This window comes from Mauremys reevesii, linkage group 17, assembly GCF_016161935.1.
Source record: "Mauremys reevesii isolate NIE-2019 linkage group 17, ASM1616193v1, whole genome shotgun sequence".
NCBI classification, from domain to species: Eukaryota; Metazoa; Chordata; order Testudines; family Geoemydidae; genus Mauremys; species Mauremys reevesii.
Window position 1 is genome coordinate 12617895 of NC_052639.1, and position 140624 is coordinate 12758518.

Consider the following 140624-nt stretch of genomic DNA (forward strand, 5'->3'; position numbering starts at 1 on the left):
GTGGCAGGGATTTGGGGGCCCAGGAGGAGGCGCTTGATGTTCAGTGCCTTGGAGCAGCTGGACTTGGCCATGGTGGGTGTTCAGGAAATGCACATTAACAACTCTAGGGTAGCTCAATAGGCAGAGGGTGATTGGAGGAAGGGCCTCCTGGCCAGGGAAGAACGATGGGGCTGGAGTCTTGTTTTTCACATTCGCGGTGCGAGTACAGAAGGTGGTGGAGCTCCAACCAGGGAGGGCATTACTGGTGGCTTTGTGCTCTGTGGCACTGGTTACTGCTATATTAGTGTGTATGGTCCCCAGTTAAGGCATGAGAGGGAAGATCAAAGGCTCCCTTCCTCTGGGCTGCATGATGTTTGGTGTTGGGGGGGGCGGATTTTAATTGTGTCAGCCGGCCTGAGCACCGCTGGTCCCGTTTTCCCAACCTTCAGAGGAAACGTTTTTACAATGAGCACTACCTGGCGCAGGTCTGTAGTGAGGTCAGCTTAGAGGAGCTCACTCCAGCCACAGAGGGGGTTCACCTTTCTGCGGGGACAGGCCAGGACTCGCATTGACCGGATTTATGCTTAGCTTTTGTGTCTTTAGCATGTTGCTTCTCAGATTCTTTCTTGGCCCGACTTGTTACACTTTGACACTTAACAGGCCAGAGTTTGTGCACCTTCCTACTATCCTCACTAGGATCTGATTTCCAAATTTTGAGGAATGACTTTTTGCCTCTAACGGCCTCCATTACTCGGCCATGTACCTAGAGTGGCGTTCTGCTGGTCGTCCTATTGTCGCTTCTGATTTAGGGCAAACGTTTCATCTGAGCCTCTAATTGCGGTGTTTTTAAACGCTCTGCATGCTGCTTGCAGGCACCTAACACTTGTGACAGCAGCTCCTTTTAATTCCCATCCAACCATCTGTACTTATGCCGATAGGTCGACTCTAGGTCTTTAACTCTGAGCGGTAGCTGAGAAGATGGTAAATGGGGCAGAAACCCGTTCGACAAACCTCTTCATTTCCTTGTATCAGAGGGGAGCCGTGTTAGTCTGGATCTGTAAAAGCAACAAAGACTCCTGTGGCACCTTATAGACTAACAGACGTTTTGCAGCATGAGCTTTCGTGGGTGAATACTCACTTCTTCGGATACCGCTCAGAGTTATTCTTGCATCCGAAGAAGTGGGTATTCACCCACGAAAGCTCATGCTGCAAAACGTCTGTTAGTCTATAAGGTGCCACAGGATTCTTTGTTGCTTCATTTCCTTGTTATTTCCTGACTTATTTATTCATCCCCTTTTCCTTATTTCCTGGGTGAGGCGGCGGCCTGCCAGGGAGCTCCCCGGCACCTCTGGCTGCCTGGGCTGAAGGCAAGCGGCAGGCCTGGGCGTGGCGAGGGCCTCCTGTCCTGGCCTGAGGCTGCAGTGCTTCCTGGCCCCCTTTTCCCACCACCCCGGCAGGCGGCTGCTGCGGGAGAACACGAGGGAGGCTCTGGGGGCGCTAGGCAGCGCTGTGTGTGTGGCTGTCAGGGGAAAGAGCCGAGGCTCCGGACTCGACCTGCCATTGACTCGCGTGGCTCTGCGCGGCTGTCAGCCGGGGTGGGCCAGGCCGCGGACGTGACTCAGGCTTGGGCCGCATGGCCGCGCTTTCCTGACGAGGTATAACCCTGGGTGTCAGGTCGCTGTGCAGCTTTGATCTAAACTGACCAGCAGCCCACAGCCTCCCCCTGGGTCAGCCCCACCTGGTTACTCCTTACAGGCCGACCTCACCCCCCTTCCAGTCCCGGATTCACCCCCTAATCATCCTACTACCACTCAGAGCCACAGCTGTGGAGGTGCTGAAGGAGGGAGGGGTGACTCCAGGGTGGGGTTCTTCTCTAACGATGGCTGGCAGAAAGGTGGTGCTCAGCTCTGTCAGCGACCTGCCCAGCTGCCTCGCTGCCAGGGGATACAGACATTTCTGTAAGGCGATTAAATGGGGTATTTGGCTTCTGAGTGAATGTGAGAAATGTGCAATTATGAGAGGGAATTTCCATCTACTTTTCTACTGCTCTTCAGTGGCCTAATGGTGAAAACATTAGCTTCCTAAACCAGATATTGTGGGTTCAAGGCCCATCCGGGGTGAAAAACTCCTCTCTTCTTGTATAAAGTACTGGATCTTCAGAACAGTCCTCCAGGAACAGAATCTTCCATTTGACAAATGCTTTCTAAACCCATCAGTAGCAAACAGTTAATACTAGTGTTTGTCTGAGAATAGAGTGAAGGGGAGTGTTTACTCCGACACAGACAGAAAGAGCAAGGCTGTTCTGAAAGAGAATGGATCTGTCTGGAGACAAAGCAGAACCTGAGACTGAGCAACCGTGTGAAAAGAAGAGGTTCAAATATGTTAGGTGTTATGTAGGTTGGCCTGGCAAATTTAGCGCTTGGCTACACTTGCAGATGTAGAGCGCTGGGAGTTAAACCAGCCCTCGGAGACCACAGCAGGGAAAATGCTGCTGTGTGTTTACTCTGACAGCTGCAAGTGCACTGGAATGGCCACACTAGCAGCTCTGGCAATGCCACAGAGAGCAGTGCACTGTGGTAGCTATCCCAGTGTGCAAGTGGCTGCAATGTGCTTTTCAAATGGGGGGCGGGGGTGGAGTGTGTATGTGGGGGGAGAGACAGTGTGTTTGGGGGTCTGAGAGTGTGTCAGCATGCTGTCTTGTGTGTTCGGACAGCAGCAGACCACCCCTCCCCCACCTCTCTCTCTCACACACACACCCTGCATCATCGGCAGCAGCATTCCCCAGTAATGGTTGCTTTGTCCCGGAGCAGATAAGCAGCCGGCTGTCGGAAACAGAGCTTTGAAAGGGAATATCCGCATGCCGATTTCAAAACAATGACCACAGTGGGCACTTGACTTCAGGGGATTATGGGACGTTTTCAGAGGCCAGTCACAGTGCAGTAATACAACACGTCGTCACACTCACACCTGGGCATTTCAGCCGAGGCAAAGTGAACTTTATGCTTCTCATGGAGGTGGATTACCAGGAGCGCTCCAGCTGCAGAGCCCAGGTGCTCCATGTGCCTTGCGAGTGTGGACACCTCAGGAGTTAGGGCACCCGGGGCTGCTTTAATGGGCTCTAACTTGCAAGTGTAGCCAAGCCCCTAGACTTGCGACCTGACACCCAGGGTTATAAGACAGACATAGTGACCCCCTTACTGGCCTTGGGGAACCCCAAACCCTTGTTACTAAGGGCACTGAGGAGTCTCTGTCCCTTAATAACTTCTGGGAGCTCCCCAGCAGGCTGCGGGCGTCAGCCGCCTCCTGCCTCACAGGTTAGACTCTTGGTGCTGTGCCAGCCACCCCCTCGCTTGCAGGCCCAGTGTGAGAAGCAGGAGGCCTGGTGCTGGCAGAAGAGGGTTTTGATTGATCCACCTCTGTGTGCTGGGCACAGGACGCTTCCACTGTGTCACTCTGCTGGCTTTTCTTCAGCAGCGCCTAGCGGCCCTGGCTCCAGGCTAGTGCCTGGTGAGCTCTGGCACTGGCAGGAAGCGCTGCAGGGTGCTGGGCAGCGGCCCTGGCAAACCAGCTGCTGGTAGGTGTCTCTGTGGTATCATGGGTCAGTGAGTGCAGCTGTTAATGGAAAGGAGGGGGGGTTATGCTCCCCCAGGGATGCCACTGAAGGCTCCTCATGGGCTCCTCAAGGTCTGCTGGGAGCTGTGATGTCCCCTTTGCCGCCTCGAAGGCTCCTCCTGGACACAGTGGATTCACCTGCTGCCTACAAGAGTGTCGGGCCGCTGCAAAAGCGCATCTCCCAGCAGCCGTGTCGGAGGCTCAGGTTTAATCCTCAAGGCCGAGTGCAAAACTTTCAGCCAGGAACATTTCGCTCCCTTCCCGCCTCCGCCCAAGCGGCAAGGGAGAAGCGGAGGAGACAGGCCGGCTCAAAGACGCCTCCTCCCACTTCCTGTACGCTGTGCAAAGCTCTTGGCCTGCCTCACGCCTCGTCAGGAAAGCACGGCCATGCGGCCCAAGCCTGAGTCACGTCCGCAGCCTGGCCCGCCCCAGCTGACGGCCGCGCAGAGCCACGCGAGTCAATGGCAGGTCGAGTCCGGAGCCTCGGCTCTTTCCCCTGACAGCCACACACACAGCGCTGCCTAGCGCCCCCAGAGCCTCCCTCGTGTTCTCCCGCAGCAGCCGCCTGCCGGGGTGGTGGGAAAAGGGGACCAGGAAGCACTGCAGCCTCATTCCAGGACAGGAGGCCCTCGCCACGCCCAGGCCTGCCTCTTGCCTTCAGCCCAGGCAGCCAGAGGTGCCGGGGAGCTCCCTGGCAGGCCGCCGCCTCACCCAGGAAATAAGGAAAAGGGGATGAATAAAGAAGTCAGGAAATAACAAGGAAATGAAGCAACAAAGAATCCTGTGGCACCTTATAGACTAACAGACGTTTTGCAGCATGAGCTTTCGTGGGTGAATACCCACTTCTTCGGATGCAAGAATTTTCGTATTCACCCACGAAAGCTCATGCTGCAAAACGTCTGTTAGTCTATAAGGTGCCACAGGAGTCTTTGTTGCTTTTACAGATCCAGACTAACACGGCTCCCCTCTGATACAAGGAAATGAAGAGGTTTGTCGAACGGGTTTCTGCCCCATTTACCATCTTCTCAGCTACCGCTCAGAGTTAAAGACCTAGAGTCGACCTATCGGCATAAGTACAGATGGTTGGATGGGAATTAAAAGGAGCTGCTGTCACAAGTGTTAGGTGCCTGCAAGCAGCATGCAGAGCGTTTAAAAACACCGCAATTAGAGGCTCAGATGAAACGTTTGCCCTAAATCAGAAGCGACAATAGGACGACCAGCAGAACGCCACTCTAGGTACATGGCAGAGTAATGGAGGCCGTTAGAGGCAAAAGTCATTCCTCAAAATTTGGAAATCAGATCCTAGTGAGGATAGTAGGAAGGTGCACAAACTCTGGCCTGTTAAGTGTCAAAGTGTAACAAGTCGGGCCAAGAAAGAATCTGAGAAGCAACATGCTAAAGACACAAAAGCTAAGCATAAATCCGGTCAATGCGAGTCCTGGCCTGTCCCCGCAGAAAGGTGAACCCCCTCTGTGGCTGGAGTGAGCTCCTCTAAGCCGACCTCACTACAGACCTGCGCCAGGTAGTGCTCATTGTAAAACGTTTCCTCTGAAGGTTGGGAAAACGGGACCAGCGGTGCTCAGGCCGGCTGACACAATTAAAATCCCCCCCAACACCAAACATCATGCAGCCCAGAGGAAGGGAGCCTTTGATCTTCCCTCTCATGCCTTAACTGGGGACCATACACACTAATATAGCAGTAACCAGTGCCACAGAGCACAAAGCCACCAGTAATGCCCTCCCTGGTTGGAGCTCCACCACCTTCTGTACTGCACCGCGAATGTGAAGAACAAGACTCCAGCCCCATCGTTCTTCCCTGGCCAGGAGGCCCTTCCTCCAATCACCCTCTGCCTATTGAGCTACCCTAGAGTTGTTAATGTGCATTTCCTGAACACCCACCATGGCCAAGTCCAGCTGCTCCAAGGCACTGAACATCAAGCGCCTCCTCCTGGGCCCCCAAATCCCTTCCACCTTCCACACGGCCACTTTTACAGATGCCCCTTCCCTGGTACTGCCCTTGCTCAGCTGCACAGAGGAGCTTCCATCCCCAATCCCTGCCTGTCACTGCCCAGCAGCCCTCTGGCACCATTCCTGAGGGTCACCCTGCCTTGCTGTCTTCCTGCCATGTTGGGAAAGACAGATCCCATCTCGCCTTGTTAAAAGTCAGGTGGGCCAAGTAGGGGCAGAAGCCCATTCTATGTTTTCCTACTGCAGAGCCCAAGATCAGAGACTCACCATCAGTGCCACCCACAGGGGAGGCAAGTGGGAAGTTTGTTCCAGACCCACAGGGGCCCCATGAGAATACAATGTTGCAACTTTTTTTAATGGAAGGGGCCCCCAAAATTGCTTTGCCCCACAGCAGCTCTGCTCACCTTGGGTGCAATTACCACTGGGCTGCCAGAGAACAAGCTGCCCCCCTGTACAAAGAGAATAAAAGAACCTGTCAAAGCCTGGGATTGAACCAGGAACCTTTAGATTTTCAGTCTAACGCTCTCCCAACTACGCTACTTTGGCAGCCATGGAGCAGTATTTTGGCCTGTTGCTGCTCTGCCCGGGATGTTTTTGCAGCAGTTGCACACAAACAGGACGTCATTGCGAGCGGCCCATGAAGACAAGACCTGCTTTTGCCTGCCTTGCTCAGCTTGACTTGCTGCCTCACCCCGTTCCTGCCCTAGTGGCCGGGTTGACCTGGTGGTGGAAGGGGACTGGGGGCCAGTGGCGCGGGGAGGAAGTTGAGCTGGACCCTGAGCTAGACTAGACCCTGGCAGTGAGAGTCTGGCCACCACTTGCCGCCCCACCCTGTTGTCCTGGCTTCCCCCACTGGCGTCATTTCTGGAGGGAAGTGGGGCTTCTGCCTCCCCTCCCCGATTTTCACACCACAGAGGAGTGCGGACAGGAAAACGAACGGCTGCTCCACACCCCCACCGGAGGAACCCGGCGCCCTTAGCTGTGGGGAGTAAGAAGTGGCTGTTGGCTGACAGGGCCTGTCCCGAGGAGCTGGAACAGCAGCTGCCGCCCTCGGCTCCAGGCTGTGGGAATTGCTCATTGCCTGGCTGCATGGGCGGCTGCTGCTCCGTGCTCTGGAGAGCGTCTGTATTGCTCTGTCAACCCCCCGTCTTCACTGAGCCGGTCTGGTAAGGTCCCAAGTGCCCCCTCCGGCCTGGCAGCTGAGAGTCTGTGCAGACATCAGCCCCCCTGCCAGCCCCACAGGCAGCAGCAGTGCCAGCCCCCCAGCACCACAGGGGCACTCGATGCACTTCCTGAGGGGAAATGGCCTGGCGTCCAGCTGCTAGAGTGAGAGCCAGGAGAGAGCAGTGTCTGGCTCACCTTGGGGAGACAAGAGACCTGGTGAGTGCGGATCTCCTCAGCCCCCACAAGACTGGTCAGTTTTATTGTCACTGTGATAGTCGGTGCTTCCCTTCAGGGCCGGCCCTAGAGGGATCCGGGGTATGGGACAAATCCCCCCTTTCCTCCCCAGGCCCAGGCCCCCACTCCACCCCTTCCCCAAGCCCCCACCCCTGTCCCATCTCTTCCCGCCCTGCACCTTCCTGCCCCATTCCTCTCCCTCTCCCACTCTCCCTGCTCCTCCCCCCCCAGCGCCTCCTGCACCCCACTGAACAGCTGATCACTGGCAAGTGTGAGGAGCTTGTCAGCAAGGCCTGTAGTGGGTGGGGGGGAGCTGGCTGCCAGTGGGTGCTGAGCACCTTTTTTTCTCTCTGTTGGTTCTGCAGCCCCGTAGCTCCCATGGAGTCGCTGACTCACATGCTAGAGAGAGGAGCAGAACCAGGGCTATGGCTGATCTATGGGGCACTAGGTGAGTGGCAGAGGCTTCAGGTGCTGAGAGTTTGCCCGACCCCTCAGGTACACAGTGTGCGGGAGTGTCCCAGGCATCTCGATGAAAGGAGCAGAACAGAATTTACTTGGGGTGGGGAGAGAATTGAGAGTGTCTCAGGGGGTTGTACAGAGGTATTGCCCGGGTGAGAGACTGGCTAAAACACAGGCCTCGCTGTGAGCAGGATTTGAACCTGCGCAGGGGAACTCTATTGGATTTCAAGTCCAACGCCTTAAGCACTCGGCCATCACAGCTGTGAGCACAAAACTGCCCCAATGCCAGAGAAACTGGTAAAGAATCACAATGCCCAGGCGTGAAGTCATCTGAACTACAGGATTCCCACAGCAAACCTGGCTCCCAAAGCACAGGGGGGATTTGGGGTTTGTTCTGTTTGCTTAGCCAGGTGCCACAGGAGTCTTTGCTGCTTTTACAAATCCAGACTAACACGGCCCCTCTGATACTCCTAGTGACACTCTCCAATGGATCCCCATCCTCCACCCACCTTGAGCTAGGTAGGAGCGGATCATCATTATCCCTACTTGAGAGAGGGAGAAGCTAAGGCTGAGAAAGGAGAATTGACTTGTCTTAGGTCACACAGCCAGCCAGTGGCAGAGTTGGGAATAGGACCCAAGAGCCCTGATTTTCAAACTAACCATCAGATCTTGAATTTCAAACACTGAATGACCTGAATAAAGTGCTCTCAGATGAGCTCCAGACCAACAACAGTGCACAGTAATTATTCAGCAAGTATTTGAGGAGAACTGCAATGTTAGAGAGAATCATGAACTGCTCAGAGACCATTAATGCAGCAAAGCAGCAAAATTTGTCAACATATAACAGGTTCTGACTTATTTCCTTGGTCTTAAAAGAGAAAAACAAGGACCTGAGTCTCTCTCCTGTCAATAACCCCCTGCTCAGCCAATCAGGGTAGAGACTGAGGACGGGAGGCTGAGGGTTCTCACCAGAGAGCCCAAAGGATGGCCCAGGTCACCGGTGGGGATCACTGCCCGAGCACTATTTCAGCCCCACATTTTTGGGTGGACCTCCCACAGTGGGAGCTGCAGAGCACTCCCCCGCAACACACACACACACACACACACACACCGCTCCTGGTGTTGGGAGGGGAACAGGTGAAAGGACAAAAGAAGCAAGAGACAAAGAGAAAGGAGGAAGGGATGGATGGAGGAAAAGGTGAAACAGAAAGGACAAACCCTAATGTCCCCACTGATTCTATGGGACAAAATCCCAGGTGTGGAATAAAATTCTGCCTCCTTAAGTTTGTGTTTTCCATGCCTAGAATTCAACTGTCACCAGATGGATCAGACCGAACAGGTTTCAAACCTCAAGGAGGCTCTTACCTTCTAAACAGGGATGGCTGATTTCTAGTAAAATCATGAAAAGGGAAGGAGAAAACTCAAAAGAGGTTCCTCCTGGCGCTCACGTGCCTGAACCCGAATACTCTCTCAGTCCTCAAAGAGAGACCTGGAGAAGGAGACTTGCTGAAGCAAAGCCACAGGGGTCTCTGAGGTTTCCCTGGCCCCTCACCCCCGTCCTGCCTGGCTGATGTCAGCATCTCTCTGTGAGGTCACCACCTCCCCACCACCTTTGGCCAATAGTCTGAGGTCCTGCAAAAGGCCTTTGTGATGTCACTGCCACACCCCTCCCTTGCTGGGTTAACGTCCTGCCCCTGGCCAGGCACTTTGGAGGTTTGAGCTACTCCCTGTGGATCACCCCACTCAAGGAGCGTTCGTTCTAGGCAGCAAGCCGGCTAGACAGGAAAACATCAGACGCTGCTCCCAGTGCTACACTCAGCTTTTCAGAAATTAGTCGCCTTTATGGCCAGAAGAGACGATTAGAGCATCTAATCTGACCACTTGAGGATCACTTGAGCTGCAGTCAAGCACTCTACCGCTGAGCTATACCCCGACAATGACCTGAGTAGGGAATCGTGATTTTCAGGACTTTGAAGGACAAACCCTGATTCATCGAGCTCCTTTGCCATTCCCAGACCACAGGTGGTTTTAAAAATGGGGTTTGATTAAACTTCTTAAATGTGGCAAACACCACAGCTTGCACACCCACCGATATAGCTTCTCCCACTGACATAGCTGCCACCTCTTGGGAAGTGGATTAACTACACCCCCAGGAAAACTCTCTCCCCTCAGCATAGAGCAGTGGTTCTCAAGCTGTGGGGCAAGACCCCAAAGTGGGTCATAACCGTGTTTTAATGGGGTTGCCAGGGCTGGCGTTAGACTTGTTGGGGCCTGGGGCTGAAGCCAAATTTCTGAGCCCCACCACCCAGGGCTGAATCCTTCAAGCTCTGGTTTTGACCTCCCCTAACTGGGGCAGGGCTCAGGCTTTGTCTTCCTGCCTCTGCTCAGTGGGAGGGGCCTGGTCCCTCTTTCCAGGGCCATGGAGTAAGTTTTTGGGGCAGAAGGGGTTGCAGTGAAAGGAAATTTGAGAAACGCTGGCATAGAGCCTCTGAATATGTCTAGACTTGGCTCCTGTGGCAGATCAGACACGGAAAGTACAGCCATGGAGACACCACACACCAGCCTTGCCTAACAGGCAAGAATCAAACCTCCACAGAAAGACGCCTGTTGCTTTCTAACCCATCTCCCTAAGCCCTCAGCCACCAACACTTAACAAAGGGGTTTTTCTACACGATGGTTCTGGTCTCACTGAAGGGTCATTTCCAATTGTTTGCTCAGACCAGCATTAGGGAAAATGGTGCCCTGGGCAAAGCTTGTACTTGGCACTTCCCATTGCCCTGGACGGTCCCCACTCCCTTTACCGCTAGCTCCTGCACTCCCACGCCTTGCACCTCCTTCAAGCCTTACTCCTGCCCCCTCCTGTGCCCCGTTTGCCCTTTACTCCGTGGGCCACCAGGCATTGGCCCTGTCCTGCTGCCCGTTCTCATGTTTGCAGTGCTGGGGGCCCCGCAGTTGTTCTCGCTTTACCTGGGCTTTGGCATCACTAGCCCCTGCTTAGCGAGTAGGGTTCAGTGGTTCCCAAAATGTGGGGCATGACTCCTAGGGGACACAGAGGAACATGCATGGGGCACCTCAGGGCCTGAGCCAGCCCCATGGAGGAGCAGCACTCAGCCCCACTCTGCCCCAGCTCTTCCCCAACCCCAACGTCAGCCTGGGGCTCTGGCTCCCAGCTCAGCCTCGACCCCTTACCCTGTCTGCACCCTCTCCCAGCAAGCAACAGCCCCACTCCCAGCCTCAGTTCTTGACTGCGGCTTCCAAGGGGCCACAGCCATGGCTAAGAGGGCACAGAGTGAAATGTTTGGGGACCACTGGTTTAGGGTGATGTTCTCAATCACTTCTATGAAGTCCAATAAAAGCTATTCCTCACCCACCCACCCACCCCTCCATCAGGACGGTCTAGGTATGTTCTGCTGCCCTTCACTCATGCAGGAAGGATAATAACATTTCATTCCATTGAATCCTAAAGTGATTTGTAACCCACCACCAGCCGAAACTGGTCATTTTGGGAAAGCGGCCCCATCATGCTGCATACCTAGGCAGAGTAGGTGTGTCTGTGCAGACACGCTCTGTTCCTGAAGTCTTTCCCCCAGCTCCTCACTAGATGTGAGGGGGGAGCTCATTCAGCCCCTGCTTCTGCGTAGTATTTAAAAACTCCTTATTGTCCCTAGCTCTGCTGGCCTTAGATTTCTCCTTCTGTCCCTTTTGAACAGCTCAGATGAGGTGGCCGAGTGGTTAAGGTGATGGACTGCTAATCCATTGTGCTCTGCATGCATGGGTTCAAATCCCATCCTCATCGGATGCATTTAGTTTTCACCCCTCCTTTGTAGACAACCATCTCCCCCTTTGGTACAATGACAGCTCAAACGATCTTGCTTCTTGCAAACAAAAACCTTCTCAGAAACTCAGAACTCCCTTGCTTTAAATAAAATGTCTAAATCCCAGATTTCTTTAAAAAAGAAATTCTCTAGTGCTGTATTTCTTAGTTTTTATCTCAAGAGGTAACATCCTCATCTTCTCCCCAAAACACCCTGGGACCTGCCCAAATTATTAAAATACCCTCAACTCGAGCAAGGCCACAACAGTGAACCAGAGCTAGTGTCTAGGCCAAGCTGTTCTGAAGGAGGCAACTCAAACATTTTCTCCCTGCTTCCCTTGGCCAAGTCTGACTGAGAAAACAAAATTCCCAAACTGAAAATTTTCTGCTGAAAAACTAATACTAGTCTGTTTGGGGACTTTGGTTTGAAAGTATTATTGTTATTATTCTCTTCTGATTTCTGAGTCAGTTCAGTTCAGTCTTTTCCTCCAGGTGCGTTTCCAGCTGCTGAGTTGTGGGGAGAGAGGCCAGGTCATGATGTCTCTTCCTCTTTCATAGTTTCCTCTGACTTGCTAGGAAGCTCCTTTGCTACGATGTGAGTCAATCAGTGTCCATTGTCGCTGTGCTATCTCGGAGAAGCCTGCATTGTACACGGTTCCTGGGATGGTCCTTGGGAGTGTGGATCCCTTCAATGGGCCAGCAGCGAGTCTGGCTCCTCCCTTGTCGCACCTGAAAGTCTGGTGGGGGGCATTTCCCAACCTCATAACATATCTCAGTAACGCACACAGAGCAAAACTTCATAACTTCCCAACCAATGCGAGCACACACAATCCAACACGATATTAATGTTCAACAGATCAAGACTTTTGAAATGACACCTCACCAGGCAGACTTTGTACGAACCATCTCATCATTATATGAGAGTGGTGAATATGGGGCTTGCAGGGTGCTGCTCTGAGCACAGCGTGCCACACCTGGGCTTACATTGCAATGGAGACGTACCCTTAGAGTCCATCTCTCCTGGGATAAAGATGGCCCACACCTGACTCTCTGCCAATCCCCACTGGGCCCTGAGAAGTGTTGTTCGTGTTTGGATTCTATAAAGCAGAGGAGCAGATGAAGTTTTGCTCCCAAGGTGTGTGTGTGATTCTTTGGACAGGTCTACACTACAAAATTAGGTTGGTGTAATTACATGACTTAGGCTGGCAATGCAGTTCTATCAAGCTAATCCCGGTGTAGATAGCGGCTCAGCTGTCAGAACTTTCTGGAGCTATGAAAGGGGAGGTACCCAGCCTCTGTAGCAGGAATGCAGGGCAGGTGAGTTCACGGCAGGCATGGAGGGATACTGGTGGAGGCCAGTTATGGTGATATAATGACCAGCAGCATTTACACTGACATTTGTCACTTTAAGTTTGCTGCAAAAAGCACTAGGCCTCTCGTCGAGGTGGTTTTATTTTGTCACCAAAACAGGGCAATTTTGTCGCCAGACGTGGTATTGCAGTGTGTGCACCAGCCACAAGCTGCTGACCGAGGGAGCGTTGTGTGTTTTTCACGCATCTGAGCAATATAATGATGCTGAAGTAACCTTGTAGTGCAGACCTGGCCAAAGATTCTCTCCCTCTCTCTCTCTCTCTCTCACACACACACACACACACACACACCTTGCAAGGAAAACGTCACCTGCTCCTCTGCTTTGCAGAATCCAAACACAAGCAAAGCTTGTCAGGCCCCAGTGGGGATGGCAGGGAGTCAGGTGTGGGCAGACACTGTGCTGTTGCCACAGGCAGGCACCATGGCTTAGCTGGCTAAAGCACCTGTCTTGTAAACAGGAAATCCTGGGTTCAATTCCCAGTGGTGCCTTGTTGACTAACTCTTGGGCAACCTCGTATTGACTACTGTGGGAAGACAAAACACAGAGCTCTTTGGTCCAGCCCAGTATAGTTGTTTAAATTATACTCACAGGCACTGATAACAGACTTACTGAAAATTTGGGAGTTAAGAGCTGATAGGTCAGTGTTCCAGCCTGTCACAGATGATCCTGCTTCCTCTGGGACAGAGGCAGGTCTGGGCTCTCACACTGAATGGCTCATTGTGGCTGGCAGAACCTGTGGGCAGCTTGTTTAGTTTGCACCGAGGGTTGAGTCCTGCTTTGTGCACCGTGTGTGAGGATGAAAATCCTAAACTGCCCTTTGAAATAACGAATGCAGCAGGACGTGTTATTGTCTCTGCCCCTAAGCAGACAGACCAATGGAGAAATGCCATTGAGTCCAGGCTAATACTCCACTGCCATTTTACCTTGTTTGCTTGCTAAACTCCCTCCCAACCTTGAGGGCTCCCAGAGCCCGGTATTGACCCTGAGCCGAGAGGTCTACGCTGCAAATTTACCACCCCATGGCCCTAGCCTGGGAGCCTGCACTGGCACGGGACAGCGCTGGGTGTTTCATTGCAGTGTGGACATAGCCCAGCATTATGTCTATACTGCCATTAACACACCCAAGTCACTATTCTCAAACCCTGGGTCAGTTGATTCAGCGTAGACACTTGGGCTTCAGCCCAGCCTCCAAGACCCCATGAGGGGTGAGGGTCTCCGAGCCTGGGCTCCAGTCTGAGCCCAGATGTCTACGCTGTAGTTTTTAGCTCCACAACCTGAGCCCCAGGAGCCCAAATCAGATCATCCAGGCCAGCCGGGCCAGCGGGATTTTATCACAGTCTAGATGCCCTCTCAGGGTATGTCTACACTGCAATGTAAGCCCAAGGTTAGTAGAAGTCATGTCAGCAGCCCCAACACATAAACATAAACCACAGGGAAAGACCCACCCCCAGATAAGCTGGGCAGTGTCCTTCTCCCTACGGTTCGTAAGTCCAGCAACCAACAGTCCTTTAACATGAGCCATCCCCGCTCTGCACCCCACTCACAGCTGTTGTCCTTAGTCAGAGCAAGCCCAGAGGTGCCTCTGTACAGTTCACCTGCCATCCTGGGTGGAAAAGGGGGGAATATAAGAAGGCTCCATACTCACTATTTTGTCTAGGGACTCACTCATCCCTCTACAGCCACCCTGTCCTAAAGTTGGTCTGACACCTAAATTTTAGCATTGGGACCCAGACCCCAGCCCACTCAGCTTTGGAACCCCTGTCCCCTGCCTAGCAAGTGCTATTGAATTGAGGTGAGTCCCTCAATCGGGGTCTGCCAAGCACAGTTGTGCTGCCCTCGATTCACACAACAAGGATAACAACCCTTTATTTCTCCTGCCCCCAATAACATGGAGACTGGGAGTCCAGCACCAACCACAAGTGATCATTTCGGCAAGCAACCCAACCTATTTCCAACACACTGTAAAATCCACATGCAGACTCATACACAAAACCTTGCAATAAAATCTTCCTGAGCGGGTCTGAAGCACCTGCTGCTGGAGGGAAGGAGGGAGCCGTGGATTGGGATTGAGGAGCAGCATGAGGAGAAGGGGCCTGTGGGTTGGGACAGAGGAGAAGGGTGAAGAGGAGCAGGCTCGGGTTGGGAGTGAGGAGCAGTGAGCATAGGAGGGACTGAGGGTTGGGTCTGAGGGGCACTGGGAAAAGAGGCGACATGGGTTTAGGCTGAAGAGCATCTTCATTTGGGGATCCAGCAGGACAGAGGAAGGCAGCAGGTGATTCTAATTCCTTAGGGATATTCTGTTTGTGTGTGTGTGTGTGTGTGTGTGTGTGTGTGTGTGTGTGTGTGTGTGTGTGTGTGTGTGCGTGCGTGTGCGTGTGTGCGCGCGCGCAGGGGAGGAACATGCTCTATGCCCAGAGGCCTTTATTCCTCCAGGCTGCAAGGACAGAGGGGCTGTCAGGAAGTTGCCCCTTCAAACCACACACAAAAAGGCCCTTCTGAGGAAAGGGAAAATCCTGAAGAGAAAAAGTAACATCAAAGAGGACTCCAGCAAGACAGTGTAAGATCTTGGGGAGTAGCTTATCACCTGACCAGGGACTTGAACCCTGGACCCTCAGATTAAAAGTTTGATGCTCTGCCCACTGAGCTAGCCAGGCTCATAAAGAAAAACAGCAAGTTGGTGCAGAGGAGAAACTAGTCAAGAAAACAAGAGCGGGAAACAATATGGGAAACCTGCTGCTCTCTCTGGCCTGGTCAACACTACAAGTTTATATCGAATTTAGCAGCGTTAAATCGCATTAACCCTGCACCCATCCACACAACGAAGCCCTTTATATCGATATAAAGGTCTCTTAATACCGGTATCTGTACTCCTCTCCGACGAGGGGAGTAGCGCTGAAATCGGCATTGCCATGTCGGATTAGGGTTAATGTGGCCACAATTCAACGGAATTGGCCTCCGGGTGCTATCCCACAGTGCACCATTGTGACCGCTCTGGACAGCAATCTGAACTCGGATGCACTGGCCAGGTAAACAGAAAAAGCCCCATGAACTTTTGAATTTCATTTCCTGTTTGCCCAGCGTGGAGCGCTGATCAGCACAGGTGACCATGCAGTCCCAGAATCCAAAAAGAGCTCCAGCATTGACTGTAGGGGAGATACTGAAGCTGATCTTTGTATGGGGAGATGAATCTGTTCTATCAGAACTCTGTTCCAAAAGACGAAATGCCAAAACATTTGAAAAAAATCTCCCAGGCTATGATGGAGAGAGGCCACATCAGGGACTCAACACAGTGCTGAAACTTAAGGAGCTGAGACAAGCGTACCAGAAAGCCAAAGAATGAAATGGACGCTCATGGAGGGAGGGGCGGCTGATGACTGTAGCTATCCCACAGTTCCCGCACTCTCCAAAAACCATTTGAATTCTTGGCTGAGTTCCCAAAGCCTGAAGGGTCAAAAACATTGTCACGGGTGGTTCAGGGTATATGTCATTGCCCCCCCTCCCCCGTGAAAGCAAAGGGAAAAAATAATTTCTCGCTTTTTTTCAATGTCACCGTATGTCTACCGGATTCTGCTGGCACATGTTGTGCTGCAGCACTACACAGCAGCATCCCCTTCCCTTCCCTTCCCTTCCCTTCCAGATGGCAGACGGTACAGTAGGACTGGTATCAGTCATCGTCATCCCGTGAGTGCTCCTGGCTGACCTCGATGAGGTCGCCCAGGGCACCTGGCAAAAATGTTAATGACTCCCAGGTCATTCTCTTCTTTAAGCTTTGTCTAATGGAGATTCAGTCCTGCCTGGAATATCATAGCAGCTGGAGGCTGCCCCCCCTCCTCCTTTGAGCTCTACTTGCAGAGGCAATAAAGTCAGTGTTGTTTCAAATTCCTGCATTCTTTATTACTTCATCACACAAATGGGGATAACTGCAACAGTAGCCCAGGAGGGGTGGGGAGGAGGGAAGCAATGGGTGTGGTTGTTGCAGGGCACCCCTAGAATGGCATGCAGCTCATCATTTCTGCGGGATGTCTGGGGCTCTGACCCGGAGTGGCTGTTTGCCTCTCTGGTTCTTTAGTAGGCTTGTCTGATAGTCTAGACAGGACTGACTCTCCCTTTAGACAAACGTAAAGAAGGGAATGACCGGGAGTCATTCCCATTTTTGTCCATCGTCCCCGGCCGACCTCACCGAGGCCGGCCAGGAGCACCCATGACAGCAGCAGACAGTACATTATGACTGGTCACTGTCCTTGTCAACTTGCAAAGCAGCAGATGGGCTGGGATGGCTAGTAACTATCTTTGCTAACTTGCAAAAGGCAAGGGATGCTGCCGTGTAGCGCTGCAGTACCGCTGGTCTGTCAGCACCATCCAGTAGACATACGGTGACAGTGAAAAAGGCTGAACGGGCTCCATGGTTGCCGTGCTATGGCGTCTGCCGGGCAATCCAGGAAAAGGGCACGAAATGATTGTCTGCCGTTTCTTTCACGGAGGGAGGATTGAGTGACAACATTTACCCAGAATCACCCATGACACTGTTTTTGCCCCATCAGGCATTGGGATCTCAACGCGGAATTCCAATGGGCGGGGGAGACTGGGGAACTATGGGATAGCTATGGGATAGCTACCCACAATGAAACACTCTGGAAATTGACACTAGCCTCGTACATGGACGCACACCACTTAATTAATGTGCTTAGTGTGGCCGCGTGCACTCGACTTTATACAATCTGTTTCCAAAAAACAATTTCTGTAAAATTGGAATAATCCCATAGTGTAGACATACCCTGTGATTAACAACTTTGCTGGCTAATTGAAAGGCTTTGCTGGCTAATTGAAAGGCTGATGGTTCAAACCCAAGTGAAGATGGAGGTGTTTTTTTAGTGATGAGAATCCAGTACATTTTAACAGGCAGAAAAGTGCCTCAATGCTGCTCTAGCCTCATTGGGCAAGCATAAGTGGCACTTTTGCCAGATGCATTGGTGGTATAGTGGTGAGCATAGCTGCCTTCCAAGCAGTTGACCTGGGTTCGATTCCCAGCCAATGCAGGGAAGTGACATTTTCTCTACTGGGAATTGGTTTTATTTCAGTCACGTTGTATCAGTTTATCAATGAAATGAGAGAATCAATGTCCTGCAGGTCATTCAACACACAGTGGAGGAAGAAAGGGGTGGGACTGTACAATGAGCTGTTGGAGTTATCTGGTATTACAATGTTTGGTTTATTTAAAAAAAAATATCTTTACTTCCCTCTCCCTTTTAGACTCAAAGCCTTTAAGGTCAGAAGGGAACAATGTGATCATCTAGTCCGACCTGCTGCACCTTGCAGGCCAAAAGACACCACCCACCCACTCCTGTAATAGACCCGGGAGGGGAGGCAGCTCTGTGCACTGCCCCTACCCCAGGCAGCACATGGAGGCCCTCTGCTCCCCTCCCCCCATCAGTGTGCAGAGATGTGCCAGCAGCACTGAGGTGGCTCCCTGCCCACTCTGCCTCCGTCCCTCCGTGCCACTCCCAGAAATGGCCGGCATGTCCCAGCATCCCCTGGGGCGGGGGAGTGTCTCCATTCACTGCCTCTGCCCCGAGTACCAACTCCGCAGCCCCCATTGGCCAGGAACTGCAGCCAATGGGAGCTCTGGGGGCGGCGCCTGCAGGCAGCGGCACACAGAGACCCCCTGGCCCCACCCACCCACGAGCTGCTGCCGCAGGGTTGTGTGTACCAGTCACTTTGGGAGCTGCAGTGCCCGGGGTAAGCGCCACCCCTCCTGCACCCCAACCCCCTCCCCCAGTGCAGAGCCAGCACCCCGCACCCAAATTTCCTGCCAGAGCTTTGCTTCTCTTCCTTTCACCCAGAACCATCGTCCTTCTCCTGGGCTGCAAGTAGCCACCCCTGGGAAGCCAAGAGGCAGGCACAGGATTCTGCCTCCCAGCAGCCAACCGCACCTCCCCAGGCTTTGCAGAACGACTGGTGGTGCTCTACTAACCCCACTTAGCCGCACTGAGGCGCTGAGCTTCTGCCCTGCCTTCCTCAGCTCGACTTTCCTCTTTTGCCCCATTGCTGCCTCACTTCCTCCTTTGGCAAGTCACACAGAGGAGGCAGCAGGAAGAGCCGGACGCCATAGGCCAACCTCCCAGGGCAGAGGAGACCAAACCACAAGGCTTCAAAATGTGCCTGGCCAAGATCCTCTAGCTTTCCCCTGCTGATGCCAAGGCTTTTTCCCAGCTCATTTCACCACCCTCTGCCAGGCAGGGGTTGAGTTTATCACAGGTGTTACCCAAAATTGGGCCAGCTAGTAAGCTAATGACCCACCAGAGTTTGGCAGAAAGCAGCACGTTTATTATACTGACAGCTAAGCTCAAAAGAAGAAGCGGGGGGCAGCGGGGGTGACACACTCACACTTGCATACTCACGCTCCCAGGACAGGCACAGCACTGGAGATGTCAGGATTCTGCAAGGTAAGGCAGTCCGGGCAAAGGGCATTCACTGGAGGTACAAGCTTGTGAGTGCTCTCCTGAGCACAGGGCCCCTCCCCCTTTTAAGGGCCTGCACCTCATGGCCTGCGACTAGAGATGACTTGGCTGCATCTGGTTGGTCACACTCCACCTTGGGCAGTGTCCATGCTCTGGGTGTGTGAGTGCTGCCTAATTAGCGTCCCAGACACCTTGTCTACCTGGGAGCTCTTCTGCTCTTCAACCAGCCCCTTCATCCCACGAGCATTCCAGGAGGGAGCGGGAGGGGAAAAGCCACTTCACAGGCCTTCAGAGAGGGAGAGGAGACAAAAGTGGGAGCAGGGGAAGTACAACAGACCTTCTGAGCATAGAAATCACTGCTGCTCCTACAACAGCAGGGACAGGCCAGTAGGAGCTTGGAAAATTAAGCCATTGTGTTTCTGCCTGGTTTTGAACCAGGGACCTTTTGCATGTTAGGTAAACGTGATAACCACTACACTGCAGAAACTCTGTCAAAAGCCTTTGCCCCTCCCTTCATAAGTACATAAGAATGGCCATACTGGGTCAGACCAAAGGTCCATCCAACCCCGCATCCTATCTGCCAACAGTGGCCAATGCCAGGTGCCCCAGAGGGACTGAACAGGTAATGATCAAGTGATTTCTCTCCTACCATCCATCTCCACCCTCTAACAAACAGAGGTTAGGGACACCATTCCTTACCCATCCTGGCTAATAGCCATTCATGGACTTAACCTCCATTCATTTATCTGCAAAAAGAAAGAGGAGTACTTGTGGCACCTTAGAGACTAACAAATTTATTTGAGCATAAGCTTTGCTGGGCTAAAACCCACTTCATCGGATGCATGCAGTGGAAATACAGCAGGAAGATATATATATATACAGAGAACATGAAAAAAAATGGGTGTTGCCATACACACTATAACGAGAGTGAGCAGTTAAGGTGAGCTATTATCAGCAGGAGAAAAAAACCTTTTGTAGTGATAATCAGGATGGCACATTTCCAACAGTTGACAAGAAGATGTGAGTAACAGTAGGGGGACAAATAAACAAGAGGAAATAGTTTGACTTTGTGTAATGACCCATCCACTCCCAGTCTTTATTCAAGCCTAATTTAATGGTGTCCACTTTGCAAATTAATTCCACTTCAGCAGTCTCTCATGAGAGTCTGATTTTGAAGGTTATTTGCTGTAATATTGCAACTTTTAGGTCTGTAAATGCGTGACCAGGAGATTGAAGTGTTCTCCGACTGGTTTTTGAATGTTATAATTCTTGACATGTGATTTGTGTCCATTTATTGTTTTACGTAGAGACTGTCTGGTTTGGCCAATATACATGGTGGAGGGGCATTGCTGGCACATAATAACATATATCACTTTGGTAGATGTGCAGGTGAACGAGCCTCTGATAGTGTGGCTGATGTGATTAGGTCCTATGATGATGTCCCTGAATAGATATGTGGACAGAGTTGGCTTTGTTGCAAGGATAGGTTCCTGGGTTAGTGTTTCTGCTGTTTGCTTGCTGGTAAGTATTTGCTTCAGGTTGGGGGGCTGTCTGTAAGCAAGGACAGGCCTGTGTCCCAAGATCTGTGAGAGTGAGGCATTGTCCTTCAGGATAGGTTGTAGATGCGCTGGAGAGGTTTTTGTTGGGGGGCTGAAGGTGACGGCTAGTGGGGTTCTGTTACTTTCTTTGTTGGGCCTGTCCTGTAGTAGGTGACTTCTGGGTACTCTTCTGGCTCTGTCAATCTGTTTCTTCATTTCAGCAGGTGGGTAATGTACTTGTAAGAATGCTCGATAGAGATCTTGTAGGTGTTTGTCTCTTTCTGAGGGGTTGGAGCATATGTAGTTGTATTTTAGAGCTTGGCTGTAGACAATGGATTGTGTGGTGTGGTCTGGATGAAAGCTGGAGGCATGTAGGTAAGCATAGCAGTCAATATGTTTCTGGTATAGGGTGGTGTTTATGTGACCATCGCTTATTAGCACAGTAGTGTCCAGGAAGTGGATCTCTTGTGTGGACTGGTCCAGGCTGAGGTTGATGGTGGGATGGAAATTGTTGAAATCATGGTGGAATTCCTCAAAGGTTTTCTTTTTCATGGGTCCAGATGATGAAGATGTCATCAGTGTAGCGCAAGTAGAGTAGGGGTATTAGAGGATGAAAGCTGAGGAAGCGTTGTTCTAAGTCAGCCATAAAAATGTGGGCATACTGTGGGGCCATGCGGGTACCCATAGCAGTGCCGCTGACTTGAAGGTATACATTGTCCCCAAATCTGGAATAGTTGTGGGTGAGGACAAAGTCACAAAGTTCAGCCACCAGGTTTGCCGTGACATTATCAGGGATACTGTTCCTGACGGCTTGTAGTCCATCTTTGTGTGGAACGTTGGTGTAGAGGCCTTCCACATCCATAGTGGCCAGGATGGTGTTTTCTGGAAGATCACCAATGGATTGTAGTTTTCTCGGGAAGTCAGTGGTGTCTCGAAGATTGCTGGGAGTGTAGGGCCTGAGGAGGGAGTCTACACAGCCAGACAATCCTGCTGTCAGAGTGCCATTGCCTGAGATGATGGGGCATCCAGGATTTCTACGTTTATGGATCTTGGATAGCAGATAGAATACCCCTGCTGCTTTTTTGGCCTGCTGCTTCTCTGTCTGGGATGTTTTTGTCAGTCCTGGCACACAAAAAGGGTATCATTGCAAGCGCCCACGAAGGCGAGATGAATTTTTGCCTGCCTTGCTCAGCTTGACTTGCTTCCTCACCCCATTCCTGCCTTAGATCCTGGGTCGCCTGGTGGCTGAAGATGGTCCATTGTCTCGAGCGGTGCCAGAGCCTGACACAGTGCCCCGGGCCGCCTTTGCTCTGCACATGCCGGCCATGCACATTTGCAAATACTTTAAAGATCCTGTCAGTAAGTTCTGGAGACAGTTGTTCACTTTCAGAGGAAGCTCCCTAAAATTGGCCTGTCTCACCCAGTGGTACATTGACCTCTGTTCAGACTGAGCCGAAGGGGGGGGGCTCGCTGCTGTGGCTGCCGCTGCTGTGAGGGTGGCCACTGTTGCGGATGAAGCCATCCTGGAAGCATCTTCCACCTAGCCACCCACTGAAAATCCTGTAGGATGTAAGGTGGGAATAGAAGAACACGGGGGGGGGGCGGGGGCCTTCCTAATCTCCTCCCCCTTCCGCCACTATTGGCCATCCCATACCTGGTGCTGCACCCAGTGGGGTAAAAAAAATACGGCCATATCGGAAGAGTCAGTTGGGTTCTTTATGGTTGTCCCGTCATTCTCCTCGGGCCTGACCTGCCCTCCAGCTCAGCCACCCACTGAAAATTGAAAAACAAAAAAGTAGAGCCGTACAAGGCTTCAAAGCCCACCAGGCCCAACCACCATTTCTAATACAGCAGAAAAGCCGCACTTCTCCTGACTAGGTAGGGACGTCCTATGGCCCCACAAGAAGTGGAAGGTCATCGTGTTCGGTCTCAGCAGCATTCGTGGAGCAGGGGGAAACACATGGCTGAGGTTAATGACAAGGTCCCCTTACGCCACCGGCTGAGCCATTCCTCACAGGCCAGCAACCATTTCTCCCAGTTCGCGTTCCCCACCTCGTCCCCAACCGAACGCTAGAAGGCCCAGCCATCAACCTGCAAACTCTTGCTGCCCTCCCCTTCCGCCCTGACTGAAGGGGGAAGTATTGAGCCTCCCTCCCTTAGGCCCTTCAGCATCCCTGGGGAAAGACAACACCGCCCAAGTGACTTTGGGCCAGTAGGTCAACCAATAGGGCTGCCTCCTAGGCCAGCCTGCAGCCCAGCTTCAGGACTCAGAGGAAATGGAGCTCGCATCCCTACCTACAGGACTCCAGGCACGGCCAGGCTTCTGGATCAAACGTCCCCTCTTGTGCTCAAGTCACAACAGCTAGCGGGTAAAAGACAGGCTTTCATGGCCTTTGAGAAAGCAAGACAGAGCCTTGGAAGACCCAGCAGGGTTTGTGGCACAGGAATTGTCCTCAGATCCCACCGAGACTTCAGCTCAGATTGCAGGATTCAAAGTCCCGAGTGCTGCCCTTACACCATGGGACCAATAGGGAACCCCCAGACCTCTGCTGAGCTCTGGTGTGGATGACCCTGTGGGGGCAGCCCTGCCTTTACTCACCAAGTTGGCCTGCAGCAGTTTGCTGCAGCTCCCAGAGGCCTTTCTTAAACCAGACTGAGAGGCCAGTGGGCATGTGAGGAAGTTGCCCCTTCAGTCCCAGGCAGTACATGGCCCTTCCTAGGAAAGAACAAGTCCTGGGGGAAAAGGTGATGTCAAATAACAACTTGGAGAGATGCCTTCTTTCCTTCTGTGGGGAACTGTTCCCTTTTTACCTGACCAGGAACTTGAACCCTGGACTCTCAGATTAAAAGTCTGATGCTCTGCCAGCTGAGCTAGCCAGGCTTACACATAAATGAAGCAAATTTCATGAAGAAGAGAAACTAGTCATGAAAATGAAGGCAGGAAACAATACAGAAAACCTGCTACTCTCACTCTCTTAGCAGTCCTAGCCCCAGCCTGCTCCTCCATCCGGCGCCCTGAGGTCTTATTCTTTTTTCAGTTAAATATCAAATCCAGGAGAAAACACAGTTATACAAAGCAAAATGAAATCACAAACAGAAATGTCATTGGAAATACAGAAATAAAAAAGGAAAATGCAATCCCCATCACTTTATCGTGTCAGGGCCATTCCTGTATCGAGAGCCCCCGCGAAGGTCCCTGTCTGCTTACAAGAAACCTGGAGGAACTCATACCACAGCCTGAACATGAAACTCAACTGCTCCCAGGTGCTGCAGTAAAACCCTTTCCCTGCTGTGACGTTGCACTCCATAGGATTTTATGAAAATATGCTAATGAGTGTGAATATAATGTAACTGGAACATTCTTCATGCAAAAGTTCTCTTGTAAGGTATCATTACACAGCTTATAATCTACTGTGTGTGTTCATCCTATTTGTATGAACCGATCATTCCTGTATCTGAAACTAGAAATATGAACTATAACTCTGAGGTCCTGTTGTAATGATGCAAAGTGTGGGCCATTAATAGTGGTTTGGACTCTTGATGGCTCCGATCAACCAGGACAAACTGCACTCGCCTCAAAAAGACAGTGTCCCCTGGTGGGTGTAAATCACTGACCTCTCTCCTCTCTGAGCACTGACTGCCCCTGTGTTTCCTTGCCTCTCAGTCTGTGCAGATGGGACCTTTCCCTCCAGGAGATGGCTCTGTCCTGCACCATCTGTGAGTCAGGCCAGGAAGAATGAAGGCTTGGGGGTCTCACAGGACATGTGACCATGTCACCTGGTACAGGAATCCATCTTAAACCTGGGGCTCTTCCCCAAGAGAGAGACAAGAATTCCTGCCTTGTACCAAAGCTGTATAAGGGGGTGGAACTGAACAAACATGGCTGCAGTCATGAGACATCCCCTAGCTACCACCTGAGCTGGAACACGGACTATACGAGGTGAAAAGATTGGGCCCAGACATAAAATAAGTCTAGTCTGCAAAAGAAGCTTATTGGAAGATCTCTGAGGTGAGATTTGATCTGTATTGAGTTTCATACTGTATTAGGCTTGGGCTTGCATGTTTTTGTTTTATTTTGCTCTGTGAAAAATACAAGGTCCATAGAGAAGGAAAAGAAAATGCCCTAGAAAAGTCTGTGTGTGTGTGTGTGAGATGGGTGGGAGGGTGTCTAGAAACCACTTTCCTCTAGTTTCTTTTCTCTGATTTCCTGTAGAAAATCTGAAGCAGGGAGCAAGAGCCATTGCCTTCTCTGAGGCTTGAACTCAGGACCTTCAGATTATGAGACTGACACGCTGCCAACTGCGCTAAGAAGGCTTGGAAAAGTTTTAGGCTCAGTGTATATAGGACCCTCCTACAGCAGTGACTGGGGCAGGGAAGGAGCCAGAGATGTGCTGGAAGAAGCAGGGAGCTCTGGTGACCAGAGACTTTTCATGGCAGCTTTCACAGCAGCAAAGAAATCAATTCAGGCTGCCAGTGAACAATCTACTGGAACTAATGGCAGCACAGGGGGGATGTTTCCAAGCTATGCACCTACTGCCACATTTTAGAACTTACTCTCCTTTTCCTAGTAGGGCACTTTCCATGCAAATTAAGCAAAGCAAGTTGGGGAAACTACACAGGTAATAAAAAACAGTGCTCTAAATAAGGCTTGAATTCATAATCCCAGCAGTAGCCCCCTCTGCGCTAACCAGTTGCACCACTGCAGGTGCCTCTTAGGCAAAGCTGGGAAGCAGGCAGTTATCAGTCTCTGTGATTCAGACCTTTGCCTGGTAATTGAAAGGTTGATGCATCAAACCTAACTCAAGATGCGGCTTTTCAGCCATGAGACTCCAGGACATTTTGACAGAAAGAAAATCTCCTCTGTTTTGGTTTAGCCCCATTTGACTCCTTCTGCTCGTCTTCTCCCCCTCCCTCCAGTCTCTTTCCTTCCCCATTGGGGCCATGCAGAGAGGAGCCCCAGTCAGTCTCTGTCACAGAGTCTGTATCCCATAACGGGAGGGAGGGAGGAGGGTTGCTCCAAAACACTGATAATGGGGTGGGGAGGGTGGGCATGGTTAGGGGAGAAAGGATGGAGAATTAACAGTGGGGCCCAGAGAGATTCCCCAGATTGGGAGATCCCTGCTGCCCCCATCAGCCAGCTGTGGGAAGAACAACTTGGGATTGCTTGGGAAGCCACCTTTAAAAACACAAGTGTAACATTCTAGTTACATTTTAATAACACCAAAGCCTCCTCAATCCCAGGGTCACGATCACTGGAATGATTTTGCCTTGATATTTTACCAGCCGCAGACACAAAGCGAGTCAAATTACAGTTTCCGGTCGGAGTCAGTGCACACACAAGAATCCGGAGGCTTTTAATTCCTTAGGTTCTGCTGCCATTTCATTTCTGTCCTGTTCCAAGATTTATCATTTTGCAAAGCAACGTTAGGCCCTTGGGAGTGTCCCCCTCAGTGCTGCCTGCCACCCCTGGGCAATTTAAAAGGGCCCAGGGACCCCCGCCACCACCGCCAGCAGCACAAGGGGACTAAGGCGGTTTCTTGCCCGCCCTCACTCCATGTGGCTCACCACTCCCGGGAGTGGCTGGCATGTCCCTGGTGTCGGGGAGGTCTCCGTACGCTGCCCCGCCCTGAGTGCCAACTCTGCCAGCTGTGGCAATGGGAGCTGCAAGGGTGAAGTCTGCGGGCAGCCATGCACAGAGACACCCCTGGCCCTCCCGCTTAGGGACTGCTGCCAGAGGAGGGTGCAGGTTGCTTTTGGGAGATGCCCGAGGTAAATGCTGCACCCCTCACCCTCTCCTGCACCCCCAACCCAGACCCCACACCTGCACCCAAACTCCCTCCAAGAGCTTGCCCCCTGCACACCCTCCTGCAGCACAACCCCCTGACTGAGCCCAGACCCTGCACCCAAACTCTCCCAGAGCCCAGCCCCTCTCCCTCCCTCACCCAAACTCCCTCCCAGAGCCTTAGGCACGTGTGTGTGGGGGGTGGGGCAGGACTTGGTCCCATTCTGGGCACCACCAAAAATTGTACAAACCTGCCGCCCCTGTCCAGCCCAACCTTCTGCTGATGCACCTCAGCCCACACCCCTGCAGGGTTTGAAGCTTCCATTGCTTAAATTCCAGGACACTGAGGGATTTCAGCTCCCCTTTGCCCAGAGGGAACTTCACCCCACTCCCAGCCAGGTTCTTGTCCATGGGATCACTGTAGGGGGGCTGGGTCCCGCTGGGTCTTTTCTCTCTCTGTGACAGGCCAGGGTGCAATAACTGGGGCATCTGAGCACCCAGGACCTTCTGTGGGGCTGCCATTCCCCTTCCCCTTCTGTGGTCTCATCAGTCATTGACTCCAGCCTTTTTTCTATCCATCATCAGCATCATCCCAAGCAAACTGCACTCGCCTCAAAAAGACAGTGTCCCCTGGTGGGTGTAAATCACTGACCTCTCTCCTCTCTGAGCACTGACTGCCCCTGTGTTTCCTTGCCTCTCAGTCTGTGCAGATGGGACCTTTCCCTCCAGTGCTGGAGGATTCGCCCTTCTCATCTACCCTTGTCCCAAGCAGCACAGCAGGTGGGAATCTTAAATGTACCAAGGTGACTTAGGAGCAGAAACCACCCCCCAGAGCTTCCATGCAATTTGCACTTGCCCCTTACTGAGCAGGATTGAAACTGGTGCAGGGAGACTGCTGGGCCACATCCCCTCTGGGCATGAGCAAAGCACCAGGGTGAAAAAATGAACTTGGAGATGCTGGGATTGAACCCAGGGCCTCATACATGCAAAGCATGTGCTCTACCACTGAGCTACATCCCCAGATGGTTTAGGTGGGCTATGGGTTACACTCAGAGCCCTCCTGTTTCCACTGCATCCAGTGACCTATAAGCCTCATGAGAAGCCCATTCCCCTCTCTGAGGGCCAATCCTGCTCTCCTGGAGGTTAATTGTTCATAGGGGTCACTTTGCAGCAGGGCCAGATTCTATGTGTGGGGCAGAGAGAGTTTGTGCCCTGGACTCAGGGTGCAGAGATACCCTCAGCCCTCTCCCCTGCATTGGGTGGGGGGTGCTGCCACCCCGTGCTGCAAGGTCATGGTGGGGGACGCTGTGAGCAGCTCAACACCTACCCTGGCGGCAGAAGCGGGGTGGGGAGCTCCAGATGTTTCCACCTGCCTGTGAAGTCCAGCTTTCCCCAGCACATTCACTGCGGTGCAATTGGGTCACTGTTTCCATGGCTGAACAGCAAAGAATCATTCCCAGTTTCCCTTCTATCGACAGCAGGATTAGCCTGTGTCAGTGGTTAATGAGGTGGATCTTGTGGTAGATTGTTATTCATTCCCCACCTTGACAATTCACACCGTCCCTTTCCTACTCAAATCCCCAGCACCTCGGTGATCCTGGTAGCAGGGGTTGGGTCCTGAGATTTTCAGGGTCCTTTTTCCCCTCCACCTGGAGTGAACTCAGCTTTTCCCCCATCCCAGACAATCCATGAAATAACAACAGGGGCATAAAGAAAGAGGGGAGGGAACATCTCACAGCCAGGGCTGGATGTGCTCAGGGCCCCCTGCTTGTCCATTGTTTCCCTGGAATTTGGCCCCCTGCTTTGCACAAGGGACAGAGAAAGATCTTGCTGTTCCTGTGTCTGTGCAAGGAAAATTGTGCTTCCCTAGGAAAGAGAGGCGGGAAATGGCCCCATGGTGGGACAATATCCTCAGGATTAAGACCTAAGGACTCAGGCTGAGACCTGATAGAACTGCACGCATCTGGGATTTAACAAATTGTCTTCCCTGGAGCAGGGCCAGATCCAGCGTTTTTGCCGCCCCAAGCAGAGGGGAAAAAAAAAAAGCTGCAATCAGCAGCAAGTCCTTCCCTCCAAGAGGGCCAAACTGCTGCTGAAGCCTCCCCTTTCCTTTGGTCGCCCCAGGCACCTGCTTGCTGCTGTGGTGCCTGAAGTCAGCCCTGCCATGGAGACAGTGGGAAGATGGGGGCATCAGGAAAATACCATGGATTCGTTTACATTGCAAGTGAAGAATAACTGAAGCATTTCTGGTTTAAAGTCACTTTTCCCTGACTGGGAATTGAACCCAGGCCTTGGCAGTGAGAGTGCCAAATCCTAACCACTAGACCACCAGGGAGCTGATGTTTTTTTTTTTCTCTCTTATGCTACACTTTCTTAGGCTACTTTCTATCCACTTTCTGAAACTGCTCCATTGTCCATTCCCTGAGGGGCTGGGAGCAGAAAGTGCAGGAATCCCTGTACTCAGGGTCACAACCTGAGCCCAACCCAAGCCACTGAAACAAACTCAAATCATGCTTCCTCCAGCAGGATCACAGAGCCACACAAAAAAACCCCATGAGGAACAATCCTCCTCTGTCTTCATTTACCCCATCACAACCCTCTCAGCAGCCCGCTCTTGCAGGAAGGACACTGAGCTGATAGGAGCTCTGGCATAGAGACCAAGGGAGGGGTGTTGCTCCCCCTGGGTGTGAGCTGATCACATTCTGATTCCATGTAACGGGCCTCTGAGCTTTGCCATCTTGTGAGTTCTGAGTGCTGAGACCCCTGGACCCTTCTGCTGGGAGCATGGGGATTGCACAACAGCTGCAAGCCCTTTTCCCGTCTCCTTGTCCTCCTCGGCTTCCCCAGATCTTCCCCACAAATGGTTCTATCAGGCGCTGGAGGGAGCTAAGGACCTGCAGGTTTCCCTCACCTACCTCTTAAGGCAAACAGTGATTCCCTTCTCTGACACTCCTGGGTCAGGCTTCTTTTGAGTTTTTCCTCAGGGGACCTGATTCCCTGTGAAAATGTGTGTGTGGGGAACTGGCTTGTCTACCCCCTCTCTGGGAGCTGAGAAGCTTTTTCAGACTCTCCCCCACTAGATGAGTCCAACAGCACCTCCCACTGGTGGGAGAATCCTAAATGCCACCCTCCCCGCTGGTTACTCTGACCAGATGATGGCGACAGCATGTTAAATCAACCCCAGCTCTCTGGGCTAGAGAGCAGCATCTAACCAGCCTTGTGACAGCTCCGGTTTGCTCGCTGGAGCCATAATGAACCAGGAAAGAAGGCAAATGTCAGACAGGGAACCTCAGCTCTGCAAATAAATGCCCTCAGGGCTCCTTCTACACTGCGACTGGGCACTTGACTGACTTCAAATCCAGCCAGCCCAGTTGGTAGAGCATGAGACTCTTAATCCTGCCAGCATGAGTTTAAGCCCCATATTGGGCAGCAGCAACAGCTCTTAGGTGTCACTCTTATGCTTATAGTCACAGCCCAAAATGAAATAAATTCTCTGTCCGCTCTACAATCTAAGGCAGATCAGGTTCCTTCCTCTCTGAGCTTCAGTAAAACATGAAGAGAGAACAAATAGAATTTCCTCCTCTTCCATTCTACCCCAGGCAAGAAGAGGGGATAATAACCATTTAACAGATGACTGCAGAGAGAAAAGTTTGGTCTTTATAAATAGGATGATGATCAATTGGTCTCCATGTCCACTGACGGTAGGACAAGAAGTAATGGGCTTAATCTGCAGCCAGGGAGATTTACGTTAGATGCTGGGAACAGCTTTCTAACTCTGAGGGTACGTCTACACTACGGGACTATTCCGAATTTGCATAAACCGGTTTTGTAAAACAGATTTTATAAAATCGAGTGCGCGCGGCCACACTAAACACATTAAATCGGTGTTGTGCGTCCATGGTCCGAGGCTAGCGTCGATTTCTGGAGCGTTGCACTGTGGGTAGCTATCCCATAGCTATCCCATAGTTCCCGCAGCCTCCCCCGCCCCTTGGCATTTCCGGGTTGAGATCCCAGTGCCTGATGGGGCAAAAATCATTGTCGCGGGTGGTTCTGGGTACAGCCTCACCCCTCCCTCCCTGAAAGCAGCAGACAACCGTTTCGCGCCTTTTTTGCTTGGTGAACTGTGCAGACGCCATTGCACAGCAAGCATGGACCCTGCTCAGCTCCATACCGCAATCGTGAATGTTTTAAACACCTCGCGCACTCTCGTGCAGTATATGCTGAACCAGGACCTTCGAACCGAGGCGAGTAAGAGGCGGATACGGCAGCACGGCGATGACAGTGATGAGGATGTAGACACAGAATTCTCTCAAACCGCGGGCCCCTGCGCTTTGGAGATCCTGATGGTAATGGGGCAGATTCTATCCATTGAACGCCGATTTTGGGCCCGGGAAACAAGCACTGACTGGTGGGACCGCATTGTGTTGCAGGTGTGGGACGATTCCCAGTGGCTGCAAAACTTTCGCATGCGTAAGGGCACTTTCATTGAACTTTGTGACTTGCTTGCCCCTGCCCTGAAACGCCATAATACCAAGATGAGAGCAGCCCTCACAGTAGAGAAGCGAGTGGCGATAGCTCTGTGGAAGCTTGCAACGCCAGACAGCTACCGGTCAGTCGGGAATCAATTTGGAGTTGGAAAATCTACTGTGGGGGCTACTGTGATGCAAGTAGCCAAAGCAATCACTAAGCTGCTGCTACGAAAGGTTGTGACTCTGGGAAACGTGCAGGCCATAGTGGATGGCTTTGCTGCAATGGGATTCCCTAACTGTGGGGGGGCGATAGATGGAACCCATATCCCTATCTTGGCACCGCAGCACCAGGGCACCCAGTACGTAAACCGGAAGGGGTACTTTTCAATGGTGCTGCAAGCACTGGTGGATCACAAGGGACGTTTCACAAACATCCACGCGGGATGGCCAGGGAGGGTTCATGACGCTCGCTTATTCAGAAGCACTACTCTGTTTAAACGGCTGCAGCAAGGGAATTACTTCCCAGACCAGAAAATAACGGTTGGGGATGTTGAAATGCCTGTCGTTATCCTGGGGGACCCAGCCTACCCCTTGATGCCATGGCTCATGAAGCCATACACAGGCAGCCTGGACAGTGGTCAGGATCTGTTCAATTACAGGCTGAGCAAGTGCAGAATGGTGGTGGAATGTGCATTTGGCCGTTTAAAGGCTCGCTGGCGCACATTACTGACTCGCTCAGACCTCAGCCAAACCAATGTCCCCTATGTTATTGCTGCTTGCTGTGTGCTCCACAATCTCTGTGAGAGTAAGGGGGAGACCTTTATGGCGGGGTGGGAGGCTGAGGCAAATCACCTGGCCGCTGATTACGCGTAGCCAGACACCAGGGAGATTAGAAGAGCACACCAGGAAGCGGTGCGCATCAGAGAAGCTTTGAAAACGAGCTTCATCAATGGCCAGGGTACAGTGTGACTGCTGTGTTTGTTGATGAACACCCAACCCCCTTGATTGACTCAGTCCCTGTAAGCAACTCCCCCTCCCCCTTCGAGTACAGCTTACTTGTGCAAATAAAGTCACTCTCATTTAAAAAGCATGAATTATTTATTGATTCATTATAAAAAGAGGGAGAGAAGTAAGGGTGTGCTTTGGGAGGAGGAAAGGAGGGATGGAGAAGGCCATTAAAAAAAAATTCAGAGTAACGACATCCTTCTGGTTGGGCTGTCCATGGGGGTGGAGTGGGCGGGTGCACGGAGCCCCCCCCCACGCGTTCTTACACGTCTGGGTGAGGAGGCTAAGGAACATGGTGAGGGGGGAGGGTGGTTATACAGGGGCTGCAGCGGCACTCTGTGATCCTGCTGCCGTTCCTGAAGCTCCACAAGATGCCGGAGCATGTCAGTTTGATCACGCAGCAGCCCCAGAGTTGCATCCCGCCACCGCTGATCTTCCTGCCGCAACCGCTGATTTTCCTGCCGGTCTTCCTGCCGCCACCTCTCATCTCGGTGTCCCTCCTGTCCTCACGTTCACTGGCCTCTTTCCTGTAATTTGAAACCACGTCCTTCCACTCATTCAGATGAGCTCTTGCGTGTAACTTCCATAATATCCGAGAACATCTCATCTCGCGTCTTCTTTTTCCTCCGCCTTATCTGTGCTAGCCTTTGGGATGGAGGAGGGATGGTTGAAAAATTTGCAGCTGCATGAGGGAGATAAATATTTAGAAAGATACATTTTACAGAACAATGGTTATACTGTTTCACAGTGAACATCACTATTCACCTAGCACATGTGATTTCCCTACAAGGTCGCATTTTTCATCTTAATAGTGACTGCTTGCAGCTCTGGGGTTACAGATCTCACAGACACATCAGGTCCAGGCATCAGAATTCAGCTTGCATGCGGCCATGGTAAGCCACTGTCTCAGTGATTTACCCCTCCCCCCCAACGCATGGCTAATACCACGCTAGCTCCCTGCTAATCAACAACCTTCTTCCCCCCCCCCCACCCACTGCTTGTCCGGTAGCTTGGGGAAGATCGCCTCGCCGGTGACCAAACAGAAAAGATCATTGGCATTTCACTCCTCCCCTCCCCCCGCTTCGCTACGTGCAGGAAAGTGTTTTTTTTAAGCTGCTGCATTCCACGAACCCAGTAGAAAAATGGCCACCCCCCTTACTTAAATTCCTGATTTTTAACCAGGTTATCCTGAATGATATCACTTTGCTGAGGATAACACAACAAGATAAAGAGCGGATGCTTCTTGAATGCCAGCAGTCACCGGGACCATACGCTGCTATGCTTTGCCACGCAATGATCCCTGATTACTTGCTACATGCATGGCATGGTAAAGTGTCCTACCATGGTGGGCGGAACAAGGCTGCCTTGCCCAGAAACCTTCTGCAAAGGCTTCTGGAGTACCTACAGGAGCGCTTCATCGAGATGTCCCTGGAGGATTTCCTCTCAATCCCCGGACATGTTAACAAACTTTTCTAAGTAACTATACTGTCTGCGAATGCATCCCAAGTCCTCAGGGCAAATCAATCATTAAAAAAGGCTTGCTTAAAAAACACTGTTTGCTATTTGCAAAGGTACACTCACCAGAGCTCCCTTCCAGGGCATCATTCTCTGGAATAGTTGCTTGTGAGGGCTGGGAGCAGGGTAATTCCGTCAGGGTGATAAAAAGCTCCTGGCTGCTGGGGGTCACGGAGTGCTGTGTGCTCTCTGCTAGGTCTTCCTCTTCTTCCTCTTCATCTCCCCGTCTGCATAATCCTCAGACATGGCAGAGATTACGGAATCCACGGTCAGGGGTGGGGTACTTGTGGCGCAGCCCCCTAAAATTGCATGCAGCTCAGCATAGAAGCGGCATGTTTTTCGACCTGCCCCGGACCTTCCGTTTGCTTCTTTGGTTTTCTGGTAGGCTTGTCTGAGCTCCTTAACTTTCACTCTGCACTGCACTGAGTCCCTGCTGTGGCCTTTATCCGTCATAGCCTTAGAAATTCTTTCAAATACTTTTTCATTTCGTCTTTTGGAACGCAGTTCTGTTAGCACTGAATCCTCTCCCCATATAGCGATCAGATCCAGTACCTCCCGAGCGGTCCATGCTGGGGCTCTTTTCGATTCTCAGGAGACTGCATTGTTAACTGTGCTGATGAGCTCTCCACGCTGGGGAAGCAGGAAATGAATTTCAAAGTTCGGGGCTTTTCCTGTATACCTGGCCAGTGCATCCGAGTTGAGAATGCTGTCCAGAGCGGTCAGTGGTGCACTGTGGGATAGCTCCGGAGGCCAATACCGTCGATTGCGCCACACTAACCCTATTCCGATATGTTAATACCGATATTAGCGCTACTCCTCTCGTCGGGCAGGAGTACAGAAACCGATTTAAAGAGCCATTAAAATCGATATAAGGTGCCTCCTAGTGTGGATTTGTGGCGTTAAATTGGTTTTACGCTCCTAAAACCGATTTAAACGCCTAGTGTAGACCAGGCCTCAGCCTCCTACTTCACCAATGTCAGACTCTGAGTGCAGTTAAGCTCTGGAATAGGCTCCCAAAGGCGTCGGTGGTGTCTCTCTCCTCAGAGGTTTTTAAGAACAGGTTGAACAAACCTCTGTCGAGGAGACTCTGCATATACTTGGTCCCATAGACAACCTGCTCTGGCTCTATCTGCTACCTTCATCGTGTTTGGATGTAAAGGTGGGAAATGATGGGGAAATTGGCCCCTCTTTCCTGTTTAAATGTTGTAACTTCTACACCTAGACCGGGGTGGCCAACCTGAGCCAACGTAACTGCCAAACGTGCACCTTTGTATGCAACTGCTGAGTCAGTTGTGAACCTTGCTACCATTATCATTATCCCTTTGAAATGATGATGGTGATGGACACTTGGCTGTATATCCCAGCGTGCCCTGGACGTCTACAGGCTGCATTAGCCAATCCAACCATTCGGCACTTGCAGATGGGCACCTCTGTATTGTGCCTGAGTCTTGTACAGCTATGAATGGCTGGTAGATACCGACACTTTCCCGTCTTTTTAACCAGCACTAATACCCAGCCAGGCCAGGGCTGGGAAGAGAGAGAGAGCAGCAGGTTTCCCCTATTGTTTCCCCCTCATTTTTTCTTGACTAGCTTCACCTCTGCACCAACTTGAAGCTTTTTTATGTGAGCCTGGCTAGCTCAGTTGGTAGAGCGTCAGACTTTTAATCTGAGGGTCCAGGGTTCAAGTCCCTGGTCAGGTGATAAACTTCTCACTATTTTTGTAAAAATCTGATTTTCTGGAATCTTCTTCGGGTGTTACTCTTTCTTCAGGATTTTGCAAATCCTAAGAAGGGCCTTTGTGTGGGGATTGAAGGGGCAACTTCCTGACAGCCCTCTGACCTTGCAGCCTGGAGGTATAATGGCCTCTGGGCATAGAGCATGTTCCTTCCCTGCACACGCAAACACAAAGAATATCCCTATGGAATTAGAATCACCTTATGCCTTCCCCTGTACTGATGGATCCCCACATTACGACGCTCTTCAGCCCGAACCCATGTCCCTCTATTCCCAGTGCCCTCAATCCCAACCCACAGGCCCTCCTCACGCTGCTCCTCAATCCCAACCCACAGCTCCTCCTTCCTCCAGCAGCAGGTGCTTCAGACCCTCAGGAAGATTTTCTTGCAAGGTTTCGTGTATGAGTCTGCATGTGGATTTCACAGTATGTTGAAATAGGTTGGGTTGTTTGCCGAAATGATCACTGGTGGCTGGTGTTGGATTCCCAGTCTCCATGTTACAGGGGCAGGAGAAACAAAGGGTTGTTATCCTTGTTGTGTGAATCAAGGACTCAACCTCGGTGCAAACTAAATGAGCTGCCCACAGATTCTGGCAGCCACAATGAGCATTTGGTGCAAGAGCCCAGACCTGCCCCTGTCCCAGAGGGAGGATCATCCACGAGGGGCTTGGACCACTGACCTATCAGCTCTTAACTCCCAAACTTTGAGTAACTCTATTATCAGTGCCAGTGAGTGTAATTTAAACCATAAGAAAAACCACACTGGGCTGGACCAAAGGTCCACCTAGCTCTGTATTTTGTCTTCTGACAGTAGCCAATACCAGGTGCTCTAAAAGCATCTCAACAAGGCACCACTAGGAGCTGAACCCAGCATCTCCTGTTTACAAAACAGGTACTTTAACCAGCTAAGCCATGGTGCCTGCCTGTGACTAAACTAAAGTGTCTGCTCACACCTGACTCCCTGCCATCCCCCCCTGGGCCCCACGAAGCAGAGCAGCAGGTGTGTGTGTGTGTGTGTGTGTGTGTGTGTGTGTGTGTGTGTGTGTGTGTGTGTGTGTGTGTGTGTGTGTGTGTGTGTGTGTGTGTGTGTGTGTGTGTGTGTGTGTGTGTGTGTGTGTGTGTGTGAGAGAGAGAGAGAGAGAGAGAGAGAGAGAGAGAGAGAGAGAGAATATCTCTGGCCAGGTCTGCACTACACAGTTATTTGAGCCCAATTATATTGCTCAGGTGTTTGAAAAACACACAACGCTCCCTCGGTCGGCAGCTTGTGGCTGGTGCACACACTGCAATGCCTCGTCTGGTGACAAAACTGCCCTGTTTTGCTGACAAAATAAAACCACTTCGATGAGAGGTCTAGAGCTTTTTCCAGCAAACTTGAAGTGACAGAGTGTCAGTGTAGATGCTGCTGTTCATTATATCACCATAACTGGCCTGTGCCAGTATCCCACAATGCCCTCTGTGAACTCGCCTGCCCTGCATTCCTGCTACAGAGCCATGGGGCCCTCCCCTTTCATCGCTCCAGGAAGTTCTGACAGCTGAGCCTGCTGCTCTGCTCCGGCAGCCAGGAGCAAATCACTGCCGTGGATGCTCTCTCCCGCCCTGCGAACACAGAGCAGGTGGTGGGAACTTCCTTACATGGGGGGGGCACCGGCATCCGAACTGTGACACCCCCAGGACACCTTCCTCGAGGAGGCTCTTACCTTCTAAACAGGGACGGCGGGTCTCTAGTAAATCATTAAAGGGAAGGAGAAAACTCAAAGAGGTTCCTCCTGGCGCTCATGTCCGTGAACCTGAATACTCTCTCAGTCCTCAAAGAGAGACCTGGAGAGGAGACTTACTGAAGCAAAGCCACAGGGTCTCTGAGGTTTCCTGGCCCTCGCCCTGTCCTGCCTGGCTGATGTCAGCATCTGTCTGTGAGGTCACCACCTCCCACCACCTTTGACCAATAGTCTGAGGTCCTGCAAAAGGCCTTTGTGATGTCACTGCCTGTCACGGACTCACAGATCGTGCCCACTCTTGGCCCGTGCGGTCCATGGGGGTGCCCCTTCAGTGCGACAGCCCTTCACGGGGTCCACTCTCTCTCGGTCAGGCCCCCACCTCCTGGAGCCGCACCTCTCTGAGCCTTAGCACGTCTGTCTCGCCAGGCCCCTCAGGAGTCCACGCGCTCTGGACCCCTGGGCCTCCTCACCCCGAAGGGATGATGCCCCTGTTCGCTAAACCGGAGTGACTCTCAGCCAGCATAAAACAGGAGGGTTTATTGAGAGTTGAACACAGCACAGGAAACTCTCAGGGCCTCAGGCCTGGCCTCTCACAATAACAGCACATCCCAGTCCTTGCAGCCAGGTGGGCTCTGCCGGCTTCCTCGCCAGCCCCGAGCCCCGCTGCTTCCCAGCTGGGCCTCTGATATCCACTGACCCTATCAGCCTTAACTCCCAAACTTTGAGTAACTCCATTATCAGTGCCAGTGAGTGTAATTTAAACCATAAGAAAAACTACACTGGGCTGACCAAAGGTCCACCTAGCTCTGCATTTTATCTTCTGACAGTAGCCAATACTCAGGTGCTCTACATCTCAACAAGGCACCACTAGAGCTGAACTCCAGCATCTCCTGCTAGGAAACAGGCACTTTAACCAGCTAAGCCATGGTGCCTGCCTGTGGCTAAAGTAAGTGTCTGGCTCACACCTGACTCTCAGCATCCCCTGGCCCCACGTAAGAGCCGCAGGGGTGTGTGTGTGTGTGTGTGTGTGTGTGTGTGTGTGTGTGTGTGTGTGTGTGTGTGTGTGTGTGTGTGTGTGTGTGTGTGTGTGTGTGTGTGTGTGAGAGAGAGAGAGAGAGAGAGAGAGCCAAGCTCCACCTATGTGCATTGTCTTTCTCCAGGTAAACAGGGTTGCCTGGGCCTCCTCTCCTCTCCGGGTCCTCTCTGCAGCCCATTTTATTCCCACTGGCCAGAACCGGCTGTGACTCCTGAGCTGGGTCTCCGGATGACCAGGTCACCAGTCGCTGGGGTCTCCATCCTCCAGGCCATCAGCCGGGTCCCAAGTCCCTCTCCGATCCTCTGTAACAACAAACTCCCTCTCCCTTCCCCTCGTTAAACCAGTAACACCTGGGGACACTGAGTCCCACTCCTGTGCATGTGAACTACTGGAAAACACAGAAAACCCCAAGAAAATCCTCCACTTCGTCACAGAGCCCAGCACCTCTCCTCCTCTGGGCACCTAGAGCAGAGGCAGCTGGTGCTGACGGCTCCAAGGGAAGGCTTAAAGCCACAGAGCAGCCGAGGGCAGGGCAAGAGGAGGGCAGGCCCATGCCTATGTGTGGCCTTCAGACAGGCACAAAAACACCCAGCCAGGCTGCTCCTGCCGTGCCAAATACCAGGGGCGGCTCTAGCAAGCCCCAAGCACGGCAGCACGCCGCAGGGTGCGCCTGGCGGTCGCCGGTCCCGCGCCCGTGGACCTGCTGCAGACGTGCTCGCGGAGGTTCCGCTGGTCCCATGCCTCCGGAGGAGCATCCGCAGGGACCCCTGTGGACGTTCCACCGTGGCCACCTGCCACCCACCCACCGAAAGGAATAGTGCCCCCCCCGCCAGCCCGCCCCAAGCACGTGCTTGCCTTGCTGGGGTCTGGAGCCGGCCCTGCCAAACCCCCACTGAAGGCCACCCACAGACCAGCATGCAGGGCAGCTGCTGATGCTCTGTGGCCATTATCGAAGACGGTAGGAAAGCAGGGCCAGCCCCCTTGGTGGCGCCTCACTGCTCCCACTCCAGGTGCTCACTTTGGCAGTGGGGCAGGAGATTTTACCCCAAGAGGCTTTTCCCCAGCTGGCGAGAAGCAGAGAAACACCCAGGCTCCCAAGGTGCTATGTAGCAACCCCCGTCCAGCACAGGGACAGGCGCACACTTGGAAGAGGGAAACTGCTCCACACGCTAGCCCGGGCAGCCGCCCATTTTCTTTGGCAAGTCAGGAAGGGCAAAGGTGAGACTGGAAGCACCTGGGGCTCATGCCCCAGCCTTTGTGACACCCAACCCCAACTCTTCCCGGGCTCTAGCTGAAGTTAGAGCATTGGCCTGAGCGGCCAAGAAGAGGTTCCAGCCCTGAAGGGAGCAGGACTTTCAGCCCAAAGGTAAAACTGCACAAGCACAACCACGAAGGGACTGAACCTCAATCGCCTGATCCAAGTCAGGCGCCTTATCCATTAGGCCACGTGGTCAACATGGGGTCAGGCTTGTGTTGGTGTTGGCTGGATTTGTGCGGGTGTTGTGTGTGTGTGGCTGGATTCGCATGCATGTGTTCATGTAAACAGTGTGTGTGTGTGTGTGTGCTCTGCTGCCTTCTGCGACACGACAACCCCGTTTCTCCGTTTGTCACAGCCCCATACCGTCGACCCGGTGGTGATTTCCCCATCTTACAAGGGCTGGCTGGCCTGACCTTTCTCCCCTCTGTGGAGTGTGGCGGGGGCTGCAGCTCACCCCCTATGGGGCAGGAGTGCCAAGGTGCGGTGTGCTGGGCTCCAATGCACCTGGAGAGCAGCTCAGGTGAGGAAGGGCAGGGCCTGTGGTGTTCGTTGTGCGTTGCCTGGTGCTGGGCCATTGCACAATCCCCAGCCACGCCGCACAGTGCACCCCGAGAGGGAGTGGGGGGCCAAGCAGATGATCCAACACGAGGGGATCATTCTCATGGGTAGCTGTCCAGTGGCAGTGAGTTCCACAGGCCTCGGCACATGCTGTGTGGGGCAGGAGGTCCTTGTATTTGGAGCAGTGGGAGTGAACTGCGTGCAGTTGTGTCTCTGAGCACGATTGTGAATATTGTGGTGGGGGGGGAGTGATTGTGAGTGTGGCTGGGGGTGTGATTGTTTCTCTCTTTGGGGTTGGGCTAGCATGTCCCTGTGGGTGTGTTGTGTGTGAGTGTTCTTGGGATTGTGTGAGTCCCTTTGTGTGTGTGTGTGTGTGTGTGTGTGTGTGTGTGTGTGTGTGTGTGTGTGTGTGTGTGTGTGTGTGTCACTTGCTGCAGGATACAAAATCCTGCAAAGCCACCACACACACAGAGTGGGGCTCAGCCCCACCAGCAGGAGGCAGCAGGGACACACACGTCTCTCCTGGGCCAGCGTGGACAATTTCCCATCACGACCCGGCACAGTGCTGGTGCCCCCACACGGGGGTGGGCAGTGACCGAGGGGGGCGGGGCCAGGGCTTTGGGTGTATGGGGCGGGGTAAGGCTTTGGGGAAGGGGCGGAGCAGGGCTTTAGGGGCAGGCACAACGCGGGCGGGGCTTTGGGGCGGGCACAGCGGGCGGGGCTTTGGGGGCGGGCACAGCGGGGCTGGGGAAGGAGCAGGCCGGGGCGGGTCTGTCCGGGGTGTCGCTGTCCCTGCAGCGGGTGTTTAGAGCCGGCCCCCCGGGGGGGGGGGGCGGGGGGGGGGGGGGGGGGCGCGGGCTTTGGGGCGGGCACAGCGGGGTGCTGGGGAAGGACTCATTCCGGCCGGGGCGGGTCTGTCCGGGGTGTCGCTGTCCCTGCAGCGGGTGTTTGGAGCCGGGCTCCCGGGCAGGGGCGGGCGGGGGCAGCGGGAGTCGGGGTGACTCGCGGCCGGTGCCTGGGCCCAGCGGACCCACCCGGACCCGCTCACACCCAGCCGGGGGTTACAAGGGGCGCCGGGAACATCCCGCGGGGCGGACACGGGATCCAGCCCCGGCAGAGCCAGACCCGGCCCCGCCCCACCAGCCGCTTTGTGCGGGGGAAGGCGAAGCGGCGCAGCACGTTCCTGCGCGGGGCAGCGTCACACCCTGCACCGGGGGGGGGGGGGCGGGGCGGGGATGAGGAGTTGCGCTGGGGAGGTGTCAGGTTGACCCAGGGACCCGCCCTCACCTGGGCTGGAGGACGGCGGCGCCCCGGGCAGGCTGGGAGTTGAAGTTCCTGGCTCGTCTCAGAGCGGAGGTGACGGCAGGTTGCTCAGGCAACGCCCCCTCCCGGTGCACTCTGGGAAGCGTAGTTCTCTCTCTCTCTCTCTTACACGCGACCTTCTATTGGAGGAGGGGCCGTAACTCGTCACTTCGCCGCGCCCCTCCCCGCTCCCTGATTGGCGGAGAGAGCGCGGGACAGAGACTCGGCGCGTGGGGGGAGGCGCCGGTTCCCTCGGCCCCAGGCTTCGCTGCCCCCCCCGCTCCGGGCGCGCGCTGCGATCGTTGGGCTTCGAATCCCGCTCGCGGCCAGGGGCGGTCCCGGAGCGGGGGAGGGGGCTGGGCTGCTGCGCTCTGTCCTCTCCTTATGCCGCCCAGGTGGTGGGGAAGGTGACCTGGAGGCAGGGAGCCCGATGTCGCTCCTTGCTCCCCTCACAGCCCCTAGGGGCACAGCCCAACATTGGGAGCAGTAGCTACATATGCGAGTTGCACTTTAATGATACAGAGATTGCCCTAAAGCACTTTATATTTCACAGTGTAAATATTTGTAATAAAACTATATATAGTGAGCACTGCACACGTCGTATTCTGTGTTGTAACTGAAATCAATATATTGAAAATGTAGAAAAACAAAATATAATCCCGTAATTTTAAATTGGTATTCTATTGTTTAACGGTGCGATTAAAACAGATTAATCATGATTTTTTTAAGTTAATGGCGTAAGTTAACGGCAATTAATTGCCAGCCCTAGATTTGAATGTTTCTGTCACATGCAGGACAAGCTGGAATATCCGTGTGCAGAGAAAGAGCCTGGGGGGAATTGTGCTGTGAAATTATTTCCTGTTCTGACATGTCCCCAGTTGCCTTTTTTGCCCTAACAGGCTGCAGTGCAACATCCATGTTTTGCTCCAGCTCATTCCGTCCTCCCAGGGGCCGGGAAGGGAAATGGCTGCGGTGGAGCCAGTTGAGGAGGGATGATCAGGGAGTTGCTGGCGGGTTCCCTTGGCGGGGAGAAAGGGCAGTAAATACATAGGGGGTGGGAACTTCCAGGAAGGTTGGTCTGGGTGGGAGAGGGCAGGAAATTCCCAGGGTGGGGGACAGGGAGTGACTAACCTGCTGGGATTTGTTTACTGTGAGGCTCCAGCATTTCTCAAGTGTGGCCACCAGGGGCTTTTATTGTGGCCACAGGCTCCTGGGCTGTAATTGAGGGGGAGTCAGGGGCAGCAAAGCAGCGGCTCTTTCCCCCGGGCTGCCTGCAGGGGCTGGTCCCTACCCCCTTCCGGAGTCATAAACACTGCAGGAGCAGGCAACCAGTGGGAGTTCCCCACCTCCCCACGTGCGGTGGGGCTCAGGCTTCAGGCTTCTGCTCTGGGATGGTGGGCGACAGGCCCAGTCAAGATACATGGAACATAGGCTGGGTGGGGAGAAGTCTGTGTAACTCATCCAGTTATTGATATACATGTGACCTCGAATATTGCCAATCTGTGTGTGTCCCCCCCACACACACAGAACCCCCCCCCCGCCCCCAACCAACCATCTCCCAAACAGACCCTCAGTCTGGAAAGCATTCATCCCTCATATTGTTGAAAAGACTCACAGCAAACAGAAGAATCTCAGCTTTTAAATCAATCCACCAGCAAGCAGGGCGGCTCCAGACCCCAGCGCCAAGCAGGCGCGTGGGCGGCGCGTTGTTGGGGCAGGGCGGTATTTGGCTCGGCGGACCTTCCGCAGTCATGCCTGCGGAGGTCCACCGGAGCCCGGGACGAGCAGACCTGCCGCAGGCAAGACTGCGGCGGGTCCCCTCTTCCCGCGGCTCCACTTGAGCTCCCACAGGCATGCCTGCGGCGGGTGCGCGGGTCCCGCGGCTCGGACGGAGCTCCCGCAGGCCTGCCGGCGGATGCGCCCCCCGAGCCGGGACCAGCGCCCCCGCCGCAGACACATCAGCCCCGGCCACGGACGGGAAGGGCGGCGCGGCGCACCGCCCTGCTTGGGGCGTGTAATTTCTAGAGCCACCCCTGCCAGCAAGACAAAGAAACTCACATCTGTAGACTCAGAAAACACTCCCAAGAAATTTTAACAATATGTTGTTATGAAGAAACCAAAGTGCTAAAGAGGCCTGATTTTTCAACTACTTTAAATTTTTTTTCTCAAATCAGCATCTTTAGAGTGAAACTTTTTCTGCTTTTCTAACCAGACAATTCTCCCCAAAAGAAGAGAGACTGGTCCTGGAGACACTGCAATACCAGGTCAATGCATGGGGTGGACAGAGCAAGCTCCTATTCCATCCCCTTGTTTCAAAAATAAATTTAACATACAGTCCTCCAACAAAGGACCTATCAGATATTAAACTGATAAGAACAGATATAACTTAGATAATATTTTTTACCTCAAGGTTCCCCAGACACAGATAAGGTTTTCATCTCGAGGCCAAAAGACCAAAACATCAAGACATTTGATCACAGCCTTGAAGAGACCAAGAGACTACTCACCCCCTCTGAGCTCAAAAAGCCAAGAAGCAAATTTAAAGTTTATTAGAGCATATTTAAAATAAACGATACAAAATGTTTGAAGAGTCAGTTATTGTGTCATTGGGGGTAGGATACAGGCTGTAGGGGGATATTAGCGTTTGGGTATTGGACGGCACATACATATACACAGTCTGTCATGTCCCCAATGCGGGGTATATGGTGGGTGAGTTCAAGGTACAGACAACAAGCAGTGAGGGTACATCACTCATACAAACAGGTTATGGATAGTCATGAGCACAAATAAATGAACCAAATGGGTAATGATGATAGGATGATCCTCACAGGGCAGAGTTCAGTGTGGTTGGTTTAAGGCTCAAAAAATAAAGTCTAACAGGGGAAGTTTACAGGTCATTTCAGCCTTATGGGTGCGTGAAATCATGCCGGCTTACTCTTTGCATTGATGGTGGGCCGTGACGTACTCTGTGTAAATATCTCTGAACCAGATCTTAGCTCCTACATTTGATCTTAGCTCCAAGGAGCCGAGAAACAATGCTAAGAGTCTCAAATGCTAGGCAGCCGCTCTTCCCCCACTGCTTTCTACTTCAGCACGAGGAGCTCCCAGACACGCACCAAACACCATTCACAAAACTTTGATAACTAGGTAACTCGAAGTGATGATCACTTCCCCGAAATGACTCCACTGGAAGAATTCAAAGCAAGAGCCCTTAACACACAATTCTGTTCAAAGACAGAGAAGTCTTTCACCCTCCTTCCTCTTGCTGGTTTCCTGTACACTCCTAATTTGCATAAACCCACCCACTGACCTGTGACTAACAATCTCTCACTTTTACTCTTACAGCAAAACAGGCCAAAGAAAGCCTATGCAAGCGCTATCCCGCAGCCCCAATGCTCTTTTCTGCTCCTTCTCAAACGTACAGTTATCAGGCACACATAAGATAGTTTTGCTCCATACCAGTCCAGTTCCTTGCTGTTTCTTGTCTAACCACTGCACACACATGGTATAACCCTACCCTGAGCTGATTCCCGACTTTTGTGCTCAATACAGGAAAACGAGAATTGAGAGAGAAGCTGTGCAGGGAAGTCTTCCTCAACTTGCACTCCACTCCCCAAGGGCCTTTCGGGGTCTTCTATGGACTTCAGGTTCCATTTGATTGCCAAGGTTTGTGGTCTTATTAATTAGCCATCTCCTAATGCAAGGATGCTGCATGTCAGACTAAAGATCGATTTTCCAAAAGAGCTGAGAAACAGAACTAAAGCTGAGCACGAGGTGTTACATTTCCATGAGCATCCAGAATCTGACTGTGCCCTGGCAAGTTCAATGCTTCCGAAAGAAACCGGAAAATAAGGAGCCCATCAGGTCCCCCTGCTAGCACCCAGATCTAGTCAATCTGCTGGAAAATAAGGAAAAGGTGATGAATAAAGAAGTCAGGAAATAACAAGGAAATGAAGAGGTTTGTCGAACGGGTTTCTGTCCAATTTACCATCTTCTCAGCTACCAATCAAAGTTAAAGACCTAAAGTCGACCTATCGGCATAAGTACAGATGGTTGGATGGAAGTTAAAAGGAGCTGCTGTGGCAAGTGTTAGGAGCCTGCAAGCAACATGCAGACCGTTTAAAAACACTGCAATTAGAGGCTGTGACAAAGTTCCTCCTCTACCTTGGTGTGTCCTGCGCTTATTAGCAGATTTGCTCACCTCAGTGATCTTCCCCTCTGGTGGAACCCACAGTCTGGGTCACCTCCTCCTGTGTCTGATCAGGAGTTGGGAGGTTTGGGGGGAACCCAGGCCCACCCTCTACTCCGGGTTCCAGCCCCAGGGCCCTGTGGATTGCAGCTGTCTATAGTGCCTCCTGTACCAGCTGCATGACAGCTACAGCTCCTTGGGCTACTTCCCCCTGGCCTCCTCCAAACACCTTCTTTATCCTCACCACAGGACCTTCCTCCTGGTGTCTGATAACACTTGTACTCCTCAGTCCTCCAGCAGCTACACCCTCACCCTCTCCCTCTCAGCTCCTTGCGCCTCTGTCTCCCAGCTCCTCACACGCACACCACAAACTCCTTTTTAAATCCAAGTGCCCTGAGTAGCTCTGCCTTGATTGGCTGCAGGTGTCTAATCCTCCTGTCAGGGGTGCGGAAAGCCCCAGGACGGGTGCAAAGAAGGTTTGGGCCCTAGGTGAAACTTCCACCTTGCACCCTCCCACCCAGCTAACCGCATCTGTCCGTTTCCCCCCTGCCCCGCCCCGCAGCTAACTCAGCCCCCACCCGGGAGCCCCTGCAGCAACTACTCCCCATCCCCGTGGCAGCTAATCCTGCCTGGGAGACTTCTCCCACCCCACCCCTGCCACGGCAGCTAACCCTGCCTGGGGAGACCTCCTGCGGACATGGGTGGCAAGTTTGTAAAAATTTTGGTGGTGCCCAGAACCCGCCCCAACTCTGCCCCCCAACTCTGCTCCCACCTGCCTAATGCTCTGGGAGGGGCTCGGGAGGGAGGTCTGGGGTGCAGATCCTGGGCTGGGGATTAGGGTGCAGGAGGGGTGCAGGCTTTGGGATGGAGTTTGGATGCTGGGTGCAGGCTCTGGGCTGGGGCAGGGGTGGGTGTGCAGGAAGGGGTGAAGGGTGCAGGCTTTGGGACGAAGTTTGGGGTTGGGAAGGGGTATGTGGGAAGGGGGAGGGGTGCACCTTGTGGGGAGGGAGTTTGGGGATAGGAGGGAGTACAGGGGTGAGGGCTGTGGGGCTGAGGATGAGGGATTCATGATGCAGGAGGGGACTCAGGGCTGGGGCAGAGGATTAGGGTGCAGGGGGATGAGGGGTTCATCCTGAGGGGGGGGGCTCAGGGATGGGGCAGAGGATTAGAGCCCCAGAGGCAGCAGGATATGGGGGGGGGCGTAGGAGAGGGGATGGCAGAGGAGACACCCATCTCCATAGACCCCCAGAGGCAGGAAATGAGGGGAGAAGGGGGAGGGAGGGATCCAGCCCTATAGACCTGCAGGGGCAGGGAGATATTGGGGGCAGGAGGGGAGAAGGGGGGTTAGCAGAGACCCAGCCCGGGGTGCAGGGGAAATGGGCTGGTTTGGAAGGAACTGGGGAGGAGAAGAGACACAGGGCAGGACACATGTTGGGACAGGGAAACTGACTCACTCCGAATACACGCGGAGCAGGGCAGGGCGGAGGCAGATCATGCTGGTCCCAGGGTAATTTTGGGGGGTTCTGATGCCCCACTCAGCCGGGGGGCTCCCCTCTGGGCTGAGGAGACCTGGGGTGGGCGGGTGCCGGGGCTGGGTGTGTGTGTCCGGCTGGGGGAGCTGCCTGGGCAGAGGGACTGGACCTGGGGGGGCTGCAGCAGCCCCTGGCTTGACGTGGTTTTCATCACACCCAGGGGTTACAGTTGGTTCAGTGGCTCAGCACCCCCCACTATACAGATTGTTCTGGCACCACTGGCCTAGGCTCAGCGTCTAGTGCCCTTTGCCGCCCTGCTCAGGGCCTGCCTGGCTCTCCTAGAGCAGGGCGAGCGCCCAGCTCTCCTGGGGCAGGGCTGGCGAGAGCTCTGGACAGATACTAACAGTGCCGGGGAGCCTGGATGAATATTAGTGGGACAGAGGAGCCTGGAGCAGTTTTATCAGAGAGCAGAAATGAATCCTGAACACAGCGCTGGAGCTGCAGTGCTCGGGGTGTGGGCCTGGGTCTCCTGCACAGTCTCCCTGCACCCCCTCGTGGCATAACAAGTTCCCTGCAGAGAAGCAGAGGTGCGGGAACGAGAGCTGCGGCGGGTGCTGCAGCACCCCCATGTCTCACTGTGCAAAGCTCCAGGTGCTGTGGGAACAAAGCCGGCATTATTGTGCGATTCCAGAGAACCCCGGAGCTGTGCTACCCCTGTGCAGTGTGAGCGGGAATTGCACGTTTTCACAATGCTTGTGAACACCAGGGCCCGTGCAACCATTTGGGCAAACTAGGCGGCCGCCTAGTGGTTGGTGGCGCCTAATAGCCCCCTCAGGCGAGGAGGTGGAGCAGAGATGAGCTGAGGGGCGCGTGGGGAGGGCTGTCCCCAGTAACGGGGGATTGGGGGTGCACAGGGGAACCGCTGCCCACCCCAGCTCACCTCCACTCTGCCTCCTCCGCCGAGCACACAGCCCAGCTCTAATTCTCCTCCAGTCGGCGCCGCAAGCCTGGGCGGGGAGGAGAATTAGAGCGATGCCGGGGTGCTCAGTGGAGGGGGTGGAGCCGAGGTGAGCTGGGGCGGGCTCCCCAGGCAGGCTTAGCTTCCGCAGGCAGGGGCGGCAGGTTATATCTGTGTGCGGTGCCCGGGCTCCAGGAATATTCAGGGCTGGGGGCCCTGCTCCAGCAACATTTGGAGCTGGGTCTCTCCCCCGGCCCTGAGCCTCCCCAATGCCCCAAACCCTCATCCCCAGCCAGAGCCCTCATCCCCCTGCACCCTAATCCTCTGCCCCAGCCCTGAGCCCCCCCTGCGCAGCATGAACCCCTCATCCCCCCACACCCTAATCCTCATCCCCAGCCCTGAGCCCCCCCTGCGCAGCATGAACCCCTCATCCCCCCGCACCCTAATCCTCTGCCCCAGCCCTGAGCCCCCCCGCAGCATGAACCCCTCATCCCCCTGCACCCTAATCCTCAGCCCCAGCCAGAGCCCTCACCCCTGCACCCTAATCCTCTGCCCCAGCCCTGAGACCCCCTGCGCAGCATGAACCCCTCATCCCCCTGCACCCTAATCCTCAGCCCCAGCCCTGAGCCCCCCTGCGCAGCATGAACCCCTCATCCCCCCGCACCCTAATCCTCAGACCCCACCAGACCCCGCCTCCCCCGCACCCGAATCCGCAGCCCCCGCCCGAGCCCTCACCCCTGCACCCTAATCCTCTGCCCCAGCCCTGAGCCCCCCCGCAGCATGAACCTCTCATCCCCCTGCACCCTAATCCTCAGCCCCAGCCCTGAGCCCCCCCTGCGCAGCATGAACCCCTCATCCCCCTGCACCCTAATCCTCTGCCCCAGCCCTGAGCCCCCCCTGCGCAGCATGAACCCCTCATCCCCCTGCACCCTAATCCTCAGACCCAACCAGAACCCTCATCCCCCGCACCCTAATCCTCAGCCCCAGCCAGAGCCCTCACCCCTGCACCCTAATCCTCTGCCCCAGCCCTGAGCCCCCCCGCAGCATGAACCTCTCATCCCCCTGCACCCTAATCCTCAGACCCAGCCAGAGCCCCCCCCACAGGATGAACCCCTCATCCCCCTGCACCCTAATCCTCTGCCCCAGCCCTGAGCCCCGCAGCATGAACCTCTCATCCCCCTGCACCCTAATCCTCATCCCCAGCCCTGAGCCCCGCAGCATAAACCCCTCATCCCCCCGCACCCTAATCCTCAGCCCCAGCCAGAGCCCTCACCCCTGCACCCTAATCCTCTGCCCCAGCCCTGAGCCCCCCCGCAGCATGAACCCCTCATCCCCCTGCACCCTAATCCTCTGCCCCAGCCCTGAGCCCCCCCGCAGCATGAACCCCTCATCCCCCTGCACCCTAATCCTCAGACCCAGCCAGAGCCCCCCCCACAGGATGAACCCCTCATCCCCCTGCACCCTAATCCTCTGCCCCAGCCCTGAGCCCCCCCGCAGCATGAACCCCTCATCCCCCTGCACCCTAATCCTCATCCCCAGCCCTGAGCCCCCCCGCAGCATGAACCCCTCATCCCCCCGCACCCTAATCCTCAGCCCCAGCCCTGAGCCCCCCCGCAGCATGAACCCCTCATCTCCCCGCACCCTGATCCTCAGCCCCAGCCAGAGCCCTCACCCCTGCACCCTAATCCTCAGCCCCAGCCAGAGCCCTCATCCCCCGGCACGCTAATCCTCTGCCCCATCCCTGAGCCCCCGCAGGATGAACCCCTCATCCCCTGCACCCTAATCCTCTGCCCCAGCCCTGAGCCCCCACACACAGCATGAACCCTCATCTCCCGCACCCTGATCCTCAGCCCCAGCCCTGAGCCCCCCCACACAGCATGAACCCCTCATCTCCCCGCACCCTGATCCTCAGCCCCAGCCAGAGCCCTCACCCCTGCACCCTAATCCTCCGCCCCAGCCCGAGCCCTCATCCCCCTGCACGCTAATCCGCTGCCCCATCCCGGAGCCCCCCCCCCGCAGGATGAACCCCTCATCCCCCTGCACCCTAATCCTCTGCCCCAGCCCTGAGCCCCCCCACACAGCATGAACCCCTCATCTCCCTGCACCCTGATCCTCAGCCCCAGCCCTGAGCCCCCCCACACAGCATGAACCCCTCATCTCCCCGCACCCTGATCCTCAGCCCCAGCCAGAGCCCTCACCCCTGCACCCTAATCCTCAGCCCCAGCCAGAGCCCTCATCCCCCTGCACGCTAATCCTCTGCCCCATCCCTGAGTCCCCCCCCCGCAGGATGAACCCTCATCCCCTGCACCCTAATCCTCTGCCCCAGCCCTGAGTCCTCCTGCATCATGAATCCCTCATCCTCAGCCCCACAGCCCTCACCCCTGTACTCCCTCCTATCCCCAAACTCCTCCCCACAAGGTGCACCCTTCCCCCTTCCCACACACCCCTTCCCAACCCCAAACTTCGTCCCAAAGCCTGCACCCTTCACCCCTTCCTGCACACCCACCCCTGCCCCAGCCCAGAGCCTGCACCCAGCATCCAAACTCCATCCCAAAGCCTGCACCCTCCTGCACCCTAATCCCCAGCCCAGGATCTGCACCCCAGACCTCCTCCCGAGCCCCTCCCAGAGCATTAGGCAGGTGGGAGCAGAGTTGGGGGCAGAGTTGGGGGCGGGTTCTGGGCACCACCAAAATTTTACAAACTTGCCACCCATGTCCGCAGGAGGTCTCCCCAGGCAGGGTTAGCTGCCGTGGCAGGGGTGGGGTGGGAGGGAAGTCTCCCAGGCAGGATTAGCTGCCACGGGGATGGGGGAGTAGTTGCTGCAGGGGGCTCCCGGGTGGGGGCTGAGTTAGCTGCGGGCGGGGCAGGGGAAACGGACAGACGCGGTTAGCTGGGTGGGAGGGTGCAAGGTGGAAGTTTCACCTAGGGCCCAAAACTTCCTTTGCACCGTCCCCGGGCTTTCCGCACCCTGACAGGAGGATTAGACACCTGCAGCCAATCAAGACAGAGCTACTCAGGGCACTTGGATTTAAAAAGGAGTTTGTGGTGTGCGTGTGAGGAGCTGGGAGACAGAGGCGCAAGGAGCTGAGAGGGAGAGGGTGAGGGTGTAGCTGCTGGAGGACTGAGGAGTACAAGTGTTATCAGACACCAGGAGGAAGGTCCTGTGGTGAGGATAAAGAAGGTGTTTGGAGGAGGCCAGGGGGAAGTAGCCCAGGGAGGTGTAGCTGTCATGCAGCTGGTACAGGAGGCACTATAGACAGCTGCAATCCACAGGGCCCTGGGGCTGGAACCCGGAGTAGAGGGTGGGCCTGGGTTCCCCCCAAACCTCCCAACTCCTGAACAGACACAGGAGGAGGTGACCCAGACTGTGGGTTCCACCAGAGGGGAAGATCACTGAGGTGAGCAAATCTGCTAATAAGCGCAGGACCCACCAAGGTAGAGGAGGAACTTTGTCACAGCCTCTAATTGCAGTGTTTTTAAACGGTCTGCATGTTGCTTGCAGGCTCCTAACACTTGCCACAGCAGCTCCTTTTAACTTCCATCCAACCATCTGTACTTATGCCGATAGGTCGACTTTAGGTCTTTAACTTTGATTGGTAGCTGAGAAGATGGTAAATTGGACAGAAACCCGTTCGACAAACCTCTTCATTTCCTTGTTATTTCCTGACTTCTTTATTCATCACCTTTTCCTTATTTTCCAGCAGATTGACTAGATCTGGGTGCTAGCAGGGGGACCTGATGGGCTCCTTATTTTCCGGTTTCTTTCGGAAGCATTGAACTTGCCAGGGCACAGTCAGATTCTGGATGCTCATGGAAATGTAACACCTCGTGCTCAGCTTTAGTTCTGTTTCTCAGCTCTTTTGGAAAATCGATCTTTAGTCTGACATGCAGCATCCTTGCATTAGGAGATGGCTAATTAATAAGACCACAAACCTTGGCAATCAAATGGAACCTGAAGTCCATAGAAGACCCCGAAAGGCCCTTGGGGAGTGGAGTGCAAGTTGAGGAAGACTTCCCTGCACAGCTTCTCTCTCAATTCTCGTTTTCCTGTATTGAGCACAAAAGTCGGGAATCAGCTCAGGGTAGGGTTATACCATGTGTGTGCAGTGGTTAGACAAGAAACAGCAAGGAACTGGACTGGTATGGAGCAAAACTATCTTATGTGTGCCTGATAACTGTACGTTTGAGAAGGAGCAGAAAAGAGCATTGGGGCTGCGGGATAGCGCTTGCATAGGCTTTCTTTGGCCTGTTTTGCTGTAAGAGTAAAAGTGAGAGATTGTTAGTCACAGGTCAGTGGGTGGGTTTATGCAAATTAGGAGTGTACAGGGAAACCAGCAAGAGGAAGGAGGGTGAAAGACTTCTCTGTCTTTGAACAGAATTGTGTGTTAAGGGCTCTTGCTTTGAATTCTTCCAGTGGAGTCATTTCAGGAAGTGATCATCACTTCGAGTTACCTAGTTATCAAAGTTTTGTGAATGGTGTTTGGTGTGTGTCTGGGAGCTCCTCGTGCTGAAGTAGAAAGCAGTGGGGGAAGAGCGGCTGCCTAGCATTTGAGACTCTTAGCATTGTTTCTCGGCTCCTTGGAGCTAAGATCAAATGTAGGAGCTAAGATCTGGTTCAGAGATATTTACACAGAGTACGTCACGGCCCACCATCAATGCAAAGAGTAAGCCGGCATGATTTCACGCACCCATAAGGCTGAAATGACCTGTAAACTTCCCCTGTTAGACTTTATTTTTTGAGCCTTAAACCAACCACACTGAACTCTGCCCTGTGAGGATCATCCTATCATCATTACCCATTTGGTTCATTTATTTGTGCTCATGACTATCCATAACCTGTTTGTATGAGTGATGTACCCTCACTGCTTGTTGGCTGTACCTTGAACTCACCCACCATATACCCTGCATTGGGGACATGACAGACTGTGTATATGTATGTGCCGTCCAATACCCAAACGCTAATATCCCCCTACAGCCTGTATCCTACCCCCAATGACACAATAACTGACTCTTCAAACATTTTGTATCGTTTATTTTTAAATATGCTCTAATAAACTTTAAATTTGCTTCTTGGCTTTTTGAGCTCAGAGGGGGTGAGTAGTCTCTTGGTCTCTTCAAGGCTGTGATCAAATGTCTTGATGTTTTGGTCTTTTGGCCTCGAGATGAAAACCTTATCTGTGTCTGGGGAACCTTGAGGTAAAAAATATTATCTAAGTTATATCTGTTCTTATCAGTTTAATATCTGATAGGTCCTTTGTTGGAGGACTGTATGTTAAATTTATTTTTGAAACAAGGGGATGGAATAGGAGCTTGCTCTGTCCACCCCATGCATTGACCTGGTATTGCAGTGTCTCCAGGACCAGTCTCTCTTCTTTTGGGGAGAATTGTCTGGTTAGAAAAGCAGAAAAAGTTTCACTCTAAAGATGCTGATTTGAGAAAAAAAATTTAAAGTAGTTGAAAAATCAGGCCTCTTTAGCACTTTGGTTTCTTCATAACAACATATTGTTAAAATTTCTTGGGAGTGTTTTCTGAGTCTACAGATGTGAGTTTCTTTGTCTTGCTGGCAGGGGCGGCTCTAGAAATTACACCGCCCCAAGCAGGGCGGTGCGCCGCCGCCTTCCCGCCCCGTGGCCGGGCAGAAGTGTCTGCGGGTGCGCTGGTCCCGGCTCAGGAGCATCCGCAGGCTGGCGTGGGGGCGCTCCGTCCGTGCCGCGGGACCCGCGCACCCGCCGCAGGCATGCCTGTGGGAGCTCAAGTGGAGCCGCGGGAAGAGGGGACCCGCCGCAGTCTTGCCTGCGGCAGGTCTGTTGTCCGGGCTCGTGGACCTCCCGCAGGCATGACTGCGGAAGGTCCGCCGGAGCCAAATACCGCCCTGCCCCAACAACGCCGCCCCACGCGCCTGCTTGGCGCGCTGGGGTCTGGAGCCGGCCCTGCTTGCTGGAGGATTGTTTTAAAAGCTGAGATTCTTCTGTTTGCTGTGAGTCTTTTCAACAATATGAGGGATGAATGCTTTCCAGACTGAGGGTCTGTTTGGGAGATGGTTGGTTGGGGGGGGGGGGGGGTTCTGTGTGTGTGTGGGGGACACACACAGATTGGCAATATTCGAGGTCACATGTATATCAATAACTGGATGAGTTACACAGACTTCTCCCCACCCAGCCTATGTTCCATGTATCTTGACTGGGCCTGTCGCCCACCATCCCAGAGCAGAAGCCTGAAGCCTGAGCCCCACCGCACGTGGGGAGGTGGGGACCTCCCACTGGTTGCCTGCTCCTGCAGTGTTTATGACTCGAAGGGGTAGGGACCAGCCCCTGCAGGCAGCCCGGGGGAAAGAGCCGCTGCTTTGCTGCCCCTGACTCCCCCTCAATTACAGCCCAGGAGCCTGTGGCCACAATAAAAGCCCCTGGTGGCCACACTTGAGAAATGCTGGAGCCTCACAGTAAACAAATCCCAGCAGGTTAGTCACTCCCTGTCCCCCACCCTGGGAATTTCCTGCCCTCTCCCACCCAGACCAACCTTCCTGGAAGTTCCCACCCCCTATGTATTTACTGCCCTTTCTCCCCGCCAAGGGAACCCGCCAGCAACTCCCTGATCATCTGTGACGGTGCTGCCCGTGGGAGCCAGCTGAGGTCACTCAATCAGGGTGAACTGCACACCAAACGGGGCAGACAAACCCCAAATGCTGGTGGTTATTCCAATACTTAGATTTACCAACCAGCACAAAACAGCTTCTACAGCACCTCACTGGTCACTTAGAAGTCCAAACCCCGCAGTTCCCTTAAAGTGCCCAGCCTCAGGCCTCCGTCCAGACACACCTGTCAGATATGATGATGATTCCTAAGAATCTTACTTCATCATATAAAAGAAAAGGTTCTTCCAATCCCAAAGGATCAGCCACATACCCAGGTCCAATTATAACTTAGATCTTACCCAAAATACACGCTATAGCCAATTCTTATTAACTAAGCTAAAATTTATTAAAAAAGAAAAGAGAGAGAGTGTTGGTTAAAAGATCAATACACAGACAGACTTGAATTCAATTCTTGAGGTTCAGACACAGCAGAGATGAGCTTGTAGTTGCCAAAAGTCCTTTTAGAAATAGTCCATAGGTTATAGTTCAATTTCCATATTCAGGGTGGCTCCAGTCAATGACTGGGGATCTCAATCCTTGTGGCTTAAGGTTTCCCCCTCTTGAAACCCAAAGCAGATCTGAGATGAAGCAGGATCGTGTCCCAGGCTTCTTATACGTTTCCAGCAGCCTTTCGGCCTGAGAAAACAATAGGCTTAACTCCTTCTCCCAAACATCCTGGCAATTAGCACAGACTAATTTACCCATTAAACAGTTCAGATACAGGTTAGCACAACCTTCAAAGAGACACATAGACAATAATACTATTTTACTCAAGTATCATCATAAATGTTAATATTCCTTTTTTGATCTTTGAATTAAAACTATAGCAATAGACAAGACTTGTTTGCTTGCATCACAGGACCTGAGCAAACATCTCCCCTTCTACCTCTAACAATGCAGACTTGCATTTCAAAGCTCTAGTCATTTACATATCTTCCTAACCGTCCTCAAGGTTCACCCATGGGTCAGGTCAGTCTATGAGTTAATTAACTCTTTCTGGCCCTGCCATCTTTCAATGAGATATTGTATCACAGTCATAACGTCACACCCCCAACGCAAAATTGATGCAGGAAGGGATGACACAAACATCACTGACTGCATCCCAAAAGCTCCCCATCCTGGGTTTTGTCTTATTACAGCTTGCACTGGGTTAGAAGCCATGTTACTGTATAACAGAAATGGTTTACCCAACTCATGTTCAATAACATGATTGAATCTTTTTATGAACTCAAGGTAAAACTTACTTAGAACAATAGTGGATTGGATCTGCCCTGACACACCAGTAACCAAATCTGTCCTCAGCCGAAGCACAGACTGCTCACTCACAGAATTAGCATGGAGATGGTTCTGTTCCAACACCATTGTTTTTCCAACACGCTGGCCACACACAGCCACTTGGTTATGGGGCTGCTCAACTTTCTTAACAGCTCTTACTCCATCTGAGACCTTTTCAAAGCTGCCCACACTGGATCTTTCACAAGGAAAGTCAGTGGATCCATTCACAACAGAAAATTTCTGGCTGTTAGGAACTGAAACTTTCTTGATTAAATCACTTTCACACCCTTCAGTTGTACCAAACTGCTTGCACAGATTACCAGGAGGATTTCTCTCCTTAGCAGCTTCTTTAAGCAACAATTTACCTTTCACAGAAATTCTGCTCTTACCCTCTTCACCCAGGGCTTGCTCTAAAGGAACACTTCCCTGAGCAACCACAGACTCTTTCTGGGTTTTACTTACATTTATGATCACCTTTGGCCCTTCAGGCAGATTTCTACACAATTCCCTTTTAGGCAAACTCATAGACTCACTAGATAAAAGGTTAGAGGTTTTCTCCTTCCCTCTGCAACTTTCCTCATAGTCACTGGCAACTTGCATGTTGTCAGGCTCAACACCCACAAGTTCAGGAATCTTTTCCTTCTTGTTACAAGTTGTTAGACTGTCAGTCGGTAACACAATTAAATCACCTTCATGCTCTCCTTGTGCCCTGGCTGGGGTATCACTCTGATTAGACAGAGTTGCTACACCCTTTTCCAACCACACATTAGCAACTGGCAAACTACGAGCACCAGAATTGTCTGGTCTCTGGGATTTTGCTATGACACTAACTGGATGCAACCTAGTTACAGTGCCATTCTCCCCAGCAGACACAAACTCAGGATCATTCCCTTCCTGGGCTTTAGCTGTATTTACAACCCACTCCGAGACAACTGAATCACCCTCAACCATCACAGGCTTAAAGGCCCCTTCTGTCTGCTCCACAGACACAGAAGAGCCGGAGACACCTTCTCCTTCACCAGGCACACAGCTTGGGATTTCATTTCCCTTGTCCCAGCACACAGGGCTGTTCACAGACAACTGCTTGGAGACCGAGGTAGCTTCCTTCATAGACAAGTCAATACCCTGACCGACACAGGCACATTCCCTTTACTGTCACATTTCTCCACACAGGAAACAGGTAAGGGACAGGGACACTCATCTTTCACTATCCCTTCCTTCCCAAACTGCTGGTTAGACAAAGCCATTAGCTCACAAGGCTGCCTAGGCTTATCCAGACTTTTCCTGCCAGGCACATTGCCACTCCCAACAGATAAACTGCTGTTTTTTTCACTACACTGAGCTACTTCCAGCAAACCACAGTTATTCTTTTCAGGTTTACTTTTACAAGCTGTACTAGCCACCAATCCATTACCCATCACAAATCTACCCTCTCCTTCCTCAGTTAGGGCTTCCACTTGAGTATTTACTTTAATTTGCTTTTGAGAAACATTTTCCTCACCCAGGAGATCTTTCTGCTCCTGATTTAACTTCAGATTTACTTCTGAGACATTAAACAGACATTCAGAAACTTCATTTACAGACACACTGCTTTCTGGCACAGACAAACAGCTATTACCCACCAGGTTAGAATCCCCCTCTCCCCAGCCATAGCAAAACTGGTTAAACACAGAAAACTGCCCAGAATAATACCACATATCAACATTGTTATAAACTGGACTTTTAAGAGGATACAGTTTCTGCTGTTCTTCCATTGCTTTTTTGACTTGGAGCCGAAGCCTGGCAGTTTCTTGTTGCATCTTCTGGGTCTCCTGTTCCAGCTCCTGTTGCCTCTGGCGAGCTTTCTCTTCAGCAGCCAGTAATTCCAGACGCCCCTTACGAGCTTTTTCTTCTCTCTCATCAGCCTCCTTCTTTCTTTCAGCAGCTTCTTTCTCTCTTTCAGCAGCTTCTTTCTCTCTTTCAGCAGCTTCTCTTTCTCTTTCAGCAGCTTCTTTCGAATTCAGCTATTTTTTGCCTTTCCAGCAATCGAAGATCTGCTAGTTTCTGTTCATGCTCCAGTTGCAGTTTATTTGCTGCCTTATTCATTCTAATTGTTTCTGCAGTTTCTACAGCATCAGGTAAGGGCCGTGCTCCTGCCTCCTGATCACTGGCCGTTAACAGATCTCTCATTTCTTGATTTGTAGCTTTCTTTCTAAAGCTTATCCCCTTTCCTGAACACAAATCTTCCAGGGCTTTTTTGTCAAGACCCTCATATGCTCTTTGCTCATCCATTGCAACTGCTCCTTAACCAACCAAACTCTCAATACCAAAATTCCAATTTGGATAGCGCGGGGTTCTGATCCAAAGCTTAATTGACCTGGTTCTGTGGATCCTGCCGACTACGCCACTGTGACGGTGCTGCCCGTGGGAGCCAGCTGAGGTCACTCAATCAGGGTGAACTGCACACCAAACGGGGCAGATAAACCCCAAACGCTGGTGGTTATTCCAATACTTAGATTTACCAACCAGCACAAAACAGCTTCTACAGCACCTCACTGGTCACTTAGAAGTCCAAACCCCGCAGTTCCCTTAAAGTGCCCAGCCTCAGGCCTCCGTCCAGACACACCTGTCAGATATGATGATGATTCCTAAGAATCTTACTTCATCATATAAAAGAAAAGGTTCTTCCAATCCCAAAGGATCAGCCACATACCCAGGTCCAATTATAACTTAGATCTTACCCAAAATACACGCTATAGCCAATTCTTATTAACTAAGCTAAAATTTATTAAAAAAGAAAAGAGAGAGAGTGTTGGTTAAAAGATTAATCTACAGACAGACTTGAATTCAATTCTTGAGGTTCAGACACAGCAGAGATGAGCTTGTAGTTGCCAAAAGTCCTTTTAGAAATAGTCCATAGGTTATAGTTCAATTTCCATATTCAGGGTGGCTCCAGTCAATGACTGGGGATCTCAATCCTTGTGGCTTAAGGTTTCCCCCTCTTGAAACCCAAAGCAGATCTGAGATGAAGCAGGATCGTGTCCCAGGCTTCTTATACGTTTCCAGCAGCCTTTCGGCCTGAGAAAACAATAGGCTTAACTCCTTCTCCCAAACATCCTGGCAATTAGCACAGACTAATTTACCCATTAAACAGTTCAGATACAGGTTAGCACAACCTTCAAAGAGACACACAGACAATAATACTATTTTACTCAAGTATCATCATAAATGTTAATATTCCTTTTTTGATCTTTGAATTAAAACTATAGCAATAGACAAGACTTGTTTGCTTGCATCACAGGACCTGAGCAAACATCTCCCCTTCTACCTCTAACAATGCAGACTTGCATTTCAAAGCTCTAGTCATTTACATATCTTCCTAACCTGTCCTCAAGGTTCACCCATGGGTCAGGTCAGTCTATGAGTTAATTAACTCTTTCTGGTCCTGTCATCTTTCAATGAGATATTGTATCACAGTCATAACGTCACATCATCCCTCCCTCAACTGGCTCCACCGCAGCCATTTCCCTTCCCCGGCCCCTGGGAGGACGGAATGAGCTGGAGCAAAACATGGATGTTGCACTGCAGCCTGTTAGGGCAAAAAAGGCAACTGGGGACATGTCAGAACAGGAAATAATTTCACAGCACAATTCCCCCCAGGCTCTTTCTCTGCACACGGATATTCCAGCTTGTCCTGCATGTGACAGAAACATTCAAATCTAGGGCTGGCAATTAATTGCCGTTAACTTACGCTATTAACTTAAAAAAAATCATGATTAATCTGTTTTAATCGCACCGTTAAACAATAGAATACCAATTTAAAATTACGGGATTATATTTTGTTTTTCTACATTTTCAATATATTGATTTCAGTTACAACACAGAATACGACGTGTGCAGTGCTCACTATATATAGTTTTATTACAAATATTTACACTGTGAAATATAAAGTGCTTTAGGGCAATCTCTGTATCATTAAAGTGCAACTCGCATATGTAGCTACTGCTCCCCCCAATGTTGGGCTGTGCCCCCCTAGGGGGCTGTGAGGGGGGAGCAAGGAGCGACATCGGGCTCCTGCCTCCAGGTCACCTTCCCCACCACCTGGGCGGCATAAGGAGAGGACAGAGCGCAGCAGCCCAGCCCCCTCCCCCGCTCCGGGACCGCCCCTGGCCGCGAGCGGGATTCGAATCCCAACGATCGCAGCGCGCGCCCGGGGGAGCGGGGGGGGCAGCGAAGCCTGGGGCCGAGGGAACCGGCGCCTCCCACCACGCGCCGAGTCTCTGTCCCGCGCTCTCTCCGCCAATCAGGGAGCGGGGAGGGGCGCGGCGAAGTGACGAGTTACGGCCCCTCCTCCAATAGAAGGTCGCGTGTAAGAGAGAGAGAGAGAACTACGCTTCCCAGAGTGCACCGGGAGGGGGCGTTGCCTGAGCAACCTGCCGTCACCTCCGCTCTGAGACGAGCCAGGAACTTCAACTCCCAGCCTGCCCCGGGGCGCCTCCGTCCTCTCCAGCCCAGGTGAGGGCGGGTCCCTGGGTCAACCTGACACCTCCCCGCAGCGCAACTCCTCATCCCCGCCCCGCCCCCAGAGAGCCCCGCCCCCCGGTGCAGGGTGTGACGCTGCCCCGCGCAGGAACGTGCTGCGCCGCTTCGCCCCTTCCCCCCCCCGCACAAAGCGGCTGGTGGGGGCGGGGCCGGGTCTGGCTCTGCCCGGGGGCTGGATCCCCGTGTCCGCCCCGCGGGATGTTCCCGGCGCCCCTTGTAACCCGCCCCCCGGCTGGGTGTGAGCGGGTCCGGGTGGGTCCGCCGGGCCCAGGCACCGGCCGCGAGTCACCCCCCGACTCCCGCTGCCCCCGCCCCGCCCCCTCCCCGGGGGAGCCCGGCTCCAAACACCCGCTGCAGGGACAGCGACACCCCCGGACAGACCCGCCCCCGGCCGGAATGAGTCCTTCCCCCAGCACCCCCGCTGTGCCCGCCCCCAAAGCCCCGCCCCCTCGCTGTGCCCGCCCCCAAAGCCCCGCCCCTGCCCCGCTGTGCCCGCCCCCAAAGCCCCGCCCCCCGCTGTGCCCGCCCCCAAAGCCCCGCCCCTCGCTGTGCCCGCCCCAAAGCCCCGCCCCTCGCTGTGTCCGCCCCCAAAGACCCGCCCCGCTGTGCCCGCCCCAAAGCCCCGCCCCCCGCTGCCCCCGCCCCCAGCCCCGGGGGCGCCCCGCTCTAAACACCCGCTGCAGGGACAGCGACACCCCCGGACAGACCCGCCCCCGGCCTGCTCCTTCCCCCAGCCCCCGCTGTGCCCGCCCCCAAAGCCCCGCCCCTCGCTGTGCCCGCCCCCAAAGCCCCGCCCCGCCGTTGTGCCTGCCCCTAAAGCCCTGCTCCGCCCCTTCCCCAAAGCCTTACCCCGCCCCATACACCCAAAGCCCTGGCCCCGCCCCGCCCCCTCGGTCATTGCCCACCCCCGTGTGGGGGCACCAGCACTGTGCCGGGTCGTGATGGGAAATTGTCCACGCTGGCCCAGGAGAGACGTGTGTGTCCCTGCTGCCTCCTGCTGGTGGGGCTGAGCCCCACTCTGTGTGTGTGGTGGCTTTGCAGGATTTTGTATCCTGCAGCAAGTGACACACACACACACACACACACACACACACACACACAAAGGGACTCACACAATCCCAAGAACACTCACACACAACACACCCAGAGGGACATGCTAGCCCAACCCCAAAGAGAGAAACAATCACACCCCCAGCCACACTCACAATCACTCCCCCCACACCACAATATTCACAATCGTGCTCAGAGACACAACTGCACACAGTTCACTCCCACTGCTCCAAATACAAGGACCTCCTGCCCCACACAGCATCTGCCGAGGCCTGTGGAACTCACTGCCACTGGACAGCTACCCATGAGAATGATCCCCTCGTGTTGGATCATCTGCTTGGCCCCCCACTCCCTCTCGGGGTGCACTGTGCGGCGTGGCTGGGGATTGTGCAATGGCCCAGCACCAGGCAACGCACAACGAACACCACAGGCCCTGCCCTTCCTCACCTGAGCTGCTCTCCAGGTGCATTGGAGCCCAGCACACCGCACCTTGGCACTCCTGCCCCATAGGGGGTGAGCTGCAGCCCCCGCCACACTCCACAGAGGGGAGAAAGGTCAGGCCAGCCAGCCCTTGTAAGATGGGGAAATCACCACCGGGGTCGACGGTATGGGGGCTGTGACAAACGGAGAAACGGTTGTCGTGCCGGCAGAAGGCAGCAGAGCACACACACACACACACAATTGCAAACATACATGAACACATGCATGAATCCAGCCACACACACACAAACACCCGCACAAATCCAGCCAACACCAACACAAGCCTGGGACCAGGGGAGCAGAGCAGGCTGGGGCTGGGTCACTCCACTTCCCGCAGGAATTAGCCAGCCCCCCATGTCCCACGATGGCCTGGGGCCAGCCCCCTTCTGCTTCCCCCCATGGAGGCCTGGGGCCCCAGCCTGCTCTGCTCCCCTGGCTCCCAAGCTTGGGGGAGGGGGAACTGCCCCACAGCACTCGCCGGCGGTGTGGCTGGGAGCCAGGGGAGTGGACCAGGCTGGGGCTGGGTCACTCCACTTACCATGCAGTGAGTGCAGGGGCAGGGGCCATGGGGAAGAGCCGGGCAGCCCCCTGCAGCAGCTCCCCTCCCCAGCTCACCTCCGCTCCACTTCTCCCGCCTCCCAGACTTGCGGTGCCAATCAGCTGTTTAGTGCGGCAAGCCTGGGAGGGGAGGAGAATTAGAGTGGGGGCAGCGTGCTCAGGGGAGAAGACGGGGCAGAAGTGAGCTGGGACAGGGAGCGGTTCCCCTGCACGCCCCCTCCCCCGTTACTTGCTGCGGGCAGCCCTCCCCCCGCACCTCCCAGCCCCCTGCCCCAGCTCATCTCCACTCCACTGCCCCCCCTGAGTGTGCTTTTTGGTGCCCCCAACCACTTGGCACCCTGGGCGGCCGACTAGTTCGCCTAGTGGTTGCACCGGCCCTGGCCACTGCCTGTCAGCAGGATTCCCCCTCCTCCTCCTCAGGGAGACTAAATCTCTGCACCTAGACAGCCGGTCCGTCCGCTGCACCTCAATCCCCCATGCCTGAGCCTCCCTGCCAAAGCCCTGCACCTGGCTCCAGAGAATTAAGTCTCACATCTCACTGGGAACTTGACTTTTTGTGCCCAGAGAGTCTTGGTCCCCCTCAGTAGCTGACCTGAGAAACACAGTGTCTGCAAAAGCAGCAAAGAGTCGTGTGGCACCTTATAGACTAACAGACGTATTGGAGCATGAGCTTTCGTGGGTGAATCCCCACTTCATTGGATGCATCAGTGTCTGCCTTTTCCAAAGAAGTGCCTGGAGGGCTTTTTTTTCTGTGTGACCACGTGGCCTAATGGATAAGGCGCCTGACTTCGGATCAGGCGATTGAGGGTTCGAGTCCCTTCGTGGTTGTGCTTGTGCAGTTTTACCTTTGGGCTGAAAGTCCTGCTCCCTTCAGGGCTGGAACCTCTTCTTGGCCGCTCAGGCCAATGCTCTGGCTTCAGCTAGAGCCCCGGGAAGGAGTTGGGGGTTGGGTGTCACAAAGGCTGGGGCATGAGCCCCAGGTGCTTCCAGTCTCACCTTTGCCCTTCCTGACTTGCCAAAGAAAATGGGCGGCTGCCCGGGCTAGCGTGTGGAGCAGTTTCCCTCTTCCAAGTGTGCGCCTGTCCCTGTGCTGGACGGGGGTTGCTACATAGCACCTTGGGAGCCTGGGTGTTTCTCTGCTTCTCGCCAGCTGGGGAAAAGCCTCTTGGGGTAAAATCTCCTGCCCCACTGCCAAAGTGAGCACCTGGAGTGGGAACGGTAAGAGGCGCCACCAAGGGGGCTGGCCCTGCTTTCCTACCGTCTTCGATAATGGCCACAGAGCATCAGCAGCTGCCCTGCATGCTGGTCTGTGGGTGGCCTTCAGTGGGGGTTTGGCAGGGCCGGCTCCAGACCCCAGCACGCCAAGCACGTGCTTGGGGCAGCATGCCGCGGGGGGCACTCTGCCTGTCGCTGGGAGGGTGGCAGGTGGCACCGGTGGACCTTCCACAGGCGTCCCTGCGGATGCTCCTCCGGAGGCATGGGACCAACGGAACCTCCGCAGGCACGTCTGCAGCAGGTCCACCGGAGCCGCGGGACCGGCGACCGCCAGAGCGCACCCTGCGGCGTGCTGCCGTGCTTGGGGCGGCGAAATTGCTAGAGCCGCCCCTGGTATTTGGCACGGCAGGGAGCAGCCTGGCTGGGTGTTTTTGTGCCTGTCTGAAGGCCACACATAGGCATGGGCCTGCCCTCCTCTTGCCCTGCCCTCGGCTGCTCTGTGGCTTTAAGCCTTCCCTTGAGCCGTCAGCACCAGCTGCCTCTGCTCTAGGTGCCCAGAGGAGGAGAGGTGCTGGGCTCTGTGACGAAGTGGAGGATTTTCTTGGGGTTTTCTGTGTTTTCCAGTAGTTCACATGCACAGGGAGTGGGACTCAGTGTCCCCAGGTGTTACTGGTTTAACGAGGTGAAGGGAGAGGGAGTTTGTTGTTACAGAGGATCGGAGAGGGACTTGGGACCCCGGCTGATGGCCTGGAGGATGGAGACCCCAGCGACTGGTGACCTGGTCATCCGGAGACCCAGCTCAGGAGTCACAGCCGGTTCTGGCCAGTGGGAATAAAATGGGCTGCAGAGAGAGGACCCCGGAGAGGAGAGGAGGCCCAGGCAACCCTGTTTACTTGGAGAAAAGACAATGCACATAGGTGGAGCTTGGGGCCGGGCAGGGGCGGCTCTACCTATTTGGCCACCCCAAGCAGTCATGCGCGGGAGGTGCCCCGGAGACCCGGGAGCAGCGGACCTCCCGCAGGCATGACTGCGGAGGGTCCGCTGGTCGCGCGGCTCGGCTGGACCTCCCGCAGCTGCGGACGGTTCGCAGGTCCGGCGGCTCCGCTTGAGTTTCCGCAGGCATGCCTGCGGGAGGTCCAGCCGAGCCACGGGACCAGCGAATGTCCGTAGCTGCGGGAGGTCCACTGGAGCCGCAGGACGAGCGCCCCCTCCGCAGTCATGCCTGCAGCAGGTCCGGTCGTCCCGGGCTCCGTGGACCTCCCGCAGGCATGACTGCGGCAGATCCGCCGGCCCAGCCTGCCGCCCCCCCGGGATAGGGCCGCCCCACGCGCGTGCTTGGCGTGCTGGGGTCTGGAGCCGGCCCTGGGGCTGGGGATATCAGAGGCCCAGCTGGGAAGCAGCGGGGCTCGGGGCTGGCGAGGGGAAGCCGGCAGAGCCCACCTGGCTGCAAGGGGACTGGGATGTGCTGTTATTGTGAGAGGCCAGGCCTGAGGCCCTGAGAGTTTCCTGTGCTGTGTTCAACTCTCAATAAACCCTCCTGTTTTATGCTGGCTGAGAGTCACTCCGGTTTAGCGAACAGGGGGCATCATCCCCTTCGGGGGTGAGGAGGCCCAGGGGGTCCAGAGCGCGTGGACTCCCTGAGGGGGCCCACGGCGAGAGACAGACGTGCTAAGGCTCAGAGAGGTGCGGCTCCAGGAGGTGGGGGGCCTGACCCCGAGAGAGAGTGGACCCCCGTGAAGGGCTGTCGCACTGAAAGGGGCACCCCCCATGGACCGCACGGGGCCAAGAGTGGGCACGATCTGTGAGTCCGTGACAGGCAGTGACATCACAAAGGCCTTTTGCAGGACCTCAGACTATTGGTCAAAGGTGGTGGGGAGGTGGTGACCTCACAGACAGATGCTGACATCAGCCAGGCAGGACAGGGGCGAGGGGCCAGGGAAACCTCAGAGACCCCTGTGGCTTTGCTTCAGCAAGTCTCCTTCTCCAGGTCTCTCTTTGAGGACTGAGAGAGTATTCGGGTTCACGGACGTGAGCGCCAGGAGGAACCTCTTTCGAGTTTTCTCCTTCCCTTTAATGATTTTACTAGAGACCCGCCGTCCCTGTTTAGAAGGTAAGAGCCTCCTCGAGGGAAGGGGTGTCCTGGGGGTGTCACAGTTCGGATGCCGGTGCCCCCCCCATGTAAGGAAGTTCCCACCACCTGCTCTGTGTTCGCAGGGCGGGAGAGAGCAGCATCCACGGCAGTGATTTGCTCCTGGCTGCCGGAGCAGAGCAGCAGGCTCAGCTGTCAGAACTTCCTGGAGCGATGAAAGGGGAGGGCCCCATGGCTCTGTAGCAGGAATGCAGGGCAGGCGAGTTCACAGAGGGCATTGTGGGATACTGGCACAGGCCAGTTATGGTGATATAATGAACAGCAGCATCTACACTGACACTCTGTCACTTCAAGTTTGCTGGAAAAAGCTCTAGACCTCTCATCGAAGTGGTTTTATTTTGTCAGCAAAACAGGGCAGTTTTGTCACCAGACGAGGCATTGCAGTGTGTGCACCAGCCACAAGCTGCCGACCGAGGGAGCGTTGTGTGTTTTTCAAACACCTGAGCAATATAATTGGGCTCAAATAACTGTGTAGTGCAGACCTGGCTTAGCTGGTTAAAGTACCTGTTTTGTAAACAGGAGATGCTGGGTTCAACTCCTAGTGGTGCCTTGTTGAGATGCTTTTAGAGCACCTGGTATTGGCTACTGTCAGAAGACAAAATACAGAGCTAGGTGGACCTTTGGTCCAGCCCAGTGTGGTTTTTCTTATGGTTTAAATTACACTCACTGGCACTGATAATAGAGTTACTCAAAGTTTGGGAGTTAAGAGCTGATAGGTCAGTGGTCCAAGCCCCTCGTGGATGATCCTCCTCTGGGACAGGGGCAGGTCTGGGCTCTTGCACCAAATGCTCATTGTGGCTGCCAGAATCTGTGGGCAGCTCATTTAGTTTGCACCGAGGGTTGAGTCCTTGATTCACACAACAAGGATAACAACCCTTTGTTTCTCCTGCCCCTGTAACATGGAGACTGGGAATCCAACACCAGCCACCAGTGATCATTTCGGCAAGCAACCCAACCTATTTCCAACATACTGTGAAATCCACATGCAGACTCATACACGAAACCTTGCAAGAAAATCTTCCTGAGGGGGTCTGAAGCACCTGCTGCTGGAGGGAAGGAGGGAGCTGCGGGTTGGGATTGAGGAGCAGCGTGAGGAGGGGGGCCTGTGGGTTGGGATTGAGGGGCACTGGGAATAGAGGGGACATGGGTTCGGGCTGAAGAGCGTCCTCATTTGGGGATCCAGCAGGACAGGGGAAGGCAGCAGGTGATTCTAATTCCTTAGGGATATTCTGTGTGTTTGCGTGTGCAGGGAAGGAACATGCTCTATGCCCAGAGGCCTTTATTCCTCCAGGCTGCAAGGTCAGAGGGGCTGTCAGGAAGTTGCCCCTTCAATCCCCCCCCACACAAAGGCCCTTCTTAGGATTTGCAAAATCCTGAAGAGAAAGAGTAACACCCGAAGAAGATTCCAGAAAATCAGATTTTTACAAAAATAGTGAGAAGTTTATTACCTGACCAGGGACTTGAACCCTGGACCCTCAGATTAAAAGTCTGATGCTCTACCAACTGAGCTAGCCAGGCTCACATAAAAAAACTTCAAGTTGGTGCAGAGGTGAAGCTAGTCAAGAAAAAATGAGGGGGAAACAATAGGGGAAACCTGCTGCTCTCTCTCTCTTCCCAGCCCTGGCCTGGCTGGGTATTAGTGCTGGTTAAAAAGACGGGAAAGTGTCGGTATCTACCAGCCATTCATAGCTGTACAAGACTCAGGCACAATACAGAGGTGCCCATCTGCAAGTGCCGAATGGTTGGATTGGCTAATGCAGCCTGTAGACGTCCAGGGCACGCTGGGATATACAGCCAAGTGTCCATCACCATCATCATTTCAAAGGGATAATGATAATGGTAGCAAGGTTCACAACTGACTCAGCAGTTGCATACAAAGGTGCACGTTTGGCAGTTACGTTGGCTCAGGTTGGCCACCCCGGTCTAGATGTAGAAGTTACAACATTTAAACAGGAAAGAGGGGCCAATTTCCCCATCATTTCCCACCTTTACATCCAAACACGATGAAGGTAGCAGATAGAGCCAGAGCAGGTTGTCTATGGGACCAAGTATATGCAGAGTCTCCTCGACAGAGGTTTGTTCAACCTGTTCTTAAAAACCTCTGAGGAGAGAGACACCACCGACGCCTTTGGGAGCCTATTCCAGAGCTTAACTGCACTCAGAGTCTGACATTGGTGAAGTAGGAGGCTGAGGCCTGGTCTACACTAGGCGTTTAAATCGGTTTTAGGAGCGTAAAACCAATTTAACGCCACAACCGTCCACACTAGGAGGCACCTTATATCGATTTTAATGGCTCTTTAAATCGGTTTCTGTACTCCTGCCCGACGAGAGGAGTAGCGCTAATATCGGTATTAACATATCGGAATAGGGTTAGTGTGGCCGCAATCGACGGTATTGGCCTCCGGGCGGTATCCCACAGTGCACCACTGACCGCTCTGGACAGCATTCTCAACTCGGATGCACTGGCCAGGTATACAGGAAAAGCCCCGCGAACTTTTGAAATTCATTTCCTGCTTCCCCAGCGTGGAGAGCTCATCAGCACAGTTAACAATGCAGTCTCCTGAGAATCGAAAAAGAGCCCCAGCATGGACCGCTCGGGAGGTACTGGATCTGATCGCTATATGGGGAGAGGATTCAGTGCTAACAGAACTGCGTTCCAAAAGACGAAATGAAAAAGTATTTGAAAGAATTTCTAAGGCTATGACGGATAAAGGCCACAGCAGGGACTCAGTGCAGTGCAGAGTGAAAGTTAAGGAGCTCAGACAAGCCTACCAGAAAACCAAAGAAGCAAACGGAAGGTGGGCAGGTCGAAAAACATGCCGCTTCTATGCTGAGCTGCATGCAATTTTAGGGGGCTGCGCCACAAGTACCCCACCCCTGACCGTGGATTCCGAGGTGGGGGTTGTAATCTCTGCCATGTCTGAGGATTATGCAGACGGGGAAGATGAAGAGGAAGAAGAAGAGGAAGACCTAGCAGAGAGCACACAGCACTCCGTGACCCCCAGCAGCCAGGAGCTTTTTATCACCCTGACGGAATTACCCTGCTCCCAGCCCTCACAAGCAACTATTCCAGAGAATGACGCCATGGAAGGGAGCTCTGGTGAGTGTACCTTTGCAAATAGCAAACAGTGTTTTTTAAGCAAGCCTTTTTTAATGATTGATTTGCCCTGAGGACTTGGGATGCATTCGCAGACAGTATAGTTACTTAGAAAAGTTTGTTAACATGTCCGGGGATTGAGAGGAAATCCTCCAGGGACATCTCGATGAAGCGCTCCTGTAGGTACTCCAGAAGCCTTTGCAGAAGGTTTCTGGGCAAGGCAGCCTTGTTCCGCCCACCATGGTAGGACACTTTACCATGCCATGCATGTAGCAAGTAATCAGGGATCATTGCGTGGCAAAGCATCGCAGTGTATGGTCCCGGGGACTGCTGGCATTCAAGAAGCATCCGCTCTTTATCTTGTTCTGTTATCCTCAGCAAAGTGATATCATTCAGGATAACCTGGTTAAAAATCAGGAATTTAAGTAAGGGGGGTGGCCATTTCTCTACTGGGTTCGTGGAATGCAGCAGCTTAAAAAAAACACTTTCCTGCACGTAGCGAAGCGGGGGGAGGGGAGGAGTGAAATGCCAATGATCTTTTCTGTTTGGTCACCGGCGAGGCGATCTTCCCCAAGCTACCGCACAAGCAGTGGGTGGGGGGGAGGGGGAAGGTTGTTGATTAGCAGGGAGCTAGCGTGGTATTAGCCATGCGTTGGGGGGGAGGGGTAAATCACTGAGACAGTGGCTTACCATGGCCGCATGCAAGCTGAATTCTGATGCCTGGACCTGATGTGTCTGTGAGATCTGTAACCCCAGAGCTGCAAGCAGTCACTATTAAGATGAAAAATGCGACCTTGTAGGGAAATCACATGTGCTAGGTGAATAGTGATGTTCACTGTGAAACAGTATAACCATTGTTCTGTAAAATGTATCTTTCTAAATATTTATCTCCCTCATGCAGCTGCAAATTTTTCAACCATCCCTCCTCCATCCCAAAGGCTAGCACAGATAAGGCGGAGGAAAAAGAAGACGCGAGATGAGATGTTCTCGGATATTATGGAAGTTACACGCAATGAAAGAGCTCATCTGAATGAGTGGAAGGACGTGGTTTCAAATTACAGGAAAGAGGCCAGTGAACGTGAGGACAGGAGGGACAACCGAGATGAGAGGTGGCGGCAGGAAGACCGGCAGGAAAATCAGCGGTTGCGGCAGGAAGATCCGCGGTGGCGGGATGCAACTCTGGGGCTGCTGCGTGATCAAACTGACATGCTCCGGCGTCTTGTGGAGCTTCAGGAACGGCTGCAGGATCACAGAGTGCCGCTGCAGCCCCTGTATAACCACCCTCCCCCCTCACCATGTTCCTTAGCCTCCTCACCCAGACGTGTAAGAACGCGTGGGGAGGCTCCGTGCACCCACCCACTCCACCCCCGTTGAAACCCAAACCAGAAGGATGTCGTTACAAAGAATAATTTTTTAATGGCCATATCCATCACTACATTCCTCCTCCCAAAGCACACCCTTACTTCTCTCCTCTTTTATAATGAATTAATAAAGAATTCATGCTTTTAAATGAGAGTGACTTTATTTGCATAAGTAAGCTGTACTCGAAGGGAGGGGAGTTTCTTACAGGGACTGAGTCAATCAAGGGTGTTGGGTGTTCATCAACAAACACATCAGTCACACTGTACCCTGGCCATTGATGAAGCTCATTTTCAAAGCTTCTCTGATGCGCACCGCTTCCTGGTGTGCTCTTCTAATCTCCCTGGTGTCTGGCTGCGTAATCAGCGGCCAGGTGATTTGCCTCAGCCTCCCACCCCGCCATAAAGGTCTCCCCTTACACTCACAGAGATTGTGGAGAATACAGCAAGCAGCAATAACATAGGGGACATTGGTTTGGCTGAGGTCTGAGCGAGTCAGTAATGTGCGCCAGCGAGCCTTTAAACGGCCAAATGCACATTCCACCACCATTCTGCACTTGCTCAGCCTGTAATTGAACAGATCCTGACCACTGTCCAGGCTGCCTGTGTATGGCTTCATGAGCCATGGCATCAAGGGGTAGGCTGGGTCCCCCAGGATAACGACAGGCATTTCAACATCCCCAACTGTTATTTTCTGGTCTGGGAAGTAATTCCCTTGCTGCAGCCGTTTAAACAGAGTAGTGCTTCTGAATACGCGAGCGTCATGAACCCTCCCTAGCCATCCCACGTGGATGTTTGTGAAACGTCCCTTGTGATCCACCAGTGCTTGCAGCACCATTGAAAAGTACCCCTTGCGGTTTACGTACTGGGTGCCCTGGTTCTCCGGTGCCAAGATAGGGATATGGGTTCCATCTATCGCCCCCCCACAGTTAGGGAATCCCATTGCAGCAAAGCCATCCACTATGGCCTGCACGTTTCCCAGAGTCACAACCTTTCGTAGCAGCAGCTTAGTGATTGCTTTGGCTACTTGCATCACAGCAGCCCCCACAGTAGATTTTCCAACTCCAAATTGATTCCCGACTGACCGGTAGCTGTCTGGCGTTGCAAGCTTCCACAGGGCTATCGCCACGCGCTTCTCTACTGTGAGGGCTGCTCTCATCTTGGTATTATGGCGTTTCAGGGCAGGGGCAAGCAAGTCACAAAGTTCCATGAAAGTGCCCTTACGCATGCGAAAGTTTCGCAGCCACTGGGAATCGTCCCACACCTGCAACACAATGCGGTCCCACCAGTCAGTGCTTGTTTCGGCCCAAAATCGGCGTTCAATGGATAGAATCTGCCCCATTACCATCAGGATCTCCAAAGCGCTGGGCCCGCGGTTTGAGAGAATTCTGTGTCTACGTCCTCATCACTGTCATCGCCGCGCTGCCGTATCCGCCTCTTACTCGCCTCGGTTCGAAGGTCCTGGTTCAGCATATACTGCACGAGAGTGCGCGAGGTGTTTAAAACATTCACGATTGCGGTATGGAGCTGAGCAGGGTCCATGCTTGCTGTGCTATGGCGTCTGCACGGTTCACTACAAAAAGGCGCGAAACGGTTGTCTGCCGCTTTCAGGGAGGGAGGGAGGGAGGGAGGGGTGAGGCTGTACCCAGAACCACCCGCGAAAATGATTTTTGCCCCATCAGGCACTGGGATCTCAACCCGGAAATGCCAAGGGGCGGGGGAGGCTGCGGGAACTATGGGATAGCTAGGGAATAGCTACCCACAGTGCAACGCTCCAGAAATCGACGCTAGCCTCGGACCATGGACGCACAACACCGATTTAATGTGTTTAGTGTGGACGCTAGCACTAGATTTTATAAGATCTGTTTTACAAAACCGGTTTATGCAAATTCGAATAGTCCCGTAGTGTAGACGTACCTCAGAGTTAGAAAGCTGTTCCCAGCATCTAACGTAAATCTCCCTGGCTGCAGATTAAGCCCATTACTTCTTGTCCTACCGTCAGTGGACATGGAGACCAATTGATCATCATCCTATTTATAAAGACCAAACTTTTCTCTCTGCAGTCATCTGTTAAATGGTTATTATCCCCTCTTCTTGCCTGGGGTAGAATGGAAGAGGAGGAAATTCTATTTGTTCTCTCTTCATGTTTTACTGAAGCTCAGAGAGGAAGGAACCTGATCTGCCTTAGATTGTAGAGCGGACAGAGAATTTATTTCATTTTGGGCTGTGACTATAAGCATAAGAGTGACACCTAAGAGCTGTTGCTGCTGCCCAATATGGGGCTTAAACTCATGCTGGCAGGATTAAGAGTCTCATGCTCTATCAACTGGGCTGGCTGGATTTGAAGTCAGTCAAGTGCCCAGTCGCAGTGTAGAAGGAGCCCTGAGGGCATTTATTTGCGGAGCTGAGGTTCCTGTCTGACATTTGCCTTCTTTCCTGGTTCATTATGGCTCCAGCGAGCAAACCGGAGCTGTCACAAGGCTGGTTAGATGCTGCTCTCAGCCCAGAGAGCTGGGGTTGATTTAACATGCTGTCGCCATCATCTGGTCAGAGTAACCAGAGGAGGGTGGCATTTAGGATTCTCCCACCAGTGGGAGGTGCTGTTGGACTCATCTAGTGGGGAGAGTCTGAAAGCTTCTCAGCTCCCAGAGAGGGGTAGACAAGCCAGTTCCCCACACACACATTTTCACAGGGAATCAGGTCCCTGAGGAAAAACTCAAAAGAAGCCTGACCCAGGAGTGTCAGAGAAGGGAATCACTGTTTGCCTTAAGAGGTAGGTGAGGGAAACCTGCAGGTCCTTAGCTCCTCCAGCGCCTGATAGAACCATTTGTGGGGAAGATCTGGGGAAGCTGAGGAGGACAAGGAGACGGGAAAAGGGCTTGCAGCTGTTGTGCAATCACCATGCTCCCAGCAGAAGGGTCCAGGGTCTCAGCACTCAGAACTCACAAGATGGCAAAGCTCAGAGGCCCGTTACATGGAATCAGAATGTGATCAGCTCACACCCAGGGGAGCAACACCCTCCCTTGGTCTCTATGCCAGAGCTCCTATCAAATCAGTGTCCTTCCTGCAAGAGCGGGCTGCTGAGAGGGTTGTGATGGGGTAAATGAAGACAGAGGAGGATTGTTCCTCATGGGGTTTTTTTGTGTGGCTCTGTGATCCTGCTGGAGGAAGCATGATTTGAGTTTGTTTCAGTGGCTTGGGTTGGGCTCAGGTTGTGACCCTGAGTACAGGGATTCCTGCACTTTCTGCTCCCAGCCCTCAGGGAATGGACAATGGAGCAGTTTCAGAAAGTGGATAGAAAGTAGCCTAAGAAAGTGTAGCATAAGAGAGAAAAATAACATCAGCTCCCTGGTGGTCTAGTGGTTAGGATTTGGCACTCACTGCCAAGGCCTGGGTTCAATTCCCAGTCAGGGAAAAGTGACTTTAAACCAGAAATGCTTCAGTTATTCTTCACTTGCAATGTAAACGAATCCATGGTATTTTCCTGATGCCCCCATCTTCCCACTGTCTCCATGGCAGGGCTGACTTCAGGCACCACAGCAGCAAGCAGGTGCCTGGGGCGACCAAAGGAAAGGGAGGCTTCAGCAGCAGTTTGGCCCTCTTGGAGGGAAGGACTTGCTGCTGATTGCAGCTTTTTTTTCCTCTGCTTGGGGCGGCAAAACGCTGGATCTGGCCCTGCTCCAGGGAAGACAATTTGTTAAATCCCAGATGCGTGCAGTTCTATCAGGTCTCAGCCTGAGTCCTTAGGTCTTAATCCTGAGGATATTGTCCCACCATGGGGCCATTTCCCGCCTCTCTTTCCTAGGGAAGCACAATTTTCCTTGCACAGACACAGGAACAGCAAGATCTTTCTCTGTCCCTTGTGCAAAGCAGGGGGCCAAATTCCATGGAAACAATGGACAAGCAGGGGGCCCTGGGCACATCCAGCCCTGGCTGTGAGATGTTCCCTCCCCTCTTTCTTTATGCCCCTGTTGTTATTTCATGGATTGTCTGGGATGGGGGAAAAGCTGAGTTCACTCCAGGTGGAGGGGAAAAAGGACCCTGAAAAATCTCAGGACCCAACCCCTGCTACCAGGATCACCGAGGTGCTGGGGATTTGAGTAGGAAAGGGACGGTGTGAATTGTCAAGGTGGGGAATGAATAACAATCTACCACAAGATCCACCTCATTAACCACTGACACAGGCTAATCCTGCTGTCGATAGAAGGGAAACTGGGAATGATTCTTTGCTGTTCAGCCATGGAAACAGTGACCCAATTGCACCACAGTGAATGTGCTGGGGAAAGCTGGACTTCACAGGCAGGTGGAAACATCTGGAGCTCCCCACCCCGCTTCTGCCGCCAGGGTAGGTGTTGAGCTGCTCACAGCGTCCCCCACCATGACCTTGCAGCACGGGGTGGCAGCACCCCCCACCCAATGCAGGGGAGAGGGCTGAGGGTATCTCTGCACCCTGAGTCCAGGGCACAAACTCTCTCTGCCCCACACATAGAATCTGGCCCTGCTGCAAAGTGACCCCTATGAACAATTAACCTCCAGGAGAGCAGGATTGGCCCTCAGAGAGGGGAATGGGCTTCTCATGAGGCTTATAGGTCACTGGATGCAGTGGAAACAGGAGGGCTCTGAGTGTAACCCATAGCCCACCTAAACCATCTGGGGATGTAGCTCAGTGGTAGAGCACATGCTTTGCATGTATGAGGCCCTGGGTTCAATCCCCAGCATCTCCAAGTTCATTTTTTCACCCTGCTGCTTTGCTCATGCCCAGAGGGGATGTGGCCCAGCAGTCTCCCTGCACCAGTTTCAATCCTGCTCAGTAAGGGGCAAGTGCCAATTGCATGGAAGGTCTGGGGGGTGGTTTCTGCTCCTAAGTCACCTTGGTACATTTAAGATTCCCACCTGCTGTGCTGCTTGGGACAAGGGTAGATGAGAAGGGCGAATCCTCCAGCACTGGAGGGAAAGGTCCCATCTGCACAGACTGAGAGGCAAGGAAACACAGGGGCAGTCAGTGCTCAGAGAGGAGAGAGGTCAGTGATTTACACCCACCAGGGGACACTGTCTTTTTGAGGCGAGTGCAGTTTGCTTGGGATGGTGCTGATGATGGATAGAAAAAAGGCTGGAGTCAATGACTGATGAGACCACAGAAGGGGAAGGGGAATGGCAGCCCCACAGAAGGTCCTGGGTGCTCAGATGCCCCAGTTATTGCACCCTGGCCTGTCACAGAGAGAGAAAAGACCCAGCGGGACCCAGCCCCCCTACAGTGATCCCATGGACAAGAACCTGGCTGGGAGTGGGGTGAAGTTCCCTCTGGGCAAAGGGGAGCTGAAATCCCTCAGTGTCCTGGAATTTAAGCAATGGAAGCTTCAAACCCTGCAGGGGTGTGGGCTGAGGTGCATCAGCAGAAGGTTGGGCTGGACAGGGGCGGCAGGTTTGTACAATTTTTGGTGGTGCCCAGAATGGGACCAAGTCCTGCCCCCCCCCCCCACACCTGCCTAAGGCTCTGGGAGGGAGTTTGGGTGAGGGAGGGAGAGGGGCTGGGCTCTGGGAGAGTTTGGGTGCAGGGTCTGGGCTCAGTCAAGGGGTTGTGCTGCAGGAGGGTGTGCAGGGGGCAAGCTCTTGGAGGGAGTTTGGGTGCAGGTGTGGGGTCTGCGTTGGGGTTGGGGGTGCAGGAGAGGGTGAGGGGTGCAGCATTTACCTCGGGCATCTCCCAAAAGCAACCTGCACCCTCCTCTGGCAGCAGCCCTGCCGGGAGGGCCAGGGGTGTCTCTGTGCATGGCTGCCCGCAGACTTCACCCCCGCAGCTCCCATTGCCACAGCTGGCAGAGTTGGCACTCAGGGCGGGGCAGCGTACGGAGACCTCCCCCACACCAGGGACGTGCCAGCCACTCCCGGGAGTGGTGAGCCACATGGAGTGAGGGCGGGCAAGAAACCGCCTTAGTCCCCTTGTGCTGCTGGCGGTGGTGGCGGGGGTCCCTGGGCCCTTTTAAATTGCCCAGGGGTGGCAGGCAGCACTGAGGGGGACACTCCCAAGGGCCTAACGTTGCTTTGCACAATGATAAATCTTGGAACAGGACAGAAATGAAATGGCAGCAGAACCTAAGGAATTAAAAGCCTCCGGATTCTTGTGTGTGCACTGACTCCGACCGAAACTGTAATTTGACTCGCTTTGTGTCTGCGGCTGGTAAAATATCAAGGCAAAATCATTCCAGTGATCGTGACCCTGGGATTGAGGAGGCTTTGGTGTTATTAAAATGTAACTAGAATGTTACACTTGTGTTTTTAAAGGTGGCTTCCCAAGCAATCCCAAGTTGTTCTTCCCACAGCTGGCTGATGGGGGCAGCAGGGGATCTCCCCAATCTGGGGGAATCTCTCTGGGCCCCACTGTTAATTCTCCATCCTTTCTCCCCCTAACCATGGCCCCCCCCCCCCCCCCCCATTATCAGTGTTTTGGAGCAACCCCACCCACCCACCCGTTATGGGATACAGACTCTGTGACAGAGACTGACTGGGGCTCCTCTCTGCATGGCCCCAATGGGGAAGGAAAGAGACTGGAGGGAGGGGGAGAAGACGAGCAGAAGGAGTCAAATGGGGCTAAACCAAAACAGAGGAGATTTTCTTTCTGTCAAAATGTCCTGGAGTCTCATGGCTGAAAAGCCGCATCTTGAGTTAGGTTTGATGCATCAACCTTTCAATTACCAGGCAAAGGTCTGAATCACAGAGACTGATAACTGCCTGCTTCCCAGCTTTGCCTAAGAGGCACCTGCAGTGGTGCAACTGGTGAGCGCAGAGGGGGCTACTGCTGGGATTATGAATTCAAGCCTTATTTAGAGCACTGGTTTTTATTACCTGTGTAGTTTCCCCAACTTGCTTTGCTTAATTTGCATGGAAAGTGCCCTACTAGGAAAAGGAGAGTAAGTTCTAAAATGTGGCAGTAGGTGCATAGCTTGGAAACATCCCCCCTGTGCTGCCATTAGTTCCAGTAGATTGTTCACTGGCAGCCTGAATTGATTTCTTTGCTGCTGTGAAAGCTGCCATGAAAAGTCTCTGGTCACCAGAGCTCCCTGCTTCTTCCAGCACATCTCTGGCTCCTTCCCTGCCCCAGTCACTGCTGTAGGAGGGTCCTATAAACACTGAGCCTAAAACTTTTCCAAGCCTTCTTAGCGCAGTTGGCAGCGTGTCAGTCTCATAATCTGAAGGTCCTGAGTTCAAGCCTCAGAGAAGGCAATGGCTTTTGCTCCCTGCTTCAGATTTTCTACAGGAAATCAGAGAAAAGAAACTAGAGGAAAGTGGTTTCTAGACACCCTCCCACCCATCTCACACACACACACACACACACAGACTTTTCTAGGGCATTTTCTTTCCTTCTCTATGGACCTTGTATTTTTCACAGAGCAAAATAAAACAAAACATGCAAGCCCAAGCCTAATACAGTATGAAACTCAATACAGATCAAATCTCACCCTCAGAGATCTTCCAATAAGCTTCTTTTGCAGACTAGACTTATTTTATGTCTGGGCCCAATCTTTTCACCTCGTATAGTCCGTGTTCCAGCTCAGGTGGTAGCTAGGGGATGTCTCATGACTGCAGCCATGTTTGTTCAGTTCCACCCCTTATACAGCTTTGGTACAAGGCAGGAATTCTTGTCTCTCTTGGGGAAGAGCCCCAGGTTTAAGATGGATTCCTGTACCAGGTGACATGGTCACATGTCCTGTGAGACCCCAAGCCTTCATTCTTCCTGGCCTGACTCACAGATGGTGCAGGACAGAGCCATCTCCAGTCAATTGTCCTGGTTGATCGGAGCCATCAAGAGTCCAAACCACTATTAATGGCCCACACTTTGCATCATTACAACAGGACCTCAGAGTTATAGTTCATATTTCTAGTTTCAGATACAGGAATGATCGGTTCATACAAATAGGATGAACACACACAGTAGATTATAAGCTGTGTAATGATACCTTACAAGAGAACTTTTGCATGAAGAATGTTCCAGTTACATTATATTCACACTCATTAGCATATTTTCATAAAATCCTATGGAGTGCAACGTCACAGCAGGGAAAGGGTTTTACTGCAGCACCTGGGAGCAGTTGAGTTTCATGTTCAGGCTGTGGTATGAGTTCCTCCAGGTTTCTTGTAAGCCTTCTTACAGGACCTTCGCGGGTGCTCGATACAGGAATGGCCCTGACACGATAAAGTGATGGGGATTGCATTTTCCTTTTTTATTTCTGTATTTCCAATGACATTTCTGTTTGTGATTTCATTTTGCTTTGTATAACTGTGTTTTCTCCTGGATTTGATATTTAACTGAAAAAAGAATAAGACCTCAGGGCGCCGGATGGAGGAGCAGGCTGGGGCTAGGACTGCTAAGAGAGTGAGAGTAGCAGGTTTTCTGTATTGTTTCCTGCCTTCATTTTCATGACTAGTTTCTCTTCTTCATGAAATTTGCTTCATTTATGTGTAAGCCTGGCTAGCTCAGCTGGCAGAGCATCAGACTTTTAATCTGAGAGTCCAGGGTTCAAGTTCCTGGTCAGGTAAAAAGGGAACAGTTCCCCACAGAAGGAAAGAAGGCATCTCTCCAAGTTGTTATTTGACATCACCTTTTCCCCCAGGACTTGTTCTTTCCTAGGAAGGGCCATGTACTGCCTGGGACTGAAGGGGCAACTTCCTCACATGCCCACTGGCCTCTCAGTCTGGTTTAAGAAAGGCCTCTGGGAGCTGCAGCAAACTGCTGCAGGCCAACTTGGTGAGTAAAGGCAGGGCTGCCCCCACAGGGTCATCCACACCAGAGCTCAGCAGAGGTCTGGGGGTTCCCTATTGGTCCCATGGTGTAAGGGCAGCACTCGGGACTTTGAATCCTGCAATCTGAGCTGAAGTCTCGATGGGATCTGAGGACAATTCCTGTGCCACAAACCCTGCTGGGTCTTCCAAGGCTCGATCTTGCTTTCTCAAAGGCCATGAAAGCCTGTCTTTTACCCGCTAGCTGTTGTGACTTGAGCACAAGAGGGGACGTTTGATCCAGAAGCCTGGCCGTGCCTGGAGTCCTGTAGGTAGGGATGCGAGCTCCATTTCCTCTGAGTCCTGAAGCTGGGCTGCAGGCTGGCCTAGGAGGCAGCCCTATTGGTTGACCTACTGGCCCAAAGTCACTTGGGCGGTGTTGGTGTTCCCCAGGGATGCTGAAGGGCCTAAGGGAGGGAGGCTCAATACTCCCTATCAGTCAGGGCGGAAGAGGAGGGCAGCAAGAGTTTGCAGGTTGATGGCTGGGCCTTCTAGCGTTCGGTTGGGGACGAGGTGGGGAACGCGAACTGGGAGAAATGGTTGCTGGCCTGTGAGGAATGGCTCAGCCGGTGGCGTAAGGGGACCTTGTCATTAACCTCAGCCATGTGTTTCCCCCTGCTCCACGAATGCTGCTGAGACCGAACACGATGACCTTCCACTTCTTGTGGGGCCATAGGACGTCCCTACCTAGTCAGGAGAAGTGCGGCTTTTCTGCTGTATTAGAAATGGTGGTTGGGCCTGGTGGGCTTTGAAGCCTTGTACGGCTCTACTTTTTTGTTTTTCAATTTTCAGTGGGTGGCTGAGCTGGAGGGCAGGTCAGGCCCGAGGAGAATGACGGGACAACCATAAAGAACCCAACTGACTCTTCCGATATGGCCGTATTTTTTTTACCCCACTGGGTGCAGCACCAGGTATGGGATGGCCAATAGTGGCGGAAGGGGGAGGAGATTAGGAAGGCCCCCGCCCCCCCGTGTTCTTCTATTCCCACCTTACATCCTACAGGATTTTCAGTGGGTGGCTAGGTGGAAGGTGCTTCCAGGATGGCTTCATCCGCAACAGTGGCCACCCTCACAGCAGCGGCAGCCACAGCAGCGAGCCCCCCCCCTTCGGCTCAGTCTGAACAGAGGTCAATGTACCACTGGGTGAGACAGGCCAATTTTAGGGAGCTTCCTCTGAAGGTGAGCAACTGTCTCCAGAACTTACTGACAGGATCTTTAAAGTATTTGCAAATGTGCATGGCCGGCATGTGCAGAGCAAAGGCGGCCCGGGGCACTGTGTCAGGCTCTGGCACCGCTCGAGACAATGGACCATCTTCAGCCACCAGGCGACCCAGGATCTAAGGCAGGAATGGGGTGAGGAAGCAAGTCAAGCTGAGCAAGGCAGGCAAAATTCATCTCGCCTTCGTGGGCGCTTGCAATGATACTTTTTGTGTGCCAGGACTGACAAAACATCCCAGACAGAGAAGCAGCAGGCCAAAAAGCAGCAGGGGTATTCTATCTGCTATCCAAGATCCATAAACGTAGAAATCCTGGATGCCCCATCATTTCAGGCAATGGCACCCTGACAGCAGGATTGTCTGGCTGTGTAGACTCCCTCTCAGGCCCTACGCTACCAGCACTCCCAGCTATCTTCGAGACACCACTGACTTCCTGAGGAAACTACAATCCATTGGTGATCTTCCAGAAAACACCATCCTGGCCACTATGGATGTGGAAGGCCTCTACACCAACGTTCCACACAAAGATGGACTACAAGCCGTCAGGAACAGTATCCCTGATAATGTCACGGCAAACCTGGTGGCTGAACTTTGTGACTTTGTCCTCACCCACAACTATTCCAGATTTGGGGACAATGTATACCTTCAAGTCAGCGGCACTGCTATGGGTACCCGCATGGCCCCACAGTATGCCCACATTTTTATGGCTGACTTAGAACAACGCTTCCTCAGCTTTCATCCTCTAATGCCCCTACTCTACTTGCGCTACACTGATGACATCTTCATCATCTGGACCCATGAAAAAGAAAACCTTTGAGGAATTCCACCATGATTTCAACAATTTCCATCCCACCATCAACCTCAGCCTGGACCAGTCCACACAAGAGATCCACTTCCTGGACACTACTGTGCTAATAAGCGATGGTCACATAAACACCACCCTATACCAGAAACATATTGACTGCTATGCTTACCTACATGCCTCCAGCTTTCATCCAGACCACACCACACAATCCATTGTCTACAGCCAAGCTCTAAAATACAACTACATATGCTCCAACCCCTCAGAAAGAGACAAACACCTACAAGATCTCTATCGAGCATTCTTACAAGTACATTACCCACCTGCTGAAATGAAGAAACAGATTGACAGAGCCAGAAGAGTACCCAGAAGTCACCTACTACAGGACAGGCCCAACAAAGAAAGTAACAGAACCCCACTAGCCGTCACCTTCAGCCCCCCAACAAAAACCTCTCCAGCGCATCTACAACCTATCCTGAAGGACAATGCCTCACTCACAGATCTTGGGACACAGGCCTGTCCTTGCTTACAGACAGCCCCCCAACCCGCAGCAAATACTTACCAGCAAGCAAACAGCAGAAACACTAACCCAGGAACCTATCCTTGCAACAAAGCCAACTCTGTCCACATATCTATTCAGGGACATCATCATAGGACCTAATCACATCAGCCACACTATCAGAGGCTCGTTCACCTGCACATCTACCAAAGTGATATATGTTATTATGTGCCAGCAATGCCCTCCACCATGTATATTGGCCAAACCAGACAGTCTCTACGTAAAACAATAAATGGACACAAATCACATGTCAAGAATTATAACATTCAAAACCAGTCGGAGAACACTTCAATCTCCTGGTCACGCATTTACAGACCTAAAAGTTGCAATATTACAGCAAATAACCTTCAAAAACAGACTCTCATGAGAGACTGCTGAAGTGGAATTAATTTGCAAAGTGGACACCATTAAATTAGGCTTGAATAAAGACTGGGAGTGGATGGGTCATTACACAAAGTCAAACTATTTCCTCTTGTTTATTTGTCCCCCTACTGTTACTCACATCTTCTTGTCAACTGTTGGAAATGTGCCATCCTGATTATCACTACAAAAGGTTTTTTTCTCCTGCTGATAATAGCTCACCTTAACTGCTCACTCGTTATAGTGTGTATGGCAACACCCATTTTTTTTCATGTTCTCTGTATATATATATATCTTCCTGCTGTATTTCCACTGCATGCATCCGATGAAGTGGGTTTTAGCCCAGCAAAGCTTATGCTCAAATAAATTTGTTAGTCTCTAAGGTGCCACAAGTACTCCTCTTTCTTTTTGCAGATAAATGAATGGAGGTTAAGTCCATGAATGGCTATTAGCCAGGATGGGTAAGGAATGGTGTCCCTAGCCTCTGTTTGTCAGAGGGTGGAGATGGATGGTAGGAGAGAAATCACTTGATCATTACCTGTTCAGTCCCTCTGGGGCACCTGGCATTGGCCACTGTTGGCAGATAGGATGCGGGGTTGATGGACCTTTGGTCTGACCCAGTATGGCCATTCTTATGTACTTATGAAGGAGGGGCAAAGACTTTTGACAGAGTTTCTGCAGTGTAGTGGTTATCACGTTTACCTAACATGCAAAAGGTCCCTGGTTCAAAACCAGGCAGAAACACAATGGCTTAATTTTCCAAGCTCCTACTGGCCTATTCCCTGCTGTTGTAGGAGCAGCAGTGATTTCTATGCTCAGAAGGTCTGTTGTACTTCCCTGCTCCCACTTTTGTCTCCTCTCCTCTCTGAATGCCTGTGAAGTGGCTTTTCCTCCCGCTCCCTCCTGGAATGCTCGTGGGATGAATGTTCTGGGTGAAGAGCAGAAGAGCTCCCAGGTAGACAAGGTGTCTGGGACGCTAATTAGGCAGCACTCACACACCCAGAGCATGGACACTGCCCAGGTGGAGTGTGACCAACCAGATGCAGCCAAGTCATCTCTAGTCGCAGGCCATGAGGTGCAGGCCCTGAAAAGGGGGAGGGGCCCTGTGCTCAGGAGAGCCCTCACAAGCTTGTACCTCCAGTGAATGCCCTTTGCCCGGACTGCCTTACCTTGCAGAATCCTGACATCTCCAGTGCTGTGCCTGTCCTGGGAGCGTGAGTATGCAAGTGTGAGTGTGTCACCCTCGCTGCCCCCCGCTTCTTCTTTGAGCTAAGCTGTAAGTATACTAAACGAGCTGCTTTCTGCCAAACACTGGAGGGTCATTAGCTTACAAGCTGGCCCAATATTGGGTAAAACCTCTCATAAACTCAACCCCTGCCTGTCAGAGGGTGGTGAAATGAGCTGGGACAAAGCCTTGGCATCAGCAGGGGAAAGCTAGAGGATCTTGGCCAGGCACCTTTTGAAGACTTGTGGTTTGGTCTCCTCTGCCCTGGGAGGTTGGCCTATGGCGGCCGGCTCTTCCTGCTGCCTCCTCTGTGTGACTTGCCAAAGGAGGGAGTGAGGCAGCAATGGGGCAAAAGAGGAAAGTCAAGCTGAGGAAGGCAGGGCAGAAGCTAAGCGCCTCAGTGCGGCTAAGTGGGGTTAGTAGAGCACCACCAGTCGTTCTGCAAAGCCTGGGAGGTGCGGTTGGCTGCTGGGAGGCAGAATCCTGTGCCTGCCTCTTGGCTTCCCAGGGGTGGCTACTTGCAGCCCAGGAGAAGGACGATGGTTCTGGGTGAAAGGAAGAGAAGCAAAGCTCTGGCAGGAAATTTGGGTGCGGGGTGCTGGCTCTGCGCTGGGGGAGGGGGTTGGAGTGCAGGAGGGGTGGCGCTTACCCCGGGCACTGCAGCTCCCAAAGTGACCGGTACACACAACCCTCCGGCAGCAGGTCCTAGGTGGGCCATGCCAGGGGTCTCAGGTGCCGCTGCCTGCAGGCACTGCCCCCAGAGCTCCCATTGGCTGCAGTTCCTGGCCAATGGGCGCTGCGGAGTTGGTACTCGGGGCAGAGGCTAACAGGGGAGTTTGGAGGGGGAGGCGGAAGGGGGTGGCACCGTGTCCCCTGTGCTCACCAGGTAAGAACACCAAGCGAGGCCGAGACAGCAGCAGCCATGAGCCAAGCAGCAGAGGACACACCGAGGATGAGAGCATGCAGCAGCTGCGGTATGTACCTGGTCCTAGCAGGGGACCCAGAACAGTACTATGTATGCATGAAGTGTCGCCTAATAGAGCTGCTGGAGGAAAAGATCCAGGGCCTAGAGCTGCAGGTGGAAACCCTGATAGAGAATAGACGGGGGTTTGAGAGGCTGATGGAGCAATGGCAAGCAGTAACTGAAGGGGAACGCCCAGGGGCACAGGGGGGAGCAGGGGCTGAGGCCAAGGAAGGGGGACCACCAGAGGAGGAAGATGGGCGGTGGAAGCATGTGACCGTGAGAAGCAGGCCAAGGAAAAGGAGAGCCAGTGAGGGGGAAATTGAGCTAAGGAACAGGTTTGAAGGTTTGGAGAATGAGGAAGGGGTACAGCAAGTGGTAGCTGACAGTGGGAGGCCTAAGAAAAAGAGGCGAGCGGCCAGTCCCATAGAAAAAGGGGAGGAGTCAATGGAAGTAGCACCAAGTTTGGGCCCAGGGAGGATACAGGATGGCTTAAGGGGAACCACAAGGGATGATAGGAATGGAAGGAGCTTGCAACCAGGGGGAACGGGGGATAGGTTAGAGGACCGTGCTGTCCCCAGGCGAAGGCAGGTCTACGTGATTGGGGATTCCATACTGCGAAGGTTGGACAGGCCTGTGACCAGGGCCGATCCGGAGAACAGAAGGGTGTGCTGTCTACCGGGTGCTAAAATACGGGATGTGGACCTGAGGTTGAAAAGGATCCTAAGAGGAGCGGGTAAGAACCCTTTGATCATCCTTCATGTAGGAACGAATGACACAGCTAGATTCTCGCCAGAGAGGATCAAGGAGACTATGCCAGGTTGGGTAAGACGCTCAAGGAAATTGAGGCTCAGGTGATCTTCAGTGGGATTCTACCTGTCCCTAGGGAAGGGCGGCAAAGGGGTGAGAGGATCGTGACGATTAATAGTTGGCTGAGGGAGTGGTGTTACAAGGAGGGCTTTGGGATGTATGGGCACTGGGAGGCTTTTGGGGACAGACAACTGTTCTCAAGGGATGGGCTCCACCTAAGTAGGGAAGGAAGTAGACTTCTAGGAGGGAGGCTGGCTCATCTGATTAAAAGAGCTTTAAACTAGACACTGGGGGGAGACGGTCGGGAGAGGTCCTAGTGCTCCACGCCAAATTTTCACATTGGGAGGAGGACAACAAGATAACAACAGATATAGCCAGAGGGGGGCGGTTACGTGTAAGTAAGAGGGGGGGGGACAGATACTAGATCTACAAGTCCTACTGGTAGTACTGGGTACCTACCGAGTTGGGGGAAAAGAGTGAGAGGAGCCCAACAGGAAAATTAGGATGTTTGTTCACCAATGCGAGAAGCTTAGGTAACAAAATGGAGGAACTGGAGCTCCTGGTCCGGGAATTGAAACCGGATATCGTAGGAATAACAGAAACATGGTGGAACGGTAGCCATGACTGGAGTACAGGTATGGAAGGTTATGTGCTGTTTAGGAAAGACCGATGCAAAGGTAAAGGTGGGGGAGTAGCACTGTATATCAATAATGAGGTGAAATGTAATGAGATAACTAGCACTGCAATGGACAATACAGAGTCTGTTTGGGCAATGGTCACATTGGGGAAGAAAACTACCAGAGCCTCACCCGGGATAGTGATTGGGGTGTGCTATAGACCGCCAGGATCTAGCTTAGAGATGGATAGAGAGCTCTTTAATGTTTTTAAGGAGGTAAACACTAATAGGAACTGCTTGATCATGGGGGACTTTAACTTCCCGGATATAGATTGGGAAACAAATGCTAGTAATAATAATAGGGCTCAGCTTTTCCTAGACGTGATAGCTAATGAATTCCTTCATCAAGTGGTTGCTGAACCGACGAGGGGGGATGCCATTTTAGATTTGATTTTGGTGAGTAACGAGGACCTTGTTGAGGACATTGTTGTAGGGGACAACCTTGGCTCGAGTGATCATGAGCTAATTTGTTTCCAAATAAATGGGAGGATAATCAATAGTGCATCTGAGACTAGGGTGTATGATTTCAAAAGGGCTAATTTTACTAAATTAAGGCGACTAGTTAGGGAAGTGGACTGGGCTAACATATTTAGGGATCTAAGGGCAGATGACGCCTGGGGTTACTTCAGGTTGAAGTTGCAGGAGTTGTCAGAGGCATGTATCCCGAGAAGGGGGAAACGGCTCGTAGGTAGCAGTTTTAGACCGAGCTGGATGAGCAAGCGTCTTAGAGGGGTCATTAAGAAAAAACAGAAAGCGTACCAGGAGTGGAAAATGGGAGGGATCAGCAAGGAAACCTACCTTATTGAGGTCAGAGGGTGCAGGGAAGCTGTGAGAAAGGCAAAGCGACGAGTGGAGATGGACCTAGCGAAGGGGATTAAAACCAATAGCAAACGGTTTTTTAGCCATATAAATAGGAAGAAAACCAAGAAAGAAGAAGTGGGACCGCTTAAAACTTTAAACGGAGTGGAGATTAGGGATAATCTTGGAATGGCACAATATCTGAACGAATACTTTGCCTCGGTCTTTAATGAGGCTAATGAAGGGCTAAGGAATAGTGATAGAGGGACCGATGGGAATGAAGATATGGGGGTAGACATTACGGTATCTGAGGTAGAAGCCAAACTTGAACAGCTTAACGGAAGCAAATCAGGGGGCCCGGATAATCTTCATCCTAGAATATTAAGGGAATTGGCGAGGGATATTGCTAGCCCGTTAGCGATAATCTTTAATAAATCCCTAAATTCGGGGATTGTACCGACTGACTGGAGATTAGCTAATGTAGTTCCTATATTCAAGAAGGGGAAAAAAAGTGACCCGGGGAATTATAGGCCTGTTAGTCTAACATCTGTAGTATGCAAAATCATGGAAAAAATCTTAAAAGAGAGAGTGGTTCCGGAGCATGAGGCCGATGGCAACTGGGATAGATTACAGCATGGATTTACGAAAGGTAGATCGTGCCAAACCAACTTGATCTCCTTCTTTGAGAAAGTAACAGATTTTTTAGACAAGGGAAATGCGGTGGATCTAATATATCTGGATTTCAGTAAGGCGTTTGATACAGTACCGCATGAAGAATTACTGGTTAAATTGGAAAAGATGGGGATCGAAATGAAAATCCAGAGGTGGATAAGGAGCTGGTTAAAGGGGAGACTGCAGAGGGTAGTATTGAAGGGGGAACTGTCCGGTTGGAGGGGGGTTACCAGTGGAGTTCCTCAAGGCTCGGTTTTGGGTCCGATTTTATTCAATCTATTTATTGCTGACCTGGGAACCAAGAGTAGGAGTGGGCTGATAAAGTTTGCGGATGACACCAAGTTGGGGGGTATTGCCAATTCGGAAGAGGATCAGGATATTCTCCAGGGAGATTTAGATGACCTTGTAAACTGGAGTATTAGTAACAGGATGAAATTCAATAGTGAGAAGTGTAAGGTTATGCATTTAGGGATGTCTAACAAGAACTTTAGTTATAAGCTGGGGACACACCAGTTGGAAGTAACGGAGGAGGAGAAGGACCTAGGAGTCCTGGTTGATCGCAGGATGACTATGAGTAGGCAATGTGATGTGGTTGCTAAAAAGCTAATGCGGTCTTGGGTTGCATTAGGCGAGGTATTTCTAGTAGGGATAAGGAGGTGCTAGTCCCGTTATATAAGGCGTTGGTGAGACCTCATTTGGAGTATTGTGTGCAGTTTTGGTCTCCCATGTTTAAGAAGGATGAATTCAAACTAGAACGGGTACAAAGAAGGGCCACTAGAATGATCCGAGGAATGGAAGGCCTTTCGTATGAAAGGAGACTTGAGGAGCTCGGTTTGTTTTCCTTAACCAAAAGAAGGATAAGAGGAGATATGATTACACTCTTTAAATATATCAGAGGGATAAATACCAGGGAAGGAGAAGAATTATTTCAGCTCAGTGCTAATGTGGACACGAGGACAAACGGATATAAACTGTCAGTCAGGAAATTCAGGCTTGAAATTAGACGAAGGTTTCTAACCATCAGGGGAGTGCAATACTGGAACAGCCTACCGAGGGAAACAGTGGGGGCGAAGGACCTCCATGACTTTAAGATTAAGCTAGATAAGTTTATGGAGGGGATGGTATGATAGGATAACGGGCTTAGTCAATAGGTCAATTAAGTGCCACACTGGTAAATAGTACAATGGGTCAATGGTATGATATAACCTTTTCCAGAGGGTTTGGCTTGAGAGTCTTGCCCGCATTCTCGTTGTTCAGCTGACCGCCATATTTGGGGTCGGGAAGGAATTTTCCTCCAGGGAAGATTGGCAATGGCCCTGGAGGTTTTTCGCCTTCCTCCGAAGCATGGGGCAGGGGTCGCTTGCTAAGGAGTGGGTGGATCGGCTTATGTGGCCTGCATCTTGCAGGAGGTCAGACTAGATGATCATAATGGTCCCTTCTGATCTTGAATTTACATTCTATGATTCTATGAATGGAGACACTCCCACCCCAGGATGCTGGGACATGCCGGCCATTTCGGGGAGTGGCACGGAGGGACGGAGGCAGAGGGGGCAGGGAGCCACCTCAGTGCTGCTGGCACATCTCTGCACACTGATGGGGGGAGGGGAGCAGAGGGCCTCCATGTGCTGCCTGGGGTAGGGGCAATGAACAGAGCTGCCTCCCCTCCCGGGTCTATTACAGGAGTGGGTGGGTGGTGTCTTTGGCCTGCAAGGTGCAGCAGGTCGGACTAGATGATCACATTGTTCCCTTCTGACCTTAAAGGCTTTGAGTCTAAAAGGGAGAGGGAAGTAAAGATATTTTTTTTTAAATAAACCAAACATTGTAATACCAGATAACTCCAACAGCTCATTGTACAGTCCCACCCCTTTCTTCCTCCACTGTGTGTTGAATGACCTGCAGGACATTGATTCTCTCATTTCATTGATAAACTGATACAACGTGACTGAAATAAAACCAATTCCCAGTAGAGAAAATGTCACTTCCCTGCATTGGCTGGGAATCGAACCCAGGTCAACTGCTTGGAAGGCAGCTATGCTCACCACTATACCACCAATGCATCTGGCAAAAGTGCCACTTATGCTTGCCCAATGAGGCTAGAGCAGCATTGAGGCACTTTTCTGCCTGTTAAAATGTACTGGATTCTCATCACTAAAAACACCTCCATCTTCACTTGGGTTTGAACCATCAGCCTTTCAATTAGCCAGCAAAGCCTTTCAATTAGCCAGCAAAGTTGTTAATCACAGGGTATGTCTACACTATGGGATTATTCCAATTTTACAGAAATTGTTTTTTGGAAACAGATTGTATAAAGTCGAGTGCACGCGGCCACACTAAGCACATTAATTAAGTGGTGTGCGTCCATGTACGAGGCTAGTGTCAATTTCCAGAGTGTTGCATTGTGGGTAGCTATCCCATAGCTATCCCATAGTTCCCGCAGTCTCCCCCGCCCATTGGAATTCCGCGTTGAGATCCCAATGCCTGATGGGGCAAAAACAGTGTCATGGGTGATTCTGGGTAAATGTTGTCACTCAATCCTCCCTCCGTGAAAGAAACGGCAGACAATCATTTCGTGCCCTTTTCCCTGGATTGCCCGGGCAGACGCCATAGCACGGCAACCATGGAGCCCGTTCAGCCTTTTTTCACTGTCACCGTATGTCTACTGGATGGTGCTGACAGACGCGGTACTGCAGCGCTACACGGCAGCATCCCCTTGCCTTTTGCAAGTTAGCAAAGATAGTTACTAGCCATCCCATCCCATCTGCTGCTTTGCAAGTTGACAATGACAGTGACCAGTCATAATGTACTGTCTGCTGCTGTCATGGTGCTCCTGGCCGGCCTCGTGAGGTCGGCCGGGACGCATGGACAAAAATGGGAATGACTCCCCCGGTCATTCCCTTCTTTACGTTTTGTCTAAAGGGAGAGTCAGTCCTGTCTAGACTATCAGACAAGCCTACTAAAGAACCAGAGAGGCAAACAGCCACTCCAGGTCAGAGCCCCAGACATCCCGCAGAAATGATGAGCTGCATGCCATTCTAGGGGGTGCCCTGCAACAACCACACCCATTGCGTCCCTCCTCCCCCACCCCTCCTGGGCTACTGTTGCAGTTATCCCCCCATTTGTGTGATGAAGTAATAAAGAATGCAGGAATTTGAAACAACACTGACTTTATTGCCTCTGCAAGTAGAGCTCAAAGGAGGAGGGGGGGCAGCCTCCAGCTGCTATGATATTCCAGGCAGGACTGAATCTCCATTAGACAAAGCTTAAAGAAGAGAATTACCTGTGAGTCATTCACATTTTGCCAGGTGCTCCCTGGGCGACCTCACCGAGGTCAGCCAGGAGCACTCACGGGATGACGATGACTGATACCAGTCCTACTGTACCGTCTGCCATCTGGAAGGAAGGGAAGGGAAGGGAAGGGATGCTGCTGTGTAGTGCTGCAGCACAACATGTGCCAGCAGAATCCGGTAGACATACGGTGACATTGAAAAAAAGCGAGAAATTATTTTTTCCCTTTGCTTTCACGGGGGAGGGGGGGCAATGACATATACCCTGAACCACCCGTGACAATGTTTTTGACCCTTCAGGCTTTGGGAACTCAGCCAAGAATTCAAATGGTTTTGGAGAGTGCGGGAACTGTGGGATAGCTACAGTCATCAGCCGCCCCTCCTCCATGAGCGTCCATTTCATTCTTTGGCTTTCTGGTACGCTTGTCTCAGCTCCTTAAGTTTCAGCACTGTGTTGAGTCCCTGATGTGGCCTCTCTCCATCATAGCCTGGGAGATTTTTTTCAAATGTTTTGGCATTTCGTCTTTTGGAATGGAGTTCTGATAGAACAGATTCATCTCCCCATACAAAGATCAGCTTCAGTATCTCCCCTACAGTCAATGCTGGAGCTCTTTTTGGATTCTGGGACTGCATGGTCACCTGTGTTGATCGGCGCTCCACGCTGGGCAAACAGGAAATGAAATTCAAAAGTTCATGGGGCTTTTTCTGTTTACCTGGCCAGTGCATCCGAGTTCAGATTGCTGTGCAGAGCGGTCACAATGGTGCACTGTGGGATAGCACCCGGAGGCCAATACCGTTGAATTGTGGCCACATTAACCCTAATCCGACATGGCAATGCCGATTTCAGCGCTACTCCCCTCGTCGGAGAGGAGTACACATACCGGTATTAAGAGACCTTTATATCGATATAAAGGGCTTCGTTGTGTGGATGGGTGCAGGGTTAATGCGATTTAACGCTGCTAAATTCGATATAAACTCATAGTGTTGACCAGGCCAGAGAGAGCAGCAGGTTTCCCATATTGTTTCCCGCTCTTGTTTTCTTGACTAGTTTCTCCTCTGCACCAACTTGCTGTTTTTCTTTATGAGCCTGGCTAGCTCAGTGGGCAGAGCATCAAACTTTTAATCTGAGGGTCCAGGGTTCAAGTCCCTGGTCAGGTGATAAACTACTCCCCAAGATCTTATACTGTCTTGCTGGAGTCCTCTTTGATGTTACTTTTTCTCTTCAGGATTTTCCCTTTCCTCAGAAGGGCCTTTTTGTGTGTGGTTTGAAGGGGCAACTTCCTGACAGCCCCTCTGTCCTTGCAGCCTGGAGGAATAAAGGCCTCTGGGCATAGAGCATGTTCCTCCCCTGCACACACACACACACACACACACACACACACAAACAGAATATCCCTAAGGAATTAGAATCACCTGCTGCCTTCCTCTGTCCTGCTGGATCCCCAAATGAAGATGCTCTTCAGCCTAAACCCATGTCGCCTCTTTTCCCAGTGCCCCTCAGACCCAACCCTCAGTCCCTCCTATGCTCACTGCTCCTCACTCCCAACCCGAGCCTGCTCCTCTTCACCCTTCTCCTCTGTCCCAACCCACAGGCCCCTTCTCCTCATGCTGCTCCTCAATCCCAATCCACGGCTCCCTCCTTCCCTCCAGCAGCAGGTGCTTCAGACCCGCTCAGGAAGATTTTATTGCAAGGTTTTGTGTATGAGTCTGCATGTGGATTTTACAGTGTGTTGGAAATAGGTTGGGTTGCTTGCCGAAATGATCACTTGTGGTTGGTGCTGGACTCCCAGTCTCCATGTTATTGGGGGCAGGAGAAATAAAGGGTTGTTATCCTTGTTGTGTGAATCGAGGGCAGCACAACTGTGCTTGGCAGACCCGATTGAGGGACTCACCCTCAATTCAATAGCACTTGCTAGGCAGGGGACAGGGGTTCCAAAGCTGAGTGGGCTGGGGTCTGGGTCCCAATGCTAAAATTTAGGTGTCAGACCAACTTTAGGACAGGGTGGCTGTAGAGGGATGAGTGAGTCCCTAGACAACATAGTGAGTATGGAGCCTTCTTATATTCCCCCCTTTTCCACCCAGGATGGCAGGTGAACTGTACAGAGGCACCTCTGGGCTTGCTCTGACTAAGGACAACAGCTGTGAGTGGGGTGCAGAGCGGGGATGGCTCATGTTAAAGGACTTTTGGTTGCTGGACTTACGAACCGTAGGGAGAAGGACACTGCCCAGCTTATCTGGGGGGTGGGTCTTTCCCTTGTGGTTTATGTTTATGTGTTGGGGCTGCTGACATGACTTCTACTAACCTTGGGCTTACATTGCAGTGTAGACATACCCTGAGAGGGCATCTAGACTGTGATAAAATCCCGCTGGCCCGGCTGGCCTGGATGATCTGATTTGGGCTCCTGGGGCTCAGGTTGTGGAGCTAAAAACTACAGCGTAGACATCTGGGCTCAGACTGGAGCCCAGGCTCGGAGACCCTCACCCCTCATGGGGTCTTGGAGGCTGGGCTGAAGCCCAAGTGTCTACGCTGAATCAACTGACCCAGGGTTTGAGAATAGTGACTTGGGTGTGTTAATGGCAGTATAGACATAATGCTGGGCTATGTCCACACTGCAATGAAACACCCAGCGCTGTCCCGTGCCAGTGCAGGCTCCCAGGCTACGGCCATGGGGTGGTAAATTTGCAGCGTAGACCTCTCGGCTCAGGCTCAATACCGGGCTCTGGGAGCCCTCAAGGTTGGGAGGGAGTTTAGCAAGCAAACAAGGTAAAATGGCAGTGGAGTATTAGCCTGGACTCAATGGCATTTCTCCATTGGTCTGTCTGCTTTGGGGCAGAGACAATAACACGTCCTGCTGCATTCGTTATTTCAAAGGGCAGTTTAGGATTTTCATCCTCACACACGGTGCACAAAGCAGGACTCAACCCTCGGTGCAAACTAAACAAGCTGCCCACAGGTTCTGCCAGCCACAATGAGCCATTCAGTGTGAGAGCCCAGACCTGCCCCTGTCCCAGAGGAAGCAGGATCATCTGTGACAGGCTGGAACACTGACCTATCAGCTCTTAACTCCCAAATTTTCAGTAAGTCTGTTATCAGTGCCTGTGAGTATAATTTAAACAACTATACTGGGCTGGACCAAAGAGCTCTGTGTTTTGTCTTCCCACAGTAGCCAATACCAGGTTGCCCAAGAGTTAGTCAATAAGGCACCACTGGGAATTGAACCCAGGATTTCCTGTTTACAAGACAGGTGCTTTAGCCAGCTAAGCCATGGTGCCTGCCTGTGGCAATAGCACAGTGTCTGCCCACACCTGACTCCCTGCCATCCCCACTGGGGCCTGACAAGCTTTGCTTGTGTTTGGATTCTGCAAAGCAGAGGAGCAGGTGACGTTTTCCTTGCAAGGTAGGTGTGTGTGTGTGTGTGTGTGTGTGTGTGTGTGTGTGTGTGTGTGTGTGTGTGTGTGTGTGTGTGTGAGAGAGAGAGAGAGAGAGAGAGAGAGAGAATCTTTGGCCAGGTCTGCACTACAAGGTTACTTCAGCATCATTATATTGCTCAGATGCGTGAAAAACACACAACGCTCCCTCGGTCAGCAGCTTGTGGCTGGTGCACACACTGCAATGCCACGTCTGGCGACAAAATTGCCCTGTTTTGGTGACAAAATAAAACCACCTCGACGAGAGGCCTAGTGCTTTTTGCAGCAAACTTAAAGTGACAAATGTCAGTGTAAATGCTGCTGGTCATTATATCACCATAACTGGCCTCCACCAGTATCCCTCCATGCCTGCCGTGAACTCACCTGCCCTGCATTCCTGCTACAGAGGCTGGGTACCTCCCCTTTCATAGCTCCAGAAAGTTCTGACAGCTGAGCCGCTATCTACACCGGGATTAGCTTGATAGAACTGCATTGCCAGCCTAAGTCATGTAATTACACCAACCTAATTTTGTAGTGTAGACCTGTCCAAAGAATCACACACACACCTTGGGAGCAAAACTTCATCTGCTCCTCTGCTTTATAGAATCCAAACACGAACAACACTTCTCAGGGCCCAGTGGGGATTGGCAGAGAGTCAGGTGTGGGCCATCTTTATCCCAGGAGAGATGGACTCTAAGGGTACGTCTCCATTGCAATGTAAGCCCAGGTGTGGCACGCTGTGCTCAGAGCAGCACCCTGCAAGCCCCATATTCACCACTCTCATATAATGATGAGATGGTTCGTACAAAGTCTGCCTGGTGAGGTGTCATTTCAAAAGTCTTGATCTGTTGAACATTAATATCGTGTTGGATTGTGTGTGCTCGCATTGGTTGGGAAGTTATGAAGTTTTGCTCTGTGTGCGTTACTGAGATATGTTATGAGGTTGGGAAATGCCCCCCACCAGCCTTTCAGGTGTGACAAGGGAGGAGCCAGACTCGCTGCTGGCCCATTGAAGGGATCCACACTCCCAAGGACCATCCCAGGAACCGTGTACAATGCAGGCTTCTCCGAGATAGCACAGCGACAATGGACACTGATTGACTCACATCGTAGCAAAGGAGCTTCCTAGCAAGTCAGAGGAAACTATGAAAGAGGGGAAGAGACATCATGACCTGGCCTCTCTCCCCCACAACTCAGCAGCTGGAAACACACCTGGAGGAAAAAGACTGAACTGAACTGACTCAGAAATCAGAAGAGAATAATAACAATAATACTTTCAAACCAAAGTCCCCAAACAGACTAGTATTAGTTTTTCAGCAGAAAATTTTCAGTTTGGGGAATTTTGTTTTCTCAGTCAGACTTGGCCAAGGGAAGCAGGGAGAAAATGTTTGAGTTGCCTCCTTCAGAAAAGCTTGGCCTAGATACTAGCTCTGGTTCACTGTTGTGGCCTTGCTCGAGTTGAGGGTATTTTAATAATTTGGGCAGGTCCCAGGGTGTTTTGGGGAGAAGATGAGGATGTTACCTCTTGAGATAAAAACTAAGAAATACAGCACTAGAGAATTTCTTTTTTAAAGAAATCTGGGATTTAGACATTTTATTTAAAGCAAGGGAGTTCTGAGTTTCTGAGAAGGTTTTTGTTTGCAAGAAGCAAGATCGTTTGAGCTGTCATTGTACCAAAGGGGGAGATGGTTGTCTACAAAGGAGGGGTGAAAACTAAATGCATCCGATGAGGATGGGATTTGAACCCATGCATGCAGAGCACAATGGATTAGCAGTCCATCACCTTAACCACTCGGCCACCTCATCTGAGCTGTTAAAAAGGGACAGGAGGAGAAATCTAAGGCCAGCAGAGCTAGGGCCAATAAGGAGTTTTTAAATACTACGCAGAAGCAGGGGCTGAATGAGCTCCCCCCTCACATCTAGTGAGGAGCTGGGGGAAAGACTTCAGGAACAGAGCGTGTTTGCACAGACACACCTACTCTGCCTAGGTATGCAGCATGATGGGGCCGCTTTCCCAAAATGACCAGTTTCGGCTGGTGGTGGGTTACAAATCACTTTAGGATTCAATGGAATGAAATGTTATTATCCTTCCTGCATGATTGAAGGGCAGCAGAACATACCTAGACTGTCCTGATGGAGGGGTGGGTGAGGAATAGCTTTTATTGGACTTCATAGAAGTGATTGAGAACATCACCCTAAACCAGTGGTCCCCAAACATTTCACTCTGTGCCCTCTTAGCCATGGCTGTGGCCCCTTGGAAGCCGCAGTCAAGAACTGAGGCTGGGAGTGGGGCTGTTGCTTGCTGGGGAGAGGGGTGCAGACAGGGTAAGGGGTCGAGGCTGAGCTGGGAGCCAGAGCCCCAGGCTGACGTTGGGGTTGGGGAAGAGCTGGGGCAGAGTGGGGCTGAGTGCTGCTCCTCCATGGGGCTGGCTCAGGCCCTGAGGTGCCCCATGCATGTTCCTCTGTGTCCCCCTAGGAGTCATGCCCCACATTTTGGGAACCACTGAACCCTACTCGCTAAGCAGGGGCTAGTGATGCCAAAGCCCAGGGAAAGGGAGAACAAGTGCAGGCCCCCAGCACTGGAGCCATGTGAAGGGGCTGCAGGAGAGGGGCAATGGCTGGTGGCCCAGGGAGTTAAGGGCAAAGGGGGCACAGGAGGGGCAGGAGTTAGGGGTGAAGGAGGTGCAAGGCGTGGGAGTGCAGGAGCTAGCGGTAAAGGGGGAGTGGGGACCGTCCAGGGGCAATGGGGAAGTGCCAAAGTACAAGCTTTGCCCAGGGCACCATTTTCCCTAATGCTGGTCTGAGCAAACAATTGGAAATGACCCTTCAGTGAGACCAGAACCATCGTGTAGAAAAGCCCCTTTGTTAAGTGTTGGTGGCTGAGAGCTTAGGGAGATGGGTTAAAAAGCAACAGGCGTCTTTCTGTGGAGGTTTGATTCTTGCCTGTTAGGCAAGGCTGGTGTGTGGTGTCTCCATGGCTGTACTTTCCGTGTCTGATCTGCCACAGGGAGCCAAGTCTAGACATATTCAGAGGCTCTATGCCAGCGTTTCTCAAACTTCCTTTCACTGCAACCCCCTTCTGCCCCAAAAAAACTTACTCCATGGCCCTGGAAAGAGGGACCAGGCCCCTCCCCACTGAGCAGAGGCAGGGAAGACAAAGCCTGAGCCCTGCCCCAGTTAGGGGAGGTCAAAACCAGAGCTTGAAGGATTCAGCCCTGGGTGGTGGGGCTCAGAAATTTGGCTTCAGCCCCAGGCCCCAACAAGTCTAACGCCAGCCCTGGCAACCCCATTAAAACACGGTTATGACCCACTTTGGGGTCTTGCCCCACAGCTTGAGAACCACTGCTCTATGCTGAGGGGAGAGAGTTTTCCTGGGGGTGTAGTTAATCCACTTCCCAAGAGGTGGCAGCTATGTCAGTGGGAGAAGCTATATCGGTGGGTGTGCAAGCTGTGGTGTTTGCCACATTTAAGAAGTTTAATCAAACCCCATTTTTAAAACCACCTGTGGTCTGGGAATGGCAAAGGAGCTCGATGAATCAGGGTTTGTCCTTCAAAGTCCTGAAAATCACGATTCCCTACTCAGGTCATTGTGGGGGTATAGCTCAGCGGTAGAGTGCTTGACTGCAGCTCAAGTGATCCTCAAGTGGTCAGATTAGATGCTCTAATGGTCTCTTCTGGCCATAAAGGCGACTAATTTCTGAAAAGCTGAGTGTAGCATTGGGAGCAGCATCTGATGTTTTCCTGTCTAGCCGGCTTGCTGCCTAGAACGAACGCTCCTTGAGTGGGGTGATCCACAGGGAGTAGCTCAAACCTCCAAAGTGCCTGGCCCATGGCAGGACATTAGCACAGCAAGGGAGGGGTGTGGCAGTGACATCACAAAGGCCTTTTGCAGGACCTGAGCCTATTGGTGGGGAGGTGGTGACCTCACAGAGAGATGCTGACATCAGCCAGGCAGGACGGGGGTGAGGGGCCAGGGAAACCTCAGAGACCCTGTGGCTTTGCGTCAGCAAGTCTCCTTCTCCAGGTCTCTCTTTGAGGACTGAGAGAGTATTCGGGTTCAGGCACGTGAGCGCCAGGAGGAACCTCTTTTGAGTTTTCTCCTTCCCTTTTCATGATTTTACTAGAAAACAGCCATCCCTGTTTAGAAGGTAAGAGCCTCCTTGAGGTTTGAAACCTGTTCGGTCTGATCCATCTGGTGACAGTTGAATTCTAGGCATGGAAAACACAAACTTAAGGAGGCAGAATTTTATTCCGCACCTGGGATTTTGTCCCATAGAATCAGTGGGGACATTAGGGTTTGTCCTTTCTGTTTCACCTTTTCCTCCATCCATCCCTTCCTCCTTTCTCTTTGTCTCTTGCTTCTTTTGTCCTTTCACCTGTTCCCCTCCCAACACCAGGAGCGGTGTGTGTGTGTGTGTGTGTGTGTGTGTGTGTGTTGTGGGGGAGTGCTCTGCAGCTCCCACTGTGGGAGGTCCACCCAAAAATGTGGGGCTGAAATAGTGCTCGGGTAGTGATCCCCACCAGTGACCTGGGCCATCCTTTGGGCTCTCTGGTGAGAACCCTCAGCCTCCCGTCCTCAGTCTCTACCCTGATTGGCTGAGCAGGGGGTTATTGACAGGGGAGAGACTCAGGTCCTTGTTGTTCTCTTTTAAGACCAAGGAAATAAGTCAGAACCTGTTATATGTTGACAAATTTTGCTGCTTTGCTGCATTAATGGTCTCTGAGCAGTTCATGATTCTCTCTAACATTGCAGTTCTCCTCAAATACTTGCTGAATAATTACTGTGCACTGTTGTTGGTCTGGAGCTCATCTGAGAGCACTTTATTCAGGTCATTCAGTGTTTGAAATTCAAGATCTGATGGTTAGTTTGAAAATCAGGGCTCTTGGGTCCTATTCCCAACTCTGCCACTGGCTGGCTGTGTGACCTAAGACAAGTCAATTCTCCTTTCTCAGCCTTAGCTTCTCCCTCTCTCAAGTAGGGATAATGATGATCCGCTCCTACCTAGCTCAAGGTGGGTGGAGGATGGGGATCCATTGGAGAGTGTCACTAGGAGTATCAGAGGGGCCGTGTTAGTCTGGATTTGTAAAAGCAGCAAAGACTCCTGTGGCACCTGGCTAAGCAAACAGAACAAACCCCAAATCCCCTGTGCTTTGGGAGCCAGGTTTGCTGTGGGAATCCTGTAGTTCAGATGACTTCACGCCTGGGCATTGTGATTCTTTACCAGTTTCTCTGGCATTGGGGCAGTTTTGTGCTCACAGCTGTGATGGCCGAGTGGTTAAGGCGTTGGAGTCGAAATCCAATAGGGTTCCCCTGCGCAGGTTCAAATCCTGCTCACAGCGAGGCCTGTGTTTTAGCCAGTCTCTCACCCGGGCAATACCTCTGTACAACCCCCTGAGACACTCTCAATTCTCTCCCACCCCAAGTAAATTCTGTTCTGCTCCTTTCATCGAGATGCCTGGGACACTCCCGCACACTGTGTACCTGAGGGTCGGGCAAACTCTCAGCACCTGAAGCCTCTGCCACTCACCTAGTGCCCCGTAGATCAGCCCTAGCCCTGGTTCGGCTCCTCTCTCTCGCATGTGAGGCAGCGACTCCAGGGGAGCTACGGGGCTGCAGAACCAACAGAGAGAAAAAGGTGCTCAGCACCCACTGGCAGCCAGCTCCCCACCCACTACAGGCCTTGCTGACAAGCTCCTCACACTTGCCAGTGATCAGCTGTTCAGTGGGGTGCAGGCGGCGCTGTGGGGGGAGGAGCAGGGAGAGTGGGAGAGGGAGAGGAATGGGGCAGGAAGGTGCAGGGCGGGAAGAGATGGGACAGGGGTGGGGCTTGGGGAAGGGGTGGAGTGGGGGCAGGGCCTGGGGAGGAAAGGGGGGATTTGTCCCATACCCCGGATCCCTCTAGGGCCGGCCCTGAAGGGAAGCACTGACTATCACAGTGACAATAAAACTGACCAGCCTTGTGGGGGGGGGCTGAGGGAGATCCGCACTCACCAGGTCTCTTCTCTCCCCCAAGGTGAGCCAGACACTGCTCTCTCCTGGCTCTCACTCTAGCAGCTGGACGCCAAGGAGCCATTTCCCCTCAGGAAGTGCATCGAGTGCCCCTGTGGTGCTGGGGGGCTGGCACTGCTGCTGCCTGTGGGGCTGGCAGGGGGGCTGATGTCTGCACAGACTCTCAGCTGCCAGGCCGGAGGGGGCACTTGGGACCTTACCAGACTGGCTCAGTGAAGACGGGGGGTTGACAGAGCAATACAGACGCTCTCCAGAGCACGGAGCAGCAGCCGCCCATGCAGCCAGGCAATGAGCAATACCCACAGCCTGGAGCCGAGGGGGAGGCGGCAGCTGCTGTTCCAGCTCCTCGGGGACAGGCCCTGTCAGCCAACAGCCACTTCTTACTCCCCACAGCTAAGGGCGCCGGGTTCCTCCGGTGGGGGTGTGGAGCAGCCGTTCGTTTTCCTGTCCGCACTCCTCTGTGGTGTGAAAATCGGGGAGGGGAGGCAGAAGCCCCACTTCCCTCCAGAAATGACGCCAGTGGGGGAAGCCAGGACAACAGGGTGGGGCGGCAAGTGGTGGCCAGACTCTCACTGCCAGGGTCTAGTCTAGCTCAGGGTCCAGCTCAACTTCCTCCCCGCGCCACTGGCCCCCAGTCCCCTTCCACCACCAGGTCAACCCGGCCACTAGGGCAGGAACGGGGTGAGGCAGCAAGTCAAGCTGAGCAAGGCAGGCAAAAGCAGGTCTTGTCTTCATGGGCCGCTCACAATGACGTCCTGTTTGTGTGCAACTGCTGCAAAAACATCCCGGGCAGAGAAGCAACAGGCCAAAATACTGCTCCATGGCTGCCAAAGTAGCTTAGTTGGGAGAGCGTTAGACTGAAGATCTAAAGGTTCCTCGTTCAATCCCAGGCTTTGACAGGTTCTTTTATTCTCTTTGTACAGGGGGGCAGCTTGTTCTCTGGCAGCCCAGTGGTACTTGCACCCAAGGTGAGCAGAGCTGCTGTGGGGCAAAGCAATTTTGGGGGCCCCTTCCATTAAAAAAAGTTGCAACATTGTATTCTCATGGGGCCCCTGTGGGGCCTGGAACAAACTTCCCCACTTGCCTCCCCTGTGGGTGGCACTGATGGTGAGTCTCTGATCTTGGGCTCTGCAGTAGGAAAACATAGAATGGGCTTCTGCCCCTGGCCCACCTGACTTTTAACAAGGAGAGATGGGATCTGTCTTTCCCAACATGGCAGGAAGACAGCAAGGCAGGGTGACCCTCAGGAATGGTGCCAGAGGGCTGCTGGGCAGTGACAGGCAGGGATTGGGGATGGAAGCTCCTCTGTGCAGCTGAGCAAGGGCAGTACCAGGGAAGGGGAATCTGTAAAAGTGGCCCTGTGGAAGGTGGCAGGGATTTGGGGGCCCAGGAGGAGGCGCTTGATGTTCAGTGCCTTGGAGCAGCTGGACTTGGCCATGGTGGGTGTTCAGGAAATGCACATTAACAACTCTAGGGTAGCTCAATAGGCAGAGGGTGATTGGAGGAAGGGCCTCCTGGCCAGGGAAGAACGATGGGGCTGGAGTCTTGTTTTTCACATTCGCGGTGCTAGTACAGAAGGTGGTGGAGCTCCAACCAGGGAGGGCATTACTGGTGGCTTTGTGCTCTGTGGCACTGGTTACTGCTATATTAGTGTGTATGGTCCCCAGTTAAGGCATGAGAGGGAAGATCAAAGGCTCCCTTCCTCTGGGCTGCATGATGTTTGGTGTTGGGGGGGACTGTAATTGTGTCAGCCGGCCTGAGCACCGCTGGTCCCGTTTTCCCAACCTTCAGAGGAAACGTTTTTACAATGAGCACTACCTGGCGCAGGTCTGTAGTGAGGTCGGCTTAGAGGAGCTCACTCCAGCCACAGAGGGGGTTCACCTTTCTGCGGGGACAGGCCAGGACTCGCATTGACCGGATTTATGCTTAGCTTTTGTGTCTTTAGCATGTTGCTTCTCAGATTCTTTCTTGGCCCGACTTGTTACACTTTGACACTTAACAGGCCAGAGTTTGTGCACCTTCCTACTATCCTCACTAGGATCTGATTTCCAAATTTTGAGGAATGACTTTTTGCCTCTAACGGCCTCCATTACTCTGCCATGTACCTAGAGTGGCGTTCTGCTGGTCGTCCTATTGTCGCTTCTGATTTAGGGCAAACGTTTCATCTGAGCCTCTAATTGCGGTGTTTTTAAACGCTCTGCATGCTGCTTGCAGGCACCTAACACTTGTGACAGCAGCTCCTTTTAATTCCCATCCAACCATCTGTACTTATGCCGATAGGTCGACTCTAGGTCTTTAACTCTGAGCGGTAGCTGAGAAGATGGTAAATGGGGCAGAAACCCGTTCGACAAACCTCTTCATTTCCTTGTATCAGAGGGGAGCCGTGTTAGTCTGGATCTGTAAAAGCAACAAAGACTCCTGTGGCACCTTATAGACTAACAGACGTTTTGCAGCATGAGCTTTCGTGGGTGAATACTCACTTCTTCGGATACCGCTCAGAGTTATTCTTGCATCCGAAGAAGTGGGTATTCACCCACGAAAGCTCATGCTGCAAAACGTCTGTTAGTCTATAAGGTGCCACAGGATTCTTTGTTGCTTCATTTCCTTGTTATTTCCTGACTTCTTTATTCATCCCCTTTTCCTTATTTCCTGGGTGAGGCGGCGGCCTGCCAGGGAGCTCCCCGGCACCTCTGGCTGCCTGGGCTGAAGGCAAGAGGCAGGCCTGGGCGTGGCGAGGGCCTCCTGTCCTGGCCTGAGGCTGCAGTGCTTCCTGGTCCCCTTTTCCCACCACCCCGGCAGGCGGCTGCTGCGGGAGAACACGAGGGAGGCTCTGGGGGCGCTAGGCAGCGCTGTGTGTGTGGCTGTCAGGGGAAAGAGCCGAGGCTCCGGACTCGACCTGCCATTGACTCGCGTGGCTCTGCGCGGCCGTCAGCTGGGGCGGGCCAGGCTGCGGACGTGACTCAGGCTTGGGCCGCATGGCCGTGCTTTCCTGACGAGGCGTGAGGCAGGCCAAGAGCTTTGCACAGCGTACAGGGAAGTGGGAGGGAGGCGTCTTTGAGCCGGCCTGTCTCCTCCGCTTCTCCCTTGCCGCTTGGGCGGAGGCGGGAAGGGAGCGAAATGTTCCTGGCTGAAAGTTTTGCACTCGGCCTTGAGGATTAAACCTGAGCCTCCGGCACGGCTGCTGGGAGATGCGCTTTTGCAGCGCGGCCCCGACACTCTTGTAGGCAGCAGGTGAATCCACTGTGTCCAGGAGGGAGCCTTCGAGGCGGCAAAAGGGGGACATCACAGCTCCCAGCAGACCTTGAGGAGCCCATGAGGAGCCTTCAGTGGCATCCCTGGGGGAGCATAACCCCCCCTCCTTTCCATTAACAGCTGCACTCACTGACCCATGATACCACAGAGACACCTACCAGCAGCTGGTTTGCCAGGGCCGCTGCCCAGCACCCTGCAGCGCTTCCTGCCAGTGCCAGAGCTCATCAGGCACTAGCCTGGAGCCAGGGCCGCTAGGCGCTGCTGAAGAAAAGCCAGCAGAGTGACACAGTGGAAGCGTCCTGTGCCCAGCACACAGAGGTGGATCAATCAAAACCCTCTTCTGCCAGCACCAGGCCTCCTGCTTCTCACACTGGGCCTGCAAGCGAGGGGGCGGCTGGCACAGCACCAAGAGTCTAACCTGTGAGGCAGGAGGCGGCTGACGCCCGCAGCCTGCTGGGGAGCTCCCAGAAGTTATTAAGGGACAGAGACTCCTCAGTGCCCTTAGTAACAAGGGTTTGGGGTTCCCCAAGGCCAGTAAGGGGGTCACTATGTCTGTCTTATAACCCTGGGTGTCAGGTCGCAAGTCTAGGGGCTTGGCTACACTTGCAAGTTAGAGCCCATTAAAGCAGCCCCGGGTGCCCTAACTCCTGAGGTGTCCACACTGGCAAGGCACATGGAGCACCTGGGCTCTGCAGCTGGAGCGCTCCTGGTAATCCACCTCCATGAGAAGCATAAAGTTCACTTTGCCTCGGCTGAAATGCCCAGGTGTGAGTGTGACGACGTGTTGTATTACTGCACTGTGACTGGCCTCTGAAAACGTCCCATAATCCCCTGAAGTCAAGTGCCCACTGTGGTCATTGTTTTGAAATCGGCATGCGGATATTCCCTTTCAAAGCTCTGTTTCCGACAGCCGGCTGCTTATCTGCTCCGGGACAAAGCAACCATTACTGGGGAATGCTGCTGCCGATGATGCAGGGTGTGTGTGTGAGAGAGAGAGGTGGGGGAGGGGTGGTCTGCTGCTGTCCGAACACACAAGACCGCATGCTGACACACTCTCAGACCCCCAAAACACACTGTCTCTCCCCCCACATACACACTCCACCCCCGCCCCCCATTTGAAAAGCACATTGCAGCCACTTGCACACTGGGATAGCTACCACAGTGCACTGCTCTCTGTGGCATTGCCAGAGCTGCTAGTGTGGCCATTCCAGTGCACTTGCAGCTGTCAGAGTAAACACACAGCAGCATTTTCCCTGCTGTGGTCTCCGAGGGCTGGTTTAACTCCCAGCGCTCTACATCTGCAAGTGTAGCCAAGCGCTAAATTTGCCAGGCCAACCTACATAACACCTAACATATTTGAACCTCTTCTTTTCACACGGTTGCTCAGTCTCATGGGCTGCTTTGTCTCCAGACAGATCCATTCTCTTTCAGAACAGCCTTGCTCTTTCTGTCTGTGTCGGAGTAAACACTCCCCTTCACTCTATTCTCAGACAAACACTAGTATTAACTGTTTGCTACTGATGGGTTTAGAAAGCATTTGTCAAATGGAAGATTCTGTTCCTGGAGGACTGTTCTGAAGATCCAGTACTTTATACAAGAAGAGAGGAGTTTTTCACCCCGGATGGGACTTGAACCCACAATATCTGGTTTAGGAAGCTAATGTTTTCGCCATTAGGCCACTGAAGAGCAGTAGAAAGGTAGATGGAAATTCCCTCTCATAATTGCACATTTCTCACATTCACTCAGAAGCCAAATACCCCATTTAATCGCCTTACAGAAATGTCTGTATCCCCTGGCAGCGAGGCAACTGGGCAGGTCGCTGACAGAGCTGAGCACCACCTTTCTGCCAGCCATCGTTAGAGAAGAACCCCACCCTGGAGTCACCCCTCCCTCCTTCAGCACCTCCACGGCTGTGGCTCTGAGTGGTAGTAGGATGATTAGGGGGTGAATCCGGGACTGGAAGGGGGGTGAGGTCGGCCTGTAAGGAGTAACCAGGTGGGGCTGACCCAGGGGGAGGCTGTGGGCTGCTGGTCAGTTTAGATCAAAGCTGCACAGCGACCTGACACCCAGGGTTATACCTCGTCAGGAAAGCACGGCCATGCTGCCCAAGCCTGAGTCACGTCCGCGGCCTGGCCCGCCCCGGCTGACGGCCGCGCAGAGCCACGCGAGTCAATGGCAGGTCGAGTCCGGAGCCTCGGCTCTTTCCCCTGACAGCCACACACACAGCGCTGCCTAGCGCCCCCAGAGCCTCCCTCGTGTTCTCCCGCAGCAGCCGCCTGCCGGGGTGGTGGGAAAAGGGGACCAGGAAGCACTGCAGCCTCAGGCCAGGACAGGAGGCCCTCGCCACGCCCAGGCCTGCCTCTTGCCTTCAGCCCAGGCAGCCAGAGGTGCCGGGGAGCTCCCTGGCAGGCCGCCGCCTCACCCAGGAAATAAGGAAAAGGGGATGAATAAAGAAGTCAGGAAATAACAAGGAAATGAAGCAACAAAGAATCCTGTGGCACCTTATAGACTAACAGACGTTTTGCAGCATGAGCTTTCGTGGGTGAATACCCACTTCTTCGGATGCAAGAATAACTCTGAGCGGTATCCGAAGAAGTGAGTGTTCACCCACTCAAGCTCCTGCTGCAAAACGTCTGTTAGTCTATAAGGTGCCACAGAGTCTTTGTTGCTTTTACAGATCCAGACTAACACGGCTCCCCTCTGATACAAGGAAATGAAGAGGTTTGTCGAACGGGTTTCTGCCCCATTTACCATCTTCTCAGCTACCGCTCAGAGTTAAAGACCTAGAGTCGACCTATCGGCATAAGTACAGATGGTTGGATGGGAATTAAAAGGAGCTGCTGTCACAAGTGTTAGGTGCCTGCAAGCAGCATGCAGAGCGTTTAAAAACACCGCAATTAGAGGCTCAGATGAAACGTTTGCCCTAAATCAGAAGCGACAATAGGACGACCAGCAGAACGCCACTCTAGGTACATGGCAGAGTAATGGAGGCCGTTAGAGGCAAAAAGTCATTCCTCAAAATTTGGAAATCAGATCCTAGTGAGGATAGTAGGAAGGTGCACAAACTCTGGCCTGTTAAGTGTCAAAGTGTAACAAGTCAGGCCAAGAAAGAATCTGAGAAGCAACATGCTAAAGACACAAAAGCTAAGTATAAATCCGGTCAATGCGAGTCCTGGCCTGTCCCCGCAGAAAGGTGAACCCCCTCTGTGGCTGGAGTGAGCTCCTCTAAGCCGACCTCACTACAGACCTGCGCCAGGTAGTGCTCATTGTAAAAATGTTTCCTCTGAAGGTTGGGAAAACGGGACCAGCGGTGCTCAGGCCGGCTGACACAATTAAAATCCGCCCCCCCCAACAACAAACATCATGCAGCCCAGAGGAAGGGAGCCTTTGATCTTCCCTCTCATGCCTTAACTGGGGACCATACACACTAATATAGCAGTAACCAGTGCCACAGAGCACAAAGCCCACCAGTAATGCCCTCCCTGGTTGGAGCTCCACCACCTTCTGTACTGCACGCGAATGTGAAAACAAGACTCCAGCCCCATCGTTCTTCCCTGGCCAGGAGGCCCTTCCTCCAATCACCCTCTGCCTATTGAGCTACCCTAGAGTTGTTAATGTGCATTTCCTGAACACCCACCATGGCCAAGTCCAGCTGCTCCAAGGCACTGAACATCAAGCGCCTCCTCCTGGGCCCCCAAATCCCTGCCACCTTCCACAGGGCCACTTTTACAGATGCCCCTTCCCTGGTACTGCCCTTGCTCAGCTGCACAGAGGAGCTTCCATCCCCAATCCCTGCCTGTCACTGCCCAGCAGCCCTCTGGCACCATTCCTGAGGGTCACCCTGCCTTGCTGTCTTCCTGCCATGTTGGGAAAGACAGCTCTCATCTCTCCTTGTTAAAAGTCAGGTGGGCCAAGTAGGGGCAGAAGCCCATTCTATGTTTTCCTACTGCAGAGCCCAAGATCAGAGACTCACCATCAGTGCCACCCACAGGGGAGGCAAGTGGGAAGTTTGTTCCAGGCCCCACAGGGCCCCATGAGAATACAATGTTGCAACTTTTTTTAATGGAAGGGGCCCCCAAAATTGCTTTGCCCCACAGCAGCTCTGCTCACCTTGGGTGCAAGTACCACTGGGCTGCCAGAGAACAAGCTGCCCCCCTGTACAAAGAGAATAAAAGAACCTGTCAAAGGCTGGGATTGAACCAGGAACCTTTAGATCTTCAGTCTAACGCTCTCCCAACTAAGCTACTTTGGCAGCCATGGAGCAGTATTTTGGCCTGTTGCTTCTCTGCCCGGGATGTTTTTGCAGCAGTTGCACACAAACAGGACGTCATTGGGAGCGGCCCATGAAGACAAGACTCGCTTTTGCCTGCCTTGCTCAGCTTGACTTGCTGCCTCACCCCGTTCCTGCCCTAGTGCCCGGGTTGACCTGGTGGTGGAAGGGGACTGGGGGCCAGTGGCACGGGGAGGAGGTTGAGCTGGACCCTGAGCTAGACTAGACCCTGGCAGTGAGAGTCTGGCCACCACTTGCCGCCCCACCCTGTTGTCCTGGCTTCCCCAATGGGCGTCATTTCTGGAGGGAAGTGGGGCTTCTGTCTCCCCTCCCCGATTTTCACACCGCAGAGGAGTGTGAACAGGAAAACGAATGGCTGCCCCACACCCCCACCGGAGGAACCCGGCGCCCTTAGCTGTGGGGAGTAAGAAGTGGCTGTTGGCTGACAGGGCCTGTCCCCGAGGAGCTGGAACAGCAGCTGCCGCCTCCCCCTCGGCTCCAGGCTGTGGGAAATGCTCATTGCCTGGCTGCATGGGCGGCTGCTGCTCCGTGCTCTGGAGAGCGTCTGTATTGCTCTGCCAACCCCCCGTCTTCACTGAGCCAGTCTGGTAAGGTCCCAAGTGCCCCCTCCGGCCTGGCAGCTGAGAGTCTGTGCAGACATCAGCCCCCCTGCCAGCCCCACAGGCAGCAGCAGTGCCAGCCCCCCAGCGGCACTCGATGCACTTCCTGTGGGGAAATGGCTCCTTGGCGTCCAGCTACTAGAGTGAGAGCCAGGAGAGAGCAGTGTCTGGCTCACCTTGGGGGAGACAAGAGACCTGGTGAGTGCGGATCTCCCTCAGCCTCCCCCGCAAGGCTGGTCAGTTTTATTGTCACTGTGATAGTCGGTGCTTCCCTTCAGGGCCGGCCCTAGAGGGATCCGGGGTATGGGACAAATCCCCCCTTTCCTCCCCAGGCCCTGCCCCCCACTCCACCCCTTCCCCCAAGCCCCCACCCCTGTCCCATCTCTTCCCGCCCTGCACCTTCCTGCCCCATTCCTCTCCCTCTCCCACTCTCCCTGCTCCTCCCCCCCCAGCGCCTCCTGCACCCCACTGAACAGCTGATCACTGGCAAGTGTGAGGAGCTTGTCAGCAAGGCCTGTAGTGGGTGGGGGGGAGCTGGCTGCCAGTGGGTGCTGAGCACCTTTTTTTCTCTGTTGGTTCTGCAGCCCGTGGCTCCCATGGAGTCGCTGACTCACATGCTAGAGAGAGGAGCAGAACCAGGGCTATGGCTGATCTATGGGGCACTAGGTGAGTGGCAGAGGCTTCAGGTGCTGAGAGTTTGCCCGACCCCTCAGGTACACAGTGTGCGGGAGTGTCCCAGGCATCTCGATGAAAGGAGCAGAACAGAATTTACTTGGGGTGGGGAGAGAATTGAGAGTGTCTCAGGGGGTTGTACAGAGGTATTGCCCGGGTGAGAGACTGGCTAAAACACAGGCCTCGCTGTGAGCAGGATTTGAACCTGCACAGGGGAACCCTATTGGATTTCAAGTCCAATGCCTTAACCACTCGGCCATCACAGCTGTGAGCACAAAACTGCCCCAATGCCAGAGAAACTGGTAAAGAATCACAATGCCCAGGCGTGAAGTCATCTGAACTACAGGATTCCCACAGCAAACCTGGCTCCCAAAGCACAGGGGGGATTTGGGGTTTGTTCTGTTTGCTTAGCCAGGTGCCACAGGAGTCTTTGCTGCTTTTACAAATCCAGACTAACACGGCCCCTCTGATACTCCTAGTGACACTCTCCAATGGATCCCCATCCTCCACCCACCTTGAGCTAGGTAGGAGCGGATCATCATTATCCCTACTTGAGAGAGGGAGAAGCTAAGGCTGAGAAAGGAGAATTGACTTGTCTTAGGTCACACAGCCAGCCAGTGGCAGAGTTGGGAATAGGACCCAAGAGCCCTGATTTTCAAACTAACCATCAGATCTTGAATTTCAAACACTGAATGACCTGAATAAAGTGCTCTCAGATGAGCTCCAGACCAACAACAGTGCACAGTAATTATTCAGCAAGTATTTGAGGAGAACTGCAATGTTAGAGAGAATCATGAACTGCTCAGAGACCATTAATGCAGCAAAGCAGCAAAATTTGTCAACATATAACAGGTTCTGACTTATTTCCTTGGTCTTAAAAGAGAAAAACAAGGACCTGAGTCTCCTCCCTGTCAATAACCCCCTGCTCAGCCAATCAGGGTAGAGACTGAGGACGGGAGGCTGAGGGTTCTCACCAGAGAGCCCAAAGGATGGCCCAGGTCACCGGTGGGGATCACTGCCCGAGCACTATTTCAGCCCCACATTTTTGGGTGGACCTCCCACAGTGGGAGCTGCAGAGCACTCCCCCGCAACACACACACACACACACACCGCTCCTGGTGTTGGGAGGGGAACAGGTGAAAGGACAAAAGAAGCAAGAGACAAAGAGAAAGGAGGAAGGGATGGATGGAGGAAAAGGTGAAACAGAAAGGACAAACCCTAATGTCCCCACTGATTCTATGGGACAAAATCCCAGGTGCGGAATAAAATTCTGCCTCCTTAAGTTTGTGTTTTCCATGCCTAGAATTCAACTGTCACCAGATGGATCAGACTGAACAGGTTTCAAACCTCAAGGAGGCTCTTACCTTCTAAACAGGGATGGCTGTTTTCTAGTAAAATCAGGAAAAGGGAAGGAGAAAACTCAAAAGAGGTTCCTCCTGGCGCTCACGTGCCTGAACCCGAATACTCTCTCAGTCCTCAAAGAGAGACCTGGAGAAGGAGACTTGCTCCAGTAAAGCCACAGGGGTCTCTGAGGTTTCCCTGGCCCCTCGCCCCTGTCCTGCCTGGCTGATGTCAGCATCTCTCTGTGAGGTCACCACCTCCCCACCACCTTGGACCAATAGGCTGAGCCCCTGCAAAAGGCCTTTGTGATGTCACTGCCACACCCCTCCCTTGCTGTGCCAATGTCCTGCCCCTGGCCAGGCACTTTGGAGGTTTGAGCTACTCCCTGTGGATCACCCCACTCAAGGAGCATTCGTTCTAGGCAGCAAGCCGGCTAGACAGGAAAACATCAGATGCTGCTCCCAATGCTACACTCAGCTTTTCAGAAATTAGTCGCCTTTATGGCCAGAAGAGACCATTAGAGCATCTAATCTGACCACTTGAGGATCACTTGAGCTGCAGTCAAGCACTCTACCGCTGAGCTATACCCCCACAATGACCTGAGTAGGGAATCGTGATTTTCAGGACTTTGAAGGACAAACCCTGATTCATCGAGCTCCTTTGCCATTCCCAGACCACAGGTGGTTTTAAAAATGGGGTTTGATTAAACTTCTTAAATGTGGCAAACACCACAGCTTGCACACCCACCGATATAGCTTCTCCCACTGACATAGCTGCCACCTCTTGGGAAGTGGATTAACTACACCCCCAGGAAAACTCTCTCCCCTCAGCATAGAGCAGTGGTTCTCAAGCTGTGGGGCAAGACCCCAAAGTGGGTCATAACCGTGTTTTAATGGGGTTGCCAGGGCTGGCGTTAGACTTGTTGGGGCCTGGGGCTGAAGCCAAATTTCTGAGCCCCACCACCCAGGGCTGAATCCTTCAAGCTCTGGTTTTGACCTCCCTAACTGGGGCAGGGCTCAGGCTTTGTCTTCCTGCCTCTGCTCAGTGGGGAGGGGCCTGGTCCCTCTTTCCAGGGCCATGGAGTAAGTTTTTGGGCAGAAGGGGTTGCAGTGAAAGGAAATTTGAGAAACGCTGGCATAGAGCCTCTGAATATGTATAGAATTTGCTCCCTGTGGCAGATCAGACACGGAAAGTACAGCCATGGAGACACCACACACCAGCCTTGCCTAACAGGCAAGAATCAAACCTCCACAGAAAGACACCTGTTGCTTTCTAACCCATCTCCCTAAGCCCTCAGCCACCAACACTTAACAAAGGGGCTTTTCTACACGATGGTTCTGGTCTCACTGAAGGGTCATTTCCAATTGTTTGCTCAGACCAGCATTAGGGAAAATGGTGCCCTGGGCAAAGCTTGTACTTTGGCACTTCCCCATTGCCCCTGGACGGTCCCCACTCCCCCTTTACCGCTAGCTCCTGCACTCCCACGCCTTGCACCTCCTTCACCCCTAACTCCTGCCCCTCCTGGGCCCCCTTTGCCCTTAACTCCTGGGCCACCAGCCATTGCCCCTCTCCTGCAGCCCCTTCACATGGCTCCAGTGCTGGGCCCGCACTTGTTCTCCCTTTCCTGGGCTTTGGCATCACTAGCCCCTGCTTAGCGAGTAGGGTTCAGTGGTTCCCAAAATGTGGGGCATGACTCCTAGGGGACACAGAGGAACATGCATGGGGGCACCTCAGGGCCTGAGCCAGCCCCCATGGAGGGAGCAGCACTCAGCCCCACTCTGCCCCAGCTCTTCCCCAACCCCAACGTCAGCCTGGGGCTCTGGCTCCCAGCTCAGCCTCGACCCCCTTACCCCTGTCTGCACCCCTCTCCCCAGCAAGCAACAGCCCCACTCCCAGCCTCAGTTCTTGACTGCGGCTTCCAAGGGGCCACAGCCATGGCTAAGAGGGCACAGAGTGAAATGTTTGGGGACCACTGGTTTAGGGTGATGTTCTCAATCACTTCTATGAAGTCCAATAAAAGCTATTCCTCACCCACCTACCCCTCCATCAGGACAGTCTAGGTATGTTCTGCTGCCCTTCAATCATGCAGGAAGGATAATAACATTTCATTCCATTGAATCCTAAAGTGATTTGTAACCCACCACCAGCCGAAACTGGTCATTTTGGGAAAGCGGCCCCATCATGCTGCATACCTAGGCAGAGTAGGTGTGTCTGTGCAAACACGCTCTGTTCCTGAAGTCTTTCCCCCAGCTCCTCACTAGATGTGAGGGGGGAGCTCATTCAGCCCCTGCTTCTGCGTAGTATTTAAAAACTCCTTATTGGCCCTAGCTCTGCTGGCCTTAGATTTCTCCTCCTGTCTCTTTTTAACAGCTCAGATGAGGTGGCCGAGTGGTTAAGGTGATGGGCTGCTAATCCATTGTGCTCTGCATGCATGGGTTCAAATCCCATCCTCATCGGATGCATTTAGCTTTCACCCCTCCTTTGTAGACAACCATCTCCCCCTTTGGTACAATGACAGCTCAAACGATCTTGCTTCTTGCAAACAAAAACCTTCTCAGAAACTCAGAACTCCCTTGCTTTAAATAAAATGTCTAAATCCCAGATTTCTTTAAAAAAGAAATTCTCTAGTGCTGTATTTCTTAGTTTTTATCTCAAGAGGTAACATCCTCATCTTCTCCCCAAAACACCCTGGGACCTGCCCAAATTATTAAAATACCCTCAACTCGAGCAAGGCCACAACAGTGAACCAGAGCTAGTATCTAGGCCAAGCTGTTCTGAAGGAGGCAACTCAAACATTTTCTCCCTGCTTCCCTTGGCCAAGTCTGACTGAGAAAACAAAATTCCCCAAACTGAAAATTTTCTGCTGAAAAACTAATACTAGTCTGTTTGGGGACTTTGGTTTGAAAGTATTATTGTTATTATTCTCTTCTGATTTCTGAGTCAGTTCAGTTCAGTCTTTTTCCTCCAGGTGTGTTTCTGTTGGAAAATCATAGTGCTAATGAAGCCTTTTTGCATTAGGCCTGAGTGAACCAAAGTTATGCTATGCTTGCCCAAACCGTGTTGGAAAGCTTACAGAACTTATTAGACTGAAGGCCGTGTATCTACCTAAGTCAGCTATTTCGCTTATCAGTTTTGTTTGGCTCCCCAAGTGTATGCAGCTGCGTTCACATGTATGCATCAAAGTATCTAGTACAATGGGTCAACGGATGTATCTTGTGTCCCCTTCATAATGACAAATGTATCCTCAACAGATGTATCTTGTAGCCCCCACAAAATGATATATGTATCCTGCATATCCAATTATTCCCTAACAGATGCATGTACAGGTTCTACAGGTCAACCAAATGACGTAGACAAACGTAGGCTAAGTTGTTTGTTTCGGGGTATAAAGGTAAGCCCATCTGGCCATGTAAGGTGTGTCTCTTTCTCTGGCACTAGCCGAGAGGAACACCCGCTCAGCTGACCGATCAATAAAGGGTGTGGTACTCGTCTTCCTGTCTCCGTGCCTCCTTGGTGTAATTAGGTAAGCTCCAGGGGGAAACGAGCCCTTTTGGCTAACAAATGGCGACCACGAAGGGACTTCTCTCCCTGTTGGGGGCGCTGACCGGCGGCCGAGGACGGCTCAGGAGAGTGGCCACCTTGAGCTATTGGTTTGCTCGAGCTCCGGGTCGCCGCAATCGGCCGGGACGGCTACGCCCCCTCCATAGAGAACTCCAACCGACACGGAGGCAAGACAGTACCAGAAGAGGGGAGTCCACCTGCCAGACGTGGCCACTCCGGGCGTGGTAAGTGCGTTACCTCCTGGGTTTGAGGATTAACGCCCCCGAAGTGCGGGTTGGGACCTTGGGCCCCTAACGGTAAAGGAACCCACAAATAGGAAGGTGTGTGGGTAAAAGCTTTCTGGTTAAGGTACCTAGGTTCAGACACGGCTAATGAATAATTCCATTAACTCCACGAGTCCGTGGGCCGTGCTGAACAATTACTGGGACTTAGAGCAGCCCCAGGGCTGGCTTTTCTTTTTGGTAGGGGTACTTTTGTTTCTTGTTCTATTGGTATGCTGGAAGCCAAAACTGTAATCGGGTCTAGGAGCGTGTGAACCCATCTTCTCTTCCCCCCCCCTTCTTTTCCGTGTGGGTAAGGGACAGTCTAAACATTCCACCTCACCCCCTAAGGGTACCCCAGCATATTATATGTACGTACATTATGGTTCTAAAACCTGCAGGTATTTAGAGAATTGGAATCTTTATACGTGTGAAGATCCATCTAAACAATGCCCATTAAAAGGTACCTTTAATCTAGATGAGATCATATATCTCAGAGGAGCTTTTAATCACCAAAGAAAAGCCTCTGACACAGTGTGAGCAATTTGTCTAGAAACGGGTTAATTTAAAACTCAGCTTCGCCCAGAGATAAAAAGAGAAAGTTGTTTTATGCTCAAGGTCAAAAATCAGTACAGACTATGTTAAGTACAAAAAAAAAAAAAAAAAAAAAAAACTGCTTTCAGCCCCAGCTGGCTGTGGAAAAATAGAGACAGGCAAACTAAAGGCAGTACAAGTTACAGAACTGAGATTACATTTGCAAAGCGTAACTGTTTGGTGAGATCCAACAGTCTGACTTTGTGACGGATGCCGGTGTTGGTGTGGCTTGGTGACACTGGAGAAGCCACAGGTAGCTGACCTGGACTGGAATCTCTGAAAGAGACACCGCAGGAAATTCCAGGGTGTAAAAGAACAGCCCTCCCAAGAGCGGAAGCATGTTGGAAATTCTGAACAAGCTGTATACAGGATAATCTCCCGTCCACCTATTCCCCTTTTCTGAATGTTATATACAGACGTGGCCAGTCTGGATATGTGTAAGTATGGGGCATTCGTATTTTTTATGAGTGATGTGGAAGCGTTCCCAACGCTCTCCATTGTTGTTTTATCATTTTAATGAAGCTTTAAAATTTGGTTATATGGTGTATTTTCTCTATCCTCCTGCAACGTCCTGCAGTGTCAGTTTGATCACCTGACATGAGGCATAAATTGGTAACAGAAATTTGTCACAGTTTGGTGAGCAATAGAGAATGGGGGAACCCTGTAGAATTTACACCATCTATTTGTTTTACCCTTGTTGTTTTATGTTTGTTTTATTTGGTTCTGTTGGTGTTATATGTTGAGGATTGCATAATTAAAGATGTGCCCATTCTCAGCTGCAGTAAGTCTGAGAACTGGAGAAGGGTTTAGCATTCCTCTCTCCACCCTGGTTGACCAGGAAGGGTGGCAGGTGAAAGGATCTACCCCCAGTCGTAGCAGGACTGGGCAATAGAGTAGTTGGAGAAAAGGAAGCCCTGGCTAAGCAAGTACCAGTCCTTCAGGGACTTGTTAAAATGTAACCATTCGTGCTCAGCATATGCCGTAACAGCAGTGTGTTTGCTACAAGAGGCAATTAAATAGTTAACGCCAGTGGGCCATGCGTTTTGCCCAGGTGGCAAGCCTCACGAGGGAGGACTCGGGTCGTCTCGTGAATAAAATGTTTTAGGAAAAAAAAAAAAAAAACCAGAAGGGTGGGGGCAGAAGCCCATGAAAGAAACGGTTCAGCGCAAAAAAAAAAAAAAAAAAAAAAAAGGATCGGGCCCAGGCGGGCGGGCAACAGACAGAGAGCTTGGAGAACAGGTTGGAAACTTTTGAGGGTCTCGTGGAAGGAAGAAATAAGTGAGTGTAAGCATGGGGATTTCAAATACTCAGAAGGATATTTGGAATGGCGATTTGAATTGGTAAGTGGCTGTTGAAAGACAAAGCAAGTGATATAAGGAAAGAGCAAGTGATTTGAAGGAGAGTGAAGAGTTAACTCTGTAGTTGCTGGAGGGAATAGTAGTTGAACTTTGTAAAAATGCTAAAGAGAAGTTCTTGGTGTTTTTTTAAAATGTTTGTAAATAAATTCAGGCAAAGAAATTATTAGATTGCAATCATTTGGCTATGAACAATTTTGTTGAATTAGCTAAAGAATGTATACAGTGCTGTGTAAATGAAAATTTATTAGGCTCTAAGGCACTATCAGTGGTGATGTTTTCTTTCAGTGTTTAAAAGCAGGAGTTAAAAGTAAAAAGCAAGCCAGAAAGCATCTGTATTAATGCAAATTATCTAACTGATAAGGTAAAAGCCACTGAAACCTGGGCTGCCTATAAAACATATACAAGAAAATATGGGGTAATTCCCCTGTTTTGCCTAAAATCAACAAGGGTATTTGTATATTTTAAGCAATAATTGACTGCCCAGAAGGGGTAGACCTTTGTTTTTGTCTTTCAGATAATCAAAGAAAACTAATGCCAGCTAAACAGCATACAACATACCATGATTTACTGGCAGAGTAAAAATTATGTTTTGTGTTCTATGTTCTGTCTTGTGGTGTCTGTCTCAAGTGGCCAGAATGTGTTTAATATTTTCATGGGATGGTCTGGTTTGAAATAAAGCAGAAGGCTTGAATTGAAATGCAGATATTTGTTTTGTTCAACTTAAAATACAAAGTGTTTGAATACATCAGAAAAATGTGATATACTAAAGTCTTATGTATTTTCTTAAGTAAAAGAAAAAAACTGCATTGGCCAAATTGCATACTAACAGTCTTTGGAAGCAAGGACATAAAAAGTTAACCCACTCCCCATATTGTACATGGGATCCTTCTGGCTACCTCAGATTTCTAGCCAGAGGGCTGGGGAGGGTGGGAAGCTATTGAACTAGAGCTTGTATTAAATGAACTCAAAGTGGGTGTGCTTGTCCTGGCTTGTTGTTCCAAAGCTCTGTAATAAGGTTATTTTAGTAGAAGGGTACATGTGGCATACATTAAATAATAAGACTAATGTACTGTATAACAGCAATGTGTATGTGTTCATTGTTAACAAAAGGTGTATAAGTAAAAAGTAAAAGTTTCCTTTGTAGGTTAAAAAGGAAGCCAAAAGGGAAAAGGAAAAGAACGAGTTAAATGAGAAAAACTTTAACTAGCAAGCTCAGTCCAAAAAAAAAAAAAATACACTGACTTCGTTCAAGGACACTTGGCTAACAACCAGAAAAGGGGGGCTGTACAATCTGCAAAGCCACTCATGCAATGTGTTAGGTTTCCTTTTTACACAGGTAAAGACGCACTACCCGAAGACCCTAGCAGCCCTGCCACTCCATGGAACCTGGAGACCGGATCAATGTACAGGTCCACCAACAAAAGACTGCTTTGGCTCCACACTGGAAAGGCCCTTATTGAGTCCTGCTGATTACCAACACCGCTGTGAAGTGCCAAAGACTGACTGCTTGGACCCATGATTCTCACTTCAAAAAGACCCGTCCACATAAGGAGAACTCTCCTATATGATTAGCCTATTCCTTCTTCTAGCTCCACTGTGCCTTCTGGACAGCAGGGAAAAAGGACAAGGTGACGTGCTAGCTAACCTCTCCCTTGTCCGCTGACAGACCTACTGTGCCTTTGAACTTTTCTAGAAGAATCAAAAACCATTACAGGGTGATGTGCTGATAATCTCCCCTGTAGAATGCTAAACTACAATTGTTTTGGGAAAGAAGAAAAAAAAACACTCACTCCACTGACATTGCCAAAGTCCAGGAATTCCTGACTAAAAAGGACATTGAGAACTGACCCTGGTAAAGAAACAAAAATTCTACACTGGCAGGAAGAAACTTGTGGGATCCTGTTTGGAAATGTGGTATTAATTGAATTTTGGGGTTTATTCTACAGGCTGCGCCCTGTGTTTTGGATAAATCCTTTAGTATGTATTGCCCTCCCTAATTGGATTTTAAATGACATTGCCTTTATCCAGTTTTCAGATCACTTTTACATACCCAGATTGCTCACAAGGGGCTGCCATTAGATTAGCACAACAAAGAGTCTGGGTTATTTCCTCTGGAAAAAGAAGAAATTGGGCAGATCCCTGTGGGCTGGGGCTAACATTGTAACAGCCATTTGGAATATTCTTAAAGGCCAAGAACATAATAAGAAATTGGGCCGACTAGAAAGGGCCACTAGCCTTATTTTTTAAGCTCAGCTATCTTAAGTACAGGCTGGAGCTGGTGAGTTACATGTCATTTCCACCCTTAGTTCTATGACCCAGAAGTTACTGACAGAAATGGTGTTAAATATCACTAAGACTGGGAAGGCATTGCAGTGGGATCTAGTATGTTTAGAAATCCAGGATTTCCTGAATGACCAGCTGATGGCCATTTGGATTAATCTTGAGTACCAGACTTGGCCCACTGCCCTTACAGACACATCTGAAGTACCATCTGATCTGTGGTCATGGAAACATATTTGGACACTTTCTGGATGAAAGTGTGTACATTTACAGTGCTCCTTCCAAGCATATGGACCGGTTAGGGTGGATGTGGGCTCCCACATACCGAATCCTGCCGGGTCCATGGGGAGGATGCATATGGGACTAAATTATTCACCGAGGCATCTGGGAAATTAAACCATTGAGTATGCCTACCTGAGTTATAGTCAGTGCCCCGATCCCTTAGTTGTTAAATGAACAAGGTTCCACTCTTTTGTCCATGCATTCATTCCTGGGTTGGGGGTGACTAAGCTTAAAAGAGCAGTTGTAAATATTTCTGCAGGGCTTCATTGCTTTTTGGCCTCAAAGTGTGAGAAAACTCAGCCAAAAGGTTTGGTGAGTATTCTCAAAGGGGGGAGTTGTTGGAAAATCATAGTGCTAATGAAGCCTTTTTGCATTAGGCCTGAGTGAACCAAAGTTATGCTATGCTTGCCCAAACCGTGTTGGAAAGCTTACAGAACTTATTAGACTGAAGGCCGTGTATCTACCTAAGTCAGCTATTTCGCTTATCAGTTTTGTTTGGCTCCCCAAGTGTATGCAGCTGCGTTCACATGTATGCATCCAAAGTATCTAGTACAAAGGGTCAACGGATGTATCTTGTGTCCCCTTCAGAATGACAAATGTATCCTCAACAGATGTATCTTGTAGCCCCCACAAAATGATATATGTATCCTGCATATCCAATTATCCCCTAACAGATGCATGTACAGGTTCTACAGGTCAACCAAATGACGTAGACAAACGTAGGCTAAGTTGTTTGTTTCGGGGTATAAAGGTAAGCCCATCTGGCCATGTAAGGTGTGTCTCTTTCTCTGGCACTAGCCGAGAGGAACACCCGCTCAGCTGACCGATCAATAAAGGGTGTGGTACTCGTCTTCCTGTCTCCGTGCCTCCTTGGTGTAATTAGGTAAGCTCCAGGGGGAAACGAGCCCTTTTGGCTAACATTTCCAGCTGCTGAGTTGTGGGGGAGAGAGGCCAGGTCATGATGTCTCTTCCCCTCTTTCATAGTTTCCTCTGACTTGCTAGGAAGCTCCTTTGCTACGATGTGAGTCAATCAGTGTCCATTGTCTCTGTGGTATCTCGGAGAAGCCTGCATTGTACACGGTTCCTGGGATGGTCCTTGGGAGTGTGGATCCCTTCAATGGGCCAGCAGCGAGTCTGGCTCCTCCCTTGTCGCACCTGAAAGTCTGGTGGGGGGCATTTCCCAACCTCATAACATATCTCAGTAACGCACACAGAGCAAAACTTCATAACTTCCCAACCAATGCGAGCACACACAATCCAACACGATATTAATGTTCAACAGATCAAGACTTTTGAAATAACACCTCACCAGGCAGACTTTGTACGAACCATCTCATCATTATATGAGAGTGGTGAATATGGGGCTTGCAGGGTGCTGCTCTGAGCACAGCGTGCCACACCTGGGCTTACATTGCAATGGAGACGTACCCTTAGAGTCCATCTCTCCTGGGATAAAGATGGCCCACACCTGACTCTCTGCCAATCCCCACTGGGCCCTGAGAAGTGTTGTTCGTGTTTGGATTCTATAAAGCAGAGGAGCAGATGAAGTTTTGCTCCCAAGGTGTGTGTGTGATTCTTTGGACAGGTCTACACTACAAAATTAGGTTGGTGTAATTACATGACTTAGGCTGGCAATGCAGTTCTATCAAGCTAATCCCGGTGTAGATAGCGGCTCAGCTGTCAGAACTTTCTGGAGCTATGAAAGGAGGTACCCAGCCTCTGTAGCAGGAATGCAGGGCAGGTGAGTTCACGGCAGGCATGGAGGGATACTGGTGGAGGCCAGTTATGGTGATATAATGACCAGCAGCATTTACACTGACATTTGTCACTTTAAGTTTGCTGCAAAAAGCACTAGGCCTCTCGTCGAGGTGGTTTTATTTTGTCACCAAAACAGGGCAATTTTGTCGCCAGACGTGGCATTGCAGTGTGTGCACCAGCCACAAGCTGCTGACCGAGGGAGCGTTGTGTGTTTTTCACGCATCTGAGCAATATAATGATGCTGAAGTAACCTTGTAGTGCAGACCTGGCCAAAGATTCTCATTCATTCATTCATTCTCTCTCTCTCTCTCTCTCACACACACACACACACACACACACACACACACACACACACACACACACACACACACACACACACACACACACACACACACACACACACACACACACCTTGCAAGGAAAACGTCACCTGCTCCTCTGCTTTGCAGAATCCAAACACAAGCAAAGCTTGTCAGGCCCCAGTGGGGATGGCAGGGAGTCAGGTGTGGGCAGACACTGTGCTGTTGCCACAGGCAGGCACCATGGCTTAGCTGGCTAAAGCACCTGCCTTGTAAACAGGAAATCCTGGGTTCAATTCCCAGTGGTGCCTTGTTGACTAACTCTTGGGCAACCTGGTATTGGCTACTGTGGGAAGACAAAACACAGAGCTCTTTGGTCCAGCCCAGTATAGTTGTTTAAATTATACTCACAGGCACTGATAACAGACTTACTGAAAATTTGGGAGTTAAGAGCTGATAGGTCAGTGTTCCAGCCTGTCACAGATGATCCTGCTTCCTCTGGGACAGGGGCAGGTCTGGGCTCTCAGGCTGAATGGCTCATTGTGGCTGGCAGAACCTGTGGGCAGCTTGTTTAGTTTGTACCGAGGGTTGAGTCCTGCTTTGTGCACCGTGTGTGAGAATGAAAATCCTAAACTGCCCTTTGAAATAACGAATGCAGCAGGACGTGTTATTGTCTCTGCCCCAAAGCAGACAGACCAATGGAGAAATGCCATTGAGTCCAGGCTAATACTCCACTGCCATTTTACCTTGTTTGCTTGCTAAACTAAACTCCCTCCCAACCTTGAGGGCTCCCAGAGCCCGGTATTGAGCCTGAGCCGAGAGGTCTACGCTGCAAATTTACCACCCCATGGCCCTAGCCTGGGAGCCTGCACTGGCACGGGACAGCGCTGGGTGTTTCATTGCAGTGTGGACATAGCCCAGCATTATGTCTACACTGCCATTAACACACCCAAGTCACTATTCTCAAACCCTGGGTCAGTTGATTCAGCGTAGACACTTGGGCTTCAGCCCAGCCTCCAAGACCCCATGAGGGGTGAGGGTCTCCGAGCCTGGGCTCCAGTCTGAGCCCAGATGTCTACGCTGTAGTTTTTAGCTCCACAACCTGAGCCCCAGGAGCCCAAATCAGATCATCCAGGCCAGCCGGGCCAGCGGGATTTTATCACAGTCTAGATGCCCTCTCAGGGTATGTCTACACTGCAATGTAAGCCCAAGGTTAGTAGAAGTCATGTCAGCAGCCCCAACACATAAACATAAACCACAAGGGAAAGACCCACCCCCCAGATAAGCTGGGCAGTGTCCTTCTCCCTACGGTTCGTAAGTCCAGCAACCAAAAGTCCTTTAACATGAGCCATCCCCTCTCCCACCCCACTCACAGCTGTTGTCCTTAGTCAGAGCAAGCCCAGAGGTGCCTCTGTAGAGTTCACCTGCCATCCTGGGTGGAAAAGGGGGGAATATAAGAAGGCTCCATACTCACTATGTTGTCTAGGGACTCACTCATCCCTCTACAGCCACCCTGTCCTAAAGTTGGTCTGACACCTAAATTTTAGCATTGGGACCCAGACCCCAGCCCACTCAGCTTTGGAACCCCTGTCCCCTGCCTAGCAAGTGCTATTGAATTGAGGGTGAGTCCCTCAATCGGGGTCTGCCAAGCACAGTTGTGCTGCCCTCGATTCACACAACAAGGATAACAACCCTTTATTTCTCCTGCCCCCAATAACATGGAGACTGGGAGTCCAGCACCAACCACAAGTGATCATTTCGGCAAGCAACCCAACCTATTTCCAACACACTGTAAAATCCACATGCAGACTCATACACAAAACCTTGCAATAAAATCTTCCTGAGCGGGTCTGAAGCACCTGCTGCTGGAGGGAAGGAGGGAGCCGTGGATTGGGATTGAGGAGCAGCATGAGGAGAAGGGGCCTGTGGGTTGGGACAGAGGAGAAGGGTGAAGAGGAGCAGGCTCGGGTTGGGAGTGAGGAGCAGTGAGCATAGGAGGGACTGAGGGTTGGGTCTGAGGGGCACTGGGAAAAGAGGCGACATGGGTTTAGGCTGAAGAGCATCTTCATTTGGGGATCCAGCAGGACAGAGGAAGGCAGCAGGTGATTCTAATTCCTTAGGGATATTCTGTGTGTGTGTGTGTGTGTGTGTGTGTGTGTGTGTGTGTGTGTGTGTGTGTGTGTGTGCGCGCGTGCGCAGGGGAGGAACATGCTCTATGCCCAGAGGCCTTTATTCCTCCAGGCTGCAAGGACAGAGGGGCTGTCAGGAAGTTGCCCCTTCAAACCACACACAAAAAGGCCCTTCTGAGGAAAGGGAAAATCCTGAAGAGAAAAAGTAACATCAAAGAGGACTCCAGCAAGACAGTGTAAGATCTTGGGGAGTAGTTTATCACCTGACCAGGGACTTGAACCCTGGACCCTCAGATTAAAAGTTTGATGCTCTGCCCACTGAGCTAGCCAGGCTCATAAAGAAAAACAGCAAGTTGGTGCAGAGGAGAAACTAGTCAAGAAAACAAGAGCGGGAAACAATATGGGAAACCTGCTGCTCTCTCTGGCCTGGTCAACACTACGAGTTTATATCGAATTTAGCAGTGTTAAATCGCATTAACCCTGCACCCATCCACACAACGAAGCCCTTTATATCGATATAAAGGTCTCTTAATACCGGTATGTGTACTCCTCTCCGACGAGGGGAGTAGCGCTGAAATCGGCATTGCCATGTCGGATTAGGGTTAATGTGGCCACAATTCAACGGTATTGGCCTCCGGGTGCTATCCCACAGTGCACCATTGTGACCGCTCTGGACAGCAATCTGAACTCGGATGCACTGGCCAGGTAAACAGAAAAAGCCCCATGAACTTTTGAATTTCATTTCCTGTTTGCCCAGCGTGGAGCGCCGATCAACACAGGTGACCATGCAGTCCCAGAATCCAAAAAGAGCTCCAGCATTGACTGTAGGGGAGATACTGAAGCTGATCTTTGTATGGGGAGATGAATCTGTTCTATCAGAACTCCATTCCAAAAGACGAAATGCCAAAACATTTGAAAAAAATCTCCCAGGCCATGATAGACAGAGGCCACAACAGGGACTCAACACAGTGCTGAAACTTAAGGAGCTGAGACAAGCGTACCAGAAAGCCAAAGAATGAAATGGACGCTCATGGAGGGAGGGGCGGCTGATGACTGTAGCTATCCCACAGTTCCCGCACTCTCCAAAAACCATTTGAATTCTTGGCTGAGTTCCCAAAGCCTGAAGGGTCAAAAACATTGTCACGGGTGGTTCAGGGTATATGTCATTGCCCCCCCTCCCCCGTGAAAGCAAAGGGAAAAAATAATTTCTCGCTTTTTTTCAATGTCACCGTATGTCTACCGGATTCTGCTGGCACATGTTGTGCTGCAGCACTACACAGCAGCATCCCCTTCCCTTCCCTTCCCTTCCCTTCCAGATGGCAGACGGTACAGTAGGACTGGTATCAGTCATCGTCATCCCGTGAGTGCTCCTGGCTGACCTCGGTGAGGTCGCCCAGGGGCACCTGGGCAAAAATGTGAATGACTCCCAGGTCATTCTCTTCTTTAAGCTTTGTCTAATGGAGATTCAGTCCTGCCTGGAATATCATAGCAGCTGGAGGCTGCCCCCCCTCCTCCTTTGAGCTCTACTTGCAGAGGCAATAAAGTCAGTGTTGTTTCAAATTCCTGCATTCTTTATTACTTCATCACACAAATGGGGGGATAACTGCAACAGTAGCCCAGGAGGGGTGGGGGAGGAGGAAGCAATGGGTGTGGTTGTTGCAGGGGCACCCCCTAGAATGGCATGCAGCTCATCATTTCTGCGGGATGTCTGGGGCTCTGACCCGGAGTGGCTGTTTGCCTCTCTGGTTCTTTAGTAGGCTTGTCTGATAGTCTAGACAGGACTGACTCTCCCTTTAGACAAAACGTAAAGAAGGGAATGACCGGGGGAGTCATTCCCATTTTTGTCCATGCGTCCCCGGCCGACCTCACGAGGCCGGCCAGGAGCACCCATGACAGCAGCAGACAGTACATTATGACTGGTCACTGTCATTGTCAACTTGCAAAGCAGCAGATGGGATGGGATGGCTAGTAACTATCTTTGCTAACTTGCAAAAGGCAAGGGGATGCTGCCGTGTAGCGCTGCAGTACCGCGTCTGTCAGCACCATCCAGTAGACATACGGTGACAGTGAAAAAAGGCTGAACGGGCTCCATGGTTGCCGTGCTATGGCGTCTGCCCGGGCAATCCAGGGAAAAGGGCACGAAATGATTGTCTGCCGTTTCTTTCACGGAGGGAGGATTGAGTGACAACATTTACCCAGAATCACCCATGACACTGTTTTTGCCCCATCAGGCATTGGGATCTCAACGCGGAATTCCAATGGGCGGGGGAGACTGCGGGAACTATGGGATAGCTATGGGATAGCTACCCACAATGCAACACTCTGGAAATTGACACTAGCCTCGTACATGGACGCACACCACTTAATTAATGTGCTTAGTGTGGCCGCGTGCACTCGACTTTATACAATCTGTTTCCAAAAAACAATTTCTGTAAAATTGGAATAATCCCATAGTGTAGACATACCCTGTGATTAACAACTTTGCTGGCTAATTGAAAGGCTTTGCTGGCTAATTGAAAGGCTGATGGTTCAAACCCAAGTGAAGATGGAGGTGTTTTTAGTGATGAGAATCCAGTACATTTTAACAGGCAGAAAAGTGCCTCAATGCTGCTCTAGCCTCATTGGGCAAGCATAAGTGGCACTTTTGCCAGATGCATTGGTGGTATAGTGGTGAGCATAGCTGCCTTCCAAGCAATTGACCTGGGTTCGATTCCCAGCCAATGCAGGGAAGTGACATTTTCTCTACTGGGAATTGGTTTTATTTCAGTCACGTTGTATCAGTTTATCAATGAAATGAGAGAATCAATGTCCTGCAGGTCATTCAACACACAGTGGAGGAAGAAAGGGGTGGGACTGTACAATGAGCTGTTGGAGTTATCTGGTATTACAATGTTTGGTTTATTTAAAAAAAAAAATCTTTACTTCCCTCTCCCTTTTAGACTCAAAGCCTTTAAGGTCAGAAGGGAACAATGTGATCATCTAGTCCGACCTGCTGCACCTTGCAGGCCAAAAGACACCACCCACCCACTCCTGTAATAGACCCGGGAGGGGAGGCAGCTCTGTTCATTTCCCCTACCCCAGGCAGCACATGGAGGCCCTCTGCTCCCCTCCCCACATCAGTGTGCAGAGATGTGCCAGCAGCACTGAGGTGGCTCCCTGCCCACTCTGCCTCCGTCTTTCCGTGCCACTCCCAGAAATGTCCGGCATGTCCCAGCATCCCCTGGGGTGGGGGGGGAGTGTCTCCATTCACTGCCTCTGCCCCGAGTACCAACTCCGCAGCGCCCATTGGCCAGGAACTGCAGCCAATGGGAGATCTGGGGGCAGCGCCTGCAGGCAGCAGCACACGGAGACCCCCTGGCATGGCCCACCTAGGACCTGCTGCCGGAGGGTTGTGTGTACCAGTCACTTTGGGAGCTGCAGTGCCCAGGGTAAGCGCCACTCCTCCTGCACTCCAACCCCCTCCCCCAGCGCAGAGCCAGCACCCCGCACCCAAATTTCCTCCCAGAGCTTTGCTTGTCATCCTTTCACCCAGAACCATCGTCCTTCTCCTGGGCTGCAAGTAGCCACCCCTGGGAAGCCAAGAGGCAGGCACAGGATTCTGCCTCCCAGCAGCCAACCGCACCTCCCCAGGCTTTGCAGAACGACTGGTGGTGCTCTACTAACCCCACTTAGCCGCACTGAGGCGCTTAGCTTCTGCCCTGCCTTCCTCAGCTCGACTTTCCTCTTTTGCCCCATTGCTGCCTCACTTCCTCCTTTGGCAAGTCACACAGAGGAGGCAGCAGGAAGAGCCGGCCGCCATAGGCCAACCTCCCAGGGCAGAGGAGACCAAACCACAAGGCTTCAAAAGGTGACTGGCCAAGATCCTCTAGCTTTCCCCTGCTGATGCCAAGGCTTTTTCCCAGCTCATTTCACCACCCACGATCTTGCAGGGGTTGAGTTTATCACAGGTGTTACCCAAAATTGGGCCAGCTAGTAAGCTAATGACCCACCAGAGTTTGGCAGAAAGCAGCACGTTTATTATACTGACAGCTAAGCTCAAAAGAAGAAGCGGGGGGCAGCGGGGGTGACACACTCACACTTGCATACTCACGCTCCCAGGACAGGCACAGCACTGGAGATGTCAGGATTCTGCAAGGTAAGGCAGTCCGGGCAAAGGGCATTCACTGGAGGTACAAGCTTGTGAGTGCTCTCCTGAGCACAGGGCCCCTCCCCCTTTTAAGGGCCTGCACCTCATGGCCTGCGACTAGAGATGACTTGGCTGCATCTGGTTGGTCACACTCCACCTTGGGCAGTGTCCATGCTCTGGGTGTGTGAGTGCTGCCTAATTAGCGTCCCAGACACCTTGTCTACCTGGGAGCTCTTCTGCTCTTCACCCAGAACATTCATCCCACCAGCATTCCAGGAGGGAGCGGGAGGGGAAAAGCCACTTCACAGGCCTTCAGAGAGGGAGAGGAGACAAAAGTGGGAGCAGGGGAAGTACAACAGACCTTCTGAGCATAGAAATCACTGCTGCTCCTACAACAGCAGGGACAGGCCAGTAGGAGCTTGGAAAATTAAGCCATTGTGTTTCTGCCTGGTTTTGAACCAGGGACCTTTTGCATGTTAGGTAAACGTGATAACCACTACACTGCAGAAACTCTGTCAAAAGCCTTTGCCCCTCCCTTCATAAGGACATAAGAATGGCCATACTGGGTCAGACCAAAGGTCCATCAACCCCGCATCCTATCTGCCAACAGTGGCCAATGCCAGGTGCCCCAGAGGGACTGAACAGGTAATGATCAAGTGATTTCTCTCCTACCATCCATCTCCACCCTCTAACAAACAGAGGTTAGGGACACCATTCCTTACCCATCCTGGCTAATAGCCATTCATGGACTTAACCTCCATTCATTTATCTGAAAAAAGAAAGAGGAGTACTTGTGGCACCTTAGAGACTAACAAATTTATTTGAGCATAAGCTTTGCTGGGCTAAAACCCACTTCATCGGATGCATGCAGTGGAAATACAGCAGGAAGATATATATATATACAGAAAACATGAAAAAAAATGGGTGTTGCCATACACACTATAACGAGTGAGCAGTTAAGGTGAGCTATTATCAGCAGGAGAAAAAAACCTTTTGTAGTGATAATCAGGATGGCACATTTCCAACAGTTGACAAGAAGATGTGAGTAACAGTAGGGGGACAAATAAACAAGAGGAAATAGTTTGACTTTGTGTAATGACCCATCCACTCCCAGTCTTTATTCAAGCCTAATTTAATGGTGTCCACTTTGCAAATTAATTCCACTTCAGCAGTCTCTCATGAGAGTCTGTTTTTGAAGGTTATTTGTTGTAATATTGCAACTTTTAGGTCTGTAAATGCGTGACCAGGAGATTGAAGTGTTCTCCGACTGGTTTTTGAATGTTATAATTCTTGACATGTGATTTGTGTCCATTTATTGTTTTACGTAGAGACTGTCTGGTTTGGCCAATATACATGGTGGAGGGGCATTGCTGGCACATAATAGCATATATCACTTTGGTAGATGTGCAGGTGAACGAGCCTCTGATAGTGTGGCTGATGTGATTAGGTCCTATGATGATGTCCCCTGAATAGATATGTGGACAGAGTTGGCTTTGTTGCAAGGATAGGTTCCTGGGTTAGTGTTTCTGCTGTTTGCTTGCTGGTAAGTATTTGCTTCAGGTTGGGGGGCTGTCTGTAAGCAAGGACAGGCCTGTGTCCCAAGATCTGTGAGAGTGAGGCATTGTCCTTCAGGATAGGTTGTAGATGCGCTGGAGAGGTGTTTGTTGGGGGGCTGAAGGTGACGGCTAGTGGGGTTCTGTTACTTTCTTTGTTGGGCCTGTCCTGTAGTAGGTGACTTCTGGGTACTCTTCTGGCTCTGTCAATCTGTTTCTTCATTTCAGCAGGTGGGTAATGTACTTGTAAGAATGCTCGATAGAGATCTTGTAGGTGTTTGTCTCTTTCTGAGGGTTGGAGCATATGTAGTTGTATTTTAGAGCTTGGCTGTAGACAATGGATTGTGTGGTGTGGTCTGGATGAAAGCTGGAGGCATGTAGGTAAGCATAGCAGTCAATATGTTTCTGGTATAGGGTGGTGTTTATGTGACCATCGCTTATTAGCACAGTAGTGTCCAGGAAGTGGATCTCTTGTGTGGACTGGTCCAGGCTGAGGTTGATGGTGGGATGGAAATTGTTGAAATCATGGTGGAATTCCTCAAAGGTTTTCTTTTTCATGGGTCCAGATGATGAAGATGTCATCAGTGTAGCGCAAGTAGAGTAGGGGCATTAGAGGATGAAAGCTGAGGAAGCGTTGTTCTAAGTCAGCCATAAAAATGTGGGCATACTGTGGGGCCATGCGGGTACCCATAGCAGTGCCGCTGACTTGAAGGTATACATTGTCCCCAAATCTGGAATAGTTGTGGGTGAGGACAAAGTCACAAAGTTCAGCCACCAGGTTTGCCGTGACATTATCAGGGATACTGTTCCTGACGGCTTGTAGTCCATCTTTGTGTGGAACGTTGGTGTAGAGGCCTTCCACATCCATAGTGGCCAGGATGGTGTTTTCTGGAAGATCACCAATGGATTGTAGTTTCCTCAGGAAGTCAGTGGTGTCTCGAAGATAGCTGGGAGTGCTGGTAGCGTAGGGCCTGAGAAGGGAGTCTACACAGCCAGACAATCCTGCTGTCAGGGTGCCATTGCCTGAAATGATGGGGCATCCAGGATTTCTACGTTTATGGATCTTGGATAGCAGATAGAATACCCCTGCTGCTTTTTTGGCCTGCTGCTTCTCTGTCTGGGATGTTTCTGTCAGTCCTGGCACACAAAAAGGGTATCATTGCAAGCGCCCACGAAGGCGAGATGAATTTTTGCCTGCCTTGCTCAGCTTGACTTGCTTCCTCACCCCATTCCTGCCTTAGATCCTGGGTCGCCTGGTGGCTGAAGATGGTCCATTGTCTCGAGCGGTGCCAGAGCCTGACACAGTGCCCGGGCGCCTTTGCTCTGCACATGCCGGCCATGCACATTTGCAAATACTTTAAAGATCCTGTCAGTAAGTTCTGGAGACAGTTGCTCACCTTCAGAGGAAGCTCCCTAAAATTGGCCTGTCTCACCCAGTGGTACATTGACCTCTGTTCAGACTGAGCCGAAGGGGGGGGGCTCGCTGCTGTGGCTGCCGCTGCTGTGAGGGTGGCCACTGTTGCGGATGAAGCCATCCTGGAAGCACCTTCCACCTAGCCACCCACTGAAAATCCTGTAGGATGTAAGGTGGGAATAGAAGAACACGGGGCGGCGCCTTCCTAATCTCCTCCCCCTTCCGCCACTATTGGCCATCCCATACCTGGTGCTGCACCCAGTGGGGTAAAAAAAATACGGCCATATCGGAAGAGTCAGTTGGGTTCTTTATGGTTGTCCCGTCATTCTCCTCGGGCCTGACCTGCCCTCCAGCTCAGCCACCCACTGAAAATTGAAAAACAAAAAAGTAGAGCCGTACAAGGCTTCAAAGCCCACCAGGCCCAACCACCATTTCTAATACAGCAGAAAAGCCGCACTTCTCCTGACTAGGTAGGGACGTCCTATGGCCCCACAAGAAGTGGAAGGTCATCGTGTTCAGTCTCAGCAGCATTCGTGGAGCAGGGGGAAACACATGGCTGAGGTTAATGACAAGGTCCCCTTACGCCACCGGCTGAGCCATTCCTCACAGGCCAGCAACCATTTCTCCCAGTTCGCGTTCCCCACCTCGTCCCCAACTGAACGCTAGAAGGCCCAGCCATCAACCTGCAAACTCTTGCTGCCCTCCTCTTCTGCCCTGACTGATAGGGGGGAGTATTGAGCCTCCCTCCCTTAGGCCCTTCAGCATCCCTGGGGAAAGACAACACTGCCCAAGTGACTTTGGGCCAGTAGGTCAACCAATAGGGCTGCCTCCTAGGCCAGCCTGCAGCCCAGCTTCAGGACTCAGAGGAAATGGAGCTCGCATCCCTACCTACAGGACTCCAGGCACGGCCAGGCTTCTGGATCAAACATCCCCTCTTGTGCTCAAGTCACAACAGCTAGCGGGTAAAAGACAGGCTTTCATGGCCTTTGAGAAAGCAAGATCGAGCCTTGGAAGACCCAGCAGGGTTTGTGGCACAGGAATTGTCCTCAGATCCCACCGAGACTTCAGCTCAGATTGCAGGATTCAAAGTCCCGAGTGCTGCCCTTACACCATGGGACCAATAGGGAACCCCCAGACCTCTGCTGAGCTCTGGTGTGGATGACCCTGTGGGGGCAGCCCTGCCTTTACTCACCAAGTTGGCCTGCAGCAGTTTGCTGCAGCTCCCAGAGGCCTTTCTTAAACCAGACTGAGAGGCCAGTGGGCATGTGAGGAAGTTGCCCCTTCAGTCCCAGGCAGTACATGGCCCTTCCTAGGAAAGAACAAGTCCTGGGGGAAAAGGTGATGTCAAATAACAACTTGGAGAGATGCCTTCTTTCCTTCTGTGGGGAACTGTTCCCTTTTTACCTGACCAGGAACTTGAACCCTGGACTCTCAGATTAAAAGTCTGATACTCTGCCAGCTGAGCTAGCCAGGCTTACACATAAATGAAGCAAATTTCATGAAGAAGAGAAACTAGTCATGAAAATGAAGGCAGGAAACAATACAGAAAACCTGCTACTCTCACTCTCTTAGCAGTCCTAGCCCCAGCCTGCTCCTCCATCCGGCGCCCTGAGGTCTTATTCTTTTTTCAGTTAAATATCAAATCCAGGAGAAAACACAGTTATACAAAGCAAAATGAAATCACAAACAGAAATGTCATTGGAAATACAGAAATAAAAAAGGAAAATGCAATCCCCATCACTTTATCGTGTCAGGGCCATTCCTGTATCGAGAGCCCCCGAAGGTCCCTGTCTGCTTACAAGAAACCTGGAGGAACTCATACCACAGCCTGAACATGAAACTCAACTGCTCCCAGGTGCTGCAGTAAAACCCTTTCCCTGCTGTGACGTTGCACTCCATAGGATTTTATGAAAATATGCTAATGAGTGTGAATATAATGTAACTGGAACATTCTTCATGCAAAAGTTCTCTTGTAAGGTATCATTACACAGCTTATAATCTACTGTGTGTGTTCATCCTATTTGTATGAACCGATCATTCCTGTATCTGAAACTAGAAATATGAACTATAACTCTGAGGTCCTGTTGTAATGATGCAAAGTGTGGGCCATTAATAGTGGTTTGGACTCTTGATGGCTCCGATCAACCAGGACAATTGACTGGAGATGGCTCTGTCCTGCACCATCTGTGAGTCAGGCCAGGAAGAATGAAGGCTTGGGGGTCTCACAGGACATGTGACCATGTCACCTGGTACAGGAATCCATCTTAAACCTGGGGCTCTTCCCCAAGAGAGAGACAAGAATTCCTGCCTTGTACCAAAGCTGTATAAGGGGGTGGAACTGAACAAACATGGCTGCAGTCATGAGACATCCCCTAGCTACCACCTGAGCTGGAACACGGACTATACGAGGTGAAAAGATTGGGCCCAGACATAAAATAAGTCTAGTCTGCAAAAGAAGCTTATTGGAAGATCTCTGAGGGTGAGATTTGATCTGTATTGAGTTTCATACTGTATTAGGCTTGGGCTTGCATGTTTTTGTTTTATTTTGCTCTGTGAAAAATACAAGGTCCATAGAGAAGGAAAAGAAAATGCCCTAGAAAAGTCTGTGTGTGTGTGTGTGTGTGTGAGATGGGTGGGAGGGTGTCTAGAAACCACTTTCCTCTAGTTTCTTTTCTCTGATTTCCTGTAGAAAATCTGAAGCAGGGAGCAAAAGCCATTGCCTTCTCTGAGGCTTGAACTCAGGACCTTCAGATTATGAGACTGACACACTGCCAACTGCACTAAGAAGGCTTGGAAAAGTTTTAGGCTCAGTGTTTATAGGACCCTCCTACAGCAGTGACTGGGCCAGGGAAGGAGCCAGAGATGTGCTGGAAGAAGCAGGGAGCTCTGGTGACCAGAGACTTTTCATGGCAGCTTTCACAGCAGCAAAGAAATCAATTCAGGCTGCCAGTGAACAATCTACTGGAACTAATGGCAGCACAGGGGGGATGTTTCCAAGCTATGCACCTACTGCCACATTTTAGAACTTACTCTCCTTTTCCTAGTAGGGCACTTTCCATGCAAATTAAGCAAAGCAAGTTGGGGAAACTACACAGGTAATAAAAACCAGTGCTCTAAATAAGGCTTGAATTCATAATCCCAGCAGTAGCCCCCTCTGCGCTAACCAGTTGCACCACTGCAGGTGCCTCTTAGGCAAAGCTGGGAAGCAGGCAGTTATCAGTCTCTGTGATTCAGACCTTTGCCTGGTAATTGAAAGGTTGATGCATCAAACCTAACTCAAGATGCGGCTTTTCAGCCATGAGACTCCAGGACATTTTGACAGAAAGAAAATCTCCTCTGTTTTGGTTTAGCCCCATTTGACTCCTTCTGCTCATCTTCTCCCCCTCCCTCCAGTCTCTTTCCTTCCCCATTGGGGCCATGCAGAGAGGAGCCCCAGTCAGTCTCTGTCACAGAGTCTGTATCCCATAAAGGGAGGGAGGGAGGGGTTGCTCCAAAACACTGATAATGGGGTGGGGAGGGGTGGGCATGGTTAGGGGGAGAAAGGATGGAGAATTAACAGTGGGGCCCAGAGAGATTCCCCCAGATTGGGGAGATCCCCTGCTGCCCCCCATCAGCCAGCTGTGGGAACAACTTGGGATTGCTTGGGGAAGCCACCTTTAAAAACACAAGTGTAACATTCTAGTTACATTTTAATAACACCAAAGCCTCCTCAATCCCAGGGTCACGATCACTGGAATGATTTTGCCTTGATATTTTACCAGCCGCAGACACAAAGCGAGTCAAATTACAGTTTCCGGTCGGAGTCAGTGCACACACAAGAATCCGGAGGCTTTTAATTCCTTAGGTTCTGCTGCCATTTCATTTCTGTCCTGTTCCAAGATTTATCATTGTGCAAAGCAACGTTAGGCCCTTGGGAGTGTCCCCCTCAGTGCTGCCTGCCACCCCTGGGCAATTTAAAAGGGCCCAGGGACCCCCGCCACCACCGCCAGCAGCACAAGGGGACTAAGGCGGTTTCTTGCCCGCCCTCACTCCATGTGGCACGTCACTCCCGGAAACGGCTGGCACCTCCCTGGTGTGGGGGAGGTCTCCGTACGCTGCCCCGCCCTGAGTGCCAACTCTGCCAGCTGTGGCAATGGGAGCTGCGGGGGTGAAGTCTGCGGGCAGCCATGCACAGAGACACCCCTGGCCCTCCCGCTTAGGGGCTGCTGCCAGAGGAGGGTGCAGGTTGCTTTTGGGAGATGCCCGAGGTAAATGCTGCACCCCTCACCCTCTCCTGCACCCCCAACCCAGACCCCACACCTGCACCCAAACTCCCTCCAAGAGCTTGCCCCCTGCACACCCTCCTGCAGCATAACCCCCTGACTGAGTCCAGACCCTGCACCCAAACTCTCCCAGAGCCCAGCCCCTCTCCCTCCCACACCCAAACTCCCTCCCAGAGCCTTAGGCAGGTGTGTGTGGGGGGGTGGGGCAGGACTTGGTCCCATTCTGGGCACCACCAAAAATTGTACAAACCTGCCGCCCCTGTCCAGCCCAACCTTCTGCTGATGCACCTCAGCCCACACCCGTGCAGGGTTTGAAGCTTCCATTGCTTAAATTCCAGGACACTGAGGGATTTCAGCTCCCCTTTGCCCAGAGGGAACTTCACCCCACTCCCAGCCAGGTTCTTGTCCATGGGATCACTGTAGGGGGGCTGGGTCCCGCTGGGTCTTTTCTCTCTCTGTGACAGGCCAGGGTGCAATAACTGGGGCATCTGAGCACCCAGGACCTTCTGTGGGGCTGCCATTCCCCTTCCCCTTCTGTGGTCTCATCAGTCATTGACTCCAGCCTTTTTTCTATCCATCATCAGCATCATCCCAAGCAAACTGCACTCGCCTCAAAAAGACAGTGTCCCCTGGTGGGTGTAAATCACTGACCTCTCTCCTCTCTGAGCACTGACTGCCCCTGTGTTTCCTTGCCTCTCAGTCTGTGCAGATGGGACCTTTCCCTCCAGTGCTGGAGGATTCGCCCTTCTCATCTACCCTTGTGCCAAGCAGCACAGCAGGTGGGAATCTTAAATGTACCAAGGTGACTTAGGAGCAGAAACCACCCCCCAGACCTTCCATGCAATTGGCACTTGCCCCTTACTGAGCAGGATTGAAACTGGTGCAGGGAGACTGCTGGGCCACATCCCCTCTGGGCATGAGCAAAGCAGCAGGGTGAAAAAATGAACTTGGAGATGCTGGGGATTGAACCCAGGGCCTCATACATGCAAAGCATGTGCTCTACCACTGAGCTACATCCCCAGATGGTTTAAGTGGGCTATGGGTTACACTCAGAGCCCTCCTGTTTCCACTGCATCCAGTGACCTATAAGCCTCACGAGAAGCCCATTCCCCTCTCTGAGGGCCATTCCTGCTCTCCTGGAGGTTAATTGTTCATAGGGGTCACTTTGCAGCAGGGCCAGATTCTATGTGTGGGGCAGAGAGAGTTTGTGCCCTGGACTCAGGGTGCAGAGATACCCTCAGCCCTCTCCCCTGCATTGGGTGGGGGGTGCTGCCACCCCGTGCTGCAAGGTCATGGTGGGGGACGCTGTGAGCAGCTCAACACCTCACCCTGGCGGCAGAAGCGGGGTGGGGAGCTCCAGGTGTTTCCACCTGCCTGTGAAGTCCAGCTTTCCCCAGCACATTCACTGCGGTGCAATTGGGTCACTGTTTCCATGGCTGAACAGCAAAGAATCATTCCCAGTTTCCCTTCTATCGACAGCAGGATTAGCCTGTGTCAGTGGTTAATGAGGTGGATCTTGTGGTAGATTGTTATTCATTCCCCACCTTGACAATTCACACCGTCCCTTTCCTACTCAAATCCCCAGCACCTCGGTGATCCTGGTAGCGGGGGTTGGGTCCTGAGATTTTCAGGGTCCTTTTTCCCCTCCACCTGGAGTGAACTCAGCTTTTCCCCCATCCCAGACAATCCATGAAATAACAACAGGGGCATAAAGAAAGAGGGGAGGGAACATCTCACAGCCAGGGCTGGATGTGCCCAGGGCCCCCTGCTTGTCCATTGTTTCCATGGAATTTGGCCCCCTGCTTTGCACAAGGGACAGAGAAAGATCTTGCTGTTCCTGTGTCTGTGCAAGGAAAATTGTGCTTCCCTAGGAAAGAGAGGCGGGAAATGGCCCCATGGTGGGACAATATCCTCAGGATTAAGACCTAAGGACTCAGGCTGAGACCTGATAGAACTGCACGCATCTGGGATTTAACAAATTGTCTTCCCTGGAGCAGGGCCAGATCCAGCGTTTTTGCCGCCCCAAGCAGAGGGGAAAAAAAAAAAGCTGCAATCAGCAGCAAGTCCTTCCCTCCAAGAGGGCCAAACTGCTGCTGAAGCCTCCCCTTTCCTTTGGTCGCCCCAGGCACCTGCTTGCTGCTGTGGTGCCTGAAGTCAGCCCTGCCATGGAGACAGTGGGAAGATGGGGGCATCAGGAAAATACCATGGATTCGTTTACATTGCAAGTGAAGAATAACTGAAGCATTTCTGGTTTAAAGTCACTTTTCCCTGACTGGGAATTGAACCCAGGCCTTGGCAGTGAGTGCCAAATCCTAACCACTAGACCACCAGGGAGCTGATGTTATTTTTTCTCTCTTATGCTACACTTTCTTAGGCTACTTTCTATCCTCTTTCTGAAACTGCTCCATTGTCCACTACCTGAGGGTCTGGGAGCAGAAAGTGCAGGAATCCCTGTACTCAGGGTCACAACCTGAGCCCAACCCAAGCCACTGAAACAAACTCAAATCATGCTTCCTCCAGCAGGATCACAGAGCCACACAAAAAAACCCCATGAGGAACAATCCTCCTCTGTCTTCATTTACCCCATCACAACCCTCTCAGCAGCCCGCTCTTGCAGGAAGGACACTGAGCTGATAGGAGCTCTGGCATAGAGACCAAGGGAGGGGTGTTGCTCCCCCTGGGTGTGAGCTGATCACATTCTGATTCCATGTAACGGGCCTCTGAGCTTTGCCATCTTGTGAGTTCTGAGTGCTGAGCCCCCCGGACCCTTCTGCTGGGAGCATGGTGATTGCACAACAGCTGCAAGCCCTTTTCCCGTCTCCTTGTCCTCCTCGGCTTCCCCAGATCTTCCCCACAAATGGTTCTATCAGGCGCTGGAGGGAGCTAAGGACCTGCAGGTTTCCCTCACCTACCTCTTAAGGCAAACAGTGATTCCCTTCTCTGACACTCCTGGGTCAGGCTTCTTTTGAGTTTTTCCTCAGGGGACCTGATTCCCTGTGAAAATGTGTGTGTGGGGAACTGGCTTGTCTACCCCCTCTCTGGGAGCTGAGAAGCTTTTTCAGACTCTCCCCCACTAGATGAGTCCAACAGCACCTCCCACTGGTGGGAGAATCCTAAATGCCACCCTCCCCTCTGGTTACTCTGACCAGATGATGGCGACAGCATGTTAAATCAACCCCAGCTCTCTGGGCTAGAGAGCAGCATCTAACCAGCCTTGTGACAGCTCCGGTTTGCTCGCTGGAGCCATAATGAACCAGGAAAGAAGGCAAATGTCAGACAGGGAACCTCAGCTCCGCAAATAAATGCCCTCAGGGCTCCTTCTACACTGCGACTGGGCACTTGACTGACTTCAAATCCGGCCAGCCCAGTTGATAGAGCATGAGACTCTTAATCCTGCCAGCATGAGTTTAAGCCCCATATTGGGCAGCAGCAACAGCTCTTAGGTGTCACTCTTATGCTTATAGTCACAGCCCAAAATGAAATAAATTCTCTGTCTGCTCTACAATCTAAGGCAGATCAGGTTCCTTCCTCTCTGAGCTTCAGTAAAACATGAAGAGAGAACAAATAGAATTTCCTCCTCTTCCATTCTACCCCAGGCAAGAAGAGGGGATAATAACCATTTAACAGATGACTGCAGAGAGAAAAGTTTGGTCTTTATAAATAGGATGATGATCAATTGGTCTCCATGTCCACTGACGGTAGGACAAGAAGTAATGGGCTTAATCTGCAGCCAGGGAGATTTACGTTAGATGCTGGGAACAGCTTTCTAACTCTGAGGGTACGTCTACACTACGGGACTATTCCGAATTTGCATAAACCGGTTTTGTAAAACAGATTTTATAAAATCGAGTGCGCGCGGCCACACTAAACACATTAAATCGGTGTTGTGCGTCCATGGTCCGAGGCTAGCGTCGATTTCTGGAGCGTTGCACTGTGGGTAGCTATTCCCTAGCTATCCCATAGTTCCCGCAGCCTCCCCCGCCCCTTGGCATTTCCGGGTTGAGATCCCAGTGCCTGATGGGGCAAAAATCATTTTCGCGGGTGGTTCTGGGTACAGCCTCACCCCTCCCTCCCTCCCTGAAAGCGGCAGACAACCGTTTCGCGCCTTTTTTGCTTGGTGAACCGTGCAGACGCCATAGCACAGCAAGCATGGACCCTGCTCAGCTCCATACCGCAATCGTGAATGTTTTAAACACCTCGCGCACTCTCGTGCAGTATATGCTGAACCAGGACCTTCGAACCGAGGCGAGTAAGAGGCGGATCTGGCAGCGCGCGATGACAGTGATGAGGACGTAGACACAGAATTCTCTCAAACCGCGGGCCCCGGCGCTTTGGAGATCCTGATGGTAATGGGGCAGATTCTATCCATTGAACGCCGATTTTGGGCCCGGGAAACAAGCACTGACTGGTGGGACCGCATTGTGTTGCAGGTGTGGGACGATTCCCAGTGGCTGCGAAACTTTCGCATGCGTAAGGGCACTTTCATGGAACTTTGTGACTTGCTTGCCCCTGCCCTGAAACGCCATAATACCAAGATGAGAGCAGCCCTCACAGTAGAGAAGCGAGTGGCGATAGCCCTGTGGAAGCTTGCAACGCCAGACAGCTACCGGTCAGTCGGGAATCAATTTGGAGTTGGAAAATCTACTGTGGGGGCTGTGATGCAAGTAGCCAAAGCAATCACTAAGCTGCTGCTACGAAAGGTTGTGACTCTGGGAAACGTGCAGGCCATAGTGGATGGCTTTGCTGCAATGGGATTCCCTAACTGTGGGGGGGCGATAGATGGAACCCATATCCCTATCTTGGCACCGCAGCACCAGGGTACCCAGTACGTAAACCGGAAGGGGTACTTTTCAATGGTGCTGCAAGCACTGGTGGATCACAAGGGACGTTTCACAAACATCCACGTGGGATGGCCAGGGAGGGTTCATGACGCTCGCGTATTCAGAAGCACTACTCTGTTTAAACGGCTGCAGCAAGGGAATTACTTCCCAGACCAGAAAATAACAGTTGGGGATGTTGAAATGCCTGTCGTTATCCTGGGGGACCCAGCCTACCCCTTGATGCCATGGCTCATGAAGCCATACACAGGCAGCCTGGACAGTGGTCAGGATCTGTTCAATTACAGGCTGAGCAAGTGCAGAATGGTGGTGGAATGTGCATTTGGCCGTTTAAAGGCGCACTGGCGCACATTACTGACTCGCTCAGACCTCAGCCAAACCAATGTCCCCTATGTTATTGCTGCTTGCTGTATTCTCCACAATCTCTGTGAGAGTAAGAGGGAGACCTTTATGGCGGGGTGGGAGGCTGAGGCAAATCACCTGGCCGCTGATTACGCACAGCCAGACACCAGGGAGATTAGAAGAGCACACCAGGAAGCGGTGCGCATCAGAGAAGCTTTGAAAATGAGCTTCATCAATGGCCAGGGTACAGTGTGACTGCTGTGTTTGTTGATGAACACCCAACCCCCTTGATTGACTCAGTCCCTGTAAGCAACTCCCCTCCTTCGAGTACAGCTTACTTATGCAAATAAAGTCACTCTCATTTAAAAGCATGAATTCTTTATTAATTCATTATAAAAGAGGAGAGAAGTAAGGGTGTGCTTTGGGAGGAGGAAAGGAGGGATGGAGAAGGCCATTAAAAAAAAATTCAGAGTAACGACATCCTTCTGGTTGGGCTGTCCACGGGGGTGGAGTGGGCGGGTGCACGGAGCCTCCCCCCACGCGTTCTTACACGTCTGGGTGAGGAGGCTAAGGAACATGGTGAGGGGGGAGGGTGGTTATACAGGGGCTGCAGCGGCACTCTGTGATCCTGCAGCCGTTCCTGAAGCTCCACAAGACGCCGGAGCATGTCAGTTTGATCACGCAGCAGCCCCAGAGTTGCATCCCGCCACCGTGGATCTTCCTGCCGCAACCGCTGATTTTCCTGCCGGTCTTCCTGCCGCCACCTCTCATCTCGGTTGTCCCTCCTGTCCTCACGTTCACTGGCCTCTTTCCTGTAATTTGAAACCACGTCCTTCCACTCATTCAGATGAGCTCTTTCATTGCGTGTAACTTCCATAATATCCGAGAACATCTCATCTCGCGTCTTCTTTTTCCTCCGCCTTATCTGTGCTAGCCTTTGGGATGGAGGAGGGATGGTTGAAAAATTTGCAGCTGCATGAGGGAGATAAATATTTAGAAAGATACATTTTACAGAACAATGGTTATACTGTTTCACAGTGAACATCACTATTCACCTAGCACATGTGATTTCCCTACAAGGTCGCATTTTTCATCTTAATAGTGACTGCTTGCAGCTCTGGGGTTACAGATATCACAGACACATCAGGTCCAGGCATCAGAATTCAGCTTGCATGCGGCCATGGTAAGCCACTGTCTCAGTGATTTACCCCTCCCCCCCCCACGCATGGCGAATCCCACGCTAGCTCCCTGCGCCTCAACAACCTTCCCCCTCCCCCCCACCCACTGCTTGTCCGGTAGCTTGGGGAAGATCGCCTCGCTGGTGACCAAACAGAAAAGATCATTGGCATTTCACTCCTCCCCTCCCCCCGCTTCGCTACGTGCAGGAAAGTGTTTTTTTTAAGCTGCTGCATTCCACGAACCCAGTAGAGAAATGGCCACCCCCCTTACTTAAATTCCTGATTTTTAACCAGGTTATCCTGAACGATATCACTTTGCTGAGGATAACAGAACAAGATAAAGAGCGGATGCTTCTTGAATGCCAGCAGTCCCCGGGACCATACACTGTGATGCTTTGCCACGCAATGATCCCTGATTACTTGCTACATGCATGGCATGGTAAAGTGTCCTACCATGGTGGGCGGAACAAGGATGCCTTGCCCAGAAACCTTCTGCAAAGGCTTCTGGAGTACCTACAGGAGCGCTTCATCGAGATGTCCCTGGAGGATTTCCTCTCAATCCCCGGACATGTTAACAAACTTTTCTAAGTAACTATACTGTCTGCGAATGCATCCCAAGTCCTCAGGGCAAATCAATCATTAAAAAAGGCTTGCTTAAAAAACACTGTTTGCTATTTGCAAAGGTACACTCACCAGAGCTCCCTTCCATGGCGTCATTCTCTGGAATAGTTGCTTGTGAGGGCTGGGAGCAGGGTAATT

General features: G+C 52.1%; 22 non-coding genes and 2 pseudogenes across 22 annotated transcripts; 12 read left to right on the forward strand and 12 right to left on the reverse strand.

Moving 5' to 3' along the window:
* Positions 1-7595: 7595 nt before the first annotated feature.
* TRNAS-UGA lies at positions 7596-7677 on the reverse strand. Its single transcript has one exon. It is a non-coding gene; the product is annotated as a tRNA-Ser (tRNA).
* Positions 7678-11130: 3453 nt separating this feature from the next.
* Positions 11131-11212, forward strand: TRNAS-GCU. The gene has a single exon. It is a non-coding gene; the product is annotated as a tRNA-Ser (tRNA).
* A 1804-nt stretch (positions 11213-13016) lies between these two features.
* Positions 13017-13090, forward strand: TRNAT-UGU. Its single transcript has one exon. It is a non-coding gene; the product is annotated as a tRNA-Thr (tRNA).
* Positions 13091-17566: 4476 nt separating this feature from the next.
* Positions 17567-17638, forward strand: TRNAG-UCC. Its single transcript has one exon. It is a non-coding gene; the product is annotated as a tRNA-Gly (tRNA).
* A 7201-nt stretch (positions 17639-24839) lies between these two features.
* Positions 24840-24912, reverse strand: TRNAM-CAU. The gene has a single exon. It is a non-coding gene; the product is annotated as a tRNA-Met (tRNA).
* A 2417-nt stretch (positions 24913-27329) lies between these two features.
* TRNAA-UGC lies at positions 27330-27400 on the reverse strand. The gene has a single exon. It is a non-coding gene; the product is annotated as a tRNA-Ala (tRNA).
* A 1243-nt stretch (positions 27401-28643) lies between these two features.
* TRNAE-CUC lies at positions 28644-28715 on the reverse strand. Its single transcript has one exon. It is a non-coding gene; the product is annotated as a tRNA-Glu (tRNA).
* Positions 28716-34996: 6281 nt separating this feature from the next.
* TRNAK-UUU lies at positions 34997-35069 on the forward strand. The gene has a single exon. It is a non-coding gene; the product is annotated as a tRNA-Lys (tRNA).
* Positions 35070-43197: 8128 nt separating this feature from the next.
* Positions 43198-43404, reverse strand: LOC120385232 (annotated as a pseudogene).
* A 9351-nt stretch (positions 43405-52755) lies between these two features.
* On the forward strand, positions 52756-52962 carry LOC120385233 (annotated as a pseudogene).
* Positions 52963-62859: 9897 nt separating this feature from the next.
* TRNAR-UCG lies at positions 62860-62932 on the forward strand. Its single transcript has one exon. It is a non-coding gene; the product is annotated as a tRNA-Arg (tRNA).
* A 3981-nt stretch (positions 62933-66913) lies between these two features.
* TRNAK-UUU lies at positions 66914-66986 on the reverse strand. The gene has a single exon. It is a non-coding gene; the product is annotated as a tRNA-Lys (tRNA).
* Positions 66987-74575: 7589 nt separating this feature from the next.
* TRNAA-UGC lies at positions 74576-74647 on the forward strand. Its single transcript has one exon. It is a non-coding gene; the product is annotated as a tRNA-Ala (tRNA).
* A 2421-nt stretch (positions 74648-77068) lies between these two features.
* Positions 77069-77141, forward strand: TRNAM-CAU. The gene has a single exon. It is a non-coding gene; the product is annotated as a tRNA-Met (tRNA).
* Positions 77142-88758: 11617 nt separating this feature from the next.
* On the reverse strand, positions 88759-88830 carry TRNAG-UCC. Its single transcript has one exon. It is a non-coding gene; the product is annotated as a tRNA-Gly (tRNA).
* Positions 88831-93257: 4427 nt separating this feature from the next.
* Positions 93258-93331, reverse strand: TRNAT-UGU. Its single transcript has one exon. It is a non-coding gene; the product is annotated as a tRNA-Thr (tRNA).
* Positions 93332-95190: 1859 nt separating this feature from the next.
* On the reverse strand, positions 95191-95272 carry TRNAS-GCU. Its single transcript has one exon. It is a non-coding gene; the product is annotated as a tRNA-Ser (tRNA).
* Positions 95273-98724: 3452 nt separating this feature from the next.
* TRNAS-CGA lies at positions 98725-98806 on the forward strand. The gene has a single exon. It is a non-coding gene; the product is annotated as a tRNA-Ser (tRNA).
* Positions 98807-108474: 9668 nt separating this feature from the next.
* Positions 108475-108556, reverse strand: TRNAS-UGA. The gene has a single exon. It is a non-coding gene; the product is annotated as a tRNA-Ser (tRNA).
* Positions 108557-112005: 3449 nt separating this feature from the next.
* Positions 112006-112087, forward strand: TRNAS-GCU. The gene has a single exon. It is a non-coding gene; the product is annotated as a tRNA-Ser (tRNA).
* Positions 112088-120260: 8173 nt separating this feature from the next.
* On the forward strand, positions 120261-120334 carry TRNAT-UGU. The gene has a single exon. It is a non-coding gene; the product is annotated as a tRNA-Thr (tRNA).
* A 4471-nt stretch (positions 120335-124805) lies between these two features.
* Positions 124806-124877, forward strand: TRNAG-UCC. The gene has a single exon. It is a non-coding gene; the product is annotated as a tRNA-Gly (tRNA).
* Positions 124878-131962: 7085 nt separating this feature from the next.
* On the reverse strand, positions 131963-132035 carry TRNAM-CAU. Its single transcript has one exon. It is a non-coding gene; the product is annotated as a tRNA-Met (tRNA).
* A 2420-nt stretch (positions 132036-134455) lies between these two features.
* TRNAA-UGC lies at positions 134456-134527 on the reverse strand. Its single transcript has one exon. It is a non-coding gene; the product is annotated as a tRNA-Ala (tRNA).
* Positions 134528-140624: the final 6097 nt, after the last annotated feature.